Genomic DNA, 144,179 nt, shown 5'->3' on the forward strand with positions numbered 1-144,179 from the left:
ATGGTAAAAGGGCTAAGAGAATAGCATAGCTTCTGCTGTGTCACCCATATACACTGAAATAGTTTACTATCATTTTAACATACAGAACATCAACACTGAGAATTCTGCCAGCTTTGATTTTCTGAGGGAGCCACATTCATTGCCTGATCAAATATTGATATGATGAGGGGTCATGCTCCTTTCTGAAATCCCATCAATAACCTGTGTACTGGGGGGAGGGAGAGCATGAGGAGCTCCAGTTTAATTTTTTAACTTGGCTACTTCAGAATTTCTTGGCTAAGATATCTATAAATAATACATATCTCCAGTCCAGCCTAAAAATATCAAATTCACACTGAGCTGCTGGTCTTGACTGGAAACAGATTGCAAATGGTGGAGGAGGTATGATTTGCTCAGACTTCTTTTTCAGGACAGCTCCCAGCATTATGGAACAGAAATGCTCATGACTTTTGGAAGGTCTCATTTGAGAGTTAATCTTCAAAACTGACCTTCCCAAACCTGACAGGGGAGATGAGCCCACTGAATAATAACCAATTTCTGAAGTAAGGGCAAGGACTGCTAGGGGATGGTCTCAGACTGCAAGGGGTTGCTATCTTTATTCACAGGGTTTAAGGCTCAGTAAATGAGCAGGAAAAGTTAAAAAAGAAAAAAATGCCCGCTAGGCCAAGGACAGATTTATTTACTCTACAGGCAGTAAAGAGCATGGTGCATTATAAGCATGTTTAACAGGTTGCTTGGGAACCATCTCAGACTTTTATAACATGATATGACAACCTTTGCTCAAATTTGTGCAATACTAGCCTGGATGCAACTGTTCCAAGGGCTCCTTATCTTGTTTTTCCACCTGGTCTATGAATGCAGCAATCATTAACAACTTTACTGACCCCATGGCTCTTGCTAGTAATGATAACTAATAAAGAAGTTAATATGAACATTCATAGTGTTATTATTTGTTCTAAACACAATACCAGAGGAGAGTGAGATCCTCTGTTACAGAGCATTATTGTCATAGTTCATTTGAATATCTCAAATTTACAGAAGAATTCTCTCTGTAAATTAAGCTTTTTTTTTTTTTACTAAATCATTAGCAAAAATAAAACCAAACAAGACAAATAGTGCCTCAATTCCCTTTGTTCAGACTTGTGTGTCTGTGAGTAAAATGGTTCCCTAGACGATGGTGAGAGCGCTCATTCTTCGTCTTCCTTCCCTGCATCACTCTGGGAAGCACAAAAGCCCTGGCTGTCCAGCTGCTGTTGGATCTGCTTCAAAGGCTTTTTTCACAGAATCACAGAATTATTTAGGTTGGAAAAAACCTCCGAGATCATTGAGTTCAACCTTTGACTGAATATCACCTTGTCAACTAGACCATGGCACTTAATGCCACATCCAGTCATTTCTTGAACTCCTCCAGGGGTGGTGACTTCACCACCTCCCTGGGCAATCCATTCCAATGTTTAATCTTTTCTGTGAAGAAATTCCTTCCTTATGTCCAACCTGAATCTCCTCTGGCGCAGCTTGAGGCTAAGCTTGAGGTAAGCTGATGTATTTATACCTTCCATCTTGTACGTTTGTTCTATACCACATCCATTAGTTACTGGTGTCTTAAGAAACTTCCAGACAATTACTGTATGTCTTCAGGAGAGGGAAACAGGCTGGTGATAATGGCCACATTGTGACCTCTGCCCCTTCTCATCCATTGTGTCTGGCCAACACATTGCTCTGGCTTTGACCAGAGAATCTAGTCTTAGCATCAGTTGTGTGTTAGACCAAAACTGAAGCAGGAGCTGAGTGAACAGTCAGAGTTATACGGTCATGAGGTGTTTCAGTAGCCCAGGTCCTGGAAAGAGAGAACTTTCTGTGTACACTGTTTGGATCTGAATACAACCTAATGCAATGTAATGTCTAAGTTATGTAGAGAGTAAGAACAGTCAGCAGGAACAGAAAATAACAAAAAAAACATGAGTCTAAAAAAAAAAAAATGGACCATATTTATTTGGGGAAATCATCTTGAATTTTAATGGAAACAAAAGTGGTGAAAACCTTTGATGGAAGGCAAAAATATTTAAGTGGAAGGCTTGCAAACAAAGCCCAGGGTCTTATGCAGAAAACCTGACTGCAATGTGAAGATATGACTGAGCTTTATACAGAAGTCATATCAAATCACACAGCTCATTCCCAATGCACATATTTAGTTTCAGTACTATAGGGGAGGAATATTTTTTCTTATTTTCTGTTCACTATTGCATATTTTTGTAATGTTCAGTATTTCTTATGCCTGGTCCAATACCATTGTGTTTATCTGTAGTACCATGGAGGAAAATATTAATGTTAGCTGAAATCCGATGATGACAAATAAGAGATTTGTTTGTCTATTTTCCTCGACTCTTATGTCATTGTCCAGAAGCCTTAATTTAAATTAAAGGACAAAGAAAGAAGAAAGAGAAAGTTTTCCCAAGTTAACTAGTGTCACTTATGTAAGAGAAAAACAGGATAATATCCTTTTTTCCAATCTGAGCTGCTTTACTCTTCTACATGCATTATTGACTCTATGTGCTAAATTTTCTCTTTCTTCAGAAAGAGAACATAACCTATCATTTTTCCATATGTACATCTTCTGGATCCACTTACTCTGTAGTAGGCTGATTGTGGAAGAAAAGCTGTCCCTGCTACTTTGCAAAAGGTAACTAATTCCAGTATGTTTAAAGGATATAAAATTATTTTTTTTAATTCTAATTTTAGCTATTAACTTTAGCAAAAATCTATTTATTCAGTTTTTCTTCCAGTTTCTAGAAATGATTAGATTAAGTTAGGTATTATGATCATTACCTCAGTAATTAAAATAGACATCATTTATATATGGAACAGACTATTTTCTTACTGAGGCCAATAAAAATTTTTTAGGACAGCCTCACATAATCCACTTGGAACTATCAGTAATATCTTTTTCTCATGGGTGCACTGCCCCTGGAGTGCCAGAGGGGAAGGGCTGACAGACTCAGGCAGTCCCAGGGTTATACTGGGGGCCTGTGGGGCAGCTTTCACCCTTTCCCTGGGAACAGAGGAAAAGCATTAGGTGAGGAAAAAGAAAACCCACCATCATTCTCCTGAAAAGACTTTAGGATGCTGATGTCACTCTAGATCTCTCTGCTTTAAGAAAATTGTCACCGTTGACCCTGGCAGACAGAGAAAAGGTGAACATAACACATTTGAGGCATAGGTGACTTGTAGGTGTTCCTGTAGAACTGTTGGGAGTGTTTTATTGTCAGTGACTTTATTCTTTACTAGTTTGAGTTGTTAGTATTTTATAACTGTATTCAGTTACTGCTTCATTTTCATTAGTATTATGATTTTATTAGGCTAATAAGAAATTCTTACATCTCTGTTTAATGTGTGGTCCCTTCCATCCACCACCAGATTTTTAACAGTTATATCATACCAAAGCTTTGTACAAGGCAATAAGCAAACAAGATTAACACATCAATTTTCAAGTCACAATAAACTCTGAGGTAAAATCAAGGCCTAACACAATATACACCAAAAGAGATGAAGACGGAGAGATGAGTGCATAGGAAACTTTAGAAGAGTTTACATGTGGAACCTACAACTATTACAACAGAGTCCACCAGCCTCCATTGCAAGAAAAATTAAACCCTAATTTAAATGAAGAGAAAGAAAAACATGAGTTATAGATATACTCTTTATAAGCTGACAGCTTATTTTTCCTCTTATTTTGCTTCAAGTGTCCTTGTTGTAATTGATGTCAACAACATCTGAAATATCAAGGACATTCTGCAGGTGATTTGTGGCTATTTAGCTCTCCGTGTTTCGTGTTCAAAGGTTAAGAGAAGTGAGCTGAGTTTCCTCATTTACTGATTATTTGAAGCCTGTCAACTTAAAACCAGTAAAAAAAATGAAATAGAATAATTCTTTACTAGCAGTCTATCTTTCTCCTCATGGTCCAACATTATGAAAACATCCAAAGAGAAAAACATGTACATATCAGAGAGGAATTTGCCATACCAGCCATACCAGCTAAAAAACAATCAGTGAATTTGAAGACACAGGGATCATATTAGAATTGATCTGGGGATGTGAGGAGAAGGCTGGAAGGTGACACTATAAAAGTGCTGGGAGATGCACCAAGTTGAATTTTAAGCCTACTCATTACCACGCAAAATCTTTTCCAATTTATCAGATCGGGTCTTGCCTCTGCAGTTGTGATAAGTGCAAGTGATGCCAATACAGAGTCAGCAAATCCAGAGGGACCCTTTCAGTTATCTAACTTACAGTTTCAGTATCTAAAGACTTTAAAAATGGTGATATGAGCAACAGTGAGTGGAAAACAAGAAAGAGACAGATGCAATCAGAGCACGACTGGATTCCCTTGTCTTCATTTGAGAAATGCTCCCTAGAAATGATTTTTCAAGATACAATCTAATTTGGCAACTAAACTAAAGAAACTGCCTAGGACTCTCAGTTCACAAACAGGTCATCCTTATTCTTGTACTTAATATTCTTTTTGAAACCTATGTAACTGGATCAGAGTTTCAGGACCATCATTCTTTCCCCAGCACTGCTGTCATTCTCTTCTGCCCAGGAATAATGATCTACATAGAAATCTCCTTTGGCATGTTCAATCTTATTTCCCATCTACTGCTGTTGATGAGCTTGATTGGACTTTGTTAAAAATTCTGTAGAGAAGACTGCATTAAATTGTACGTAGAATCACCACCACACTGGAGATGTACCACCTTAGAAAGCCTGGTGGGATATTTCTGGGGTTTGTAAACAAGGTTTCCATGAAGAAAAACTTTTGAAGCTTCATTTTTCGGTGCTGATATCCTGAGTGATTATAATCCATTGTACCCACTTCACACATTTGAAGTTGATTAAATAGCAATATTTACATAGGTAGCGGTAAAGCAGAATCTAAGAAATACTTGTCTCGCCTTAATGTGCAATCCTGAAGGTGAAAATTAATGCTGAAAAAAAAAAATCTCTACTTTTCTGAATAAAAAAGCACAACAGCTTTTACTTCTTTTTATCTTTCTTAAACTGAAAGTTACTTTTATTTTTGAGCATAAGATTAAAGAGTGAACATTGCAGATACATAAGCACATGTGTTGCTGAAAGATTCATGTCCAAGGACTTCATGCAACCATCTGGAATGCATTGCTTTTCCTGATCTTTTTAGGAAGAGGCAATCTTTTTATCAAGAAGCAGAATTGTTTTGTCATACTGTATGTAATCATCAGTTTCCAAGTGAAAGAAAGAACCGAATAATTTCGGTAATTACTCAGTGACCAGAATGTGATGCTTAAAGCGTAAGTAGAACATTTTCTGGTAACTGCAGTTTTTCTCAGAAATAAAGTTTGTTTGCAGTGGTTTTCTAAAATTTCGTAACTGTAGCAATAATAACAAAACAGCCACAACGTGGCTCCGGAGCAGGAAATTAAGACTGTCACTTTCAGAAATAGAGCTTACTGTTGAATTCTTTCTTTTTTGTGTAGCTCAAACTGAGATCTATTATTTCTATCAAAGTTACAAAAGCTGAGCATTGTCAAAACCAGAGTGAAACTGTAGTAAATTGTAGTAAGTTGTAGAAGCATCCCCCAAAGGAATTAATGTATACATGTGTATAGGCAGCTGCCTGTATGTACACATGTACACGCTGGTTAACTACATCCAGAACAGAACTTTCTTTGGGAACATTTCTGTGTGTTTTCCCCATTCTAAGCTGTCAGTGCAATCGTAGGAGCAGCAGGAAAGGTGCACTTCGCAGAGCTGCACCCTGAAGCTCAAATTTCCTTGTCCCTTTTTCCTTTCAAATAGCGGAGGAAAAATATGAGGTTGGTGAAGAGCAGCACTGCCCTCCGGTGGGCAGATTGATCCTTCACAGAGGGAAGCCTTAATTTTCCCTTCGACGCTTGGGAGAGGTTTATTTGAAAAGCTGTGCCTAGAACTGTACTGCCGGCAAAACGTATGTGCTTGGATTGAAAAGGTTTTAATATGAATAACGAAAACCCTTTATTGTTGGGGCTTTCGGGGTGTTTTGTTGGTTTGTTGTTTTTTTTTTTTTTTGATGCTTTGGGGAGGTTTTTTCTTTTTTTTTTTTTTTTCCATAAATCTGTAGAATATTTCTATGCAAGATGGGAAATCACTGCAAAATAGAAGTGGAGTACATTTCTCTTTGGTAACCTATAAACACTGCAGTGTCAGTAAAGGTGAGTTTCACTTCCTTGATGTCCCATTCACTGGGTCACGAGTTTTCAAGCCCACAATGAAACATTTAATGAGGACTTGCCATTAATCTGATTGGAATAAAATATTCAGCTTTTTGAGATATTAATCTTTTGGTCACTGGACAAAGCACAGTAAAGACTAGCTCAGATCAATAGCAAATATATTCCTATTTGAAGCTAATCAGAAAGAAAGAGAGGAATAAAATGCGTATATTTTCATTTTGTGTGTATTCCACTATGTTTATATAGAAATATTGTTGTTAATCAGTTATTTCTGCTTAAATAAGCCTTTCACAGGCTGCAGGTGCCAGACCACTGATGGCAGCCTTCTGAGAACGGCTTTTCAAAAGCTTTGTATCCACTTTGCAAAGTTTTGTTACGATAAATGTTCATATAAAGCAAAATCAGAAGCCTACTTAAGTCAAAATGTCTGACTGACCCAACCTAAAATCTTTGCCATGACAGAATCATAGAATGGTTTCATTTGGAAGGGACCTTAAAGCTCATCTAGTTCCAACCCTGCTTCCATTCAACCAGGTTACTCAGAACTCCATCCAATCTGGCCTTGAACGCTTCCAGGCATGGGACATCCACAACTTTTCTGAGCAACCTGTTCCAGTACCTCGCAACCCTCACAGTAAAGTATTTTTTTCCTAGTAACTAACCTAAACCTGTGCTCTTTCTTTCCTTGGAAAAAAAAAATTGACTGAAATTGTTCTGAGTGAATGGTTCTTGAAAGGTCCATGTTCTAAATTCCCTGTTTTCCTAACATCTCTGTTTCATTTGGGATGTTCAGTTGGAGTATTTTTTCCATTGTTTTTCAGATATTTGTCCTTGGAGCTGAACCTGCACTGGTAGATTTGGGGTTTTCAGCCAGTTCATTCTTCCTTTTTATGAAGTCTTTCTGAAGCCATTTAATATTTGTATTTTATTATTCATTTGGAGAGATGTTTGGAGGATTTTAAATACCTTGAGAAAAATTTTCTCAGATCCAACTAGCTGAAAACCTCTGCTTAATAATAACTTCTCTCTAACAATTTTTATTTATTTTTGCCCATATTTCAGGCAGAAACCTTGACCCACTCTTGATAATATTCACTTCTTTAGTCACATGAACATGGCTGAAATTACTAATAAAAAAGTAGCATCTGCTTCTTTCCTGTTTTTATTGGCACAGCTTCCCTTACAAGTGTATTTTTCATACTCTAATTGATTCTTTACCCTTCTATAGTTTCCCTGGCTCAACAGAAATTTCTCAGAGGGAGGACTTCTTACTCTCCTTTTTCTTCATTTAGAGACTGACTTGACTGTGCCAGCTCCATGCCAGAAGGAAGGTATATGATATAATATGCTCAGCTTTAAGCATGTGTTTCCATGCTTTACTGAATCAAAGCTGAAATTATGAATCAGGTTTAATTTTCTCTTGTTGATTTTCCAACTGTTGTGGCAATATGCTTTCCTGAGCAACTAATTTGTTTAGTATTCATGAACATGCAAGTTATTTTAGAACTATTCTCAAGTTGATCACCATCTCATCTCACCTAAACGCTTGTTAAAAGCTGGGACTAAGCATCACTGGTTTTTAAGTAGACTGATTAGTCAAAATAATGTTGAGACTTTTAATGTGGCTTAGCTTCTTTTTATATGCTGACAAGAGTTGAAAACTAAGCTGAAACTTTTATAGATACAGGAACTGAAGGAGATGCACTACAGTTTGCTACAAAATTACTTTTAAACATCGTTTCTTAATTAAATATGTATTTAAGAAGCTGTATTTGGATATAGATTTAAAACACCACTGAAATCTGAGATATTCACAGTGAATTTCAATTTTAATTAACCAGTATAAATACATAGTGCAGTAAGATGCAAACACAAATGTGATTTTTTTAAAATATAATCACCATTCTCTGATCTCCTGGGGCTGGCTTCATCACCACAGCAGCCATGGTGATATCAGGGATAGTCTCCCTCTTCTAGTGGGCTTTGGATCAGACCAATTTCCAGCTATGATCAACTGGATTTATTAGAGTTACCTGACATAATTCCTACAAAAGCAGCGGGCTATTTCTAAAGAAACATGCACTACACCCCTAAGCTTAGTTGATCCTCCCAGATATTAGAACAGGCAACTTAATTATCTGTGTCTGTCCATTTTGGGTGATAAAAGGGACATATCTCCTTGCTATCTAGATGACAATATATATATATAAAAAAAAAGACCTAATGAAGCTGAACTCACAGCTCCAGGAAAGAACATTTTAGTTCTATTATTCTGCAAAATTGCAACAGGACTAATACAGCCTGGGGAAGATTGTAAAATGAATTATCCTGAGCTGCACTTTTCCTTATGGCCTCATTCCAAAGCAAAGCACTTTCTTTTCATTCCTTATGAACATCTTTTGCTGTCATCCCCTGGTTTATTTTACTTTAGGGATATGATCAGCTTTTATCTGCCATTAAAGATCCATTTCTGACATCAGGTAACGGCATTTGAAACCTTTTGCCTTCACTATCACTTTAGACTCTGTGTACCATGAAATTGGTCCTCTTTTTTTCCTTCTTAGTTTGCAGACAGCGAAAGCTGATGCATCAGCCTCCTCATTTCTTCCCACTGGGCACCAAGAAATGACCAGGCAAAAAGCCAAGTCCAAATGAGATCAACGGAAAGACCAAAAAAATCCAACAATATGGGGGGTTGTTTCCCTCAACTTTTCGTTTAGCTGCAATTTCATATTGACTCAAAAAAGCAGAAAGGACTGACTCTCTGCAAAACACCTTTATTTAGGAACTGAAAGGTAAAACCCTCTTTTACTGCAGCTGGAAGACAAACTGTCTAATTAGTTGGGTCACTTTGTATACTGTGATGTCTAAGATCAAGGGAGCAGTGAATGATGCAGGATGCTCACAGGGCTGCCAGACTCTGATTCCCTGTATAATACACTGAATTGATCCTGAATATAGATCCCGACTTTGTCTCCCTTATCCATGCTACTTGACCTATGTATCTGTTCATCAGCACCAGAATCCCCTGGATCATCTGCCTGGATCATCATTGCTTTGATGTTGTTAGGAAGCATGAGGAGGCCATGTGCTGTGTTCTGCAAGCAGTTCAGTGGTAAGGAGTGAAGGATTAATGCTCTCTGACCCCTCTTCAGTTGTGCCTGGCTTAGCTGAGCCAGCACAAGGAGCACAATTTTAATCTGATACAGACCATTTGGGGGGGGGAAAAAAAGTCCCTTTAAAGGCTCCAGAAAGCACTTATAAACCATAAAAGGTTGTGTGACTCAGAGGAATTTGTTGGGGGTGCAGTTTATGTGGGTTTTACCTGAATCTGCACTTAACCAACAGAGGGATGTCGTACGTGGTCTGAGTACAACTAAAACTAGGTTATCTCCTATTTACATTGAGAGGCAGATTAATATTCTGGTATACATTACCACAGAATCACAGAATGGCATGTGTTGGAAGGGATCTTAAAGATCACCCAGTTCTAACCCCTTGCCATGGACAGGGACACCTTCCACTAGACCAGATTGCTCAGAGTTCCATACAACCTGACCTTAAACACCTCCAGGGGTGGGGCATGTACAACTTCTCTGGGAAACCTGGTCCAGTGCCTCACCACCCTCACAGTAAAGATTTTTTTCCTAATATCTAGCCTAAACCGTCTTTCTTTCAGTTTAAAGCCATTCCCCCTTGTCCTGTCACTACAGGTGACAGGGTTATGTTACAGAATGAAAAATTATACCAAGAAAAGTGTAAAAGATACAAGAAAAGTGAGACTAAACCAATTGATAATTTTTTTGAGACAAGTAGATTTGCAAAATAAAATAAGGGAAAATTTATCATTAACATTTAATTTTATCTTCATAATTTTCCATATTTTCTACTTAAGAATTTTTTAAAGTCTACTTTAATTATAATAACAGTATATATAAAGTACTATGAAAAATACACATGTTGATTAGAAAGTGATAACATTTTGTAACATCTCTAATTTTGAATTGATATTAGAGACAAAAGCATAATATCACTGAAGTGAACGTGACTGTTAAGTGGACTGAAGTAAATAGTGTGTGAATAAGAAATTACAGAAAATTAGAGAGCAAAACTACAAGCAGAAAACATTAAGGGAAACAATGAAGTTTTCTGGTGTATATCTTCCTGGTAAAAATCTCTTAATTGATAATATACCTTATAATAAAGAGAAACACACAGAAACCTTTAGGAGTTCTTTGGAAAGTTCCTTTGGCATACCTGGAGCCTAAACTATGGGTATATTAACCACACCTTATAGAGGAGGGCTTTTAGAAAGATATATTTTAAAGTGCCTGAAAATATACTGCTGTCCATCACTGCTGAAATGGTGTTCAGCAAGCACAGTGTACATGCTACAGACAAATGTCTTTTTAATATTTGTAATATTGACTTCAAAGCACAGTGGAGCATCACTGTGAAGGTTAAACAGAAGAGATGGTCAGTGCAACTACTGTACCACAGTGCAGAAATCCTAGTGGTTCACATGGTAGTATGAAACCTTGTCAGTGAGAAGCAAAAATCTTGTTTTCTAACCGTGCAAGGGGAAAACCATATTTTATTTGTTTGATTTAAAATTGGAATAACGCGAAAAGAATAAGATTCAACAATAAACAAAGTGGCTGCCTCCTGATATCAAATATATTTTTCCCAAAGTGTGGCAAATCAAGCAGAGTGTGATTTTTAACAGTATTGGCTTCGCTGTGGCATTTGTTATTGCAGGGATTCATATTTCTTGAAACTTTTCAGAACTGAGCTCTGCGTTTAGATTTTCCTCCCTAGGAGATCAAAATTTCCTACTGCCTAAATAAGTGTTAAAATAATCACCTTTATCTTTTCTTTTTTTCCTCTTTTTTCCTTGTTATTTAGTACCCACACAGTATCATCAACTGTCACCAATGTGCATGCTTACACCATTGAATTAAATTTAATGGTTATCATATCTACTTTGTTGTTATTTATTTACTCAGTACATTACATCACTAGATTAAGTAATATTCTTTTTATCTGTTGTTCTGGGTCTGATGAGGTGGAGTTAATTTTCTTCATAGGAGTCTGTATGTTTCTGTGTTTTGTATTTGTGTGTAAAAAAGTGTTTCTAACTCACTAATATTTTTGTTGCTGCTGAGCAGTGCCAAAGTTTTCTCTCTTTCCCATGCTGACTCCCCCAGTGAGCAGGGTGAAGGTTGGCAAGAAATTTGACTGGGGCAAACCCAGGTCAGAGGGATATTCCATGCCATATGACATGGAATGCAATAAAAAACCACTTAGCATACTTAGCAGTAAAAAGCCACTGTAAATACTTGTAGCTAACCTTGACAGGGAGATATCGTTGAACCTTTGTAATTCCTTGCTACTGTTTGGAAGTGGGGGTGTCAACACAAGAGCTATGGCACCTCTGTGTGGGTCACTAGGTGTGAGTGTGTTTGTCCATATCCAACTGTCCTGCAGAGACAGCATTCATTTCGAGAAAATCACATTCAAAAAGGAAACGTAGAACACCTTTTCATAAGCTGATCATTCCTGAACTAGGAAGGGACCAAAGCACTGGAACCCGGCTCAAGCATTGCAGACAAATGTAGTGCTCTGAGACGTTTAGTAGCTGTATCAAGCTTTCCATACAATATTTTAAAGGTGAACTTGTTCCTCATTCTTCAGCAAGTCAAGATAATTCAAATTCTGTCAAAGACAAAAGCTTGAGATCACGCTGGACTTGCATTTAAAAAATAAAGCAGAACAATATATGTATGTAAAGCAAGCTTTCAGAAAACTCAGTGCATGAACAACTTTGTCAGATGAATGGTCCATCTATCCAGGTAATCCCAGCAGGATGCTCTGTCTCCCCATGGGAGATACCACTTAGGAAGCATAAAGAAACCTGTTTACACCCAGACCTGCCAGCTTTAGGTGCCTTCTTCTTCTGTACCCTCTCTGAGTATACTCTTGTTCCTCAGATACAGAGCGTGGAAACTGCCCATTCAGCAGAGCTGCGCTCAAGGTGAGAGTGCCCCAGGGGTTTTAAGTAGCACTTTAAGTAAATTTTAATGATGTCCTCTTTATTGTTGCCATTAACCCTCCTAATGATGCTCTCAATATTTTCTTAGCTCCCCTGGCTGCCAGCTTGCACTGAATTGAAGATTTCAAACAACTGCTAACAATTCCCCCAGGATCTTTTTTTCCCAAGCTATTACTGCTGCTCCCAGCGTTAACATTATGTAGCAATATTTTTTTTTTTCCTAGGTGTATGATCTTGCATTTATCTACACTGAAGGTCATGTTCAACCTTCTTTACCCATTACCTCAGGTACCAGAGTCCCTCTGAGTGCTCCTTGTCATTAATGCCTCTGGCAATTACCCAAAGCTTAACGTCAGCAGCAAAGTTGGAGATTTCCCTGACTCCTCCTTTCTTTACGTCATCACTGAAGAAGCTGGTTAAAAAAAAAATCCCAACACCAGCCCTTGATAGACTTTATCACAGACTCTTCTCTACCCTGAAAAGTGTGAATTAAGCTCTCTCTATGTAAACCAGCTTTATGTGTCCCCATTAAGGGACCTATCCACCAGACCTCTGGTCTTTAGTTTCTTTAATACTTCTTTATGTGGAATCTTGTTAAATTATTTTAAGAATTGAAATATTTCCCCCATATCCCTTTATTGAAATACATATTGACACCCTCACAGCCCACTCATACTTCCAAAATTCTGACTTAAATATTATGCCCAATAATTTCAAAATGACATGTACAGTTTGTTCATCCAAAAATATAGACTTTCAAATCAAAAATCCTATATTTTTATCCTTGATTTTGCAACAACATGACTTTATACTCATAGTTGTTTTCTTTCATTATTTTTAAAATAGTGTTTAGCAAATAACTTCACTGTTACATGCAAAATTTCATATTACTATAGAGTAAACAAGTTCTTTAAAAAAGAAAAAAATTAATAATGCTTGAATTCCTCATAGCTTACAGAATTATTTTTTTTTTACACATTATGTCATAGCTTCGTCTATGAATTTGGGTGTTTTTCAAAATGAACTAATTTTTTTTTTTTACTTTTTTTTTAAATTTTACCTCTTTTAATATTTTATACCAGAAATCTGGTATTCTTCACCTGGATTTTATTTTTCTTCTAGATTTCCGACATGTCCTTCCAAAATGTTCTCTCTTTAACTTTCATCTTTGTAAATCTAAATCCCCCTTTGGACAGAATATCTCTTAATTCTCGATATTTTTATTTTTTCACTGAAGATTGATCATTTCAGAGGATTTTAGTTATTAGAAATTAGGTGAAAATTCAGCTTTTGCACTTTATTTAACGAATGGTTTGCCTCCATCTCTGTGGCTTCTGAATGAGCAGGTGTATTTTGTTGATTTTGAAAGGGTGATGTAAAGCTATTAACTATCTCATCTGTTTCAAAAGTGTCATGTTTTTCATGTCTTTTTAGGAAGTTTAAAAATATTTTAAAAACTGTTTAAAATATTTTTAAGCAAAAATATCTCTAAATATTTTAATTTGCTTCACATAATTCCCAGGAAAAAAATCTGAAATTATATGATAGCAAGAATTTATAATTCCATTATCCTTCTATTTCTCAAATTTTTACAGTTTGTATAAATGTTATTGTTTGTACAGTGTATTATTACACCATTTAATAGTCATTTTACAGGCCTGATTTACCCTGAAATGTTACCCATTTTCTTTGTGTTTTACTGTTTATGTGTTCACATGTGACTGCCGTGAAAATCATTTTTCTGGTATATTATTCTACTTTCAGTCTCCAAATACTCCTTTTTTTTTTTTTTTTTTTTGAAAATGCTGAAAAAATGCATATAATGACAATTTACCTTTATAATTTACAACCTCCTTTTTCTCTTGGATAAAATTGATCTCAAAGATAAAGTCTCAAAGACAACCAGCAAGAACAAATATTACTAGGGGCAGAAAAAAAGGGAAATGCAGGACATTAGTGCCCCCAAATGAAACTGTAAAGTCATGGAAGAAAGACAGACGTGTGCTACATTGTAGAGAAAGATTTTATTTAAGAAATAAGAAAAAATATTTGAACACATTTAAATAAACCAGCTTTATTTGTCGTGTTCTTTTAGAAGCAGTCATCTATCAAGATTATTCTTTATTACTTCTGGGAAAAAATAGGAACTTAATGTTTGTTATAAAATAAGGGGGACTCTGCTAATTCAGCATTTACAGATGCTGAATGTTATATCTGTGTTGCTCTGTCTACCTAGATATCTGAAAACTTATTAGACCTATGAGTCCTTATTCCTCCAGAGCAGAGACTTGGAGGCCTTTTTATAGCAGACTGTGCTAAAATCTTTTGTCCCCAAGACAATAACTCTTATAACTCTAAATATATATGGATTTTTTTAGTTGGCAGTAACAGGAAAATCTTGCAACATAGCTGTACACTAACAATGATACCTTAGAGTATATGTGCAGCTCAGCCTAATGTTCTAATTTTAAGTTAAATATTATACTTTTGTGATTGAAAACAGTTTAATTTTCCATTTATAGTTTAAAGAATTGACAGAGGTATGAGAGAGGGAATTGCATTCCTTTTTAACAACAGAATTTTCAGCTTGGTTCCACTTCTGTAGTCTTTCATCATTTCTGTATGCAAATGAAAAAGAATGGGGATCTCAAACCCATCTGCAGGGCTAGTGCTTAACAAGACAAATTTTTAAAGGTAAATTGATTTAAATGAGTTGTTTCTGCAAAGTTTGGAAAAAGTCAGGGGATTTATGGGCAGTATAATGATTACAGGGTTTTGACATTTCTATTGAAATAATTGACATATCTCTTAGCTAGAAATGCTGAAACTGTTGCATAGTTATATAGTGTAAGATGGATAAATACAAGCTAAAATGCAGATATATTTGCAAGTTTTAAAATACATTGTTGTAGAATTACACTGAAGCATTCCCTTCCTATTTCCTGTTGCTCCCTTCCTACAAGGGAAAGACTATTTTATGAAATCATATATAGGGCTTTTTTTAAGGTCTGATTTTTGGCAGCATTGCGATTTTGTCAGTTTCTAATATTTTTTCTTTTACTTTTTGCCATGTTTCACACTGACTTAAAAGAACAACTGTTTTTCTCTTTTTTTGTTTGGTTTGGTTTTGTTTGTTTGTTTTCCTCCAAAGCATCTTGATTTATATTTGGGTGTAAACCCTTCTATGCAGACTAGTCTTGTGTCTCAGTTGTCTAGTTTTCATTGGTTTTTGAGTGGCAGTTTTGATTTTTAAATGAAGATGAATAGAGGCTTAAAGCTCCAATAGAAAAAAAAAACAATACTATACAATTTCAAATATCATTGTTAGTATTTAATGTGTTCTACTGTGTTTGATATCAGGTATTTTTTCCCAATTTAGACAGGCATTAAAATAAAGAAGTCACTGATATTTTTAACAACAGAAAGTTATAAAATATTTTACCATTCAGCATCTTGGGAGCATTTAGACAGTTTTTAAAGAGAGGATGTTCTCCTTGTGGCAGTCACAATGGGTAATGAGGAACTGTATGAACACAATGACCAAGATTTGAACTACTGTTCAAATAGATGAGTCCAGTTATGTGAATCTTTGAGAAAGTAATTACATGCTTAGTTGACCTCATTTTCAAAATCCAGGAGCATTTTCCTCATCCTTCTGTGTTATCTGTCAGCTACTGTTAAAATAATTACCATGATAAAAATAAAAATAAGAAACCCATTGTACATTATTTGGTTTATTTATCATCTTGTCAAATGTCCAGAGTGAAAAGTTAATTTGGTGCAAGAAGCTACATGGATTATCACAGAGCTCTAACTTGAATGTCTTTCACATGTATTTCAAAGAAAATAAGTTATTTTTTTTTCAGTACTTATTTCAAGGGTGAAATATAGAGGACAAGAAAATAAGAGTGGCCAGATCATTTGGTGACCAGAACTTTTGATCTGTGTTACCTGCTTTAGGATCTTGAAAGATGGAGTACAATAGTTTACTTATCTTCTCTTTGCTCCCAAACCAACACATAATTGTTGTCCTGCTGTTCTGTTAGGTGTAAAGTGGGATTTTTCAAAGGATTCTGCACTGATGCAATCCTTGTTTTACAAGTCAGGATCAGCTTTTACGGAAAGCTGTAGCACAAATTTCAAAAAGAAAGGAGCAAAGCTGAGGCCAAATGTTTTTGGAAGGATGTGCAGATTATTTTTAACATCAAAAAAAGGGTCATGCTGTCAAAATGCTTTGTAATATATGTATTTAGAGAGAACAAGCTTATGCTTATATTTGACACACTGAGCACAAGGTAAAAGCTTATCAGTTCTCTTTTGCAGCTTATGTGGCCTCAACTTTCACCTCACTTTGTGTGCTCTTTATGAGTGAACTGCAAGGATTTCAGATTTATTCTTCCTATCTTCTCCTTTTATTTGAGTATTCTCTTTCTGACCTGAGTATCTGATTTTCCTTTGCTCTGGTTGATGTGGTCAACAGAAAAGTAACCTACATGAGGTGAAAACAAATGGCTCTATAATGGAGAAATTCAGGGGGTTATTTCTTATGGTCTGCCCTTCAGAACCTCAGTCAGTTAAGAATGTCACACCCATGATATAGCTACACAGGAGTACAAATGTTTCATGGAATCAAATTGGATTGCACAGACAGATTTCCCAAATTCCAAAGGTTGATGCGCAAGCGATCTTGCTCTTTGTATTATTGATTATACAGGTTAAAAATAGAGATAATTATTGCTCCTTAGGCATTTCTTACTCCTCCTATTATGGAGATCCCTACGGTTAGGGTTTTTCAGGGTTGTAAGAGAAGAGTTCAGTTTAAATATGTCTTTGCCTAAACAAGACGGATATTTAACAAAATTACCTGGGAGTTTTAAGTTTCACTTAAATTTCAGAGAAACAGGTGCTATTCACATTTTTTATAGTTAAAATTTAATGACCTTTTAAGTACCTTCAGATAGGTGATCTGTAGAACAGGGGATAGTAATGCTTATCAACTTCCAAGGTCTGCAGTCAACAGTGTTCATTGAACAATTGAAATAACACTCATGAAATACAGACAACAATGTTTTAGTTAAGATTTTAACATGAAATTTCCCAGTTTTAATATCTTTTGAGACACAAATTTCTGAATATATATCAAGAATAACAGTTTGCTAACTAGCATGGACAACCTTGGAAAAGATTGCTGGAGACTACACAAAATTATGAAAATGCATTTAAATGATTGTAAAATATTTCCCCAGTATTTTTCACCATATTTTGCAGAGTTTATAGATATCCTGAAATGGTTTTCATAAGATGGAGAGAGGTTAGTCTAGCCCATATCTAAGTTTTTGCTTCAGACTCTTTTCTTTTTTGTGTCTTATGGCCCTTTAATATGCAAACAGATACGAAGTTTTTATTCCAAAGCTTCTTTAGAAAAAAATATATACTGATAAAGCCCTGTGGTGTTTAGCATAGAAAAAAAAACCAGTTTGCATTTATTTTATCATTCTGAATAAAAGCTAAGGATGAAAGAGGAGAACCATTCCCCTGCCACTTAAATTTTCTTTTCAATGCCTCCATATTAGCCTCCAAGGCACAAATCTATATATACAGCAGTGTTACTGCAATTGCTTTTATTCATAGAAACTATTACACTGCACTAAATTTACTTCTCTTTTCAGTGACTGCTCCACACTGGCTTTTACAGTAATTAATCAGAGAAGCAATAATGTTGTTACTTCTTCCTGACCTTTGTCTTTTACCTGCTTATTTTGCCATTTGGTGTTATCGGCTGAGTTAAGACTCTGATTCTTTCCCTTGTGTGCCATATCTGTTCCTGCCTCATCCCATTTACTTGTCACAGAGAACTTTGCATAGGCATGCTCTTTTCATTACTCAGATGGTTCATGCTATTTTCTCTTTTCTTATTGATTGCCATTATCTTCACTTTGTTCCCATGATCCACACCTTTTTTCTTCCAATAGTAAGGGGGAATATAAGGAATTATGTGCATCTAGTGGTGTAAACTCAGCTGGTTAATCCATTATGACCTAGTAATTTATTTTCTGAATGTAAGGCATCATGTTTTACTCAATTTTCCTTATTTTAGCTACCTAAAAATTAGTCATTTATGATAAAATACTTATTTATGATGTTTCTTTAGTCTGTGAAGAAGGATTGATTGCCTCCAGAAGAAAGCTCTTACCCCCCCCCCAATAGTTTTTTAAAGTTAGGTGAAAGTCCTCCTCAATTTTCATTGCTAGCTGCTGGCTCTGTGATCACTTCAGCTGAAGCAAACTGAATTCACCACAGAACTCCTTTCTGGATACTCTTAATTTGCTCCACTTTTTATTGTAATCTATTCAGAAACAGAACTCTCTGATTCTAGCTTAAAATAGGATTCTTCGATTCTGTGTTGGGAACAGAAGGAAAAAGTAAAGGAATGTTAAATTGCCACTATCCAAAGTCAGACAAGTAATTGATTAATCCAGGAAAGAACCTCATTGCTGTCCTGTGAGATCTTTTGGGATGTGCTTAAACAAGGAAAGTTATGACTTTGTTGGTGCTGGGTTTGCTTTTTGGGGGTAGGGTCTTTTTGTTGTTGTTGTTTGTTTTTAAAAGAAATTTTACTCCAAATTGTGGGAAAGGTAATATATTCCACCTTTACTTTCTATGCAAATTTTTTTATTTTTTATCAAGACTCTCTGAAGAATTATTGCTAATGACAGCAGTGCATTTTTAATTAATTTCCTGATATGGATCAGCTAACATGAAGATAGATTAGTTCCTGGAAATCTATTTGGATCACTTCATTGAACAGGTCAATCCCTGTTTCTGAACACTCTTCAAGGGATGTATAAAATCTGTTGTGGTTTTATACTTTTTTTTCCTTTTTGTTATAGGCTTATTGGGAGTCAGAATTTAAATTGTGAATGCACAAACCAGCATAGACATTAGCTCATGTGATAAGAATCTGAAACTTCTCAGAACCCTTTGTCAGAGTTTCAGTATGGTCTGCCATACAAAGTAAATATATCATTACTTAATTGCATTCACATACCAATTACTATGTTAATTTGCACATTAAACATCCCATCTGTTTAGAGATCACCTCTAGGAAACCAAGTTCTTGTCAGGTGTGCATGTGAAAGTTCTTGGAGTAGTGTCTTAGAACAAACACCCTTTTCAGATGACTCCATGAGCAGATCTTCCCACTCCCAGTAAATCTTGTAACAAGATGAGACCTCCCAGACATGAACTCAGTTTTCAACAATTGTTATCTCAATACATACTTAGGCCCAGGATTTAGGGAATATTTAGGGACTGGAGGCAGACTCCAGTTCCCTTCTCTATCTTCCCACCTTCAACACACCTTAGCCAAATGAAGACCTACATGACCTAGACCTCCAAGCACATATACTTGTTACATGACCCTAAAGGCAACTTGTTTTATTTTGTTTGGTTTTGGACAGCTTGGGTTGGTTAGTTGGTTTTTTAGTTATCTCAAACCATATGGCTTCAGGGGGAAGAGGGAGATTATGTTCCTTCCTAACTTTCACTTGATTAAAACACAGGTATTTCCAAATTTGTTCAATATTTTTGTGTTCTAAAGCATGGTTTTCCCCTCATCTCTAGTCCAGTTTCAAGAAAAGAATATTACTCATTACTGATACCTTTAATACTGTATGCACTTTCAAAATGTTATGATTTTGTCTAAGAATCTCAGGGCAAGAAATACCATCCTAGAAAACTGAAGATTCAGCAAGTTCTCCAAGTTGGATTATCCTGAAAGTAGGTAAAAATAGGGTGTGTATAAAGACTATGTAATCCTTTGCTGCCATGACTACACCTTGTTGGGTCAAATATGCATGAGAATATGTTTGAAGAGAGGATAGAACCTTAGTGATGTATATTACATCATTCATAGTTCAAACAACATTAAATAGTGGATTATACAAGGAATCATATATTTTTAACTACTAAAAATTGTCACAACATATTTAGTAAATGAGAGCCACATTTTAATTTCATATAAACTTTGACAACTGGATGATCACTACCACATATCTTTTTCACCCTCTTTTATTTTTCTTTTGTTTTTATTTTTTTAAGGTGACATTACTGCCTCCAGCTCTGGGGTCCCCAGCACAGGAAGGACATGGACCTGTTGGACTGAATTCAGAGGAGGCCACCAAGTTGATTAGAGGGATGGAGAACCTCTCCTGTAAGAAAAGGCTGAGATAATTGGGATTGTTCAGCCTAGAAAAGAGAAGGCTTCAAGGTGACCTAATTGTGGCCTTCCAGTACCTGAAGGGAGCTGACAGGAAAGATGGAGAGAGACTTTTTGCAGGGGTCTGGACTGACAGGACAAGGGGAATGGCTTCAAACTGAAAGAGAGTAGCTTTAGGTCAGATTTTAGGAGGAAATTCTTTCCTGTGAGGGTGGTGAGGAACAGGTTTCCCAGAGAAGTTGTGGGTGCCCCATCCCTGCAAATGTTCAAGGCCAGGTTGGATGGAGCTCTGAGCAACCTGTGGTAGTAGAAGGTGTCCCTGCCCACAGCAGGGGTGTTGGAACTGGATGATCTTTAAGACACCTTCCAACTCAGGCTATTCTGTGATTTTGTGTTTCATTGATCACCGAGAAGTTGTGTTTCTGTATGATCTTTTAAAACCTCTCCTTTTGACATAGTATTAAAAATAAGCTTAGTCTGTTTCTGCATTTTCACTGCAGATCCTTTGCTTTGGTTTTCTGCCTCCCTCTCTGGAAGCAAAATGTCCAAAGCACTTAGACATCTCAAAACAGCTGCCATAAGAAAGCTGATTTTCATTTCATTTTGATAGAGGAGGGCAAGTCGGGGGGGGGTAACCAAAGCATTTTCCCACAGATAGATAGCTATTAATAGAATGTCAGGCTTAAAATGTGTTTGTGATAGACTGGGTATTAGAGGAATTATCTGAACACAACATTCCCTCCTTCCTGTGTCAGCAATCTTTTCACCCTGTGCTGGAGACTGATTGAACAAGAAAATAAAAGCAGCCCAATAAGGCTATAAAACCTGTGGAGCTGCAGATGTGGAAAAAATATAAATTACCTGAATTGTGAATCTGTTAGATTTCTACCGTGGCAATGGCCTATTTCTTTAAAAACTACTTAACTTGATGTTTCACTAGTATGACTATAGTGACAATTTTTTTTTAAAACAATTATCAATATTAAGTAAGTTGTGATATTTCTCTGGTGTTTAATAAATTGAGTATTTGCCTTTGTACCATTCAAAGTATTTTAAAATCATCTTATATTGTTTTATCATATAGTTTACAAATGGTGTCATAAAACTAGAGTTTAGGAAATATGTGACTGATTTCATTAGTTTCCTGTCTGCAATTTGTTTTCCAATAGAACTGAATAATCTGTTTTGTTATTATGAATTTTATGTTATTTCCTACAGTGATTAATTCCTTCACTACAGGCTGTTCATGACCTGTCAATACTCACAACTTGCAGTAGATGGAAATAATTTGGTAGTAAGTGGTTAATGCTCCCTCTGCTCCTGAATGGATCATACTGTTTCATCAGTTTAGACATGTAGCAAGCCAACCAAATCCAACTTACAAGAGTCCTATTAGTTCGTAGAGGAAATTAAAGTGAAAAATAAACTTTTATGATAAAGATAAAAAAAAAATATAAAACTAAACCTGTAGGAGAATTTACAAGAAGACAAGTAATTAAAGGAGGAATAAAAGTAGAAACAAGTGAAGTCCGTGGCTAGAGAGAAGTCTGCAGTTACGGGGTGTACTTGTCATTAAGAGGCATAGAAATGGCCTGGCAGAAACCTCGTAATGTTCAACCAAGTTCAAGAAGTGCAAAGTCCAGAATCTGGGATGGAATAACCCCATACAGCAGTACTGGCTGGGGCTGACGTGCTGATTGGAGTGTCTAATTGCTGCCTTCAGATACCTTGCAGAGAAGACAGAGATGGACTCTTCTCAGAATTGCAAAGTGAAAGCCCAAGAGGCAATGAACACAAATTACACCAATTGATATTTCAGTGAGATACCAGGGGTAGGGAGCAGGTGGGAATCACTGTACAGGTAGTCAGTGCTGGCACAGGTAGTTTTTCCGCAGTGTTTTTGTGGTCTTTCACCTCGAAGGTATTTAGATCTTGCCTGGACATGGTCCTGAACAGCCTGATCTAATTTGGCTTGAGCAGGAGGTTGGGCCAGATGACCATCATAGGTCCCTTCCAGCATAAACTGCCTTGCTTCTGTGACTCCTGACTGATGGTAAGTTGGGATTGGCACACTGCTGAAGTCTGTTGCCCTCATTTTGAAGGTTTACAAATGAAATGTGAAATCATGAGTTCCTGCACTCTTTTACAACCATATCACACTAGTGCGGGTTACAAAAAAATTAATGAAAGATCTCAGTTTTACTTACTATCAGCTCAGTGTCCAGGGCTTGCCTGTTAATTATTGCTACCATGACCTTATCGCCAGCTAGAATTGTTTAGCAAATGAGTTCATTTGCAGGAGTCACAGCTAATCACAACTCCAGCCTGAGAGTATCCATGTCCTCAGCCAGACTGTAATCAATGTGTGTGAACTGTAAATGGCCACAGATTTACTTCTCCACTTAATCATTTCACCATTAGGGCATAAATTCAGAATTTAAAATGTAGTGTCATCTTTGGGTAATAGTTTTTATGTTTTACTGGTGATATACCATGCCAATGATACAAACAGTTAAATTATGCAAAATATGACAGAGGAGTCCAAAGTCCATCTGCGCAAAACTCTTCAGATTTATGATAAAAAAGGTCTGATTAGGAATAAAACAGGAATAAACTGGTATTATTTCATGCAGCACAGACAAATGCAGTGAGTTAATGTTGACTGGCTGCCATATGCCCACCCAGCCACTTTTGCAACAGTGCAGGAGAGGAGAGAAAGTATCCTGGATCAAGATGAAGATGGGGAGGTCGCTCACTGATTACCATCACAGGTAAAACACACTTAGCTTGGGGAAAAGTAATTGAATTTATTGCCACCCCCAAGTGTTGCAGGGGGATGGGGACTGGGGGTTGTGGTCAGTCCATAATAGCTTCTCTGTCACTCCCTCCTTTTCACATTCTTCCCCTGCTCCAGCTTGGGTACTGTTATTGCATAACTCTGACATGTACAACTGAGCTATTTAGAGGCATCCTGAACCTGTGTGATAGATTCAATATTCAGAAAAGTATAGAAAATTAAACCCCTTGTAATGAAGATTATTAAAGTTATTGCTGAAAACTCAGAGACACTACTGTGCCACAGTTCAGCAGCCTTCAGCACACAAATTTAATCCACTCATAAGTATACAAATATATCTACACACACACATTTATATTATATATATGTGTGTGTGTCGTACACAATATATACAAAAGCTATTTTTACCCTGTGTGTGTGTGTGTGTCATACACAATATATACAAAAGCAGTTCTTACCCTATGTCACCTGATGACTCAAAGATCTCATCCATTTGCAGGATACAGACTGGGGATACAGAACTCTTGCTCTGAAAGGGCAATATGATTTAGCTGCCCTGAATTTGGTTTTAAAAACTTTGAGTTTAAGTAAGTCATCTTTTATTTTTAGTAATGGGAAATATTACCATATTTCTTTCATTGTGTTACGATAATAAACTAAATTAAGATCCTACTGTCAGGTCAAGATCTTGATTGTGGTTTAGAATGCTTTAAATCCGATCAGTTGTGTTGCAGATCCTTTCAAATACCCCGGTTCTCTAAGACTAGGAAGAGAACTGCTATGTCATCTCAGATGACATAATTTCAAGACTTTCTAATTTCTTCCCAATTTATATTATCTCCATTTCTGTCAATTTACAGATAGGTAGAGCTTCTTTCCTCCAAAGATTGACTTAGACAAGTTTCCCTCTTCATTGACAGGCAGGAATATGGTTGGTTTGCTCAAATTCTCAAGTACGAAAAGGAGAGCTGAAGAAATTTGCATCTTAAGTCTGGACTTAAGACCTTTGATCTGGAGTCAACATCAGTAGCTCGCATAGCACAAAACATAAAATCAGGATGACTTTATTTTTCTGGAGCTCAAAAGTTTTGATAGATTAAATTTATAACCAAATGTTTTGGACTGGTTGGTACACTGCCTGTTTAATTTTATATTGCTTTATTAAAGATGCAGCACTGGCCATCCACAATGCTCTAACTTTATCGAGGACTTGCATCCCATGGCACATTTATGCCTGGTAAGAAAAATACAAAGCAAGCATGCATTTCATAATGTCTTCTCTGGTTAGCTCTCCAGCTAAGTGGTCAAAGAACCATGCCTTACACAGATTAAATTTGTGCTGCTGAATTACTATTCAGTGCTGAACATGTTGCTGAACTATGGCACATTACTAAACAACTCATTTCCCAGCATTTCCTATATAAATAAAATTACTTTTAAAGGAACTTTTTAACCAGAATAAGGAAAGATACGGCTTTCACTGTTGTCCTCATAATTGCACTTGTGAAGAATTAAGAAAAACAACCTGCATAAGCAGTAAATCTGACAGCAATATTTTATATTGTGTCTTAAAAATATCAAATGACAAGAAATAGTGCAAATCCAGTGACCAACCTTACACTTCTATGGTTTTGCCTGTTCTTTATCTGAGACATAATCTTCAATGCTTTCTTTCTGAAGGGATTTTTTTTTTCCTTCCCATGTACTTGTCTTGTGCACGAATATAACTGCTTGGGAGTGCTGTAAAAACGTATGTCAACAAAGTTTTATGGTGTAATTAATTTATGACTGTGTCCTATAAATATCTGTTCATATTGTGGATCTGTTCAGTGTGGATCACTACTCTCCTTTTCAGGCTGCGTCTTTTGTCAGTCCTTAATTCACGCAAGCTTTCAAGAGAGAAATGAAGCAGAAAAAATCATCTGATAAGAAATATGTTCCTGTTAGTAACTATGAGATTTGGTTTGCTTCTCTGATTGCAGTTTTTTTGTGTGTTTCTGTTGGACTGCTTGTACTTTCTTGGTTATCAGTCCAGGAGTTGGAACAGGGTGAGTAGCCAACCTTTAGCTAATTACCTTCAGGAGTTCTTCAGTAGATGTTCAAACTGTGAAGCCAGTGGTGTTTCCATTGTAATTGTATTTCTTATTTCTTGTTATGCTTTTAATGCTGGTGAGGGAGAAGTGGTGTTTTATGGGGTTTATGTGTGTTTTCCTCCTCTCCTCCCCTGAAAATTGATGTCAACAAAATAGGGGAAAAAAAACAAGCACTTGAATCATGTTCTGAAGTCATAGAAAATAATTTTCATGGTTCAGGCTTTGGGAGAGGTCCCTGAAATGCAATCCAAGCTATAAAACTTTGATAATTCAACCATCTTTACGAACTAGAGGAGATAATATAGAAAACTGTAAATATTTAGGTTTTTTCTCCATGTATGAAGTTTTAATCAGAAGACATTGATAATCCACTGAAGTCCTTAAGTGTTCCCTATCTCTTGGAATTGTGTCATTTTTATTTTTAAAAAATATATATATTTTAAAGTAATGTATTGGTGTCAGAGAGATCCTGCATTAGACAGTCAGCTGTCAGCCTTATGTATAATTAACATAAAGTCATTTTTAATCTTCAGCTAATTCTCAAAATGTGATAGAATAAAGTTACCGATACTCAAAGTAAACTAAATTAAAATGTTGATGTAGGAGGATTTTCAAATGGAACTGAAATTTTGTTTAAGAGATCTTGTAGATATATATTAACTGTGCCCTGGTAAGGCCACGCTTGTAGTACTGTGTCCAGTTCAGGGCTCCACAGTACAGGAGAGATAGGGAGCTCCTGGAGAGAGTATCACAGTGACCTTTGTAGATGAAAAAATATACTGAAGCCCATGAGGACTAAATTTTTAAGTGTGTTAAAAAAACCCCAAAACATCTCTTTTGCAGAATATCATGTTCATTTCTCTAGTTGCTATTGTTTTTCTTTACAGATTTTAAAAGTTGTTCCCTCTACTGACTTTCTTACCCTCTCACCAGAATGCTATCAAATTCCAGTAGTAAAAAATGGTGTATTGTTGCATCTAGAGACAGGTTTTAAATTAATGGCTTTGGTTTTAGAAGATGAATAGACCAGAATTTGTTCACTTACAAATAATTATAAAACACTTTTTAAAAAAATATATCTGACATATATAACAAAAAGGGCCTTTACTATTTAGAAACATTTGCTAAACAGATTCGCAATTGTTGTAAGGATAAATGGCTTTCAAGGAAGCTCAAAGTAGTCTGCTGTTGTTAGTTGATATTAAATTGGTGTCATTGAGCTGTGTTTCCAACAAAAGCTGTTAATTGTAGTATTTATTGCTTATCTCCTTGTGTCTTAAAACTTGTTTGGGGTGTTAATGCCTTCAAGCAACCTAAAAATACCATTGGAATTGTAACTGGTAAGCAAAAGGCATTTCCTATCAGTCAACCACATTAATACACATTTCTGAAAATTTCCAGTGTTTCACACAGGGAGGAAATATTTTTAATGTATAATAAATTGTTTTATGGATACCTCATATGCTGTAACATATTAAAATCTAGATCAAATTTGCAGTAAGGACCAGTTATATAGTTTCCTTATAAATCCTCCCAGAATTTCCTGTATGTGCTGGTAAGAAAGTTTGGATCAAAAATGGTTTAGCTGGTCTGACACTGGTGTTTCCAGTACTGTCATCAAAAACACATATAAAAAGTGTACAGTGCTAATACTGAAAGTGTGAGGCAGTAATTCATAATATTTTTTAATTCAGAACACATCAAAACCTCATAATTCACTATTATTCTCCCCACATATCTTTACTGCTTTTGTTAGACATAACTGGGCATACCAGTCCCTTTCATCCATTCACAGTGTTGCTGGAGAACAGCATTTGAAACAGAATTTAAAGTAATGAGAACCAAAGACAAATAGTATTTCCAAAAATAAGTTTACAGTTTTAACTATTGTAAACATTGAAAAATGTTCTTACTTTTTTGAAACCAGTACTAGGAAAAACATCTCTGATTCCAAAGTAAAATGAAAATCTAGAAGTCATGTGTAGAATGAAATCTAATGCAATTTTTTCAATTTTTTTCCATATAATTCAAAATACTGAATTTTATTTTTCATTATCTAGCTGAAGCAGATGCAAATAGTCATGGCTACATGGGAATATTTAAAATAATCTCTGGAACATCATTCATTCCTGCTTTGCAAAACAGTTCATCAGCTGATTTCAAAGTCCTTGCCTTTGATGTTGAACAATTGGTAAGAACCTATCAGTTTCAATTTAATTCAAGAGTATCTGTAAGTACATTAATTCCCTAACATGAGCTGCTGTTGATGGCTTTTTCTTCTCTCCTAGAAGAGTTATTTAAGGTCCTAAGCCTGGTCAGAACTCAATATATTCCTTATCTGTGAAAATCAGTGAATCATCAGAAAAAATCTTTGCTTCTCTAGTATAGAAAAAAATTATTTAGTACTAAAATCGTAAATATAGTATTTGACTGGGTGTATTTTTAAATGCTGTATTGGTTCAAGATTTCTTCTTTTCCTATAGGTACAAAAGGTCTTTCAAGAAAGTGATCTGAAGAACACATTTGAGAGATGTGAAATTTCCCAGTTCAAGTAGGTACAACTTAATTAAACTTTGAAAATAAATTACTAAAGTCCTTGCTTAGCTGTTTCTCTCAGGAGAAACTTATCAATACCTTGCTTTTCAAGACATCCTTGGAAACATTCTGTATTGTTCTTTCCATATCTTCCAGCTTCCAAGCGCTACTCTGGTGAGTTTGACAGCAATGTGCTTAGTTAGGCAAACTTCCTTCTCAGGCTCCTGTGTGTCTGTGCCTTGACCAAACCAGTAAGGCTGAGCCCTAAGATAACTCAAAAAATTCTATATCTTAAAGAACTGCTAAATTATTTTTTCCCAAGCTGATGTGTTTGCAGGGTTCCTGGTCCTTGCCATCCAAAAGAAATTTCAGGTTAGAGATCTTCTGGCATAAGATGAGATGTATGGAAATAGATTCAGATGTATGGACACAGATTCATATGTCCCTATGGACATGGATCCACGTATCTCATATTCCTTAGGTTGTTAGCAAGTGAGACTGTCATTTGGCACCAGGCAAAGCTGCACGCTGTGTGTCCTAAAGATTCCATAAAATACGTACAGGAAGACCTGCTTCATTTAATAAAGCTTGTTTGATCTCATTTTCAATCTCCTATTATGTTGATTGTCCTACTGAAGGCCAACTGACAAAAAAGTCCCTCATTACAGTGAGTTCTGCAATGTTAATTCCATCTACACTATTCTTAATAAGGTCCTGATTCAGCAAAACACATGTAATACTGTCTTCCATTATTAAACAATTTCAGAACGTGCTTTCATCCTATCCACATTATAAAATCAAGGGGAAACATGCTTTTGTATTTTGGGTTTTTTATTGTTGGGTTTTTTTTCTGCAGGAAGTCTGAAGATGGCCTGAAAAGATTCGAGAAGTCAGAGACTGGGTAATTGCATATGACAAAGTTTACTTAAAATATGGGCAGGAGACAAAGATGCTATTGATTTAGACAGTTCTTCTGTGGACAGCGAATAGATGAAAAAAAAAACATCTTTACAGATTGCATGAGGATCTCTAAAAAGAATGAAGCTTCAAGACACATATTTCCTTCAAAAACATCCTTTAGGATTAGAAGTGAAAAAAAAAAGGCAATAGTCCCTGGAACTGTTGATTTAGAAAGAGAAATGGAAAAGTCACAGTCAAGTAGATAAGAAACTATCTGGAAGGGAAAGGATATCATTTTGTGCTGAGCTTGCTTGTGGAATGCTTCTTTAACTGGGGGGCAGATCTCATGTTATTACTCCTAACTCAAGTTTTAGAGAAAGGTCTGATGACACACTGATTAAGGACAAAAGATTAAGACACAAGCAGAACTGAAAGATCTTGAGAAAGGAATGATATCATTAGCTGTCTCATAGGTAAGACCACAAAGTCAAAGTGCAGATTACATGACAACAGGTGATGCAGTTCTGTGATAACAGGTGTGCTTGTGGTATCAGTGTTTGCTGTTAATATATAAAGTTGATAAATGTGTAGAGAAGATAGTTTATTTGAATGACCATACTTAAATAAGAAAAAAGTGGTTTAGGATATTAACCAACCGTGAATACCTGTAATTAATAGGAATTACATTTTAATTAGAACAATCTTTTGATTGGAATAGTGAGGATATACTCCTAATTAGGTGGAGTATGATCACTTCATGGAGAATTTTATAGCTTTAAAGGAATGGAGTATGCAGTAGGAGGCCACTTCCAGGTTTTTGTCCATGTGAAGGTAGATCCAGTCAGCACAATTTAGTTTCTGCACATAGAAAGGGGCTATTCTCATCAAAATTTGGGCATCAGAGATGAAGACATCTCTGAGCTGGTTGCTCAAGATTGTCTTTGTAAGTGATGGGTTTTTAGTTTTCTCACCTGATCAATTTAGATGCCTTTTTTAGGAGGAGACCAGTTATGCTAAAGAACAGCTTTTTTCTTTCCATCGATGGAAATCTAAGTGTCTGTGTGTTAAATAGTTGTATTTGGCAATAACAATTCCACTCCTGTATCTTGACAGAAAAATTACAGAAGTCACAGAAAATTTGATGTTAGTGAAAGTTGGATCTGGCTTTTAATACATCAGTAAGGATCTGCCTTCATTTCTGCTTTGAATAGTACTTTGTCTCAGAAATTATTTTCTTTTCATTTAAAAAGTGTTTACCCCTTTAGGCAATCTGCTTGTTATTTCACCCTTGAAGCTCAGCTGAGTCACAAGGATAGCAATAAAAGCTTTTGTTTGCTCAGCATGGCCTAGAGGTTATCAGAAATATGCAAGAAGGGGAGTTTTTCCACATGTTACAAACTACAAACTACGCTCAGCAAAATGGCAGGATTAATCACTCCTTACAAAGAGCACTACTGAGTCACTTGCAAATGGGTAGTATAAGTGCTTAAGAATAAAAAGTTTGCACCTAAGTTTAAGTAAAAGGAGAAAAACTTTGGCAAGTATCATACTTTGGCATTACCTTACTCTAGCTACAGATATAAAACTTCATGATGGTGTCCAGAATGGATGGGAGGCAGCAAACAGAAAACACTCTGGATAAAATTCAGGCCCTCTAGAAGTTAAATTCAGTATAACCATGATTTCAAAATATCTCTCTTTTGAGCCATTACTGTTTCCTTGTGAGAATCTAGGCAATTGCACAGGAGATCTTTAGAAAGGCAGAACCCACAGATGGTCTTTGCTTTATAGAAGGGATCACTTTTGTGACATGAATATATTATACAATTTTCATAACACTTCAAGGTCACCATCAATATTTTAGGGCTGAAACTAGAAAGCTTGTTGAATGACAATAAACCTACTTCTTTAGTTTTCTTCAAATTCAGGTCTGGTGCAGCAATTGATTTAACCTTTTTTTTTAGTTTTTTTTCCCCAGTGAAAATATGTGCAGATAAAGAAAGAACAAAGTTTCTCCAAAATTCAAACCTACCAGATAATTAAGAGGTGTTTCTTTGTGTGTCATCTTTGCAAGTCAACACTTAAAGACAATCTGACTTTACAAATGGAACCAATGTTAGAATTAAATATTGTCTAGATGATATCATGTAGCAGATTTATTTCATTAGCTAGAATAACTAATGAACCTCTTTATTTTGTATTGCTAGTGTTGTTGTGATCTTCAAACTTTATTTTACCCAGATGGTAACAGCTGAGAAAGTAAAAAATGAGCTGGTTTTGGGTGTCAACACAAGTAACCCTAATCCTACCCAGACTTTGAAAATTGATGTGAACAGCATTCAAGTCACAGGTAACATCAGTAAGTTGTTTTTTTAACTCCAAAAATCCTTGAGGACTACAAGTAACATGAATGAATACTTTGGCTCCCAAACAGCAGAAGGATTGTTACTTTTGCTCTTGGGTACCCTCCTTCCCTGTTACAGATCTTTCAGGAACAGCTCAGAGAATCATTTTCAGCCTTGTCTACTAGAAGTATGTGTCAGTACCGTGTACATTTACTAAGGCAGGAGTAGAGGGCAAAGCAGTGATTTCCCAGTGAAAACCACTCCATTTCATTTCTTTTATGCAGCATAATATTTGCAATTTTTTTAGCTCTCAAATTAAAGCAATTAAGCTCCGACTATGTTGTTTCATAAATAAATGCAGTTATAGTTTTGTTTTGTGAAAGAATAAGGAAAGGGCTCAGACTCAGAGAGGGTGAAGACCCATTTATTGAAAAGATGTCAGTAAGAACAACAAACTAATACTGAACATGACTTCTGGAAAAGTGCACCCAGGGAACTTGCTTCATATTCCTGTAAAGCTTAGGTAAAGTGCAGGTGAGGAAAAAAAAAGGAATAGGACTTAAAAGACTAGGTAGTTTTAAATTCTGCACATATACAAGTATAGTTATTTTATGTAAGTACTAGAAAATTTATCAAAGCCTAAGTGGAAGCCCATTAAGATCAATGGGAACCTTCATTTTTACCTCAATAAAGTTTCAAAACAGACTTTTACTGAGGATGAGGATAAAAAACAATTTGAATTCTTTGAAGTGGAAGTTGATTAGCTGACATTTTAAGACCTGTTGGAGTTACTATTAAGTAGCAACTGAGTGTTTTAAGAGTTTGAATCTGGTGTACCATGTCTCTATTCTAAAAGATGTATTTTTTGCTAAGTACTTCAGCTATTCAAAGACTAAATTCAGAGTCTTGGAATCTTTAATTTTCTTTACTATTGCACCACATATAAGAAGTTATTCTAAATAACTGCACAAAACTGTGGAAAGTGATTGCTCATTATACTTCAAAAATGTCACCAAAGAAAATAATGAAGAGCTTTTTAAAAGATTCTATATCCATTGATGAACTTTGAAGTAGTCAAACTTTTACTGCTGTGGATCATTAAAATGCCTCTTTTCACATGTGATGTCATCTGCCCATTCCATCAGGAGTGCTTCAATAAAATAATTGTAACTAATTAATAATCATAATCATATATGGCAGTTTTGCATCATGTATCTCAATACGTTCTGCAAGAGAAATATTATTCCTATTTCAGAGAGGGAGAGAACTACAACACAGGTGTGGCTTGCTTTAAATAAGTTTTCACAGTGATTAAAAGCAACTTTCTCTCTTATAAATTATCCCAGGTTAATTTTAACTCATTTATCTATTCTAAATGCTGTTCTATAAGACACAGGTGCTCTGAAAATCTCTATAGAATATAAAGTCTCAAGACAAAGATTTCCCAGATGAAGACATTCTATATGCAATACAATGAATAGGGATTGAGGATTCAAAGGAATTGCAGTGGCCATGAAACCTCATAACCTCAACTCACTTTCGGGACATTTCCTCCGTAGGAAGGTTATGGAGTTTGAGCAAAGACTGGGAAAAGGTTGAGACAGGCAAAAGGAGGAAAGCAGGACACTGCTAGTGATTCAGTGAGAAATAGTCATGATGATTTTTTTTTTTACCTTTATTTCTGTCATATAAAACTAGAAACCCTGCTATAATAGAAGTTTAAAATGAGCTTGTTTTCTTCCAATAGCTGATGAAAATCTTACCACAGTGACGCCTTTACCTTCATCAGGTCAGTATCTTTCATAAAACAGGAACTATTTTTTGTTGCCAATACAACATGAAGGAACATAAGACTTGCTGTTCAGCCAGTATTACTTAATAAAGCTTCCTTGGACGTTGGGCTTGACTGCCAGGGTCCATCCAGTGCTAATTAGCTGCCTTCACTGCTTCTGACAATTTGAGAAAGCAGTGACTGATCTGAAGTCTGTACAGAAGCTCTAAGAGCTTAATTAGTGGATCAAATCAAAAGCTGAGTCTCCCTCAGCCAGCTGTGTTACAAGTTGAAGTTTTCTCAGATTTAGGCAGATAGGCGACACTGTCATGCTGTGGTTACTGATTTACTGAGCCATGTTGATTGACAGACTTTCACTATCACTGGACATCTTATGATGATAAGGTGTGAAGCAGACAAAACTCCTTAGTCTCACAAATTCAGTGAGCACAAACCCGCTAAAAGTCAGCCAGACAGCTGAATAATACAGGAAGTGCTTTGTAGCACTGAGGGCAGGTAGAGGTGTCACATACAAACTGCACACAAATTATCACATAGAAATTCTCCACGGCAGGGTACCAGACCAGGAGCTTCATGCAGTGTATATGAGCTAAAGAAATGCATCTATGAATATAGGAGACAAGTATTAATTGATAGTCTAATTACAGTCATAGCAATGAAACAATTATTAGTCTAATTACAGGCCTACTAACGTATAGTCCAAAGAGTACAATTACTACAGCTTATTCCCAAAGATACAGTTAAAACTGCTAACATATGATTTTTTCCTATCTGTCCCTTCCTCTGGTACACTATCTCAATGCTTACCTCTGTCCTAAGTTCAACATCCTCATGAAGAAATTAGGAGACGGGGGAAGGTGCCAGAGGAAGGGGGAAGGGAGCTGGGAGTTGTCAGCACATCAGGCTGGAATGGCAGTAATATTCCTGGTGTGAATTTCTTCCCTCTTTTTCTTGTGTCTGCTTGAGGTTGTATTGTTAATATTGTCTGCTCCCTTGTTCTTTCTGTTTTAGTCCAAACGCCATAATGTACTCAGGTTTTATCATATGTGGTACATTTACATCTGCTGGATGTTTGGATTATGTCTCTGTTGACCCTAAAACCATCCTTATCCATCTCACATGCTACTTTAGTGACATTTTGTAGCAACAGATCATTTGTAATTTGTGCTTATACCACTGAAGCCTCTATCACTGTCCAGTGTTTTCTTTTATGGTGTCTGCTGTCAACTTGTGAATGCATTTTTGGAAATGTTTGTAACAACTGCAATTTTTTTTTCAACACTCTTCAAGTCAAAGATTCCTGATAATTGTTTTATTAGAACTTCTTGCTCAGGCATGCATCCATGTTTTAGGTCTTTGAACATTTAATTCCTTTCAAAATAGTTATCCTATAGTAAATGTATAGGCAGATATATATGTGCATAACACTTTGGAAACTACTGTGTAGGTATGAATTAAGCTTCCTTCTCTGAACATACCTGTGTGAGAACAGTCCATTCCAGCTGCACCCTCCCTGCTCTCCTCTCTCTCTGCCATTTGTGTCCTCAAATTTGCTGACACAGAATACTCCATAATCTGCTTAACACAGAATGGCCCATCTTAGCTCAATAGAGTTTGCTAAATTAGCATGTTTTGATAGAAAATTGGTGGGGAATCCTCACACAAGTTTGTATACTAATAGGTCTGGGAGAGCAGGAATATCTGACAAAATTAAATCTGTGATGGCCAACACTCAACAACTTCTCCCCACAAAACTGATGGATGATGATCTATAGAGAAGGCCTTACTACATCTCTCACTTTATTCCTCCTGGCCTTTCATTTTATAAACTGAGGTACAGGGTCCATTAACTGTGGTGACATGGGGATTGTTTTCAGCTGAAGGCATTGACATCCTACTCTCATATTTGAGTCTTAATTTAGAAAGTAAAAATAGTAAACAGGATAGCTCGTGCAAATTCAAAGAGAAGAAAATAAGACCATTTGGGAGATGGACATACCAAGCGTATCCTAATGATTATTATTTACAGCACTGTTTGAAGTTCTGTTGGAGCAATCACAAACATGCATTCCATTTTTCCAGACTATTTTGCAGTTTACTATCACTAATACAAATCTCCTTAGTACCTAGGCTTTTGTTTGTGTGTGAATATGTGCACACAGAAGCACGTGTGTATGCCTATATGTAAGTAGACAGATAGATTTCAGGTTCGCAATTGATTTGTTGATCAATGCTATTTGTAAGGAAATGCACATACACATTTTAACTAATGTTAAAGTTGCCATGACTTGTTTTGTTTCAACAGATCCCACGAGTCCAATTACAAGTTCCTTGACACCAACTTCAGGTAAGAACTTTTACATACCAGGGAAAGGCAAGAAAGCATTGCTCTTATTTTAATGGGGGAGAAAAAAAAGTCTTTTGAAGTTATTGAAAAACACGTGACTAGAGATAAAAGAATGAGATTTAAAATACACTTTTAAATCTCATAAACATAATTTTTTTCTTATGTTTATTGTGACACTTGACCTTGAGGACCAAGCCACTCAATCAGGCGTTACTATATCATCACCCCAGATGAGGTTTGGGGATATAGCAAATAATGCAGACATAAATTCAGATTAACTGCTGCTTAGTTCTGCCCAAGAAACTGCAGAGGTGTTTCCAGAGAGCAAGTAGAGTTCTAACCTGAGGTTGTGTTTGTCCAGGTTCAGCACAACTCACCACAAGCAAGTCCTCAACAACTGTTGGTGAGTAACTGTGTACAGCCTCTTGTCACACCGTTCAACCTTCACATCCCATTCCTCCAAATGCAGGATGTGCAGGTTTACCTTTGATTAAGGAGGGCTCTTTAAAAGGAGGGGACTTCTAAGGTTCTGCATTCTGTTAAAAAATACCACATATTTTGTGTATGTTGATGTATATGTTGACACTCATACTGGCTGCACTTTTTTCTCTTTCCTATTATTTCTTTGCCTTTTTGATGGGGAGAAAAAAAACCAAACCACAAAACCTTAGCAAACTCTCACATGACCACCAATGGACAGAAAGCCAAAGACATTTGAATCTTTGGAAAGGTCCTCTAGCCTCACTGTATGGTGAAATGTATATGACATCTATAAGCAGTCTTATGTGTTTACTGCCCTTATTTAGTTAAGTATGATAACTACATTGCAATAAATTGTAATTCCATTAAAAAAGAAGTCAGAATGTTTTAGTAGGAAATGCTGATTTCTTTCAATCCAGGAGGTGGCACTGCTGTTTAGTTTTCTGAGTTGAATAAACCCAGAATTGATCATGACATATGTAAACAACGTTTCCTTGAGTGTTAGGCTTGTGCAAAACATATTTCTACGTTATTGGTTGGATTTTTTTGTTCTGGGTCTAGAATGCACAGTTTTGTCTCTGCTCATCTGTGAAAATTCATTCGTTGGCACTGTGTCACTTCCAACACCTGACTGAAGTTTGTTTGGTTTGTTTTAATTATCAAATGGATGCAAAATGGCAATATTTTTGGCTTTATAGCATTTGCATTGCTAACACTGAGAGTGTCTTTGTAAAACATTCAGTGTTTTGAAGTGCTACAATACATCCAAACCAATTTCATTCTCTGTCATTTACACTGACATACGAGACAATATCATACAGGCATTTACTTAATCTGATTACAGAACTAACAGTTTTATGAGAAAAATAAATCCAGCAATAATGGTTAGAGGCTGCTAAAGCAATTTTACAAATCACTATTTTTCCTTCTTGCGTAAGAAATTTTGACTTTTTCCTGTAAGCATTTACTGAACTAAAGAAAGAGACAGTGTGAGTAGTTCTAGATAAATAGTTTACATATAATTTATTAAAATTTTAATAATTCTGAAATTAGTACTTATTCAAAGGTTATTTTAGCTGCATTCCTGTTCACGTTAGGACCTACTTGAATTCGACAGATGTTTAAGACCAAACTATTTAAAGACTAAAAAAGCATGTTTGAGGTAGATGAACATTTATGTTCTAGGAAAACACTATTAGTGAAATCCACAATTTTAAGGATCTGCCTATATTTTGTTGTTGGGTGAGGGTTTTTTTCAGAAATTTGCTCTTATAAATTCAATTTGCAAATCTGAAAAGAATAGGATTTCTGATAATTCTGGTATTTCAAAATCTAGTCTTAAAGGCTCTTGTTTTTAAGACATGATGGTTAAAAAGCAAGAGCCTTTAGCATGATGAAGTGAAACATTGTGATATGTTGAAGAAATTAGATTCTATTTAACTAAATCCAGAGATTTTTCACTGTTATTTAAACCAAAATACAGTTTTCTCACATTATTAAAACATAAGAAATTGGAAAATTTAATTTATCATATTGCATAAAATAGTTTGTGTAGAAGAAGGAGATGGGAATTAATGGAAATTTTCTTCCAACCTTACTTCAAGCTTAGTTTCAAAAAATATTTCACTTTCAAGAACTTCCTCCATTCTCTGCCAAATTTATCTCTTTAGTATGTGACATTTTATTTCAGTCTTCTAAAAATGCAGTTTTGTGAAACACAATAGAGTGGTTGATTAGATTTGTGGTAAAGCAACCAGAGGTAAGTCAATTTTCCTTTGTAGCAAAACTGCATTACTGCTGTGCTGTTATTGCTCTCATCTTCGTTATTCCAGCTGTGTGTTTGCCATATGCTGAACCCTGTGATGACAATGTAACCTGCATTGACCAAGATTTCTTTTGTGATGGAGTCTTGAACTGCCCGGATGGTTCAGACGAATCTGAAAAAAGATGTGGTAAGAATGTAAACCCCTGCAAATCAGTCTCTTTAAACATACTTAAAATTGTCATTAGTTTGCAAATATTTCATGGGCAATAAACTGCACGGTGAAGTCCAAATCAATTTTACTAAAAGTAGTAATGAGTTATTGCTGTAATCTTTATCTTGTAAATGGAGAAAATTTTCTTTAAAATCCTTATTAATAAAGAATATGTGTAATAAATAATGAAATATTACAATCTGGTTATATAAACATAAAATCATAGAATTTGTTGTTTACTACATAAATATTAATAGCATAAATAAACACTATGTAAAATATAAAATAATATAGAAATTTTATATGAAGTTGTGCACCAGTAAAATCAAATAATGTTCTTTCCAAGTAAATTAAAGTTATGACCCTGCACAGATATAAATTCACATTACCTCATGTCAGAAACCACCTGATGGCATCTCGGAGTCAGAAGAAAAGTTTATCCTTTGATTCCAGGATTGAGAACATCACTATAGAAAATGCTACGAACAGCTTTTCCAGGGTTACTGTGTACCTTCAGATGCATTGATCTGTGCATGCAGACTCCAGATGGGGCAGGGGGTGTGAGGTGGGCAGTGGCAGCGTTTTGCAGCCAGGCCAGGTGAGTGTGGATGGAGTCCTGGCAGGAGCCCAGACTTGTTTGTTGGCCTCCCACCTGCATCTTGCTACCCTGAGTGCTAGGGAATGGGAGTGTCTGCATGGGAGTGTCTGTATGACTCTGATGCAAATGTTTGAGTTGCTGGCACCATAGTGAAAAATGTGAAAATCTGAGTCACTGGTTTTAAGTGTCCCTAGTTGAGCAAGGGGTTGGACCAGATGGTACCATTAAACCTCCAACCTTCTGTGATTCTGTGAAACTCGTACAAACCTGAAACCCTATGGTTTTTAATGTCAAGAGATTATATCCTTCAGCATCAGTCATTTTGTTTGCCTTTATCTTTGAGTGCTGTGTCCAGTTCTGGGCCCCTCACTACAAGAAGGAATTTAAAGTGCTGGAGTGTTTCCAGAGAAGAGCAAATGAGCTGGGGAAGGGTCTTGAGCACAAGTCATGTGAAGAGAGACTGAGAGAGCTGAGGGTGTTTAGCCTGGAGAAAAGGAGGCTCAACGGGGACCTTATTGCTCCCTACAACTGCCTGAAAGGAGGTTGTAGCCAGGTGGGGGTTGGTCTCTTCTCTGAGGCAACCAGTGGCAGGATGTGAGGAAATGGCCTCAGGTTGCACCAGGGGAGGTTTAGGTTGAATATTAGGAGGAATTTCTTTGCATAAAGGGTTAAACATTGGAATGGACTGCCCAGGGAGGTGGTGGAGTCACTGTCTCTGGAGGTGTTTAGGGAATGACTGGAAGTGGCACTCAGTGCTCTGGTCTAGTTGACAAGGTGGGGATCAGTCAAAGATTGGACTTGATGACCTTGGAAGTCTCTTCTAAACTAAATGATTCTATGTTTCTATTCTACAATCCATCTGACTACCTACTTTCCCCGAGCACCCTTTTGTGCAGAGCAGACGCTGATCTGTGTAGACTGTAGGAAGGAGTCTGACTGTGTTTCCATTTGCCAAAGGACTGTGCAGCATTTTGGCGGGAACACGTGTGTTAATGCTGTCTGCACTGCTCTTCGCAGCCCCAGCTCTCAGTTAAAAGTCTGTCAAGTTTTCTTGCAAGGAGAACATTGCAAATGTTCTAGGAGAGTCTGGAACCATTAACTCCCTGAGAGTTTTGTTTGCTTGTTTGTTGTTTAAATATAGACTTTCGTGTTAGAAATCTGGAATGCTTCTTTCCACTCTGCTGTGGGAAGAGCCCTCTCAGCTTTCCTGAGAAAAACAGTGGGGGAAGTCTGCTCTGAGCTTTCAGAAACATGTAAAATACTGGGCTCTGAAACATACAAGCAAGTAAAAGACAAATTTACTTTGTAAAGAATCTGCAAGCTTGACTGTGAAGGCTGGTGACATGTTGACACCTTCTGTCAGAAGAATGATTGTTTGTTTGGTTTGTTTTGTTTTTTAAGAAAAAAACCCCGAAGCAAAACAAACACACACACAAAAAAACAGCCAAAAAGGTGAATTGCAGCCCTGCCCATCACCTGCGTTTTTCCTTAGTGCAGTCAGCTCAGAAGGGAGACTTAGCTGAACATTTTGGAGGAAATATACATCAAAATAGTCCAGTAGGATGTCCACTACAATCCAGCAAAATTAACAGATCCATCTAGTTGGATCATAACAAGGGTGAGCTCTAAGCAGGTCCCTCCACAGGTGAGGAAATCAGAAGATCCTAAAGCAGCCTCAGCTAGACCTTTGTTCCACTGCAAGCATTAAGGTAGCACAACCCCGAAGAGTTAGTCAGTCATTCATTTCTACCATCATACGTTTGTTTTGAGACATGTATTTTTTGGGGGGTCATTTTATTTTATTATTTTTATTTCAGGTATAGCTGAACAAAAATTGTTCAGATCCCTATAGTTATGAAGTAGTATTATCTCATAAAATGAACACTTTTCACTTACTGTTATAGAATGGCCCAGCTTGGAAGGGACCTTAAAGATCCTCTAGTTCCAACCCCTGTGCCATGGGCAGGGACACCTTCCACTAGACCAGGTTACTCAGAGCTCCATCCAACCTGGCCTTGAACACTTCCTGGTATGTGACTTCCACAACTTCTCTGAGAAACCTGTTCGAGAGCCTCACCACCCTCACAGTAAAGAATTTCTTCCGAATATCTAATCTAAAGCTACTCTCATTTTGAAGCCATTCCTCCTTGTCCTGTCACTCCAGGCCCTTGTAAATAGTCTCTCTTCATCTTTCTTGTAGAGACCCTTTAGGGAAGGGACACAATTAGGTTCCCCTGAAGGCTTCTCCTCTCCAGGCTGAACAATCCCAATTCTCTCAGTTTTTCTTCATAGGAGATGTGCTCCATCCCTCTAATCAACTCAGTGGCCTCCTCTAAACTTGTTACAACAGGTCAGTGTCCTTACTAGGTCTGAGTGTACAAGCTTCATTCACATTTTATTAAGATACTACAGTCAGACCTGTTATATAGGATAGAATTTAATTGATATTTGTACATTGGCAGATACAGACAAAAATAACCTCAAATACTTGCAATCAAAGCTGTGTAGTAATGACTCAGCTGTGCCCTGGAGGCTAAACAGTGGTTTAAGTTATGAATTGTGCTTGAGTTTTGCAGCTGATGCATGGACTCTTATGCACATGGCTTTTGGATCTGATTTACATATCTCCCTGAATATCTACCAAATATAAGTTGTGAATTCCCCACTCCTTTGTAACTGAGGATATTACTCTTTATTCATCATGTTAACAGTCACTAATGAATGCACAAAACTGAGCTGAAACTTTCAGGAATCTGAAACAATAGACAGAATGTCACAAGGAAACTCACTACGGTTACAGTCCACTTCAGGGAGCTGGATGGTTTTCCCTTGTTCATCTTCACTGATGCCTGGCATTTCCAAGCAATTCTTTCAGTTACCATTATTGTAGCAGTTTCAGCTCATAACCTTAAAGAAATACAATTCTGACTGGAGGACAAAATATTGCTCCGTGTCTCTCATGTTACATTTTCAGCCTTTTCCATCCAAAGTGTCGTAGCTTTTCTAAATTTGTATATTTAGGTTTCTTAGCAGACCTTGTGAAAACAGTGGAATGAGTATTGAGAAGTTAGATGCATGTTCGGGGCAACTGCCTCTTTGATTTTTTATTTTCTCACCCCTAGAGAAACTTAATATGGTCATATAAAAGCTAAAATTGTCTAGATTTTCAGAGGTGCCTCTGAGTTTCACCATGAGATTTACAGCCAATTCATAATTCGTGCTACAAGTGCTCTTGCACACAGAAGAGCTGCTGTCCTTTAAATAACTTGTTTTTTTCATCTTGATTGCTATTCCCCATAGTATTTCAGACTTTAGAATATATTAGTGGTTTAAAAATATAGGATAAAAAGTGAATTTTAGTAGTCTCTTCCTGCATTAGACAGAATTCAGTAAAATCTCAGCAGAGATTCAGGCAACTGAACAACCGTTTTTTGTTTGTTTTATTGATTAAAATTATCTTGAAAGGTTTCTTTCTGGCTCTGCAATGCAGTACAGTAACAAAAGGCATCACAAAAGTGCAGCTAGCAATTTCAGTGAAAGGGTCTCTAGAGAAATGTGAAGTCTGAACAGCATCTACTAATAATGACGGGCACTGCTGTAAAGCAGCTGTGGAGAATGTAGGTGTAAGGAAAGGGAGAATGGAGGCTCATCCCAGGAGGTGTTTCTGAAGCCTCTCTTTGCAGTTATTACATGTCTGTAATTTTGTGATTACCCACCTCAGAGCATCACTACAGGGCTGAGAAAGATCAATCATATGTAAGACAGAAAGTAATGAACTGCCTTTGGCAGAGAAAGGTCCTGTCAAAGTGAAATATGTGAGCTTGATCTGACCAGTTTGGGGAACTTCTCCCTGAAGTTCTAGGGTAACAGGACTAAGCCCTCTTAATGTACCCTGTACATTCAGCACCCTAAGTAAATAGAAATGGACAGCAAGATGCATGTTGGGGAAGTAATGGAAGTGATTCCTACAAAAGAGGAAGTGATTCCTACAAAAGATGACCCCTGTCTCATCGGGGGCTTTTCTGAGGGCTCCAGGAGGAGGCAGAAATATAATGACTCCTGTACCCCTGCCCACCTTTGACCACAGCTGCCTCCTCCCTGCAAGGAGAAAGCACTGGGAAGTTCTTCAGGGAAATAGGACTAGTCCTTGTTCTCTTCCTGCTCATTCCTGATACACTAAGCACTTTTACCAGGCTGTGAATGAGCAGCCTAAGGACCTTTTCCTGAATTGTTGTCTTATTTCAGTTTTCTCACTGTCTCCTGAAAGGTAAGAAGAAACAAGTAAAAGCAAACAATACGAAAAAATAAGACGATAAGAACAATAAGAATAATAGGGGACTGGGTCATCTCTCCTATGAGGAAAGGGTGGGGGAGCTGGGCCTGTTCAGCCTCAAGAAGAGACAATTGAAAGGAGACCTCAACAATGTCTGTCAGTGTCTGCAGGGAGGTGTCAGGAGATGGACCAGGCTCTGCTTGATGGTGCTGAGCAATGGGACAAGAGGCAAAAACTGATACCCAGGAAGTTCTACCTGGATATGAGGAAGAACTTCTTTCCTGTGCAGTGACCACACACTGGAACAGATCACCCAGAGAGAGTGTGGAGTGTCCCCTCCCTCACTGGAGATATTCTGGAACCATCTGGAAATAATCCTGTGCCATGTACTCTGGGATGACCCTGCTGGAACAGGGAGGTTGGACCAGACGACACCCTGTGGTCCCCTCCAACCTGACCCATTCTGTGATTCTAAGAGAAATTAATGAGCAAATATTTGTCATTGATTTTATTAGAACAGTGTCTATATCTCTTCTTATTACTGCCAGTGATATGAAATTCTTTTTAGATCAGAATATTTCTTGCTTGTTAATAGTACCTTTTTTTTTTTCTCTTTGTTAATAACTAGCTGGGCACTTTCCTTCTTCTTACACTGATTTTATTATTCACCTTGGGAAGGACAGGAAACACATGTGTTAAAGTGAACAGAAAAAGTATTTGCATACCAATTCCCAACTCTAATGCTGTAGCCTATTATGATAAAAAAGTCATATAGCAACCCTCAATCATGAACCTTTTCCCTCTGTGTATTTAAAATCTCATGTGTTCTGTTTTCCTCTCAAAGATTGAAAAGTGAATACGATTCTATTCCAGCTCATGCATTAGATTTGTTGGCGAAGTTCATTCTGCACAATCTTTATTAACAAGTGTATGCCTAAGCCTGACTGAAACAAAGCTTAATTTTCATGTTGTGTTTGCTACAGTGGTAGTCAGAAATAATTTTACATTTATAAAACGAACAGACCAGGAGCCCCGATTTATCATTTTGTATATAATTTCCTAGAGGAAGACTATGCTCAATAAAATTTCTATATGATTGATAATTCATAATTTGGGCAGTGGTTATAGGTATGATTTCATTTCTGGTGTTAATGAAAAGCTCTATCTGATTTCTGATCATCTGCCTTGAATTGGTGAACTTGTCTTTACATCTTCAGAAAATCATGTGTGGTGCTGATTTTATCCTTATTTGAAAGCTCTATGATGCTTTCTGAACAACTGAAAAAAACCCATCATTAAGCAGGTTCCTAGGATAATTAATGTTCAAGAGATGCAGCCAAAGCTTCAACAGTACTTCAGTGTCTGCTGAAATAAAATAACTCTACATGAATTACCATTTCTAATCTTGCTGAGGTTTAAAAAGACATTTATTTTTTTTTAGTATCTGTTTTCTTAAACTCAAGAACTTTCATAGAATGGAATAGCAGCACCAAGAGAACAAAACTAATAAAAGATTTTTGAAAAAATAGATGATGATGGATGACACTTACCTCAGATGAATGAACTCAATAGCTGGCAGGAAACTTGGGAGATCCACTTATCTCTTGGAGTACTCAGTAATACATAAGGCAAGGAACCAGGAAGCTCGTAAAAGTAGAGATAACAATAGTCAACCATATCCATTCTTGCTTTTATTCACATGACATCAAATCATTTCTGGTAGTGCAAACACAGTTTTCTGATTTAAAGTAACTGTAGATAAGAACTGTTAAGGGAAGATCATGTTTCCTTATAAATAAAATGAAAGAAAGAATTGGATTTGTTAAATACATGTGTTAGATTTTAATTATTTGGTTTGGTTTAGACTAGTTTGGATTAGTTGGGTTATCTCTAATTTAAAAATAAATCTTCTGTACCACTTTTCTTCCTATACAGTACTTTGAGATCAAAAAGTAATAGGAATTAGAAATAGGAATAAGTTAATAGTGTGTTTTACTTTGTCTTCGCATTGTTGTTTACGAAACATTTCCAAGGTAACCCATGTAAACCAATATTCAAGGTCGCCCTCATTTTGGCTCCAATTCTGTTTTTCAAGTGGCATTTTGACAAATGATCTTCATTATATCTTTACAGCTTCAGTTTGTGATGGAAAATTCATGTTGACTGATTCCTCTGGGTTTTTTCACTCTATGAATTACCCAGAGCCATATAATGCAGATATCATTTGCAAATGGATAATACTGTAAGTCATTTTCCAATAATTTTGTACCTAATATTTTTTTGATTATGAGGTGATATTGTTTCCTGCACAACAACCTTATGCCATTTGTTTGGATTATACTCCAAATACTCCGGTATGGAAAATATGTAATATTACTTTTTGCCTTTGTATTTATGTAACTTTTCTTTTAAAATTTGCATGCCTAAATCCCATAACTATATCAATAATTTACCCACTTACCAAAATTCTCAGGTATGACGTTGAGAAATTTTGTGGGTTATATGCATACACAGTAACCTAAGTGTAAGCTCAAAATAAATCACATAATTCAAAATAATTGCAAGGGGTTTTCTTTTCGAAGTATTGCATTAAATACTAGTCTTCAGGTAATGGTTTTATATGATATAACTGTTATTAACAGATGGAATTTTCAAGAATTCCCTTGTCATTTAGGGGTACAGATTTCTTCTGGGAGTTAAGAGTACCTGTGCTCCTAAGTAATTGAGTAATATGTTTTAAAATTGCATGATATAATAGCACCAAATGCCTTTTCAACCCTAGGCACAAGAAGTGAAATTTTTTATCAAGGGTACGCGCCCACAGCTGGGAGAGATCTATTTGGCTTTGACTCTCTAGATCCACTTCATAGACCAGGGAGAAAAAAATTGAAAGGCAGTAATTCTTATTATGGCTTTGTAATAACGGCTGTTCTTTGATTCTGAGAAATATTAGTACGGTAGAAGAGTTTCAAAGGAGATTAAGGAATTGCCTCTAAAATTGGAAAAGTTTTGGTCTTCGCATTGCAAAGGCTCCTTTGAAAGTCCTTTGATTTTGTTAAGGACATTTGTTCCTTCTCATCTTCAGCAACACTATTCATCAATAACTACTGGCTACACAGGAGTTTAGAACCTAGATGTGTCCCAGGAAAAGCTCAAGATTTTGTCCTTCCAAATATAAGTCTGACTTGTTCCTCATTTCGTGCTGTTGCAGAATTTGAGCACAGTAAATAAATGTGACTCAAGTGCACAATTTCCTTCTAAGCTGTTAATTTTGCTTCAAGTGCTGCTATAGCTTCAAGAAGCATTGTATTAGGTAGATATCTATACCAGGTATGAGGCTAATAAAAGCTTCATTTTGGAAAGAATCATTAGTAATTGCAAATAATATAGTAGAGGTTCTGCAGATCTGTGTAATTACAGATTGATCAATGGCAAAACCAACCATCTGGATTTATCTTCCACTGACCTGCTTTAAAAAAATCTGGCAACACTGACAGGCCTGGGAAATTTAATGTGGTACTCAAATTTTGTCTGCCTTTAGAACAGAATTGTTTCTACAAGGGAACCTTTTGGGTTTTTCAGTAAACAATGAGAGACACTTCTCTATTGTTTTTATTATCCCTATAAAAATGTGTTAAAAGTCACCCTCTAATACATCCGAGATTGGATTTCTCTTCTGCCTGCCTTTGTTTAGAAAGATTTCCCCATTACCTTTAGGAAAAGCTTTTACATTTTCACCCCATTTAACTCCAAATGAAGATGCAATTTCCTCTCCTTCTAAAAAACCAGTATGCTCAATATATGCCTGAAACTTTAGCTTTCTGAAAGACTACATTTTGACTCTATCTTTTATTCTTTTCAAACCAAGGATATTTTTTCCCTCTGGAGAAATATACAACAATAATAATTTAAAAAAAAGGCAAATATTAAATGTGTACTTCACACTTCTCTACCCATCATTACTGATAAACACCAGCAGATTGCTGTTGAAAAGCTATTTTCACTTGGTATTTCAATTCTAGAAAACAACAAATAGGGGTAAAGGAAGCTAAGTTGATTGTGATAGTAGTGTTTTAGAATTTGTACTACCATATATGTTTTGCAGAAAGGAAGTGGGATAGTGAGTTAGATATAGATTACTGAGAGAACATAACTGCAGCAAAATAACTTTATTTTAAGTGACTTTTGTTATTAAACTTACTGTGTGATGGTTAGGGTGTATAACAAGTTCCCAAACAGCAGGTTTGAAATCATCAAATCTTCATGAAAATCCTGTTTTGGTCATAAGAAACATTGTTTTGAACTTTCAGAAGAGAGATTTTGATATTTTGCTATTCATATTGGTACCACAATGCTATTCTTCTGGCCTTAGGAAGTCTACCTGAGCAGTGAGATGATATCTAATAGCAACATGCATGAAAAGGTAATTGTAATTCAATGAGAAGCAGAGGACAATCAGAAACAACCAAAAACCCCGCAGAACTGATTATCACATCCTAGAGTTCAGAACATTCAGTTTCTAGAATATACTTAACTCCAGCAAGTAAAGGAGAATTTGTACTGTCACAAAAGGTTTATGGCCTATTCTTTTGGTAATATTACAAGGTAGAAGTTAGACAAATAGGTCATCAATTAATATAATTTCCTGTTGCTTCTGAACTTAAAATCATTCAAGCACTCAATGAATTTACTACAGTCAAAAAGAGATTTTCGGTTTTGAGGTTTATTTTTCTCTTGCTACTTTAGAGTTCCTCAAGGTTTGTCCATTAAGCTGAACTTCACTTCCTTTGAAACACAACAATATGCAGACACACTGGATATTTTTGAAGGTGTAGGACTAAACAAGATTTTAAAAGGTAAGTTTTTTTTTCAGATAATATTACTTTTCCATTCATAAAATCTGAGTGGTAAATCATACATTTTGAGGTGAAAAAAGTTGCATGCATATCTTTGAGAGGAAGACTGGAGCTGTGTAAAATTACCCTGTTAGACAATTATCTCAATATACATATCTGCTCTTAAAAGTTACTTCTCTTATATACTAAGAAATATCTACTTGGTTTTTAAGCTCTTATTTAAACAATCTTGATAACTTGTCCAGAGTCATAGTCTTGTAGGGTCCATGTTTCATTGGAAATATGTTGTCAGAAGATCCTGTAACATCACATACAAAAACATAAAATAAAAGTATGTAAACTGGACTGTTGGGAGAAGTACTATGATACTCTCTGAAAATAATTATAAGCATGGCATTGGTTTCCTTGAAATACTGATGCTACATTTTCTCTGTCTCTATACTCTACTCTGGAAAACTGAGATTTTGCCCATTTTTTACAAGACTCAGTCTATACAGCTGAATTCTACCAGAGGTGGAAAACAGATATAAATATATAAAGAAAGTATTATTATTTATCCCTATTTTTGGAAGCAAGTAGAGAATGGGAATGTGAAATAGTAAAAGACTAGTTGACAGTAGTCTTCCATAGTCTTCACCAATAGTCATCCATATTGGTGAATATGAGAGATGGGGTATGCAGAATATTCATATGGCAGCCAAACAGCTAAATTCACCAGGGGTTTGAAGCTATTGTAACAGAATCACAGTACAAGAGGGAAAGCATTCCTTAAGACTCAGTAAACTAATCCACTGTATTTTTGTGACAGCACTGGAGATTTTAATGTGCATGGGATTATTTTCTCTCTGACTATATTATTCTTTATTTGTTTTCAGCTTCTCTGTCAGGGACAAATACTGAAACAATTTACATTTTTTCTCATGAGGTTACAATACAGTTCACAACAGATTATGATGAAAATTACAGTGGCTTTAATGCAACATACACTACATTTAATGCAAGTGAACTAAACAGTAAGTGTTCTCTGTGTGTGTGTGTGTGTGTGTGTGTTTGTTACCCCAGAAGTTTGATGTATCCATGTTTTCAATCTGACAATATGTAAAAGGGAAGCAGTATTCTCTGGCCTCAGTCCACTAACTAGACCTTGTTTGGAAAATTTCATACTGCTTTAAAGATCAAATGATTGATGTCAATAAGATCATCCTGTTGGCTTCTGTCTGGCAGTAGGGTGATGTCTTACAAAGCTCATCAGTTTGTTCAGTAATGAACACTGTGGAACCACTGACAACAATCATGCAAATAGGCACTGGGGAAAGTTCAGAATGCAGTAAATCTACAGTGACAACAAAATGCAGCAATATGACTCATGCTTTGGGATTCCTTGGTAATTGGAAAAATGGTGGCTTTTTCAGCTGCTAAATTTTGAACAGGATGTGAATAGGGGATGTGACAGGGAAGGAATATACTGCAGGAAGCATCTAGAGTACCAGCAAACTCCTGTCATGTGGAAGCCCCTGCTGACCTGCACTTAAAGGGAAAGACATGGAAATATCGTGGGAAGAAAAGTGGTGAGGATGCTGCAGCAAATGCATGTGAGACAAGAAAGAGCAAAGGAGCAAATGAGGAGAGGAAAGGGACATCCCAGGTGCATGGAGCACAGCATTCAGCTCTGGTGGTGAGCCCTTTCAGCTGGAGCAATCCAGGACTTGGTAAAGAAAAGAGAAGAGCAGGGTTGGCCTTTAGAGTTACCTTTGCAAGAGGCTCTCTCTTATTCCCCCACCACGTTACTGGTGAAGGATCAGAAATGAAGATTGGTGAGTGCAAGAGTATTTAGGGCCACCCTTCAGTGATAATGTCTTGTTAACAAGTACAAATGACACATTTATTTGAGTAATTATGTTGCATTGCATAGAGGAGGAAATTGAGTCACTGCGGGCTCCAGTTTACAATCATAACTAAAAGTTTATGGGTTTCGTCTCTCTTTCTTACCTAATTCTGAGAAAATGCTCAACATCTCTGCCATTTTTATTTACTAGAGTTTCTTATTCACAGATTATGAGAAAATCAATTGCACTTTTGAAGAGGGCTTTTGTTACTGGATACAAGATTTAGATGCTGCTTCAGTATGGGAAAGACTTCAGGGCCCTACCTTTCCCGTGATGAGTGGTCCTGAGTTTGATCACACATTTGGCAACATCTCAGGTAAGATAAAAAGAAAATTTGCTTGCAGATTAAAGGAAAAACTTGATTTAGCTTATGTTATATCACTGTACAATGGATACTTCATAGTGGTGTTACTAGGATGTCATTTTATTATGCCATAAAAATGAGTCAGGGCTACCAGGCAAAACATTTTATGTCACTGATTGGATCTTATGGAAATAGAGCAAAACTGGAGGAAGAAATAAAGGAATATGTAAAGTGGATAAAGTGTGAGGTACTGAAAAGTTTCAATGCTATTATTATGCAAAAAGCCGTATCTAAGAAATTTCTATCATCCAACAGTGTTATAGGTCAAAACCCCTCATCTTTACCTTAATGATAAAAAACGTATAATTACATTTTAGGGAAATCACTTCTATTTCATTTGTATCTAATGCTGATATCCTCATGGTTGTCACAGAATAATTTTGATTTCACATAAAGTCAGCCTGCAGTGTACAAGGGGCATCTGTATCCTGAGTTACCTCACACCAATCACAATAATTGCCAGAACTTGTGCCAAACACACAAACACTCCAGGAACTGTTACAGTTAAATAACTTAATTGAGTGATCATATCAAAAGTGGAGTTTAATTTGAGATAATACTGATAGAAATCGGATTTTGAGTGTCTATCATGGATGCTTATCCTAGAATTAGACTCCAAAAGTGGGGTTTTTTCTCTTTCAACAGTAAAACCAAACAATCCCTTCCTCTGTTGATTTGTTACTCCAGCTAAAATTAAGAGACTTTTGATTTTGCAATGGTTATATATATTCTATGTGAGACTTATATAAAACTCATTCATTGACAAGTGACTGGGAAAATAGCAAATTATTCTGGAAGTTACTTCTGGGAAAAGAAAAATAGTATTTTCCATTTTATTGGGTAGAAATTATTCACCTGTCTCTGAGTAAATGCACATTTTCTAAACAATCTTCAGAACACTGTTTTATCTTCCCACTTGACTCCTAGAATACAAATCAGATGAAAGAATGTAAAATTTGTTTAATAAAACCCTCGACAGTGATTTCTAACTCTCTTGAAAATTATAATTTATTTTAGGTGCTCTCTCTCTGTGCAAAATCTAAGCTGACACATGTAATATTCCCATATATAATGCTGCTATTATATTACATATTTAAATTTCTATGACCTGTATTTGGAGTAAAAATGTGAGTTTCATCATTTCATACACTGAGAGAAACTCTATTTTTGGATTTCTGCTTTTGAAAAGCAAAGAACTTAACACTCAACAATTGATTGTGAATGCCAAGAGAATTGATGAAACAAAGACACGGGACTGCCACTTGGACTATATGAAGACCTTTTTCTTAAAGCTAGACACCATATCTATTGCAATGCATGCTTTCTAAGTCAACACAGGAAATGAAAGGCCTAGTTCAGATTTCAGACTAATTTTCAGGCATTTTAACATCCCACATGAAAAAACCTAGGTAATCTAGAATTATAGATAACAGAATAGTGTATAATTTAAATTATATAATTGTAATTATATTTATTTGTAGATTTTTTGAATATAATATTTTCATATATGTGTGTTAGATAGATAGATGGATTTTAAAAACTTAAGCAAGAATTTTATTTTAGAACTGCCAAAGTTTACTTTTCTCATGACAAATCACAGTGTTTCTGTGGACTGACCTCATATGGCAAAAAGAAGTCCAAATTCCCACCTACAATGAATTGATTCAGACGAAGCTACAAACTCAATTCCACAAATAACTTTTGCTTGGTTTTTTGTTTATAGTGCTTCACCTTGCTATAAAATATTCACGTAGTCATTCTCTCACCCTCTCAAAATCCAATCCATGTTTCTCATTGTTATGTGGATAAAAATTGTGAAAATGTTAGGAAATTCTCCTGCAAAATCACAAGCCATATCAAACAGGAAGACATTTTATAAGTCAAGTAGAATTGCTGCCTTCACTAAATATAAGGCAGAGTTCCCACTGACTTGAAAAGGACTAGTTTCCCATTTCTTATCTGGTTCTGAGGAATATCCAACAAGCTTAAAAGCCCACTTTAATATGTCATTGACTGATGAATGACTTGGGAGAATCATTCACATTTACTGTGTCGGGAATCTTCCAAATCACGCAACACTATCTGTGCTTGATATCATTTTAAATTTAAAAACACTAATAGCTAAGAAAAAAATTCTGTACTGGCTAAAATGTGCTCATTCCCTTGCAGGATTTTATATCTCGACACCCGTTGGAATGGGATATTTTGAAGACCAAGTCCGGATTATTAGTTTGCCTTTGGTCTCTTCAGATACATATTGCCTAAGCTTTTGGTACTGTTATGTAATTCCTAAACCTATACTTTGTTTAAGAACATAACTAAGGAGTTTTTGTTTATATAGAATAATTATCCATGTTGGTGTGCCAGCAATACAAACCTGCTTCTGCTTGATTTTCCACAATCAGTCTCAACTCCAGGCCTGAAACTTTAACTCTTGTAACTCTGATTCTTGCAGTTAGCTTTAATGTATTTTCTTTTTCACCCTGTATCCAATATTTATTTCTATACAAAAGTGACATTAAGTATCCCTGAAACATTTTTTTGTCATGAAGCTTACCTAGGCTTCTGCAGAAAATATGACAAAGCACCAAGTAAATTCCTAGTGCAATTTAAATACATAATTTATTTTCATACCCACTGTAAATTACTCCTAATTCTATAAAACTGGCTATAAAATAAAAAGAGTGACATTTTTTCAATTTCACTTTTTTCTGATAATAACAAAATTGCTTTTCCCTCTCCAGGTATTTCATGTACAGTCCTAATGTCTATCGTTTGAGAGTCAGCATAAGCAATGAGCATGATTTGGAAAAGGTCATTTTCGAGAAAGAAGGAAACTATGGAGACAAATGGAATTATGGACAAGTAACTTTAAATGAAACATCCGATTTTAAGGTTTGTTACACTGCCAGTTCTTTTAAAAATTTATTTTAGCTAAACTGATATCAGAGTTTCCTGTGAAATGAACCCAATGATCCACAGCTGCAAAGATATTATCTAGCATTATTTACTAATGCATGTCATCAAAAAACTGTTTAGCATGTGGAATCATAGAATTACAGACTGTTTTGGGTTGGAAGGGACATTAAAGATCACCTACTTCCAACCTCCCTGTTTGGGCAGGGACATCTTGCACTAGACCAGCATGTTTAGAGCCCCGTTAGCCATGAGGAGATGTGAATTAAATAACTTCAGATTCTGAATTAGTATTTTCACTAATTACTTACAGAGTAATACACTGAAAGTGTGTTGCAAATGAAAGTGGTTTTTGGCACCACATGGTTAACCTATCTTATCTGTAAACACAAAGAGGAGATTTGTTCTAGACAATTCCTTCAGCACCTCTCTTTTGAAAACAGTTGCCTTTTTTTAGGTATTTGGAATAGTTTGCCATGCTGTAGCAGTTTTGATTTATGCAAAAACTCTGCTAGAAAAATGCATTTACCATCTGATGCATTTGTGACCTGACTGCATCAGATTTCCAGCAAATGTGTGATTTACGAATTCAGCAAGATTGCTATACCTAATTGTATTTCACCAGCACTAATTCCTTGGTTGCAGGATTACGTTAAATATGTGGATATTAAAGGAAAATAATGAACAAATTAGATTAATTTCATTTTTTCATGCAGATATGCCATTAGCTCAGAAGAAGTTTTGACCTGATGAGCAATGCAGAATTTGTTTTGAATATTGCATGGATTTATATATAAAAAGCAAAGGCATTAAATATTTTTAAATCATGTTCATCATTTGTATGGAGAAGTTGCTGCATTCCTTAGAATGATCCCCTCAGTTTGCACAGTGTTATTTTGTTTTGCCAGGAATTCTGTCCCATCCCTGGCATCCCCAATGGAGTGCAGCACCAGTGTAGGTTACAGTGGAAATAAGAGCATTTGAGAAAGAAAGCAGAACAATACAGCATGGGAAGTTGAAAAAATGGTTCATCAAATTTTAAAATCCCATTTTTTTCCCCCTCCCTGAACTTCAGGTTATTTTTGATGCCTTTAAAAAGCCTAACCCCAGTGACATTGCCGTGGATGACATTGGCCTGACAAAGGGAATGTGCAATGATAGCGGTTACATAGAGCCGACTGCGATGCCAATTACTACTACTGCCCCTTCAGTTCCTAGTAAGTAAACACTAAATTGCAGTTGATTGCAAATTGTTACTCTATTTGTGCATGAGTGATTCAGAATTTTCACACTTCAGTTTTATGAAAAGCTCTCTTCAGCTCCATAAAATTACCTTCAGGATAACACACTATGGATCAAGTTCCCTGCCCGTGACTCCACTGACGGCAACACGTAGAATCACATCTTAAGCTATCACTACAGTATCTTCCAAAACTTGAAGAGTGGAGGATAATTAAAAAATTTAGAATTTACCTCAAAAAGCTTTAATTAGTAAAGCTTCCAGAACACCAGGGAAAGAAGAAGAAAGAGAAGGAAGATTACCTCTATATTTGAAATTATAAGCAATGCAGCAGGGGAATAAGAGAATGAGCAAAGTCATGTAATAGTATCACTAGAGGTCTCAATAGTGAAAAGTCTGAGAGCACACGTGCACTGAAAACTTCCATATTTAAGTAAATGAATTTATAATAGTTCCAGAATGGTTTAAGAGTGGAGCACAAACTATGTGAATGTCTGATACCCAAAATGGAGGTATTATCCAAAACAAGGCTCATAATTAAATAGTTCTTTCCAATATGCATTTAGTTGCATTGTTAGTACTACTATATATGATTACATTAAAAAGGGAAAAGGCAACATTTGCTTTGAAAAAATAAAAATAAATGGAAAATGTATATAAAACAATGAAGAAAGGTTGCATATGATGTTAACCAAGTCCAAGCACATTCCAAGCAAAAACTAATACAATTATAAACAGACTTTGTGGAAAAAAAATCATTAAAATATCTGATAGAGCTTTATAATTTATTGTGAAAGGAGATGAAAATTTGTAAAAAAAAAAAAATAAGATATTTCTACAAAAGACCTATTCACAGATGGCTGCAAATCATTAAAACAAACAGGGAGAATGTTCCAGGACTGCCTCTTATTAGATCAACTGTCACTTGCAAAGCAGAACTAGTTGTTCTTTTGACAAGATATAGTACATGAAAATCATCTAAAGTTAAAATAATAGAAAAAGACTGCATTGTATTCACCTTGAAACACTGTGTGCTAATATTGTCACTGTATCAAATCTGTCACCTAAAAATCTACTGCATCAGTACAGGTAAGAAAACAAAATCTTCTAAATATAAGAGGAAAATGCAGTTTTGGAGCTCCATCATAAGACTCAGAGAGGTAAAGCTCAATAAGATGTCTCTGTCAGCAAAATTAAATTTTAATAGCTGTAGTCATTTCAGTCATAATTTACCAAAATGAGTTTTGGAATTTTAATTGCAGTTTTTATTAAAGCAATTCTGTGGACAGATGCTGATATCTGTCACCTCCAGCCATCTTTCAGGTAAACACACCTCACAAGTCAGCATCAATCTAACAATTAGTGGTAGAACAACTCTGTGGTAAATAGGAGCTGAGTGCTGCTGTCAAAACACTAAACAAATGTTGTTCAACCTATAGATCTCCACCCAAAATATGGTAATAAAATTTTAATATTCAAAAAAAGGATGTCATCATATGGCACCTACTTCCTTAGGAAAGAGATTAGAGAGGATCCACGCTGTCCTTCAATATGATACAAAAGATGTTGCTGGGGAAAAACTATCTTGTTCTCATAACTTTGTGGAGACATGCTATGTACATGCTATCTCTAATCTGATGAAAAAACTAATATTATCAATCATCTTCAAAGAATTATGAAATTCCTTTGATGGGTGTGGTGCAAGTCTCCTAGTACTAATGGTTTCACTACAAATGTCATGTCTGTAAACAAGAGATAAAAGAATTTGAGCTGAGTCAATTACTTTTACTAGAATTAGAGCTTCAACAAGAGTCACTGGCATCACTGACAGTGCCAAAAAAGCTCATTGAAACATGAAAAAATATTTTTGGTGGTGGAATAGGGGAGCTGGATTTGCTTTTGTCTTTTGCACAAGACTGTCAGCTTACACTTTCATCTAAAGCAAAGATTGCTTTCATCTGCATGTTCATTTATGACCTGTCTTTTAACACCAACAACAGTGTGGAAATTACAGTGTAGATTCCACACTTAAAATGTGTGTGTCAATATAAATTGAAGTTTTGGCCAAAGCACAGAGGAATTTATGAATAGGTCATATATAATTTTCTAAGGTTTTGAGAAAATTGTCTGTTATGCTCAATGAAAAGACCAAGATTGTTGATACTGGTTATTATTTGGTTCCCTAATGAGTAACAGCTGTATGAATAACTCCATATGAATTTCTGTTTAAGATCACTGGAAATTTTTAAAATATTTTTTCCAGACATCAGTAACTTCAATTACTTCTTTCATTTTTCCGTGCAAAGAAAGAAGATTATTACTAGTGTGCCTTACGTGTAGTCAACACCAGATCAGATTGCATCATAAGTTGCCCCTGTTCTGCTATTTAAAAAGTTATTTTTGCTCTGCTCAAATTATCATATGGTACTGGCTAAGAATCATATATTCTTCAAGCAGCTTTACAAGGTGTGTCTGTTTGCACATGCAGTAATGTTCCATAAAGAAGCTAATGTAATCTATATATGTTGTTCAAGCTATTTATAGAAAATAATCCTCACTGTGAGCCATAGGGCTGAAACATAATATACTTTTTAGTTGGCGTGTGGTTGTTAAGAGTTCCTTTTCCTTTCACAGAGTTTGGCTTTTCTTTCCAGGAGTGATTTAGTGGAACAGAAAGTCCTATAAGGCGTCTGTGAGGAAGCTCAAAGCTTTCTGGTATTTAGTAGAGCCCTCTCCCAGTGGGATTCAATCGTCAGACAGTAGGACTTGTAGATTATGTAGTCCCCAAACAAGTGGGTCAGAGTATGATACACACTGACAGACATCAAGAAATGCAAAGTTTGAGCCATAAGGGGTGGGGAGGAGAGAGTTAGAGCTTAGCCAAAATCTGAAAGTTAAAAAAAGTCAACATTAATTCAAAGAATAAAACAACAGCAAACCAAAATAAAAAAGGTAGGGCTGTTCTGCCTTAACTACGATTTTCTGAAGCAAGTGAAGGAGAACTGTTCATTTTTTAATAAATTAATTGCAAACAACGCAAGTGGGAAAACACTAAAGTTCATTCTAATGGTTCATTCAGCCATTCTGATGGCTGGAATGAAAATAAATAGTATTTCTGAGAATAAAAAAAGCTTTGGAACATGAAGCTGACTTTTTGGATGTAAACCACCACCTAAACTATATATTTAAATAGAATATTGAGTATATGAAGTACAGTTAGCTATGTCCATGTGTGTGAGTGCATGTATGTGTGTATATAAACATTTCTACAATATTTGCTTTTAAATATTTTTTTTTAAATTTTTGCATGTAAGTGCATATACATGTGCATAATAAAGACCTTCCTTATTAGAACAGTTGTTTCAAGGAAAAAGCAAATGACTGTTTTTACCACACACAAGGTCTACCTGTAAAAGTTTTTAGGGTCTTGATGAAAACAAAACAACACCATAATGATTTTTTGGGTTTGGTTTGGTTTTGCCATAAGTTTACTGGCTAGATGACAAAATGAGCTTTTTACTTGAACATCTCTGCTGATGCTGTAAGAATAATTTCTTCACTGAAAGTGTGGTCAGTCATTGTAACAGGGAATTCCTTACACACCTTATTTCTTCAATGTTCAATGCGTCCTTATCAGGGTGTTGACTTCTCACAACCCATTGTTCAAGCTTTACACCAATGGCACCATAATTTATCCTTACAGCGATGAAATTAGTTTGAATGCTCTCTGAATAAAATTACTTTTAAAAATGATTGTTGTTACAGCAGATTGAAAAAGTAACACAATAAACTAACTATGTTTTTGAAATGTTTTCTTTTTCAGCTGACTGTGGAGGGCCAGTTGAACTCTGGGAGCCAAACAGTACATTCAGCTCTGAAAACTTCCCAAACAATTACCCTAATCGAGCTACTTGTAAGTCACTCTTTTCCAAATCTTCGGGAGAAGTTTAGCCATATGAAAATAGAGATACAAAATCTGCTTTTCCAAGTCAGTTGCTGTCAAACAAAAAAAGATATAAGCTGCATACAGTGGGATCTTTTAACTAAATTCTACATGGCACTTATCAGAAGCCAAGGAAACATGTGCCAGTTGATTAAAAAGTGATGAAGATGGGCATAACTCCATGGAAGGGGTTCAGACAGACCAATCCCATCATGCCAATTATGTCAAATGCATTTCTGTCAATGTAACAACACAATAGGTGCAGAAAGACCCCATTTTACCATTACACCTCCATGTATTTGCCAAGTTAACATCAGTTCTTCTGTTAAATAGCTAAAGTCTTTTAGAGGCAAAGAATGTGTGCATGTATTTTGCAAGGAATCCTCTCTTTATTGATTGTTTCTTAACATACTAGTGAAAAGACATTGCTGTCCTACTGATGTTATTTAGTTTAGATTAAGCTACAGCTGGCAGAAGTGAAAGCTTCAAGGTGGTCCCCTATGTGCTGTTGATAGATAAAGCAAGGAAGAGAACCTTGTCATTGCTTCTTAATGAAATTTTAATTATTTATTACTCCACCTTTAACTGGGGAATTGTGTTGGGATGGTAATCATAAGAGTTGTCATTTTGTGTTTCTGTTTGCTGAGAAATGGCTTGCATTTCCAGCATTCATTTCACAAGTTCCCAAATGAAATTCCTACCAGTGAGAAAATACTTTTCATTCTATGAAAACATTTTAAGAGGGTTGCTTTTTTTCTTTCTACTTTCTTTTCAAGATTTCCATAGTATTCACACTTAGATTAAATATGCTAAACACAAGCAAAAAGCTATCTTACTTGAAAGACAGGCTTCAATGACTGATTATAAAAATTATCTTACTGTCAAATAAGACTAAAGTGACAAAACTAATTGTCACATTGTCACAGTCAGAAAAGAGTGAGTTTTACTACTTTAGGGAAACTCAGAGTTGACGTGAATCATTAAAAATACATGTGTGTGTGTCATAGAAACCTAAAATTAGTTTACAAAAATGTTTTAAAAATGAGTCTATGGAATTTTAGATTTTGACACTGTAAGTTACTTTCAAAAATAAAATTTAGACTTGTAAGTCTCTTGGGTGATTCTTAATAGTTTAGCAGAGAATTATTTTCCCCAAAGCCCCTCAACATGAAAATGACACTGTAAAAGTAACTACTGAAAAGGTGATTTGTGTGTTTGTGTTACTATTTTCTAGGTGTGTGGTACTTAAATGCCGAAAGTGGAAAAAACATTCAACTTCACTTTCAGGTTTTTGATCTGGATAGCGTTGATGATGTGGTTGAAATCAGAGATGGCAGAGGACCAGATTCCTTACTTTTGGGCAAGTAGCAGTACTGGGTACAAAAATGAATTTAATCAGACAGCTGGAACAAGTATATGATGGATATAAATATAAAGGAAATTAAAGCTCTCTCGTTTCATTCTACATTTATTATCATATTTTGTGTCTCAGAAATTAGGAGGGAAATTTGAGAAAGCATAATCTGTGGGACATCACATTTCCAAAATGTTTGCACACACTCAGCTTTCCTGCAACCTCTATGAAATCAACTTCTCAATAAATCAAACTGTTTATATGTGGACAAGCAGAAGCATAATCTCTTAGTTGAACCTTATTTTTCTATACTGATAAATTAGATTTGGGGTTGGGCTTCGACCGCAGGAGTCTGATAGCACTTTGGTTTGGGGGATTAACTGCACTCATGGGGTGGCAGTGTTTGCTTTCGAACCCAAAATATTCTGAAATACACGTGAACAAAACAGCTGAAATGTGTCCCTGTTCTCCTGGTGAACAGCTGTCTACACAGAACGAGACCTGTTGCCAGATGTCTTCTCCACAAGAAACGAGATGACAGTGATCCTCCGCACGGACGAGTCTGGAGCAAGGAAGGGATTTCTTGCAAACTTTACTACTGGCTACAATCTAAGTAAGCAGCTGAATCTTTATATTTAAGAGGTTATACCACTGGTCAAATACCTTTGAGAAAAAGTGGAGAGTGGCAGGTGACTGTCAGCCCCTGCTCAATAGAAGTATGCAAAAGTTAAAGAGGGAAAGCCTAGTGGGTACTCGTCTGGACTTTATGTTTTCTAGCATGAAAAGTGTTGGGTTTGTTTCTTAATGTAATTGTCTGTATCACCTGCAACTCACTGAGCTAGTGTTTTGACCAAAATCTATTCAAGTATAAAGGGCAAATACTAACTATTCCCTATAAAAGCCCCAGAAAAGAGCATCACTTTGAGACTCATTTGAGGGTGGCATTAATATGTGTTTAAATACATTTGTAAAGTGTTTATTATTGATCATATCCACTTGATGAGAAAATTTTATATGGTAACTCTGATCAATATTTGTAATATGGTCCTTCTTGTGTCTTTAAAAAAAAAATGTCTCTAGCACGTGAATAATCTGGGAAGAGCTGGTTTATTGAATATTTGGACAGCAGCATTCCTGGTCCCAGCCAGTCCCCTTCTGAAAGACCCTTGATTTTGTTGGGGACCGCAATTAGATTTGTCACTCATAATTCAGCAATCAACTCTCCAAAATCATGCAAAATGGAGCCAAATGCAAATTATATGGAACAGCAATATGCTTACCAGGACAAATAATTACACTAACTCTAGGCCAAATCTTGACAGAATTATTTAGAGGCTTTGTATTACTTCTGTGGCAGTCTGACAGAAGAAAAACAGATAAAAAGCAAAAGGTATTGAGGGATGTGTGAAGTACTGTTCGTTTGCATGGACAGAAAGTCAACAACAATCTACACTCTTTTTCTTGCTTTAAATATCAGAAAAAGCAAATGTATCCCGGTATGTTTAGATAGCTGCAGATTTTTTACAGATTGAGTAATAATAATTCTATAATTTTCTTAATATTTTAAAGTCTTCACTATTGATTTACATTTGGAAAAGTAACTCAATTTCATCCCATTGTGCAAGATTGAGAGGTTGATTTATATGTACTTAGGTCCATTCTGCCTTCTCTATCACATTTGTTCAGTCCAACAACACTCTTTTTTTTTTTTTAGCTGGTTCAGCACCTTTGCTGAGCCAGATTTGCCCACGTTTTTTTGTAGAATAAAAATTAAGCTTAGCAAGGCAGAGTTGTCTAAATGGCCATTGCCAGTTCTTGTTAAATATATTAAAAAGGTTCCATTTGGAAAAGAATTATGGTTATTCATGATCTTCACAGCCAAAGGATGGAGAGTAATCTAATTAGCATGGAGGCCTAAGGATAAAAAGATAGTCAGCAAATAAATTAATTTTAGAAGAAAATAGATTTTTCTTTGTATTTTATTTTTCCATGAAATATTAGGGGTTTGAAAAGGAAGCATAATTTGAACAGAAATGTTTTTCACAGTATGCAATATAATAAAAAAGTCTACATAAGTGAGAACTAAGTTCTAAGAAATATCTATCATTAGTTATGGACATTGAATGTGTGAAAATCTGGCTCAGGCCTTTTATGAAACATTCTTTTGCTTCCATTTGGTACAGGCCATGCTGATAGATGAATTAATCATTTTATAAAAATATTAAAAAATTCAGAAAAAAAGCAATTATCTTGCCTTAAATAAGGCTTCTAAATAATTAAATATTTCAGTCATTTAGACCAAGAAGGTAAAATAAAGAAAATAAACCATTTTTCAATAGAATTTGACTGCATATTTCCTGTAAATATATTGAATGGAGCCATTAAAAACACACTTTGGCTGTAGAGAGGATTATAACTTTATATTTACTCTCTGTCTCGTCTGCTTTTATTGTATATCTGATACTGAAGTAGCTTAATGTTACTTTTGTACATGCTTTCCTCATTCATTTCTGCTACTTTTGTCCCTTCCATTTCCTCACAAACAGGTTTCAGAAGGACACTCTTGGTTCTCAGTGCCTCTTTGCTTATATGATTGGCTTGACATACTTTAAGGCCTCTAAACTTTTTTAAAAGTGATGAACATTTGAAACTTAAATTCATTAGTCACTTTTGACAGGATTTGACTTTTCACTCCAAGAATTATTCCACGTAATAGAACATTAGTTACTGAGCAATGCTAACTATAACAGAAACTACAAGGTATGATACCATATATTTTATTCTTAATCAGCATGTATTTATCTAAAAATTATCTTTATTTTGAAAGAGAGGCAGATGGAAATGGAAAGAAAAGGAAATCAAAGGTTCTGCATGCTATGCCCTCAATTTTTCTTTCAGGTGAACCATTAAGATCTCCAGCAAACATCAACCTTCCTCATAATTAGGGACTAATTTTCCTCTCTTTCCTTTAGGTGCTTGCACAGTTGATGAGCATCAGTGTGGTAATGGGAAATGTATACCACTGAGTAACCTTTGTGACAACGTACCTGACTGTGAAGATGGCTCGGACGAAGCAAAGTGCAGTAAGGTTTCCTTCATACAAAGAATAATAGAATTGTTTAGATTGGAAAGGACCCTTGAGATCATCGAGTCCAGTCATTAATTCAGCACTGCCAAGGCCACCACTAAACCACGTCCCTAAGTGCCACATCTACACGTCCTTTAAATATCTCCAGGGATGGTGACTCCACCACTTCCCTAGGCAGCCTGTTCCAGTGCACAACAACCCTTTTGGTGAAGAAGTTTTTCCTAGTATCCAATATAAACCATGCATACTTGGAAGGAATTGCCTGGGAAAACAGATACCAAATCTCAGCAAATGCAGAATACTGCAGATGCATGCAGGCCATGCCAGTTTACACAGCAGTGTCTCATTTAGTTTGTCAGGGCAAGAAAATCAAAGTCACTTTTCTGAGATAATATATCTAATATGGTGAAGATCTCTGGAAAAGGTAGGAAGTTCCTCTGTGATGAAAATTATAGCTACTTACAATGTCCACAAAATTAGATGAAAACTCAACATATCTGTTTCTTCTGTACCCATTTTGTACTCCCAAATTCCCCAGGTTTTGCTGTAATTAATTTGAGTTTCACAGCAGTATAAATTCTGTAGTGCAGGGTAAAGAATAAGAGTCTTCTTGATGGAAATTCCCAAATAGTTTTGTGGCTGTGAAGCCAAATCATAACACATGGCACCCTCCAGCCCACCTGGACTCTACTTTGTGGATGCATTGCTATAGATTGAAGGCATGGCACAGCTTCAGCATCCATATTTCACAATGAATGTACTTTTTCCTATAAAAGGGAGACCAATAGCTGATATTTCTTAGTCCTCTGGTAAAGTGGCTCTTTCCAAAATGTAAGTGTACTGTATACTCTTTCATTTCACAAAATAAGGAAACACCATTCTCTAAACAACAACTCAAATGTAAAGTTAATATTAAAAATCATGTTGGGCCTGGCACAGATGTTAAACTGCTGTTCCTGATGAAGTGCTATTCTCACAATCTACTATGGAGCACTAATGGAAGTTTTAAAAGTGGTCTTTAAATTCAGGACAACATCATCTTCCTTTGTTTTAAAGATCAGATACATCCTAGGATGTGTGCTGACAGTCTTCATTGATTTCAACATCTTTTATATATGTGTGTATATATATATATATATATATATATGTCTGAAGACACAGATTCCCTCTTTGGATTGGTGCAATTAGCTATTTCATTGCAAATATATTCTTCTTTTAAAATGTATGGAGTAAAATTCACTTCAGTTTCTTCTTAAACAAAGAGTACTTGACTGGGTTTTTCCAGTCACTGCTAAAAAAGATCTGAACAAGGCGACTATCGTCTACAGTAACATGATGTACGTTTTCCAAAAGATTTATTTTGCCACCAATTGTCTGCTACTTTGTAACAAATTGGCTCACATGAAAAGACTGGGAGAATTGTTTCCAAAAATCCATTTAATCCAAACTTTGGCTGAATCAATCTACATCTTAAAACAAAATGAAAATTCAATTAGAAATCCTCACATTGAGCCTTTTCAATGTCTAAAAGCCTTGCTCATTTTCCTGAAACCAATTTCAATTTATTATCAGAAGTGGCAACTTGAACTAGACAAACTCTCTTTTCAAATACCCCAACCTTTGAAACTTCCCAGGGACTGCAAAGAAAAGGCAGAATTCTAAAATATATGATATTTGAATTAATCAGTTGTTGAATGCTCAATGACTGCTTTATCCCTTACCAGCAATTTGGAGAAGAACGTGGATCAGATGAGGAGGGAGGAAAAGGAATTATAGTTCAAGTAGAAGAGAGGTGTCAAAAGTAAATTGGAGAAATCTTGCAGTACGTGCAATTATGAAATTTTTCAAAACTGCTCAGAAATTTCTCATCACTAAGATTTACCATTAATTAATAGTTGTATATCACTTCTTTCATTTATGTACTCTGGGTGTCAGAGGCATCTATTTTTTTTATTTACTAGAGTGGGTACTCTTTGTGAAAGGACTTTGGTGGAAAAAAGTTTTCTGCACAATTAAGATTTTAAAAAAAAATTTTAGTAACCAGTAAATTTCAATACACTGCATGTTTTTCCCTACTTCATGATGGCAATAACTACTATCTGCCTGAAATGCAGCTGTAGCTCCTAAGGCGTATATTAGATTCTGTTGACCTCCTTATAATATATATATTTTTTTTTAATGTTATATATTAAAATTCTTATATGTATGTATACATATATGAGATTCCACACTGTGCCCATAGTGTGAGATTTTTCACCAAAAACTTTTGTTTCGTTTTGGGAAAAGTTTTGACAGAAAGACTGGCTTTCGGTGAGCTTTTATTATTTGTGTGAGTGTTTTAACTGAAACTGCAATGAAAACGGAGAAAACTCATAGCAATTGCAACTGGAAAGTCCATTTTTTCTGTCAACTCTCATTTTAACCTTATTTCCAACCAGTGTTACAAAACATCATGTATTCACACACTATTTGGAAATTATAGAATGCTGCTTAAGGAAAAAAAATCTGGTTAAAGTTGATGGAAAATGTACTGTTTATTGTCTATTTCTGAGACATTTGCACAACAATGAGTATTCTCCTGTGGCAGAAATATAAAAGGAGATAACAATAACATTTCCTTCCTGTGGGAACACAACATCCTGGAGATGCTGGGTTTATTACCTCTGTAATGCATTTTAACTTTTGTTGTGTTTTTTGTTGGCAGTAATAAATCTGTTTATATTGCATTTCTGTCTGCTTGGAGGGGGGGAGGAACATGGTTTACCACCTATCTAAAATGCTTCTGTCCACGTTTTTCTACAGTGAGATTACTTAATGGCTCCCTAATCACCGAAGGACTGGTACAGGCCAGGATTGGGAAGACGTGGCACCTGGCATGTGCAGATGATTGGAATGAAGAGATTTCAGACAGTGTTTGCCAGCTGTTGGGGTTCGGGTGAGTGAGAAATATTCGTTGTCACTTGTTCACAGATTTTTTAAGTGTATATTGGCGTCTTCCCCCTCATTTTACTCTGCCTTTATTATCCAAAAAAATGTATCTTCCTCTGTCAAGTGAAGGGGTTTGGTGTGCCAACATATTTGTAAGTGTCGCAAACTCTGTTTTGATGGCATTCTCCACAGGATTGGTGACTCTGAATATGGCAGATTGGGCATGAGGACACATATTGGAGAACATTAGGAGAATGATGTGGAGGCATTAGTATTTTATCATTTTATGTCATCATTTGTGTCAGTCATTCACTTTTATAAGGATGACTGAAGAGCAAAGCTGGAGCAAACAGCAGCCTTGGTTTTATCCTGCTGCTGTTCATTTCAAGTAAATTCAAGATAATCCCTTGGATATTCTGCTACTGGGTTCCCAACACATTTCATACCTATCATTAGATCTGAGCTGTTGGGAGCAGAAACTGCATTTCTCTTGAGGTGTATTTAGAGTAGGGAGGGAGGAGGGAAGTATAGGACTGAAAAATAGATTTGGCTTCAGTCACTGTTCAGAAGAATTTTCCAGGAAAGGTGGGGAGGGTTGAGCACAGGGGTGTTGCATTTTTCAATCTGTGGTAAAATTCATGGCCTAAACTCTGGCCCTACTTACATTGCAAGAAACTTCACTGCCATCCACTGAATAATAACTAGCTTTCGTGCAGTGCTGAAGTTTTTAGGGAATGTCACTCATCCAAGTAATAACTAAATTAAATTCTAAGCTTACAGTTCACTATTTTAGTCTCTGACCACAGAAAGATGCCTGCAAATGCCCTTCTGATAAATTAATTGTAGCAATCGCAGAGTTAGAAGGATTTAGAAAAATATCCAAGTGTTGTCTCAAAAATACTTTTAATCACTGGATGAATATTTGTTGGATTCTTTACTTTTTTCCCTTTGAGTAGGTACTGCATTTACATAAATATGTGATAGTTACACACACAAATGCTGATTGTAATTTAGGTATGTAGTTACCTCTTAAGCATGCATATAAGAACAAACAAACCATGTTTAAACATATTTCTAGGCAAATACCACCCTCTTTAGAGTGGCCAGTAGCCTTCTTTCTCTGATTCTTTCTCCCCCTCCCTTGCCTCTTTTCCCTCTGCAACTTCTGGAAAGGAGTAATTTTGTGGTCTGTTGATTTAAATTACATTTTTATATTTGATAGGCTTCAATGAACTTTGTCTTCCACGGTGCTTTCTATTACCTTTTAAAAATTACTTATGTTTTTGCCCCCATAACGTTCTGTGGCAGCATGTTTCAGGTTCTCTATAAACTAGTCAGAAGCACTACTAAAAAATTTCCTTTTAAGTTTCCTAGTTATTTCTTTTTAATTCCATATCTGTCTATTAAGTATTCCCATTGTCAAGAAAAATTATTTTTAAACATAAGTCGTATCACATTTTTTGTAACCTGGGGGCTACTGCTACTGCTGTTACTGATGCTACAGAATAGGATAAAATTCTCATGTGTGTGTGTGTATATATATATATATATATATATATATATGGGTGGGTGTGTGTATATATGTGTATATATATATATAGAGAGAGAGAGAGAGGTAATACATATATATATATATAACACACTATTTCTGCCTTCCCTGAATTCCACTGTAGCAGCATATTTGTTAATAAATCTCACCGTATTTGTTGCTAAATTAATGTTAGTAATAACAGGTCCTGAATAGGCTATAGCTCATGCTGCTGTACTGAATTACAACCTAGAATCATGCTTTATTAGAGAAAGAAGGCTAAGGTTCATCTAGGACAATTTGCCTTTACTGTTAATTGATAATTTGCTAATCTCATTCGCTGTTTAATTTATCAAAAGGACTGAAATTATAGGAGTCCTGTAGCATATATTTATTATTCATGTCGCTGGGCTAGAAAGTGCCATGTTCCACACAGATTCTAATAAACCACATGTGTGAATCCTTTTCTCTCCATTTTTCAAATATATGACTGTTGTACTTGTAATATGTGCCAAACAGAAAGCAAATCTGGAGGCATGTCTGTATGTTCATCTACAAAACACAATTTAGGCAAATCATTTACAAATATTCTTAATGATCCTGGGATAGAAGGTGAACAAATTGATGCTCTTGGGACATCTGAAAATACTCCTTTGCTCAGCTTGTGCTTGTAACTGTATGCATCTGACAGCATAGTTAAATTCTGAGTATTATCAGCATCATTTTTCCTGGAATGAAAAAAATCATACATTGAACTTTTCACCATTCCACTGGTCTGGTGTGAAACATGCTTGTTTCTCTGGGACCAGAGCCAGCTGGGTCTTTACTGAACTGTAAAATTCTCAGAAAAGTCTTGAGCAGAAATTTATTTCACAGGAATACGATGTCTTGTCTGAGATTTCCAGGTCAATGAGGTTTTCATCCTCACCATTTCCAAATGTCATCCATCAAAGAGTCATGGGCTCAGTGTAAGAGAGAATGTAGTTCTCAGGTGTGTTTAGACTGTGTTTGCAGCATTGATGACCAGAATTAGGATAGTCCTCATAATTTGGTGATAGACTTAATTTCATGTCAGTTGTCAACAACTAATAATGTGTTCTTTGACCTTAAAGGTATAGGGGGAATGTCAATGATTTTTTGGGATTTGTAGGCCCACAGCTTCATTTAGGATCAGACATTAGGAAGCTTGGCCTAAACCAATTGCTTAGGAACCTTCATTTCAGATGCAGAAAGTATAGAGAGGTTAGTTTTATTTATAGTTTTAAAATTTTCATATTAAATATTGCGTGAATGCAAGCAGTTAGAAAATAACAGCTCTTCATATGAGTCCATATGTAAACACAGGGGGTTTTTTTAGGCCTACTTGGGTTGGCACTTTACTATTTTCCCAGACTATCTAAAAGGTCAAGTCACTGTTCTGGGGTAATCTCTGAAGTACATATTAGTGTACTAATGTTTACACTAGAAAAATTCTGTACACTAGGCTAGAGTGTACAGACATTCTTCATATATTTAGAGAGAGAGAGACAAAATTAAGTGGATTTTGTCACTTCCAGGCTGAGAAATGTGGCAGTAGTGACTTTTCCAGCAGGTGGGTCATACAGCTCTCCTAGTGGCACAGCAGGGCTGTTGAACACCTCCCTTCCCTTGTACCTAGTCTTAGTCTCCATACACAGCAGAATTGCAGGCAGAGTCTAAACTTCATGCTTCCCTGCACTTGAAGAGGAGAGATGATACTTCTTTCATACACAGTTTGCTCCTTGTGTGTCAAAGCTGCACAAGCAGTTCTCCTCTTGCTCTTGAGATATGTATGGCTAAAGGGTCAGATGGGACTAGGCTGTCATCCCCCCAGAAATTATGTAGTAGCCACAGCTATCTTTTTTCCCCATATTTCCTCAAGTGAAACAAATATGACTCATGGGTATATGTTCCAAGCTGGTCATATGAAGTATCACAAGGTATATGATGCAGAATGAGCTTTAAAGTAAATCTGGATATGGTTTAGAAACATCAAAACAATTTATCTTTGCACAGAATTCTTAGTGTTCAAAAAGCCATTGCTGCAAAAGAATAAGTAGGCTGAGGAACAGACTAATTGGTGACCTTTAAACTGATTAGATGACTTTTAAAGGTCCCTTCCAACCCAAATTATTCCATGATTCTATGACTATACCCCACTTCAGAGGAACTATTGTGATCAATAGCAAATACAACACCCCTGACGTACTCCACAGTTATTTTGATATCAACAGATCTGCAAGGTGAAACTTGACTTTTAAGGAACATTTATTGCATTACATTCTTCATGATATAAAATACAGTTTCAGTTCTTTTTTAGATAGTATTGTATCAATGTAATTATACTCCCCCCAAAAAGCAAGACTGTGATACTCCAAAGCTCAGCTATTACTGCTCTGTTTTGCATACTAAGTTTTAGCTCTATGTATTTAAGAATTGGTATTGCAAACCCTTCATTGTGGCACAGTAAAGAAAAAAAAATATATTTACTGCTGTTAAAACAATTAATTTCTGTCTCTTTCAATATTACTGTAGCATTAGAAATCTTGGAGTAAGATGTAAGAGTGGAAGTAAGTGAGTCACATTTTAATCCATATGAGTTTCAAGCCTCAAGGATCTCCTGCTAAATAGTCATTATTTCAGGGGGGGAAAAAAAAAACCATGTTGTTTATTCCACTAGCATAATCATTTCCCAAATATTACTCTGCTAGTGGAACAGGGTAAATATCTAAAAATATACACATCTTTTCCTCCCAGGAATGCAAATATGTCATCAACTGTATTAGTCACTGGAAACGACCCATTTGTCAACATCACCGAAGGAGTGAACCACAGCCTAATATTTACAAAAAGGTGGGTAGAGTGAGGTTTCTTCCTCATGCAAATGATAACTTGAAAGTATGGTGGTGATCATTTATACACTAATTTCTAGCTCAAATTTATCTGAGAGGTAACAAGATTCTGTATATTGTCTGGATTATAAATATATCTAGGTTTTATTCTCTGTCTACTGATGGGTTCTGGGTAACACTGGGCAACTCTTCCCCTTCTATTCTCCTCCATCTATTGTAAATTAAAAGGGAAAAAGATGCTTGCTACATTTTTAGGTAGCATTCAGTAAAATCTTAAGTGAAGTCTTTACCCATTTACTATGGGAACAATAAATACTGCTATTTTAGCAAAACATTTCTTATCTAGAAATCTCTAAATTATGAATATATGATATAGTAGAATTTAGATGGAGTGACATTCACCCATAATTATAATTCATCATCAATTTTTAAAAAAATATATATAATGACTTCAATTGCTGCTTTTCTGCTTATAAGAGGGTTTACTATGCACATTTTTCTGGAATCTTACCAAAAGCATTGAGGCAGAAAATTACTGTCTAATTGCTAAAATGCTGAAATCGTGTTGAGGACGGCAAGAGTCCATGTTCTTTCAGTTTTCCCTTATAAACATACCACATAGTAATAAAGCAGGAGAGAATTATTATTTTTCTATGCTCTATTTTATCTCTGGGGAAAAAAAATAAAACATACATTTTATGTCCTAATTATACTCCCAAACATTTATTTATTATTCTCACTGGTGGTGAAAGTATCTTAAACTAATGAAATGTCATTGCAAGCTATTTTTCTTTTTCTCTTGAATGGATGTCTAAACCAGAATTGCCACAAGACATCTTGAAGAGCAGTAATGATTTAAAGATTTCTTCTGTTAATAGCAATTAAACACTAAAAAGTGATTAATGCAGGAGGAAATGGAATAAATTCATTTATCTTAGTTGTATTTCTGTTGCAGAAATAGGTGTCTCCTACCATGTTTCACATGGACAGCTGATAGGAATCATTTTACAGGGTGATACCATTACAGATTGACACACTGGTTTTGTACATATCATGAATGATAGAAAGATCACACAGACTAGATAATTCAAACAACCGAATTCATTAACTGGTAATCTAATTACAAAATGTATTTCTCACATTGCCTTTGGTCTTTACTCAAGTGCATCCACCACTGAAACAAAGGAGGGCACACATAATAGGACTTGAAAGCTGCAGTGACAGAGAGAGTAAAAGTGTTCTCTGATGCCCTTAGGTAATGCGATTTTTGGCAGGATAGCTTTGTAACAGTGCAGAATCCTGCCTGGTAGATATATGTGAGCAGATTCCACAGGGATAATTGCTTTTGCCAGTTCTAAGTGCGGATCATGCTCACAGATATCTCCAACCACTCCAGATGTCTGCCTGGCATGCTGTTTGGTAGCTGACACTCAGGGAGGCACACGGGTTGGGTATTCAGCACACCCAATGCCTCTGCTGCCTTTTGGCCTCTCCTGTGCTGACCAAGAGGCAGCTGAGGACTGTTGGGCTGAAGTGCAGGCAAGGAAGTGCTTTTCCTGCTGGGAGAAAGCTTCAGGAAGAAGAAAAAGCAGAGGTCCATGAAGTAATTTCTGCTAAAGCAACCTGTAGGTACTGGTGAGGGGACAAAGACCCTTGGTACATGTGACTCCTTGCTTTTATGTAAAATTATAGGGAGAAATCTGACATGTTGGGCATTCATTTGGCTGGTTTATTCATCTACCTATAAGAAAGCATAGGACCAGATAAATAAAGGAGCTAATATACAACCCCACTGATCACCCTTTTAAAGCCTATGGAGGGAGCTTGGTCAAGAGTATCTAGTTGCTATGTTTATGCAGAAGATGGTCTTGGTTTCCAGTGGGTTTGCGCATTTCTGGTTGTTCTCCTTGATGTTCACCTCGCTAGAAAGGGACACCCTTATGAAGTCAATATAGATTTGAATACAAATTACAGAATTTGGTTTCCAACTTTTAAATTACAGCTGTAAAAGGTGGTGATGGGAGACTGTTCAGAGGTGAAGGGATATCTTGTTCTTACCCCTCTGTAGGGAAGGTTTAACTAAGCAGGTGCTGGGTGGTTACAGTTCCCACTTTCCTCCTTGTACCGCTCTGCCATCAGGAAAATGTCATGTCAGGCAATATTTCCCCCACAAGAGACATCAGATTTTAGAGCAAACATAGTGAGGGATACATCATATGTTTAAAGTAACCTTCCCTTTTCCTATTCAAAAGTTATGTGGAAATGCACACTGTAAACGAACCATTGGTAGACTTTTTTTTTCTCTCTCTCTGATGTATTTCTGTGTGTATCAGATAGAAATTGCTAGCACACATACTGTCTCAAGTGTTTCAGATTCATTACAAGCTATGAACACAATCTTAAAACCTCTGGGTGTCAGAAATGCTTGAGTAGTTTTGATCTGTGATCTTGTGCTCCTCAGCCTCTGGCTTTATATCTCTGCTAAATAATTTCTAACCTTGCAGACGCAGCTATGTATTTTACAGTGCATTATTATCTTAGTAAAATGATACAGTGGTATCAAACTATCCTTTTAAATTCTTTGGTCACACTGATCTCTAGTGGTAAGGTATTGAAAACATCTCAAAAGATAAGAAAAAAATGCCATAGGCAGTTACAATTTTACTGAGAGTCTGTCACAGACAGATGACTCATTTCCCTAAAACACAAGGATGTCTACATTTATTTCCATAACATAAACCAATTAAGTGTTCATTGGAGGGGAATATGTAAATTTAATCTTAGATATTGCTTAATGTTGTGTATTTATAGCTAAAAATAATTTAAGCATGCGGGATAAATTATTTTATTTAACAGCTGGATACTGATAAACTGATAGACTAATGTACATATATGTATGATTATATACATTTATGTATGTGTGTATGTTTATGTATTTGACAGTCATTTAGACGTATCTGTTGTGCAGATACTTGTGATTTAATTGCACTTTCCTTCTAGAGAACACTGTTTGAACAACCTGGTGGTTCATCTGCAATGTAACATTCAATGTAAGTACTTCGGGAATATTTCCCAGGGAGATCAAATTGTTCAGACCATAAAACCTAATGTTTACAGCTTGAATGGAAAGGTTAGGGATTGGACTATAAAAGCTATAGTCATAATGATATAAGCACAGGAAAATTTACAGTCTTCACTTGTTTTCAGTATTAAGTATTCACTAGAGATGGATCTATAACAAAAACATATATAAAAAATCCAGAAGGTCTAAGGAAAGAAAACATCTAAATCCAAGTTATAAAGTTGCATCTTGATTTCAGCTATAAAACACCAAACTTTTTTCTGCCATTTTTGAATAGCAGTTCAGATTCTACAAAGCCTATCTTTTCCAAGAATATTGACTAGTCTAATAAAATTTGCTATATCTCCTTAATCTTCTTTTTATTATTATTTTTCTTTATTTTAGCTTGTGGAAAACACCTGGTAACTCAGACCAACGCAACAAGGATTGTAGGTGGAAGTTACGCCAGAAGAGAGGCTTGGCCTTGGATAGTTTCACTCCATTTTAATTTACTACCTGTTTGTGGAGCTTCCCTTGTCAGTGACGAGTGGCTGGTGACAGCAGCACATTGTGTATATGGGTAAAGTTCATGGCACTCAGAACTAACACATTCTGACACCCTCCCAACATCAACTACCCAAACAGTGGGTAGTCACCACTAAAGCTCTGTTGAAGTATGACCTGAGAGATTTATCAGTCCTGTACAGAGCAAAACACACTTTCAAAAGATCCTACTGAAATCCCCGGGAAGCAGCACTTTTTAGAGTGCTTTCAGATGTTGACTTTAGAATAAATTAGAAAATTTATTTTCAAAAAAATTTACTTTAGAATAAATTCACAAGTGCCTCTTTCTCTCCTCTGGCTCCAGGGCATCTCTCCAACTAGCTGAAGTGGCCATATGACATACATGCCACATCTTTTTTATTTTAAAGATAGTGGAACACTTGTTTCATGTGCAAGTTCACTAAGGAGGTATCAGACTACGAATAAATTGTGACACTGATATAAAAAATTAACAACAAGCTCACTGTTTAATGACTGTGCTTTGAATCACTTGTGGGCTCAGCTAAAAGCTCCTTTACTTTCTGGTAAATCCTCAGTCCTTTAGTGCAGAGAATCATGGAAACTAAGCAGCATTTTCTGCACAATAAAGAATTGCACTTTAAATATACGGTATCAATTCTGAGCATTGGTACTTAATCAGTAATTAATGTGGGCCTCCATAAATTAGTTGAATCCCTGCCAGCGTATAAAGGATGACATCATACCCCATAAAGGTAAACTCAACGTTGCCTGCTCCTACTGTATACTATCATAGATTGATCAAGATTTACTGTGCACCACTAGAATGAATCTTGATTTATGTGCATTGATTAGGCAATATTGGATATCCTCTAGATGGTGTTATTTGTACCATTCAAATTAGTGATGTATATTTAAACATTTTCTAGGGTTTGCTTTCATCTATAATAAAAACAAATGTAGAAGACACTTAGGAACTGGAGTGGTAAAAAAAGAAGAAATATTAATATTGAAAATTACAGTAGAATTTTCATTATAAATAGCTAAATAGTAAGGCAGTGGAGACTGTGCCAAAATATTAATGTTGCCTCATTTCTCGGCAGGAGCTGTATCCCACACAAAGACACTGAAATGAGAAGGATCAAATCCTCTTAGTTTCCACACAATAAACCTACAACTGCCTTAATACTTCCTTTTCACTTGAATCACCCTTTTATTTTCACTTAAATTTAATTTTACCATCTTGACTTTGCTAGAATTTTCCTAAATGAGAGCTTGCCATTTCACACCTTAATTCTGAACATTTACTTAAACGCTCCTAGTTTAGAACAAAATAAGCCCTTGACAAAAGATTAGCAGAAACCAATTCAGTACAACAACTAGGCTGAAAACATATTTTTGAAACTATAAACTGGTTGATTAAAAAATAGCAAATAATTAAGTTCTCTGACGAATACAGCCTCAAAACAGCATGTGTAGCTTGGGGGAAAAAATGCAGATTATTATTTTGTCTTAGCATATCAATATAGATTTTTTAAAAAAAAAGAGAACAATTTTCTGAGTCTATGAGCTGCAGCGTTTTCAGTGACATCTTAGACCTATTATTCTTTAGATATTCCATTCCAATTTTCTAACTGGGACCAATATTAATTGCCTGGTGGGCAGTCAGCAGTATCCTTCATAGTGTTTAAGAAACCATAGTAATTTAGTTAATGTATTTTCCTCCCCTGAGCCACTGTCTGATTAATTCATTATAAATAATGCATTATAAGCTTACCATAAAAAAAATCAACAACACATATCTGCAGTGTGGATGTTTAAGATAGTATTACCATCACAAAATTGTGAGCACACCTATTTATTTTGACAAAATGTGCAAATGCTACGAATTACCATGAGGCTACACATCAGCCTTTTATCTAACACATATTTTTCAAAACTTTCATTAATCATTCGTAACTGTGAGTACTCCTTGCAACTTCTAGGAGGCAATTAAAACCATCTCGATGGCAAGCAGTCCTTGGCCTCTATGCTCAATCAGACCTGACTCAGCCTTCAACAGCAGTTCGAAACATCGATCGAATAATTATGAATCCTCATTACACGAAGCAAACAAAAGATAGTGATATTGCTCTATTGCACCTACAGGACAAAGTGCAATATACAGGTGAGCTGTTATTCTCCCGTAAAGCAGATTTACTCTGTTATGCAAAACTGTGCTAAGTGTGAGAGTGGTCGGGTGGCTGTACATTTTTTACATCCTGGAGTCAGCCCAGTGCTTCCTGGATATCTTGCCCAAAAAGTGGGTTTGAATTAATGCACATCTTCCTATGAGACTTCACAAAAACCTGAACACGGGGAAGAGGTTGAAATTCATTGCTTGTTTCTCATTCACAGATTACATACAACCTATCTGCTTACCAGAAGAAAACCAACAGTTTTTACCAGGAATTAACTGCTCCATTGCTGGCTGGGGTAACATTGAGAATGCAGGTGGGTCATCTGCTTGGAAAATTATGACAGGCATGCAGCTGTGAGGGAAAACTTGTTTCTCACTCCACAGGAGTTGCTAAGGTCAAATAGTTTAGAGTTACTCCTCCATAAGAAAATTTGGGAACTATCCCACTCCACCATTCCTTCTCTAAAGCAAAGTGACAGAGTGTTAACATATTTATTGGAAAAAACATAGATATCTAAGATCATTAAACTATGAAGTAACCTTATTACATCCCCTTAGAAGTTATGATGACTATTTTCTCAACATGAAATATGTACATCTTGTATCCAGACATTGGGTGGGGGAGGGGGAAGATTAGTCTTTCTGACAATGTGAAAATTATTTTCCCCAGAAGTCAAGCAAACTGACTGCAGTGTGAAATGTATGTGCTGTTTGTACGTCAAATGCTCCAGATTTGGAGTCCCTATGAAACAATAAACATGCCATTTCACTTCTGCAGTTGCTTGGATGCACTGCCTTCTACATTTCAGAATAAAATTTCTTTTAAAATTTTGGGTAGGAATTAGTAAAATAATCTTTTATTAAAACTGCAAATATTCAATCAAAGTTGCACAATGACTAGTGAGGAAACACTCCATTACCCAAGCTCCCTTAGATCTCCCCACAGTGAGTTTATACTCATTGATTTTAGTCATCTTTATTTAATTATAACCAAATTCAGACCCATTACACAAATGAAAGATAGGATTCAGGTAACGAGCACCTTTTAATCAGTGCCTGTGTAACAGGGGCATAAGCCTGAATGGTACAGCAGAGAACTAGAGATTCCTGCTGCTTGGGAGCATGCCTAGCATGCTGGAAAAGGAACAAAACCAGCAGTGTTCCAAGCAGGATGTACATATTTATTGCTGCAGGTAAAGGTCATTTGTATTTTCATCAGGTCCCACTTCGGATATATTGCGAGAAGCAGAGGTGCCCCTCATTTCGAATGAGAAATGCCAAGAATGGATGCCAGAATACAGTATCACTGAGAATATGCTCTGTGCAGGATATGACATGGGAGGAATAGATTCCTGTCAGGTAAATACAAGCAACTCACTTCCACTGCTAACATATACCAAATCTAGTTACTGAATAAAATGCTCCCTGATCCTCCAGTCAATAAAACTAGGACGATCACTGTCCATGAACATAATTTCTACCCACAGCATTCTGCCCATTTAGTACTTTATCAGGATACAAGTTGAAAAGATAATTTTTTTTTCATGTCGTCTTGGCATAAACATGGAGGGAGTTAAATAAGACTGGAAATTTTCTGCACTTAGCTTTGAATAATTACTGCTGAGTAATTCTATGAAGGAGAGAGGGATATGTTTAGGGAAAAGCAGAGAACAGAGAAATAAATGCCAAATAGATTGAAGTCTCAGGAATGCTTCATGAAGGGAAAGGGAGAAAACAACGCTGCTTTTCCCCAGAAACTGTAGACTTTGGAGACCTTTTGTCAGTGGATGCCACAGCATTTCAGAGAGGCTGCCTTTCTGCATTGATCTCATATGTTGCTTCCTAGTAGGGTTAGTGTTTATAAGCAGAACTGGAATGGATGAAAACTGCTTCTCTTTGAGGATGTACTCGGAAGTGGTTGTCACATAATTTTTCATCCAGCAATATGGAGTCTGTGGCATGGAGACTGGCCGGTTCTCCTCAAACCTGATGAGGAGCACACTCGCACAATTGTTCCTGCCTAGCTCTCCCAATTTAAGCCTTCACCAGGTGCAGTGACTTGGTTAGTTTGGTCCAGAAGGAGGAGTGTGTGCAAGCATAATGCCCCTTCCTTCTGTGGCCTTTCTCTTTACTTTCTGCTTTCTGAATCTCATACCAGAAAAAAAAAAAAAAAAAAAAAAAAAAAAAAGAGAGAGAAATAAAGTTCAGCACCACGGGCTGATACAGAGCACAAGTGACCAGTGCTGTGATCATGACCATTCAGCCATAAGCAAAGATGAACAAGTGAGTCCTGTGAGCACTTCCCCCTTTAGGCTGCTGTCACAGCCTTTGAACATTCTGGGATGCCCTAGAGTTAGGGGCAGAAGTATTTTAATGGCCAACTCCTTGCAGAACTCTCCAGTAAAGATCTATTCATGGACCCTGAGAAGAACCAATTAATATTGGTTCAACTAACTGGATAGACAATGAAAAGTAGTCATTGTTTTCTTTCTCATCAAAACAAGACACTCATGTCTGACTCATCCCCCAGTCAGGCTGTGGGATGAATTAAATTCTGTCCCTATTGCAATGCTACATCTGCTAAACTATTGAGAAGGAGGTGTGAGAAAAGGACACCTCTTTTGGAAATCTTGTCACCTTCTTCTCTAAATTTGAAACTGAAGAAACTCTGGGGTGACTGAAAATAGAACTGCCTTTTGGCTGAATATATTCAACAACAAAAAAATTCTACACATTTACCCAGACTTCGTGAATAAGCAAAAAGAAAGTCCTTTTAAAAAAAGGAAGAAAAAAAAAGAAATGTATCATTTCAAGAATTTTTTTCATATGGAAATGTTCATATTGATCTCACTTCTTGGTGCCCAAGTCATATAGAAATACAACATCTATTATTAAAGCATCAAAATAAAACATCATAAGCAGGCTCTTCTTCAGACATGAACAGTTCACTTTTAACTTTTGAATTTCTTATTGCAGGGAGATTCAGGTGGTCCTCTGACATTTGAAGATGGGGACAAGTGGTTTTTGGTTGGTGTAATATCATTTGGCTACAGGTGTGCACTTCCTGAACGACCAGGAGTGTATGTTCGAGTCACCAAGTTTGTGGACTGGATCCAAAATGTCATCTATTAGCTGGGTATTTTTTAATTATAGAGATATAATTGAAATGTTGAAAGTAAGCCAGACTGGCATGTTAATCTCACAGAAAAACTGAATAAATATTCAAATTTTGAGGAGGAAAATATTAGTAACTGAAAACTCCATTTCCAATTGAGAGCAATATTTCAAAATAGATGTTGTGGGTTTATTAATAAATAGTTTTATCATTTTACTTTTTTTTTTTATATGAGGGTGTGGGAAAACAGTTTCTTTGAACACCAGTGCATTAAATGCACAGTGGAGGGTTTTATAAAGCATGGGCAGTAAAAAAGAAAAATATAAAAAGTTTCCAAACTGCAAATGCTTTAGTGAAAAATAATCAAAATATCAGGTGAAAAAAAACACCTGGTTTTATGTTTTTATACTGTGTTTTTCAATGTGCAATTTGATTTAATGCATAGTCAACTCTTTCCCAGTGATCTGTCTGAATATCAAAATAAAGCTTTGTTTAAACTGGGCTCATGGGAGTCCCTCTGCATTGTCTATTACAAAAAGCTCTGGAATGAGGTTTATGGATTGTGCATAAGGGCTGATCATGTATCATGTTCCTTTCTAATGAATAAACTGAATGTTAGCTGAAAGTTCTCTCTTGTGCAATTCATTTGGAATTAATAGAGTTAAATAAAGATTGAATATAGCTTTTTAGTTTTCTTTCCAGGCAAGTGTTTTGGCAATTATTCAACCAATTATCGATATGGGCTTGTGCACACCCAAGCGCAGACTCACAATACTGCAACTTCCTCTCATAAAAAGTTATGTTTTTTTAAAAGCATCTTACAGTAATGAGTACCTACTCTTCCTGGTGAATAAAAAGTAATAGGGTTCCTATATTACATGCTTTTTCTGTACTTTTTTAGTACAGATTTTGTGCTTGGTATAAAAACTATCAGGATATCCCATTACACTATTCTAAAGGGAAAGAATATGAAGAACAAAAAAGGGGAGGGTGTATCTTCTTGAGCTCTTTTATAAATAGGTTTCCGTTAAAATATGTTGCAATGCCTTAAATTCTATGGTTCCTTAATGTTAGTGTAAAATGATGAACTTCTTTCTTTCTGTTTTCAGCCTAGTGTAGGAATTTAATGTATTTTTAATTCCACAGTGCCAAAAGTACAAACTGCCTTTTCATTTACTGTGTATGTGCACCTTCACATATACATACCAATGTATGGTTCAGTAAGAAGCTCACAGATTTGGTGCTTACAATGCTAAATGCAGATATGAAGTGCTAAAAATACAAGGCTCATTTGCAAACACAGGCTGGTGGTCACTGATAAAAAAAGCATCAAGTCCCAAACTGCTTTCAGGTCTTCATAAGCATTTGAGAACTATGTCCAGAACAAAATATGTATCACTATCAAGACACCTGTGACCACAAGGAACACATACAAATGTAATTCAGCCAGAGAGAAGGTATGAAGGTGTATTAGACACATTCCCTCATATAAAACACACAGTTTTTAACATTAAAATGTTAAAGGTGCAAATTCTATCTTTCATAGTGGACCACTTCTCCTGTTACTCTCCTTCACTTGAAAGTAACCACTGAAAATAAAGTGCATTCTGCTAGCAGTAGAAGCTGACTTGGATGAAGCAATTACATTAAAATGCTTAATTAAAACGAGACATGATTTCTGCATTATTTACCCTACACCACTGCAGTAGATTTTGTTTCAGTCTGTTAACAAAACACAAAAGCCAGCTCAAAACAGATCCAGTCACTAGAAAAATGTGCTTCCTGGAAATAAAGGAACCTACTTTTATTTGTGTGTATTTTTTTGCTTCACAAAATGCAAAGTATAGATATATTTTGAGGTATATATTGATAAACCATCCCATCACATTATAAAATTTCCCATTATAAATTCTGTCATAGAAATTTAGATGTTATATAAATTATTATAATTTTAAAAAGCCATTTTATTTCAACTAATTTATATCTCTATAAAACTTAGTCAATCTCATTCTAGCCTTCAGTCAGCATCCATGGCTTCAACTGCCTGTGGAGAAATCAGTCAATACTATGTTGAAACACTTGAGCAGCATGGATTATTTGCAACTGAGTCACAGTTCCAAGATGCTTTGAAACAGAGGACGGATATGGTGATATGACACAGAATTATTTTGTCCCAATAGCCAATATTTCTTACTCATACATAAAAGCTGAGTAGACTATAATAAAAACACTGCATGCCACTTTCCTCCCTTCACACAGAGTTTGAGTGGTCCATGCTGATGACTGCCCAGAAATTGCTTTCACTCCATGAGAAACATATCTGAAGGTATTTGCATTAGCCTAATTGCTGCATGGAAATCACTTCTGCTGTGTTAACCATAACATCAATTGCTACACCTCAACATATCCTCTAGATGCAACAAACATGAAGAAATAGTTAATCCTTACATTGAGTTAAAGGGAGTTAGTTATTTTTATGGTATTGAATGATTAAGTTCCTTTTACTGCAACTGTTGCCAAGAAAGAGGTCTCTCTTGCCCTCAGCTGAATTGAGCAATAATTAAGTTAGGAGAAAAATCAATTCCAGTCTTTCTGATCACACAGGATCAAAGTATTTTCTCACTACAGAGGAAATTGAAGTTGGGGATTGAACAGAGAAAAAAGTTGTGACTGATTGGAAAAACTACAGAATAGTTTCAGTAGGAATAACAATACCTAACATGAACTACAGAAGAAGGCTTCTTTGAAGAGTAAGTAAAAACATAGCATAACAGCAACTTTAAGATGTCTCCAAAAGTACTTCAGCAACTAATTGCACAGTTAGTATTAATGGCATTGAACTCGCAAATATTTTTTTTCTTTACTCGGAAAAAATTGATGCACATTTGCCTCTGAACTCATGTATTTAACATCAGCCAGCACAGTGCAGACAACCCAACAGTTTTGCTTCAGTCGGTCTCTCCCCAACACCCACCCAGTGGTAGTTTGGAATCTGTGTTAAAACCAACAAGGTTGAACTCATGCTCTTGAACTCTTGCTGGAACTGCAGTAAAACCCCTTAACTTTCTGCTCCAGCACCAGGCTGTCACCAACAAATCAGCCAGAGTGCTATTGCCACCACCCCAGGGCTGCTCCTAATGGCTGGTAAAACCATCCTTAAGGCACAGAAAGCTCTTAAGGAACCAGAGAGAATGGACATTAATGATGTTAATCATAACTCTAAAAGCAGACTTTAAATGCACCACAGTTACCTCTAAATCTGTCCACCAATTAACATAATTAATGCTTTTCTAGATAATAGTCTGAGTAACTTTGGGATCAATCTATTAGTGCCACTTCCAAGAAATGCCATTTGTCTTCTCTTTGTTCCAACATTACATTATTCCTAACAAAGTATTAGCTATATTTAAATGATCTTTAGCATCTTTTTTACATAGACTTACTGAAACAGTAATCTAAATCTGGCCCACTGTGAATTTTTTTCCATCAGAAAAAGTAAAAAATATTTTACTTGACTAACAATTAGTAGTTGCCTTCAAAGGACACCTCATTAATGAGGTATCACTTGCCAAGTTATTATTGAGCTTGGGGCAATATGTCAAAAAAGTTATGGTCATTCCCTGGCAAAGTGAATTCATTCTATGACAACAAATTGATGAATCCTTGAATTTTGCCACATCAGGTTGATGTCACAACATGGTGGCTATCTCTGTCAGCAACTATGTTTATATTTAATAAAATAATATTTGTACCTGAGGATCAAAAACTGTGTTGTGTACAAATAAACACTAAACAAATATTTTGTATCAAACTTTTATGCAAAGATAAATAATTGTTACACTGTAAAATTGTCAGTTCCATTTACAGTACATCGACTAGGTTACAATGCATGAGAGACTAAAGAAAACAAAGAGGGTTTGTTTAACTACAAACAGTCTTAAAACTGATATACATTGTGGATAGTTCCCCATAAAAACTTCAAACGCTCTCTTCATTTCATTGCTCACAACTAGCTAACTTACATCTCTTAGCAAAATAAACACATACCCTTTATTTAGCATGGCATATTTTGTTACTGAATTAATAAACAAACGTTATATAAAAATGATCTGAACATTTGCCTCAAGGGGGAGCTTACAGTTCATTCTTGTAGATCCTTTGCATTTTCAAGCCATTCCAAGCTAATGTTCTTCGACGACATTATAAATACAGCCTCACTGCAAAATGTTATTTTTGCTTTCTTTTCAGTCAGTAAATCATTATACCTCCATGCTACTGTCCTTCCTAGGCGTCTTTGAAATCCATAGTGTGGACTGGTTTGGACTGGTTTTTGTTCTTCCTTTACTGAAAAATAAAAATATAAACTATTTTCAGTGCCACATGTGCCTTTGCAGCCCCAATTCAGGTTTGTGATCAGACCTGATTATTTCACCCCCATATCTGAAGGCCATTTTTGTTGCTTTCACAGAGGAGGTTCCCCATCCACAGTGGCACCACTGTGGTGGGTTTAGGTAAGCAACTAAGTTACCAGACCACCCTGCTTAGCAGTGCTACTCCCAAGAACTGTGATAACCTGGCCCATATTTCATTCATTTTGGGGTTTGGGGTTTTTTTCCAGTTCCCATTTAACCACACCTTCTCTTATATAAAAGTGGTCTTCCCCAGGATAGGTGTGGACACAGTTTGACCAGGGTTGGTGGGAGCTGAGTGCTTCCCTTGTAGCAGGGACCAGACACAAACACACACCCTTCAGCACTGTTCAAGGGGCTCAGGGTGAAGCCCACCCACCCCAGGGGAGGTACCCCAACCCTGCCCACGTGCACCCTGTACCTGCACCCCTGGGACCCCAGAACACTAATGGGTGTCAGTGCCAGAAAGCTTCTTCCCTTCAGGGCTTGACCTGGCATCTAATGAAGTGATGGTGCATGAGTCAGACTCCTAGCAATGAATGACTGGTAGAAAGCTTCACTAGGGCTGGTTTTCCTTCAATTGTGGTTTGGATGGGGGGGAGGGAATAAAACTGGTTCTAAAAGTAGGTGCTCTGCGATATTTAAAAAAAGTGTTTACTCTAGTCTATACAGGGAGCATGCACCACCTTCCCTCATGTACTCTGGCAAGTAACAGTGCACTGCAGTCTACTGGAAAGAGGCATTTCATGAGCCACTGCGGCTGCATTTCAATCAAAATGTTTTACTCTCTGGTTAGAATATTTCACACTGACAGGTTCTTTTCCAATTAAGTAATTACCAGAGGAGGAGAAGTAGCCCTGCATTACTCAGTGAGCTGGCAACTTCAGAGTCCCAACAGTCCTATACATTCAGTTTTCTGAATTTTCAGTTTACTCCTTTCCTGGTTTGTAAAAGCAAGCAAGTCTGAGTTGATTTAAAATGTACTTTGAGGGAGCTGAATGGTACAGTAGTTTTAGTCCCTCCAGACTTACCTCTGTAGTCCTACAAAGCAATGCATTATGTACCTGAGCCCATTGGAGTTATTGAAAAGACTCCCATTGGCTTCAGTGGACTTTAGATCAGGCCACAATGCTATAAACAAAGCAATTGCAATGAATTAAGGAGTTTCAGTACTCCTTTCTTAAAGAGACTGATTCCCTACTTCCTTCCAGATTGATACAGCAAATGCAGGCATATTTGGTAAATTAATGATGAAATGCTTTGAATGGAGAGTCCTTGCCACACAGCAGGAACAATTTCTAAATACCTTGGATCAGAACTTGAGCTGTATAAAAGGAGCTTATCTTCAGCAAACCTATGCTGATTTTCACCACCTCACATCTGGTTCAGGAAACATATTTTAGTAAGAAAGGTAAGGAAGATGCAATAAATAGCTTGAGCATATTGCTGTTTTGACCATCAAATGCAATCATAGAAACTGAGAAATATACCAGGTTGGAATTTAAACTTTCTGCAAGGCATTCAGATGATAATGGAGATGGGTCTTTGAAGCAGTTTCTCCTTGCTTCCCTGGAAGAAATGAAAGGGAGAGCATCTAAGCATGAATGAGCTGATCAGTTCTGCCAGCTACAGGGATGAGGTTTTGTTTTCCTTATTAGTACCCTTTAAGAGCCCAGTGCCAGGCAAAATTAGTCATGACCTTTCAAGCTAGGCATGTCCTGGTTGGCCATGGATTGTGGGTTTCAGAGGAAAGGTCACCATGTTGTGGAAGCCTAAAAAAGAATGAGAAGTCAGGTTCATGTGGAAAGTTGGGGATCCCTCCTTCCCCAGCAGGATAGAATCCCTTTCCTAAATGTTCAGATGATCAGTTCAAGTGCCTCTTTTTTTAATTTGCCTTTTGCCCAAGAACTGCACATTTGTAATGAAACAAAATGATTTGCAAGGTGGAAATAAGTGGAAACATAATTGAAAACAGATGGGGAAATTTTTTTTAAAAAAATAAAGTTCTGTTTCAACAGATAAAGAAAATACCTTGTCCTTGGTGATAGCATTTTGATTAAAGTAATTTTTAAAAATTGGTGTTATTTCTTAAATTAAAAGTTTTGATGAAACCCAAATGAGCATTCTGGGAGGAAAAAAAAAAAATCCCAAAACCAAAGAGCCTAAACTGCTATTTTGATTCAAAACCACTTTCTCACTGATTTTTGTATCATTTAGTCTATCAAACTAATCAGCTAACAGGAAAGGGACAATCTTCCAAGGTGAATTTCCAGTATCTGTGTCATGCAATTTTGAAGTCTTGGAAGTTCAGATGAATTACTTCTGGATGAACTGCTATAGCATCAAAGGCCTGATCAAAGCCCACTGAAGTCAACACCACTAATTCCATTGATTTCAGTGGGCCATGAATCTCTCATTGCTTTCCCAGGAGCATTTGAGGGCTGAAATCTTTCTGGGGAGAGAAAGACCTGCCAGGAAAGGTATGAACATATATGTCATACTTACCAGAAAATCCAGGGCTATTAAAATAAGGGTTCCAGATTTCAACTACTATATAATTGCTATTGTTATCTATATTATTTCTTTATTACCCTTTTTGCTCTGAGCTTCCAAACTTCTGCAGCCCTAGTGCTGATGCTTGGATATAATCTTTCACAAGCATGTATTTGCCTGTCATAAGACATGTTGAAAAGTGCACATTTTCCTTTTCTTCATAGGACAGTGCATAAAAAAAGAATCAATTTATGATGCAGACCTCATAATATCTTTACGATTACTTGCTTTAATGAGGTACATTACTAAGAAGTACTGCAAATATTACTGTAGATTCACTCATACAGAAAGAAACAGGCTTCATATTTGAAAAGTTTTCTCACCTGAAATAAGGTGTTTCAGCTATTGGCAGGAAAACTAAAGAAAAACCACAAAATAAAAATAAAGACTGAAAATAAGGAGGAATTTTTTTCTAATTTCTTAAAACAGTGATATCATATTCCTTACTATTATTTCTGCTCTTCAAGAGGGATAACAGTTTGTGAATCTGTTTATTACTCTTGATGTTTTACTAAAATAGCAATTATCTATTTCAGTTTAAACCTTTCTGGATTACATTGCCTTGAGAGCACTTTCTGAAAAAAAGGATGAAAAGGATCCTGTAAAAAAGTTTCAGAAGTATTAGTTCAGAAAAAAAAAAATTGTCATTTCTTAATGTATCATACTTCGAGAAAAATTAAAAGTCCAAAGAATTTTAAAGCATGAATCAAAATATATCCTGTTTCATAGACTGAAATGTTTCCTCTTTGCATAATAATTCATCTGTTTGACACTGCATCTATGTACAAATATCTGTTTACTTTATGCATTTTCTTTAGCAGATACATGACATACAAAGGATGTGTGGCTCAAAGCACAGGTTTGCTCTTTGTTTTCAATTTCTCTGCTCCAGTGATCCACCTGTTGCTTGTAGGGTATGGGCAGTGAAACAGCATTAAACAGCTGCTGACCCTTAAGTCAGAAAGTGAGGCAAGTCCTTGAGTTCACCCTGTATTTGTAAGGACCCCACTATTCCTTCCTACTGCCCAGATGCTGCATAGATGGTTATCATGATGGAAGAGGTGAAATAAAAGTGCTGACAACAGCTCAGCCTACCAAATGGTCTGCAGAGATTTTTTCATACCTTTTTCATAAAGAGGTGAAGTCCTAACAGCAATGTTCTTTGACACCTGGAATTATTTCAACATGTTGTGGAAAAGCCTGAAGGTGAATGTTCAGCTGTAACAGCTGTAAACTACTTGGATTTTAATAGATGAAAAGATGCTTATTTGCATATTTGGGGACAGATGTAAGCAGTCTTTCAGCATGAATAGCTTGCCAATGGAAATATGAATTCTGCATTTTAAGACCTTTATGGATGAATATATTTTACCTTTTATGAAGCATCTGGAAACAGCAAGTCCCAAAAGCCACCAGTATCAACAGCAGTAGTGGTATAGTGGGTATTACAACATAAATTAGATTCGGAATTATACCTACAAGACAAAAGTTCTCATTAATGTCTCCCATGCTGAAAATACCCTTAACTGTGTGAGCAAAAATCTGGAGTAAAATATCAGAAATACATTAACTTACTCAAAAGAACACTTACACATTCCTTCTATAGGAAGAGCTCCAAAGAGATAACTCAGTAGTATCAAGAAAACAGCATTTACTGAGTGATGTGCAAGATATGTTAAGGTCTTAAATTCTGACATTTTAAGATTTTGTATTTGAAAATTCAAGTATTCTAACAAAGCACATTTCACAGCCTATTATTTTTACGGTCCACACAACCTGTAGACTCAGTTGTCCTTGTATGTTGGATTCTCACCCATGCAGGACCACAGGAGGAGCATCTCCTCTTTCCCCTTAAAAGACAGATATACACTGTTCTTGACTAGTCAGGGGAGCTAAAGGTCCTCTCCTGCAGTTCCCTGGACAAAAGGAGCGGGAAATGGTAAAAGCCGAGACAATTATCTGTCTACAATAAAGGATGTGGTCTGCAACTTCCAGAAGGATCCAACTGTTTTTCAGTAATTATATGCCCATGTTTTATGCCAGTGTATGTTTAATGTACAAAGACAGTGGAGAGTTTCTTACCCACCTCTTTTGAAAATATTTTTTACTAGCAAATATAAAAGTGAATGTTCAGGTTGGCTCTGTTTAGGAGGTTTAAACAGTCTTTGTGTAGTTTCTATAAGTGGTAGTATTGATTTTAAAACACAGTTCATCAATATATCAATTCCTCTGGAGTTACAAACAACAGAAATATCAGTTAGGAAGCTGACTTAAATCCAGACAACCAGTGTGGAAACAGAGCACCAACTTTCGATAATCCCATGGTACAATCCTGTAAAATCCAGAGTTGCTCCTTGGAGATGTTCAGTTCCTTGAACTAAGGCCATACTACCTATTTTCATGAACCTCAAGACTCCATTCAGGACATAAATTGCTAAATGAAGTAGCTGGGGCACTACAGGAAGCACCTAGGCAGTAGGTATCCATTTCCAAAATACCAAATGTCATTTCTGCTAGAAATCTCGGCAAAGCACTCAACTCCCCTTAAGCATGTGGTATTCCTTAAAACACAGTGTACTTGTGTATGGCACAGTGCTTATTCTGTAGATAACTGGAGAATTCATGTCATGTCTGTTAGGAAAGATTCATTTGTGCCTTTTTTTTTAATGAGTCAAAAGTATCATATATAACTGATATGTCCTGGGGAGAAGGTGGGGAGGAGATGGAGAGAGGCAAGGCACTGGTTACCACAGCCTAGAAGGAGATGTTCCACAGCTGGGTGAGCACTGGTGAAATCTTACATCTCAAGAGAAACAGTGTAGATTGTAGATTCAGACCAAAGTTTTGGGAGACAAGGAAATTATTTGTTTCCACAGTTACAAAGAAGAATGACTAAAACTCTTTATGTGTTATTCAAATGTATATGTTTTCAGGGCAGTTCCTGTGGAAACAGACTGCTTCCTCCCGTTGACAAATTAAATACTTAACAGTTTCCTTTATTAACAGAGTCCACTGTTAATATTTTTACCGGAACACTAAATTCATATGAACACATTACCTGTTTCAGTAGCAATAATGTGATACTGATCTTCTGGTTTACTTGTGTCATAAGGATTTCCTGCTGGCACTGTTGGAATAGTATCTGAAAAGGATATCAGATGTCTTAGGAAAACAGTGAGTAAAAAATATGGCTGTTATGTTGTTAAATAAATTAATAATAATTACATCTTAATTTATATTGGAAAAATGAAAGTTTTTATGACTGACTAAATGGCTGGATATATACATGTAAGCAAGATTTTATTACAAAATTGGGATTACATCTGGAACAAGAATTACGAGCAGTGCTATTCTGAATAGCCATACATTTGTAGCTATTGCTCTCTAAAGGATTCATTTCTCCTATGTTCCAGTTTTAAACTGTGCCTGTTAAACTTAAATAATTTTGGAGGGTTTTGTAAGCTATCCTTATAATTCTGTATTTACCACTGCAAATCAGTTTAATGTTTAAAATTTCTTACCGTAATCTGGCTCCGCTCTGTCTCCTAATTCTTTTTCTAAGACATAATCTGTTAAATCAATATTTGAAATCAATTGTTGAAGAATTAAATATGTATGCAATAAAACAGATGTTTTCATTATTTTGCATGCAGTGTCATAGAAATAGATACATTTCCCCCAAACAGTAATTGCTTAACTCTTCAGCATTTCATCTTCTTACCAAAGACTATTTGCAAACTACTTCAAATCACTTCTACTTCATACTTTTTGCTCCTTAGAAAAGGGCTATAGTTTATTCTAGTTCCAATTCTTGGTGGCCACTGCTATATTACTGAATAAACCACTAAACATCTTAATTTCCTTTGCTCAATAAAACTCCTAACATCCTCAAAGTTTTATTTGTGCAGACAATCCTAAAACAATACAAAAAACTAAGTGTTCATGATTAGCACTTAAATTTTATCCACATTTTCAAACTAATGCATACAGAATTTTGGCTACGAAACAAAACAAAGCAGCACAAGTTTGTGAGGTTAGATGCCAGTTTCATGTAGTTTGGGTTTGCATCAGGCAGCCCTAAAATCCAAATCATAGGCTTCTAATAAATCTCATAAGGAACTGAAATCACTAAAAGAGGAATGATATCTTACTTCTTGTAACGCAACAGAAACTGGAGGACAAATTCATGGCTTTGAGCTGCATTGCAGAGGCTTCTAAATTTACTTATGGTTACTGTTATAACTAAAAGTTCACAAAGATCACAGAATTGATTACCTCATATAGAGGATAGGGGTGGAATCTGCATGACTGAACACCATTCTTTCATCATAAGATTATACTAAATAGTGCTATGGGCCTGCAGTTCTGAGTGTCTTGATAAACACAAACTGCTGGGAGAAATCAAAGCAGCAATAAAGCCCACCAGAAAAAGGCAATTATTTTACCTAGTCTGTCAAAAAATAGCTACATCTGACCATATATAAAGAAAGATAGCAAAATACCCCGAAGAACTGAGTTCTGTCTCTAGATAGCAGAAGAGCAGTTTTTAATTTGATTGCATAATCAAACATACAGGAGCTGGAATGTGGTTGCAATTACCAACCTGTAATTAAATTTAAGATTGCTGAATGATCAATATGATCTAAAGCCAGTAAATGCTGTCAAGGAAAGCACTGTAAAAAGGGCTTAGAAAAATTAAAGTGACCACCAGAAATGTAGTTGCAGCTTAATCAAGACTGCCTAATGAGCACTGCCCTGAACTCACTGCTGATACAATTAGATTCAACTGCATCACAGTCACCTACAACCTGTTTTGGCCTGTGACTGGTATCCTACACCAGACAGACAGAAAAGTTGTGGAAAAACAACATACTTGGATAACAAACTGAAATTCAATATGCATGTGGCACTTGAATACTTCCGCTAAAATGGATGTATTTTGTATTGCAAAAAGCTGACTTTGAAGCTTTTACGGTGATTTGGGAGGAAAAAAAGGTCATTTGTAAGATCTCAGTTTGAGATGGCAAATGTAATTTTCTTACAGACATTGCAGCACTTTCTTCAGGCAGTGAAAGGAATGTCATATACCTATTTATATACATTTATGCATCCACTCCTTTCCTCCATGTGACAGAAAAATGCATTTCTGGAGAACAGTCTGGTTTGCTAAAGAGCACAGTTCCAAGAGCTTGAAAAATAAATAGCTACAATTCAGTAGTACTGTATTTAGCTGCACAACAATGTCAGTCCTAACAATTATCTACCTATATATTATTTGCCTTATATGCCTCATTATACACTAGTAACCTATTTCTACATGGTGAAAGGAATATAAATGCATTTTCATTGTTAAGCAATTTCACTGTTATCGCTTTGTTTTCTGCCAATCCAAAACACCTGACATTTTTTCCAATGGTGAAAGCAATAGAAAAAACAATTCTTTATCACATCTCAAGAAGAATGGTAAGTAGTTCACTATTAGAGAATCATTATTTCACTTCACTTTGTATTTTTTAAGGACATGAAATATACTTGAAATTGAACCTTTTTAATCAAATGTGAACTTTCTGACATAAAAAATGTTACTTTAATGACATAAAGTCTTTTTATTATCTTATTTAAAATAATTGTGCTCAGTTGTAAAAGTGATAAAAATGTATATGTCACATTTCCTTGAAGGGCCTATGATAGATAATGATTATCATAAACTAATAACTTTAAAAGCAGAAACAGATTTTGAGGGTGGGGCTAAAATGTGTGGGTATACCAAGCCTTCCAAATATTTAATATTTGCTTCCAATATCAATTGTCATTAATATATTCATTAAGAGAGTGACTAGAGAGTGAAAAAGCTATCTCCCAAAGTCAGAGGAAGAAAATAGCCTGAATCTCTACAGACAGACAGATCTGTACAAAGAGTGATTATGGTTTGATTGTGAGCATCGAGAAAACAGATAGAAAAACACAGAATAAGGTAGGACAAATAGCTGTTAAGAGTAGGATTTCACAGAATCACAGAATGGCTTGGGTTGGAAGGGACCTTAAAGATCATCTCATTCCAGGGACAGGTTGCTCAGAACTCCATCCAACCTTGTCTTGAACACTTCCAGGGATGGGGCATCCACAGCTTCTCTGGGAAGCCTGTGCCAGAGCCTCACCACCCTCAAAGCAAAGAACTTCCTGCTAATTTCTAATCTAAACCCACTCTCTTTCAGTTTGAAGCCATTCCCCCCATCCTGTCACTACAGGCCCTTGTAAATAGTCTCTCTCCATCTTTCCTGTAGGCTCCTTTCAGATACTACAAGGCCATAATTAGATCATCCCAGACCTTTCTCTTTTCCAGGCTGAACAATCCCAGATCTCTCAGCTTTTCCTCATAGCAGAGGTGCTCTATCTCTCTGATCATCTTGGTGCCTCCTCTGGACTCACTCCAACAGGTCCATGTCCTCCCTGTGCTGGGGACCCCAGAGCTGGAGGCAGCACTGCAGGTGGGGTCTCACCAGAGCAGAGCAGAGGGGCAGAATCCCCTCCCTTCCCTGCTGCCCACACTGCTTTGGATGCAGTTATGGTCATGTCCAGCCTCTCACCCACCAGCACCCCCAAGTCCTTCTCAGCAGGGCTGCTCTGGATCTGTTCATCCCCCAGCCTGGATTCATGCCGGGGGTTGCCCCAACCCAGTTGCAGCACCTTGGACTTGGCCTTGTTAAGCCTCATGGCATTCCCACTGGTCCACTTTTCAAGATTTTATTAATTAATTAATGAAATTAATGCATAATTTCCTATGCATTCTGACTTTCGGCTTAGTTTTTGAGAAACGGACACAGCATAGATTATTTGAAAACATTTGTATGATCCTGCTGCAAACCATGTTTTCATTTACTGTAAGTACCACCAAGAGTAGAAAGTGTAACAGGCTCAATCTTGAAAGTTTATTTTTCACATCTTTTCTGTTTTTTCATGATGTTCTAGTTTATAGTTCATGTTTCCTCTACTGACATATACAGAACTTATGTCATGTCTGGAAGTACAGCCAAATTGCCTAAGATCTGGCTTTTTCTGTCACCAACTCAACTAGCATGCATCTGCTTTTCATATCTAAAGTTTACATGCATGAATGCAGAATTTTTTTCCTACTGTTCTGGACTTCAATCTTCAAGCCAAAATTTTTTTAAACAGCCATCACAAAATAACTTAATAAAAAATGGTGGGTCTGCAACTACAAGGACAGTGTATTTTTTTCCAGTAGGATCAAGAGATGTCTTGGTCATTCTACTTCATAGTGAACAAGGAAAGTAGAAAATGGCCACTTAAAACACTTTGTGGAGAATAAAATAACCAGGGAATTAATTATATCAAAGCAAACCTGGGAATGCATGATAGTGAAGATAACCTTGAAAACATTCTTATTAGATACAAGCAGGTTTATCTAAATTTATTAAAATAATTATTATTGACACATTACATTCCTGTTAATGCCAGCTCAGCACACACCAAAGGAACCAGTACTACAGGCCACAAGACACTTGCAGATTCCCTCACAAAACTGAGGCAATTCTTTTTCTAAGGTAACGTCCCACCTGTGAAATATAACTCTAGTTTCACCTACCTGGGGCGTATTTGCAGATAAAATTGTGCTTCATGTTGCATCTATCATCATTCCATTGATAAAGGTATGGCCCTCCCAGACCAGGGTTTGCAGTTGGCTGATGATACATCACCACACAGGCTTCACTTCCACAGGAAGGCTCATCTGTATACCAATTTCTAGTGGTACACATAAAGACAAGCTTTCAACTTTTGAAGGTAAGGTTCATCAGGGTACTAAAAAGAGTTTACATCAATGAAGATACATCAAACCCAACACTCCCATCCTCAAAGATATGCTTTATTTCCCACAATTTCTCTGTGAAAAGAGTTTAAGTCCCAAGCTCCACATCTCTGGATCTTAAAAATCTGATGAGTCAAAGCACCTCTGCTGAAATAAAATTCTACTGCTCTGCTTTCCTGACTATTTGACTTTTAACTGTCCCCTTGTCCTGAGTTCTGTGAGTTGCTGCTACTCTGGCCTTTGGCTTAATCAGGAAATGAAAGGCTTTTCAAAAAGGGTAGAAACAGAAAAATTCACACTAACTAATATGCATTAATTTACTTAGTGGCTGGCTCCCTGACTCAAGATGGCCAGAGTCTTGCAGAATTTGCCTGCCTGCTATCAGGCCACATCCTAAAAGATTCTATGTGTGGTAGAACAACCTCCAAGAGCCATAGAGGGACAAACTCATTAGATGGGAGTAAGGAAAATTGTAGGCTGAAGCCACACTATGCCACCCTTTCACAGCTCCAGATTCAAAACACCTGATCCACTTTATCTGGAGAAGTTAAGGAGGGACACTAGAAATTTCATGGGGCAGACAGTCTTCAAGCTTCTTTCTAGAATACTTGGCTTACTGGGCATTTCAATTCTCATTTCTTTCCATGGAACCTTCTCTATAAGCAGTTTTACAGACTTACCTGAAGGGTGAAATACTTCCATCAGCCCACTGGTAGAGGTCGGGGCAAACACTTGACGTGGCCAGTCCATCACCACTCCTCCAGAGCCCGATCCAGAAATCACCATCAGAAATCCCAGAGCCTGACTTAGTGAGGTTTTGTAACATGTTTTCTATCAGTTGCTGCTCAGCTTCACTTTCCAAGCTCAGTAAAGCCCCACCATCCATCTCACAAGCCTGGCGGGCCTCCTGAAAGCCCACACGTCTAGACAAGTCCTGGAAATAGGCTAACTTGTAACATGAGCGCTTGAAGGCACCATAACACACCTTTTGGCCTGAAAAATAAAAACATGAGAGTATTTAGGGTACAGTAATGAACGGTAAAACCACCAAAAAAAAATAGAGCACATGATGCATATGCTGATGGAGGCCAGGAGATTTTTTTTTTCCCCTGTCTGAAAGGATTCATGGGGATACACTGGCACCACTGAAATACTTTGCTCTAATTTAAACTGCAAATATTGTACAGTTCATGGGAATCTATGGCTTTCTTCCCAAGGCCTGTAAAACTCTCCAAAACACTGAAGGTTCCCACTAACTTCTAGAAAAAGACTCCCTACTCTAATGACTGTACCATCAGGCTGTACATGACTGTACTCTGTTAAAGCCAAGGTCTGTTTGGAGGGTATTTTCTTAACTATTTCATACTAATGGACCAACTCCACTTTTATTTTGCAATCAAAGCTATTTGATTTAAAAAAAAAATGTTTTAAATTCTCCATTTTAGTGGCAAGAAGCAGCTAGCAGTTTTTGAATCCTGCTATATAACCCTGAGAGGCTGTATTCACAAGGAACTCATCTTGTGGTGTGAAGGTACTCTTCACTATAACGTGACAAAGTACAACATGTAAGGGTGTGTGGAAGGAGAGTATCTGCTTCTTTAGGGTATCTGGTCCATGAAATTTTTGGTGCAAAGAGGAATAATAATAAAAGGAACCAAATACACAAACACAGACTTGACAGGAAAATGTAATTAAGAAAAACAAGAAGGAAATAAAGAAAACTTGTCAGGCACACAAATTGGTGAGCTATCAAGAAACTGTGGGCAAACAGGACTTTGCAACTGGATAAGGATGTTGAGGGGACTATGCAATCTCATGAGGCACCATCAGGGCTAGGGAATGGGGAGGAACAAAGAGGGAACTGATATTAAAGGGATCAGTCACATGTAAAACAGTGTGTGTGACTGAACCTGTTCCTTCCCTAGTGACCATCTATTTCTGTCAGCTGAGGAGAAAGAGGGGACTTGACTGTTCATGTTTACATGGGTGATGCACTTGGGTGCTGTTGAAGGCAGCACCTTGCCTGTGTCAATCTGTGTGACAGCCTTGTCCTGCCTGCACAGTACTGGAATATCTGCTCAGCTTTCCGACTGGTTGAACCATCAAGGGCAAAAGCTGCAGCCACATCCTTCAGCTCAGAGAGAAGCCCTGAGTACCAGGGTAGGCACCAGCAGCCAGGCAGGAGGGGGTCCAGGGACTGGAGGGGCTAGAGGAGGTGACCACTCTCTAAACATGCTTTGCAACACCCAGCAGAAACTCCAGATATTAGCAGATATCTCAACACAACCCAGATCTCACAAAGAAACCCTGTGATGCTTTCAGAAAGCACTAGATCTGCTACATTCACACCACTTTTCCTTTACCCTTCAAGAGTTGTGTCTGTGGAAAGAATCAAAAGCCAAATGAAGAAACAATACTTATTCCTTCCAGTTCTCTGGCTAAGAAAGATGCATGCCTTTTTCCAGAAAAGGAAAAATAATTAATCTTCCATTACTGAGATTCTCTAGAGATTGTATAACAAGATGAGAAATTAACACACTCCCAAATCAGCTGCAACTGAACTCCAGTATGTTCATTTTGGGACAGGAGAAGGCTTCTAAATATAACCATCTTTTAGGGGAAAAAAAAAAAAAATCAATTTTTTCCAGTATGGAAATTTATCATTAAAGAAGAAAAGCGGGAGAGGTTATTTTGATAAGTAAAAATTACTGAAGGATACCAAAGCAATAAAAACTACCAGACATTATCTAGATTGTTTAGAAATCAACAAATTTCTTAATTTGACTGGATAATTTGGCAAGGATATTATTTGATTGTACCATGTCAGATTTGCATTAGAAAATTTTGTATTTAGTCCCATTCTTAAGCAAACCCTTTGGCTTTACCTTTGAACAGGATTTATCCTGTTTTACCTTAAAAAAAACCACTGTAATTTGTCACTGGAAAACAGCAACATCATCCTATAAACTAAGTTGCACCACAACTTTTTAAGCCAGTGTTTCTCTAAACACAAAGAAGAAACATAGGAGTAAACAGAAAAGCCTAAAAGCTAGTTCATTCTTCTTGCTTTAGTATTGTTTCATTTTTTTATTAAATAAGTAGCATAATTCCCATAACAGATTGCAAACAGCACAAGAGCTGACTGAAGACTTCTCTGTATTTGCAGAGTGGACAATTTCCAGAATTTGTAGAGAATGAGCAGACTGCATCAAAGCTGCATTAATAATGCAACATAAAAACAGGAATAGCTCTTGACTTTTAGCTAACAACAGTTCAATAAAAAGGACAAGCTTGTTCCACAGATATCCATGGAAAAACCCAGGCTTCCAAGACCAGGAAGAGAGGACCTATTTGGACTTCGTCTGATAACGTCCTGACAACATTACGTGTCCCAATTCCTTTCCTGCCATTTCCCTTTATTCATGCAAGTTAAGAACCTTGCTATCAATCCATGTAGTGAGAGCCACAGTCCTGGCTGGCCAATGGTGCTGAAGAACCAAAGCACAGACCCTTAGATACAGAAGCACATAAACTAATGGGCTTCTTTCTAAGACTTCTTTGAATAGAAGAAAAAAATGCCCCTGTTATCAAAGTAAAATGATAACTCTAACTGCTCAGAAGTGGGAAGTGCAAGAATGGAAGCTGCATGTGAAATCCCAGCTCATTCCCTTCATCTATAATACTGCAATTCAATTTTTGTTAACATGATCAATTTTCCCCAGCAGCTCTGTCTCACTGACAGGGTCAAGTGCACAGGGAAGGAGGAGCTGAGCAACATTTTGACCCTCACCACTGAGTGAGTGACAATGGCTTATTGCCAGAGTACACATATGGATATAACAGCTCAAACATCCAAAGGTTAGCACTGAATCATGTGGGACAGGAATCACTTACAAGGAAAAGTGACCACACCTTTCCCTCTAGCTCAAGAGCGGACTCAAAGCATTAATTCAAGATGTATACGTAAATTTAGGGAGAGTCCTTTGTTCACTGTCTTGCCTTTTTTTTGTTTTCCCAGACAATTTTTAGAAAGCAGTTCTTCCATGGTTCCTTTCATACTGTGCACATACTCCCCCTTGACACCAAGTAGTAAGTAATGAGCAAATTCAGCTACCAAAATATTCCAGTCACAGTTTCAGTCATGCAGGAATGTTCAATCTAGATGAGTGGGCCGACGGCTGTAGATCTCAATTCCCATGCTGTGCCTCCCTTTCATGGGAAAATAGTTAGCTTTCCATCTATAACACACACATCCAGTGCCCTGCATGTTTCTCAGGTGGTTGAAGTGCCCTCCCTCACTCTCTGTTCTCATGCACAGTCTCTGCTCTTCTGTGGCTCTCCAAAAACCCGATTTAAATGACCTTCCTAGCAGGACAAATGGGTCCTTGCTGGCTACCTGACCAAGCTCCTTCAGGGTATTCATCTCCAGTCAGCTGCTGCACAGAGACTCATGCTGCTTGATAGAATCATTTAGGTCAGAAAAGACCTTTAAGATCATTGGGTCATGGAGTCCTGGCAAGTGCTGTGCCTGAGTTGCTATAAGAATACCACTGTTGTCGCAGATGTTTATGCAGTGTTAAATAACTCTAAAATCAAGTCTTACAAAATGAAGGAATTGAACAAGTGAAAATTTGCACGCAATCCAACTCCTAAACTGCTCTTTCATTTGTTGTTCTCTACACCTCTGGCAAAAGAAATAACTTCCCCCTTAAAGGCTGATCATTTCTGCAAGAATATACCTCTAGAAACCGACAAAGAAAACAGCAAGGAACCAAGAAATAATTGGCATTAAGATCCATAGACTCATACAATGTGAATGAAGTATGTGAGGCAGAGTAACAAGCTTTCTGGAAGAAGCTGTGAATTTCTCTTGTTCTAGTTAATTTAATCCCTGCATTTAGGCAGTGACCGACTCTGAATCTTTTCTTTCTTCTTTTGAAGGGGACTTCGAACTAGCACCACTATGGCAGATAAATGTGTTAATGGAAATCTGCAGTTTTGCCTTAATAGCTGGCAAATCAGTTGACATTTTAGTGCTCTTCTTGGAATGCACTGAGGTGTCAGGTTTTTAAGCTTCATTTTTTACCACTTTCTCTCTCTACTAATTTCTCAACTACAAAGCAAAAATAATTTTCCAGTGAAAACCGACAGAATGGACCACATTGTACAGTAGACAAGATAAGTATGGAAACATTAACTATGTGTTATTTTACCTTACACTAACATCTTTGCAGCAGATGAGACTCCACAGTTAATTTTAAAGCAACATTTTTGTTATTTCAGCTGTATAAATTCAATTTCAATTTTTCTGTCACAATTGAATAGAAAATAGATTTGTAAGCAAGACTGTTGGAATGAATCACATTAAGACACTATGCAATTTGAATAAATGGAGGCAAGTTAGGCATTTACAACCTCTCCAAAAGATCTGCCCTCGGGGGAATAAAGAAAACATGAAGGAAAACATTGTGCCACCACATGGTATCTAGAAAGAAAAAAAAAAAAGAAAAGCACGTTATTGTGTTTGATCCTTCCTTCAGTGTGAGATTGAAGATCTAACTAATTTAATATGAATAATTTAAGAAAACCTAAGAACTCATTCTTACTCTTTTCCCCTACAAACACCCAGGCAAATTAAGGTTTCAACCAACCCTATCTATCTGACTATCTGCTGATGTGAAGGTGGAGTGGTTATATCCTTCCTTTCATGAAGCATATCAGAAAAGCCTTTCCTCACTCAAGCAGAACAGTCCAGACCCTGGTCAGAAGCAGAAACAGAAACATGCAAAACACACCCTTGGCTTGGTGTTGTGAACCCATTCCTTACCTCTCCATCAATAATTGCTTTCTTGCCTCTTGAAGGAAGAGCATTATGTTGAAGCAACAACTGACAGAAAAAAAAAAACTGGTTTTCACTTTCTTCCACAGTTACAAAAGTGCAAGATTAGGTGTCTCAGTTTCCTTATGGAAATGTCTCCTGGTTTGTTCTTTCTACCTCTCCTGCAGACATCAGCCATACAACACAGCTTTGGCCCTGTTCCCTCAGCAGCTCTGGTCACCTACTGCAGAGAACCTGAACTGACTGGACTTCCCTTGCACTCTGTCTCACTACCCCATTAGCTGATGAAAGCAAGTGTACAGTACTTGCTCTAAGAAATGCCAACTACCATTCATCGAATCATGGAATCGACCAGGTTGGAAAAGACCTCCAAGATCATCAAGTCCAACCCTTGATCCAACAGCACCGTGGTTACCAGACCACGGCACTACGTGGAACATCCAGTCTCACCTTAAAAACCTCCAGGGACCATGAGTCCACCACCTCCCTGGGTAGCCCATTCCAATGTCTGTCTGTAAAAAATGTCTTCCTAATATCCCATCCGTAAGGACCAATTTTCATCTTTAGGTGTCACATAGCAGTTCCATAGTAGAATGTTTTGATCTCAACATTAGAACAAAGTTTTTAATTAAACTACTCATTAAAACATTTCTGGAAGGAAAAAAGTGTCCTCAGAGAAAAGGAGAAACAAGCAAATTCTTAGCTGGTATTTCAATCAATTATGTCTCCATTAAGTTTTAATAATTATGTTTCATTAAACAGAAATAATAGATTCCTTGATTTCTGTCATGACAGAAGTTATAGTGTCATGACAAAGTGTCATTTAGAAGCTAAATTGCTGATAAAATACCCAGGTCAAAGACTCCTCTTCCCTAAGAGCATCAAGATTTGTACTAACTAAACTTCCATGGGCCCATGAGGGACACAAAGATTATTTTGAGTAACACACATTGCTTGCTGGACTCTTTGAAGATATCAGGTAGAAGGCAAGCTCCCTGCTAGCAAATCCCACCCTTCCCTCCTCTTGAATCTCACAAACTAACCTACAATCCAGGGTCCCCTACCATTATTATCCACCGAGATTAGTGGGGAACAGCCACTGCATGTGCATAGCACACGTGAGGAGAGACAAAATGGAATACACAAAGTCTGAGGTAGTAAAGTCCATTATGTTTTCATATTGTGACTTTTTCTTCACAAGATAATGGATTCAGCAGAGAACATAGAAGAATACTTGGTAGAAAGGAATGTGAAATATTTAATGCTAACCAAAACAGCATGATGCTGATGGGAGAATTCTGAAAATAAAGTGACAAAATAAAGACACAAGAACTTAAGTGAGAGTAATAATGAAATAGCAAAACCAGAATTCTACATAAATTAACTAAAATATTCCATTGGCTAGAAATATATTTCTTTGCTTGTGTTATGAAGACTAGTCTTGGTCTCAAGCTTGCATGAGCACAGTGACCTCAGGGTCTGGGTAACACTGGGCACAATTTGTTTTCACCTGTCCCCGAGTCACAGGGCACTCCATGCCAAGTCCCAGTAATGCATTTCAAATGTGACCAGTAAGAGCCTAAAAGATATTAAATTTCCCTAATCACATTTTGATTCAAAGCTGATGCATCTTGTTAAATGATCTTTGTATCATCCACTCAGATTTTGACTGGATTCAGCTGATGGTCATGTTTTGCTGTTGATGTTTTACTCCATCATATTTGTGGTCATTCATTGAATTTAATTGATGATTCATATTACTTTTTAAAAAAAAAATACTGTGATAACATTTCATAATTACATTCTGTCTTCATTTAGGATAAAAGCAAACTGCCATCTTCTCTCACAAAGTTTGTAACAATAAGACACATTCTCTAGCTGAGTCATTATTCAGACCATTGATGTTTTCTCAGCTAACACTTCTGAGCTGCTTAAGCAATTCTGTGTGCTCTCAAATTTGCCATTCAAATACCGGCTCCTGTACAGATCACACACCAGCCTGTATCCATATTAATATCTTCATAGCTATCTCTTCCCTACCTTAGTAGGTATTTTTTCCTCCAACCCTCCTAATAACCAAGTCTGCAAAGAGAAGAGACATCCATTACTGATTTATACTTCTTCTGGATGAGGGGTTATGCATAATTGTCATCATACATTTTTTCTTAAGTGATTTTTCTAATGGGAAAAATTTTCAAAGGTTCCAAGTCATTTTTAATGGCTTATATAAAATATCACAGGGCCATATTTGCCTATCTAGTAGCTGTACTTCAAGTAGATATGTGTACAGGGAGACACTTTGTATGCATCATATCAGTCATGAGCATGTAGACAATGTCTAAGGTGGCTTATTGGAGGCTGGCCCCAAGCTCTCAAGCAAAACTCATCTATTAGCCGAACTTCTAACTATATATATATTATAAGGGACTCCTATAATGGAGTCCCTTTCTTGCTAAATTCTTGGTTATTAACCTGTAAAAGTCATAGATGTATAGACAGCATGTATAAAATGATCACTAAAAGGTAAATTCTTTCTATTTTTTCTCAGACACAGGCCAAATCTAACTTTAGCCATTAACCACTCCAGGTCCTCAGACACCAGTCAAACAGCCTTCTCTAGGATTAATGCAAATCTTGCAAAGTGACAAAACAGGGACAATGGAAATTTTAAGTAAAAAGAAAGTACTGTATTATACCATTCAGACAGAGAGTTAGTAGTTATGCAGAATATGAAATTACACAAGGAGCATTTGTCCCAATCCAGTCTCTGCCTTCTTTATTTTCTCTTTTTATAGTTCATTTATTCCTGAAATTGGGTTTTCAGCTGTTAACTAGTAAAGCTATTGTGTTTCTAAGCACTTTTGGGGACAAGGAGTTGACTTGTTATTTCTGAATAACAACTGTTCTCAATAGACCCATAACAGCTACACTTTTACAAAACCAAGAAATCAAAAGGAGACAGTCCATTTGTAAAGGAACATTAGGCAGTGCTGATTTAAATATTAAATATTACTTATCATTAACACCTGGATTTTGCCATCTGGCTGAATACAAATGTGATTAAAATTCAATCTGATAGCTTCCCTGCATATTGCAGCAAGATTGCTGGTTGTTAAAAATATATAAATGAACACTTATGACAAGTATTGATCTAAATATTACATTTGGGGAGGTTTGTCAAAGCCTCTATGTGCTCAGAACCTGCACTCTTCTAGGTCTTGGGAAGACACAAGCTAGGATCCCTTGTCCTGCAAAATGTTTTTCATTGTGTTGAAGAAACACTGGGAGGATTTGTCTTTCCCAGAGTAGACTAAAAGTTTGCCTGGATTTTCAAAATCAATGTTGTGGTGTTTCAGACACAGGCTTGCTCTTGATATACTGGGAACTGGAATGAAAGCTGCCATCTTCACAAAGCAGTGACAGGTTTATTCATTCATTTCACAAAGAAAATAACGTTTATTTCTTTTAGTTAGCTTCTCAACTCCGGCACACACAGCAGGGATCTCAGGCCACTGATAAAGAAGGAAGTAGCTTGATGTCTAGATCTCATTAGAAGCTAATCAACACTTCACCCTCCATAACTACCCTTGCAGGAAAACATACGATTACAATTATGTAAATCAATAAAAGGTAAGTGTCTTCAACTGGAAAATAAATATCCATTTTTATTAAAAGGTTTTAGTCACTGGTTCAGGTCATAAGTCATTATCAAAAAGAAAAAAAAAAAAAAATCTATAAAGTATTTCCCAAAAGGTATTTCTTTTTTTTCCCCTCACAGTCAAATCATTAAAGCCATGACAGCTTTCCTTTCTTCTAAGTGAAACATACCTTCGTTTTGGCATCAGCTCTGTTTCAGATATATATCACATCATAAATTTAAAGCATGTGATTCATTTAGATTTTCCTGTAATAACAGTTTTCCTCTCTTCTGATCATGTGAACTTTACAGGTATATATCACAGGGCTGATCATGGCAGACAGCCACTTACTTCTGTAAGGGGCCACTACACAGCTGCACTGTCCTGGGGGTTCACCCTAGCTGATAAGACAACCACCTGCAAGTTGCCTTCTCTATTCTCATGTTAAGAAGGAATAGAGATTGATGTGAGACCTATATTTTTCTCTTGTCTGCCTTTGAGAGGTCTAGAAACATCATCACTTGGAGCAACGCAGCCTCTTTGGCACCACCAGGCACGATGAGGACAATGCACTTAGAAACTTAGTGCTGGCACCCAGAGAGGATCAGCTTGCACTTCAACGTGGTACAGTCTGCATCTGATCAACTGGCAGTAAGAAAAATGTCACCATGAGCATAGGACATGGAGCATATGCATTTTCTTCTGCAATATATACTCCGGACCTCAGTTTCCCTAGCAGTTTGTTAAAAATTGCAATTCTACCCAAAGAATAACACTCTTTATGGGTACAAATAACTCTGTTCACTTTCATGGACACAAGCAGACCAATGATGACACTCAAGTGTCAATGGAATCTATTTGAATCTATTCAAAATAAGAGGAAATGTGGTGTGTTGGAAAGATCTACACTTCTACAAGTCTGCTCCAGGATGTGGATTATTTACCCAGAACTTAAAAAATACTGCTGATGCTCTCAGCAGCATTTTTACTTTATTTTCTTTTTTTTCTTAAAAGTCCTACAAACACCCACTAATATAATAAATTTTTTTATATACCATTGCCTGAAGGCACACCAAGTGTTCCATCATGTCAGTTGTTATATAAAAAGCAGCACAAATACTCACAAGATGGGCCCAGGGAAGCTGTGGCTGCCCCATCCCTGGAAGTGTTCAAGGCCTGGTTGGATGGGACTCTGAGCAACCTGGTCTAATGGAAGGTGTCCCTGTCCATGGTAGGGGGGTTGGAACAAGATGATCTTTAAGGTCTCTTCCAACCCAGGCCATCCTGTGGTTCGAATTAAGTCCCTTCATCAATAGTTTTCTGTGAAGTCAAACCCAGATCAGATTTCCTAGAAACTTTAAAGACAGACATGGCAGCTAAGAAGTTGTTAAAATGTTGTGGAATAGACATGACAAGAACTGTCTGAATGGCTTAAGTATAATGTGTCCCAGCCTAGGGGAGCAGGGAATAGTAATACTCTCCTGTCCCAAAACAGCAGGCATTTTCACAAATACCGAATTTTATATAAATCAGTATGTTCCCTCTACAGGTTTTCCCCTAAGCATAAATTTAAGCACTTCTGAGAATCTCTGCTGATGGCTCATTTCTTATTTTTACCTCTTGAAGGAAATAGTTCATAAATCTTTAGTCATAGAATATCCCTCAGTTGAAAGGAACCCTCAAGGATCATCAGGTCCCACTCCTGGCCTTGCACAGGATACCCCAAGAATCACACAATGTGCCTGAGATTGATGTCCAAATGATTCTTGAGCTCTGGAAGAACTGGTGTTGTGACCACTTCCCTGGGAAACCTGTTCCAGTGCCTAACCACCACCTGGGTGAAGAACATTTTCCTAATATTCAACCTAAATCTCCCATGGTCAATAAATATGTCCTATGCCAATTAAATTAAGAAAAAGCGGAGAAAAGAGAAAACTTCCCAATTATTTTCAAGAGCAAGCATCATCCATTCTCACCCTTTTTCAGTAAAATTTGAATGTCTTTTTCCAAATAAATTTATTTTCATAGATTCATTGCCAAAATACCTGTATTTGCCATAGATTTAATTCATATATATATATATATATATATGGATGCAAAATTACATTAATTTCCTTGATTTATGGACTCAAGAGTTTCCTGGGGTGGAACACCCTACATGCATCTCAGTACAAGAGTGTAGAGTGCCTTCTTTTTGTAGCAGTTCCACAATTAAGACAAATCAACAGGCAAGTCCTGCTCATTCACATTCTCCTAAGAAACTGGGAAAAGCCAATCCATAAGGAATCTTAGAATTGGTACTACAATTAGTACTACAATACACTAAGAGAAAAATAGTCAAATAGAGATAAAGCATAACAGGTTAGTTCTCATCACATGTATACATGTACATTGCTGTAGGGGAAGAAACTGTTGAGACACAGAGTGGGATTCATCTCCCCAAACTTTAGTTATTCCCAATGTACCTGTCCACATCTAAGCTGGCTCACTGACCTCACTGTGTAGACAACTGAATGAAACAGGTATTTTTAGGGTGTATCTGTGGTATTTTCAAGATCTAAAGCAAAATGAAACTAATCCCACTCTAAAAATACCATTTTTATCCGTCACCCATAAAGTGAGCCTAGAGTCATTAGCTGGAGCTACTTTGATTTAGTTGCAGCTACATTTAGATTTAGTTGTAGCTCTGCCAACTCTTTAGTTAGGACTCATTATTTCTTAAGATTGCTTGGAACCAAAGGTCCTCCTGTTTGTCAGTGGTGGGAGTAGGGACTGCTTCAGCAAGAGTCTAAAATAATTCCCAGCTTGTGAGTGACAGGTATGAGTATGGGATTAGAGTGCAGCAATTACTAGCAAATCATTGTTTCATCTTACTTATTTTACATTAGTACTGTACAGTCTTTTCTGATGCAGAGATTTCCAAAGAGAAAGCCATTATGAGAATTAGTTTCAGAAAAAGAGAGCTGTATAGAGCCCTTATGAACCAAAGCATGTTCTCCTGCAAAGATCTTATAATCAACAAGTTTGATCTACACAGGATCATACCTTAACTATATAGAATTCAAGTCAAGGTACAGAACATGAGTTAAACAAGGAAAGAGACTTTTTTGCATGGGGCTGCTGTACTGGGACAGCACATCAGCCTTGTCTCACTTGGAGCAAGAAAAGCCATGTGAAAGAAAAACCAACTATCCATACCATTCCACCACAGCTCCCTCCATGGTAAGAATTTCCTCTTGGGCTCTTCAGACAAGTGGAGTACAGGGGCTTGACAATCATGAGTTTGAGAATTGCAATGCCTTCCTCTATTTTTGAACAAGATGTTGTGAGGGAAAAGTTGCATTCCTGGAAAAGTTGCATGCTCACCTGAGGCATAGCACTAGAAATTTCCATCACTCCCCTTAGCCCCTGAGCAGAACTACAATCTTGCCAACCTGCATAGCTCTCCCCCATAAGCAGGGTAAGCTTAAGAGGGTTGATCAAGGCGGCATCACCTCTAATACTGAAATATGACTCCTAAAACTGGTTCAAGTAGTCTGGTATTTCTACTCTGCTTTATAAGGACTCATCCACCATCACGCAACTCCGATTATCAAAACTGTGTTCTCATTCCACAGGGTATAGTGGAATTTCTTGGTGAGAAGTAAGGTGTGTTTAATAGAAATATGTATTATATCCAAGAGTCATCATATCATTTCACTTTAAGAGCCCAGATCATTGATTTGTCTCCAAGAAGACATTGCTCAGAATAGGTAGATAAGGAAAGGAATTGATAAAGAAGTCTAAGGGGATTAAATGCTCAGCTTCTCCTGCACTTCTCCAAGTCCCAGGTTTAATGAGTACTGAGACCTAAAACTGAGCAAAAAGATGTTGTCCTATGTGGACACGCATGTGCATTAAAAGCTTTTCTACTATGGAGCTGAATGCTGGGTATTTAAAATGTGTTCAATACACACCTGTTGCACATGTATCCTGTAGACAAGAGAGGTAGTGGGTTTTTTCAGGTTATACTTTCAAATTTTAAGCTACAAGTGTATCTTAAAATGAACTGTTTATGCAAAAAAAAAAAAAAAAACCACAACTTTACAGTAGAAGGTTTCATCTACAGAAAATACTTAACAATTTGACAGACAAAACTGTAATAAGCAGGCCAAGCCAATTCAACTAAGTTAAACCCTTTTGAGAAAGGGTCTATTCAATTCAGTAACCATGAAGATACTTCTTCAATTATCTTACTTTGCAGTACTTTATGTACAACTCAAATCTGATCATAAGCTGTGTGAATGAGCATATCTACTTCCTTAAAGGCATATGAAGCAGATAAGTCTATACTTTAGGGGCAATTCTTGTGCTTTCATGATCCACTAAACGTTTTTCCTCGTTTAGTGTTTTACATATCCAAATACTTCTACACCAAAATAGATACATACTGCTTTAAAATACTGCATCACTATTTAATCTGCTATTGATGCATAGCCATAGCAAAGAGCAAAATTTAAAAAGCCACAGAAATACAAGCAGACAGCAAACAGCAGTCATTAAACTATAACATCTATGATTAATACATAGGCTGTTAAATGATTAGTAATAAGATTAACTTGCATCTCTCCTGCCCAATAGATACTTAAAGTAATTGCATCTTTGCAAACTGCATTATCATCACTTCATGTTCTTTATGATGTCATGGGACAGCAAGGCAGACTCAGCACTTTCTTCTGAGCCTGCTTGGATTTTTTTTGTCTTCAAGAATCAATTCTCTGGCAACACTAGATAGCCTGATATGGAGGCTGTGAGCACTGCTCACAAACCATCTGTCTAACTACACTAAAAATTACGAAACATTTGTATTACTGCTCTTCAAAACTTTCCAAATCAAAGCTGACAAAGAAATAACACCTGAATGTGAATTATTTGATGCTAGCAAGAGTTTTAATTATATCCCAGGAAAATGAACATACTTGGAAAGAGTAACAGAAACCCTTTACTTAAGGAAATGTCATTTTGAAAAGGCAGGCCCTTTCTTTTCTGCCCTTTTGACACTGTGGTCAAAATGGTTGCAAATTTGAAATTATTGCTAGGTTTGGTGCAAACTTACTGCAGTAAATGGGATTCTTTTCACAAGGTCCAACCAGCACTCAAGCCAGTTTCACAAACAGCTTCTATGTGAGTGGTGGGAATTATATATTTATTTGGAATGAGAACAGTGACACTTCCAATCATTCAAGATTATTTATCATGACTGAAACATGAATTAGCAATTTCTCAGGAAATCAGGTCTATTTAAGATATAGACTTATGAATTCATACAAACTTTTTTTTAAGTCCAAATTGTTGGTTCTTATACAGGAGAGAGATAAGCTAGATGGGAGTCAGGTGGACAGCACACACTGCCCAACTATTCAATAGCACTATTTCTTGTCTGAGAAAGTGTTGACTACTACTAGTACTAGACCTATCCCTGAGCATGTTCCAGGATAGGGGTGTGGTCCTTGAGAGAAGAGACAAAAAGAAGAAATAAAATTTAAAAAGAGTTCTTCTGTCAGTACATCAGAGTAGCTGGCAGAAGCGTAATAAATATTTGGCTGTTATTTAACTAATGAATACAACTTCAGCTAATTAATTAATAGTACATAAATTGTTCTTCTATAAGTGTCTTCAAATCCTCCCTGTATTCTACCAGCCAAGTATTAGCTGCATAATACACTGATATGAGGCTCATTATACACTTTGAAATGTTTCAGGGAAACACAGGGCAGAGCCTGTATTCTTTCAAAGCCCCAAAACCTTTTATGCATCTAGGAACAATTTGACTAAGCAGTACACACATATCATATATCATTTTTAAAAGCTGGAACTCTACTCAGTTTGCTGCATCTCAAACACAGAACCTTCAGATAGAAGATTAAGGGACTGGGTTTCCCCTGTCACACATGGACTCCAGCAGTGAGACTACTAATCCAAAATACATCTCATTGATGATTAATCTTCATTATTCCTTAAAAATCAACTGTTTCATAAGATTCATATAAATTGTTATACAAAGAGCTTTAATGCATCATATCAGCCAGTACAATTCACATTATCATGGAGGTAGATGAAGTATTTCAGGGTACTCTTCAGGCAAGCAAGATTTTTAAAAGTGTTGGAAGTACTGTTACTTAGCTACTGTTTCCTGAAGATATTGTTTCACCAAAAGCCCAACAGCACCTCTCAGTTCCACACATGAACATGCTTCAAATAAAACATGATCAAAATGGTCTGTGACTGCACTCCACCAGCAACTAAGAAAGTTATCCAAATTCAGAAATCAAATGTCTCCCAGAAAAAACTGCAAGAAGAGTTTTCTTGACGTGCTACTGTTACAGCCTCTGAAACAATTGTATACAAACAATAGGCATAAAGAGAAGTGTTTCTACCTGCATATACAAACATTTACACAACTTGTTAACAAGCACTGTCGACCATGTAAAATCTTTGTTCCAGGCAAATGCATGGATGTGCTGCACATGTAATGTGCCTCCGAGAGCCTCTTAGCTTTAGCTTGAAAGGTCTGAGCCAAAGTACAATTAAAAATAGCCTTTTCATTAAATTCAGCAGCTTCTGAGCATATGCACCCGTAGACTGGAAACACACAGCGTGAGCTTACAGCTCTTAAATTAAACCTAACATAGAGATTTCTGAAGCACTGTCTTCCTTTCTGCTCTGAGAGTTGTGGACGCACCTACACGTAATAAAACTATTTATGCCACCTGTTCTTAGAAGTTTGCTTTTTTCCGCCTGACAACATTACAATCAAAGAAGAAATATCGCTATACAGATGCCAACACATCTCAACCCACAGCTGTCCCTCGGGAAGACGCTGCAGCGAGCACATGCTCGACCTTTTTTAAACAGCTCGGACGGAGCCGGAGCGCGCCTGCAATCAGCCAGCTCCAACAACACGGGGCAGGAACTGCCTCCAGGCTGCCGCGGGAGCCTGCGGACCCAGACCTGGAGCTGTTCGCAGCTCTGCCGGGCGCGCAGCCCCGGGATGCCCCCGCCGGGACGGCGGCGCTCCCGCAGCGGGGCAGGAGCGCCCGGGAGGCGCTTCCAGCGCTCGCCGAGTACACGCAGGTCCTTCAAGCAGCGGGCTCGCTCCCGGCTCTCCCCCTCTGCTTCCCGGTCCTGCGAGCGCCGCACTCCCGCACCGGCCCCCGCACGGCACTCACCGCTGAGGACGCGCCCGGCGAGCGCCCCGGGCCCGCACAGCGCGGCCGCCGCCAGCACGGCCGCCAGCCCCAGCCCCGCCGCGGCCCCCATGGCGCTGCCCCGCTGCCGCTGCCGTCCGGAGAAGCGCTCGGGGCAGGGGATGCCCGCCGGAGGAGCTGGTCCGCACGCCCGGCTGTGCCGCTGCCCGCCTCCACTCCGCCCGCCGCCCTGCCTTTATCTGCTCCCCTCGCCCAGGGACCGCCCCCGCACCGCCCCCAGACCCAGACCCTGCCCCAGACCCTTCCCCAGCTCCGCCAGCCCCAATGCCTTGCCCAGCCCAAGCCCCCCCAGCCACAGCCCCTTCCCCAGCCCCCCTAGCTACAGACCCATCCCCTGCCCCATTCCCTCCTACCCCATTCCCTCCTGCCCCATCCCTGCCCGCCGGAGCGGTACCGCACAGGTACCCAGAGCGCAGCGCAGGTACCCGGTGTACGGCCCGATGCTCTACGGACTGGAGGCTGTCGGGGCCGTGGGTGCCTCCCAAGCCCCCGCTGCCGGGTCACTCGGGGGTAGTCGCTGTCCCCAGTCACACTGGGTGAGTGTGATCCAGAGCCAGGTCTGTCTGGATTCTGTTGAAGGCTTTATAGACCTTCCTGGTCTGCGTTTTCTGTAGCAAGAGTAAAAATGTCCTATTGCCAACTTGGAAATGGGGAAATGTATATCCACATGTACAGGTATGTTCCTGGAAAGTGTGTACATACACTGGAATATACAGCATACATACTGTAAAGTCCCCTTTTCTCACTGCCCTAGAAGATACCATAGCCAAATTCACATTGCTGTCACTCTGAAAATACACTGACAATTCTCTGGACCTCTTCAAAGGACCACCTTAAAGACTTGTCCACTCTTCAGAGTCATGTTGAGGTTTTCTGTACAAATACACTTCGTAGATTTCTCTAATTACTTGTGAATGCTTTGCTTTTAAATGGGATAGATCATTACAGAGGTACTTAAAGGACACCTTGTATGCAAATTATTTAATGGTTTACCAGTCAACTTCATCTTTCTGAGACCTCATCTAGAGATCACATATATTTATGTGGCATATTGGTAAGCAATTTTCCCTTTGGATGTTTATAGCCAGGTTTTGAAGTCAATACATCTCAGATTACTATGGATTTTAAAATACTTGATGGATTCTCAGCTGCCTTAAAGCTACCTGGGATCAGTTTTTTACTGAAAAAAAAACCCAAACTTGAAGTTTATAAGTAACAATGGAAAATTATTTCAAGCACTGCAATGTTTTGCTACCAACTTTTTCCATTTAATAGCAGAGTTATTTGTTTGTTTGACTCATACAGATGGTTTTTTTCCAGGTGGATTTAGGCTTCCAGTTAATAACTAATTTTTCACTGCGTCTATAGAAAAGTTGAGCTGTGATCCTACTGAACAGTACATTCTGAAATGGAGAAGTTACCTTGACTCTCCATGGCATCTGAGATTCAGTCTTTCCTTTATGTGAAGCTGATGGTTTGCAGAAAGAAAAGAGCATGATCAAAACCTATAATGGATAATATCAGGGTTCAGGTTTCTTCAAATTATCTTGAATCTCAAGTCATGTCCAGCCCTGGAGTTGGGAAAAATTAGAAAGATATTACAAGTTTTCCAGAGTGTAAAGTCTCCTACTGTCTCAGTAATGATATATGGATAGTAAGGGATGAAACCCTCTAAATCCTATATTGAAGAGCAGGCATAGATACTGAAAAAGTCTTCTTTCTTTTCCTTACACCTTTGCAAACTTTGTTAGCTTGCCAGCCCCTAAAACCACTTAAAAATGAAATAGTTGTATATTTGCACAGCTAAAGAAAGTCTCCAGGCATCCACACCATCTCTTCCAATGGAATTAACAGCATGTAGAGGGAAACTGAACAAATTCTGTCTTTAGTAAATTATGCATCACCTTTCTGACATGCTTTATGCTGGTTTATTAGCCAAATTTGGATATACAGTGACTGTTCCTGGCATTCTGCTGATCTTTGCTGCACAGCTCATCATGTAAGTCTCTTGGAGGGGAATAAAAAAAAAAAGGAAAAAAAAGAAGTAATTTCAGTTATTTTGTGACCAAACTACATTTTCATAATTGTCTGCAGAAGCTTTCCAGGTTTATGTTCATCTTACTTGCAACCACTTGCTGCTTTTTTTCCTGCAGAAAGAAAACACAGAGCCCTGTGATGCTGCATCAGGGGATGTGCACATCACTGCTGTGCCAATTCACACAAGAAACTGCTTATTAATCTCTCTCCTTCTTCCTATCCCTTTCACAGGTGAAGTAGGTTTCTTTTTTTCAGGAAATGGTGAAATGGTGAATTTTTCACTTTCAGTTAAAAATAATTGCTTCCCAGACATTGCAACTGCATAATTTGCGATTGTTTGCCTGGGCCTTCTGAAGGATGGAAAGAGGACTTGTTGCTGGGGCCAGGTTTATGGGTTTTATGACCCGTTCCCTCCGTGATTTCATCCACAATGTATGAACATAAGATGTGGCAGCACTGTGAAGTGGCTGGGCAGCCTAGAATCTTAACAAATACAGTAATTGTATTCTAACTCAAAAGCCTAGCAATGCATATTTGAAGTTTATAATCATTATAGCTGAATCCTGGTAACTTGTATGTCAGTGAAACAACTCTTTGAAGGCAGACTGTGTTTTCTCCGGCATAATTAATTTGCCACATTTCAAAGATTTGTTTCCTAACCTGGAGAACATAAAATTAGAAGGAGAATAGCTTAGCTGAACATAAAGCTTTCAAAATGTTGCTATCTCCAAATCAGGGCTAAATACTTTTCTAAAGTAACTTTTAGTCAAAGTCAAATTATTTAACAAATCAAAGAAGAAAATAGGTAAACTTGAGCAATGTTTTTCCATAAGTTACCTAAAGCATTTGATAACTTGCTGGTACTTATCCTACCAATTTTTGAATAAATATGATAATTAAATGCTGATTTGTTTCTTCTTGTTACTTTCTGGACACTTTAGAGACCAGATTTGGCTAATTTTAAAAGATTGTTACTATTCAGTATCACTAATCAATTTTCAATCAAGCCTGGAAGGGAAAAAAAATACATTAAGTTAGTTGCCTTTTGGACTTCAGAGGACTTCAGAGCCTCTCTACTTTGTGATTCCCCAAAGTGCCAGTGCTCTGTACTTTGTTTTCATGCAGTGCTGTTAAAAATCTGAGTTACAGATGTTTGCTCAGTTCATTTCTCAGCAAAGACTATTTTCATTTTAGTTTTCCCACTCTTATCTAAAATTCTTCAGTCATTTGCCCATGATCTTAGTCTTTGAAGCTGCCTTGGTACACAACTGAAAGTAGGAGAAGAAAGCAATAGCTTGCACATGGATAATTTATTCAATAACTTTTCTAGAGCTCTATCAATTTGGTATCTCATTGTCTTCCAAAAATGCTACTTAGCTTCTCCTGCCAATTTTCTTGGGACTATAATGGCATTATATTTTTAATGGGTTTTTTTATTCTGTAGTTATGGAAAAGAATTCAGTGCTGACACTAAAAACTTTTGAGAAAATCAAAGAAGTGCTAGAGGAGGGAAAGGGTTAGAAAAATTTTACGTCTTCTTCACTCCTTTTAGCAGTATCTGAGGTGCCATCCACCCATAAATTTAATGCGGGTCAAAACAAACAAACAAACAAAAATAAAGGAGCAGAACAAAAGAAAAGAAATGCACCATTATTTGGTATTCAAGCGTCTTAAAATGTTTGCAAACCAGCACAGTATGGTGCTGCTTAGAAATTCCCAAACTACCTGTGGATTAGGGTCTGCATAGCCGGGGCCAGCGACACTCCAGTTATCGTGGCAGCGTTCCCACCTCGGCGTGTGCAGCCCTGGAGCCAGCTAATTCAGCACTGAATCAGGAATTTCTGCAGAGTGCTGCATTGCACAGCACAAAACGCCGCTGTGGCCGTACGTGCGGTGCAGCGGGACTGACAGCTACACCGAGTCCTGCCAAGGAGGACCAAAGTAATTGAATTTCCTTCTATTATAATCCATTTAGATGTAACATATAGCAGAAGTAGCTTTAAAAAAATAAATAAATAAATAAGGGATAACAAAACGGTTTAGTTAACCGCGATTTCTTAAAGGCCATAGGACTTTTTTTTAAAATATCAGCACAAAAACTGTAAGTTCACAGATTATCTTGAGCATTCTTAAACTGTGATTATCTTGCATCTACTAAAATAACATGATTTCTTTCCCCCTTAAAATCCCATTAAATCTGGTTCTTCAGCAAAATCTTCATGGCTACAGACCCAATTTATTAATATTTCTTGGGTTTGGATCAGATTAATCAGTAAAATGGAATTCTATGCATGTTAATTAAACCTGATTCTCAAACCAGATGCAAAACACTAAGTGAGCAGCAGTTCTGTCCCAAACTAAGATAATGGATTGTGTTTCAAACTGCCAAGATGAGCATTTTGACAACTTTAAAGCTTTATCATGAGAACTCATTCAAGGCAAGGAGGTAATTGCAAACAATTCTTGTTAGAAAATTCACCTTTCTGAGTAAAAGTAGTGGTTCACCAGAATTCACAGCTGAGTCAAATTTCTAGCCCTTTCTTTCTCTGTCCTCTCAGGGGAAGCAACAAGTGTGTAGCATTATTCTCTTACTATTTATACCCTGCTTCAAAGTCCAGGTGGCCTCTGCTGGAGGAGATTAAGTTCTATATTTGAGTGAGAACAAGCAACTGTATATCTTTACTAGATTTACCTGAATGAGAACTTAAGTCTTGGTTATTGGTATTTGTCAAATAACATGTAGTACATTTGTGAGAGTAGAAGTATGAAGACTAATATTCCTCTTTCACAGTGTTCCCCTGTTTTTCCTGTGTGCCAGAGATGATGACAGGACCTTGTTTGCCTGATAGTGTCTCTATGTATTACAGATACCAGTAACAGTATTTACATATTTACATATTTACAGCCTTGTCACTGTACCCTGCATGAAAGATGCACTGTGCATTTCCTTCTGGCTGTGACCTTTGTTTGATTGTTTAATCTGATTTTGTTCTCATTTTCTCCTGAAAACTTTCTCTGTTTCTTGAAGCATGACTACCAGGCTGGCACACCCATTCTTTCCTTCTCAGCTGCTTTCAGGCATTTGAAAAGAATTGTGATTCAAAGGAGATGTTGGTGGCCAATAAGGATTGATGACTGTAAGGTCTGCTCAGCACTAGAGATTCCCTGTGGAACCTGAGCTGTGGGTTGTGTTTTGCTGTTTCTTCTTTCTGCAAGAGCCAATTTTACTTACCAACAGAAGGAGGTTGACTAGCCTGTTGCAGAAAAAAGGAAAATTACTTGGGGGGATGTAGTGGTGTTTCCTTTTAAACACTTCTTTGCAATGCATCTCTCAGTTTTATTCAGCTCTAAAACCACTTATTTATTCTATTCCTCTACTCCTTGCCCTGTTACCTTAATTTGATAATTCTATGGGTGTTACTGCAGGTATCCTGCAATGTTACCCTATCTTGACCCTCTTCGTTCAGGACTAGGTTTCCTGAACTCTGCTGACACTGATACAGCAACTGCAGCTCATTCTTGCTCCTCCTGATAAGTCTGAATCATGTTCTGTAAGTCCCATAATGCCATGAAAGCAACTCTGCAGTGCTGCTTAGTCCTGATCTCCTAGACAGCAAGGATATGGCCACATGCAGAACCTTCTTTGTCCCCTGCCACACTGTTCTTTTTCACCTCAATTCACCAATATGACAGTTTTACTTTTCAAGTTCTGCTGCTTCCTGATGCTGACACACAGGATCTAACATCAGGTGAAGAAGTGACAGTACTTGGGCAGCTGTGAGTGTGTATTTTCTCCTTCTCTGGGAAGGACTGGGTTCCCTTGTTTTTGTTCTGGTGAGGTTTTCCAGATGCAAGGCTACCTACATCTCAGGGGATTACTTCTCCAGTGAGGAGGAGCTTCATCATAGATCTGCCTGCAATAAGAACTACCATGGTCTCATAACTTCCAGTAACTCAGATGGTGGTAACAGGGTGGCAGACACTCCTCGCTGTTTCATGATTCTAATTCCTGGAGAGCTGGGATTAATTCAGTTGCAGAAGTCAATTGTTGCTAATTCAGCTCTGCAGCGATAAGGTGGCTGATTCAGCAGGAAAGAGAATTCATTTTCTTCTGGACACATACTGGTATCTCTTTTCATGAACTAAGCTATTTGTGATCCTCCCTACCTTGCAGAAGCAGGAATGCCAGTTATAACTACTGGCCTTGCATTCCCAATGAGGTTTAATCAATGTTAGGTGTGCCAGGAACTCTGAAGACTTGGCTCTCATGCTTCTGTTTAAAACTGAACTTTGGCAACTGACACCATCTGAACATGCTACTGCTCCTAAATTGTTCTGTTTTCCTTCTTTCTTTGCATTCCCTTGTCCCTGTAACTTCTTGAAGTGGACTTGGGGAGGGGGGGAAGTTAATCCACACACAAAATACCCCACATCAGCTAGTTTAATGGATTATATCTATGAAATAAAAATCATCCTCTCTAGAAAGTGTAATCAGTAGTTTTTACTTCCTGTCTACAGAGAATACTCTGAATAATCTTATGAGACTACATTGTTGAAAGCCTCAATTGCTTTGAAGGTGGAAGGTTATTTTCGAAGAAAGAGAAGTGATGGCACCTGCATCACAGAAAGAAATCTAGACATTAGAGAAATAAGAATTCATATATTAAAAATTTGGTTGGTTATAGCCTGAAAAAAGTGCATAGCTTTATAGAAGAGATGATTCTGTTCCTTTAGAACATTTGACAAAGGTTATTTTTATTGCAAGAGAATATACTATCGAGGATAGTACTTCAAAAACAAACATCTAGGGGATTTTGTTTTAGCTAAGCCTAAGTAAAAGCAAACACTGGCACTCCAAGAATGCTGGTTGCACTTGCTACAATGAAAGCTCTATGTAACAAGCTTGTGCAACACATACTCTGACTTTAAATATGTAGCATACCTTAAGGATATCTGCTCATTAAAATGATTCTTGTCAAACGCTATACTGTGCAACCTGACCCATGGCTTTATGAGTTTCCAAACTTGGAACGCCTTCAGCTCTCCTGAGTTGAATATCAAATGACAGGCAGTATCTATGAGGGGATGGGATGGAAATTGCTTCATGTCCTCTTGGAGGAAACTCACTGGAGAAATCTGATTTGAATGTTTGTTGGTTCTTTTGAAGTCACCAGGCCATTCTTCTGTATGTGGTGTAAACTCTTGCCTTCAGTTTTGTAAAGAGGCTGTAGAAAAACTCAGATATTAGGGGATGGATGTAGTGAAACTGCAGAGCTTCCACCATATGGCAAGTGCACAGGTGAGATAGTTAAGGATTACTCTTAATCTTTTTGGATCATCTACCTGAATGAAGGCCACTTGGATAAGTCTCGGATTATGTTTGGATTCTCTTCTTTACCAAAATCCTACTAACAAGGACTTTGATGAGGTAAATATACTACTTAACTAACAATAAAAGCTGGTTACTTTTCATAGATCGGTGAAATAAAACTAAATAAACAATTATAGTAAAATAGAAGGAAAAAGGCTAAAAATTGCTATAGAGTCAGCCTTTGGTGTCTATTACCTTCATTTAGGTTAGCAATTTGCAAGCATCAGACTAGTAGAACTATTCATGAGAACTGAAGTTATACTTAAAAGCAGCAACCTTTTCATTCATTTTTGAAAGATCACGTTATGGACAAAATCTCTTCTTTCTTTCATGCATGTTGCTTAAATATTTGTTGTTCTTCAAGTTAGGAGTAAATTTCTCACTCAAGGGGATAACTCCCTTTCAATACATCATGATCTCTCACTAGCTGAATCTTTTCATTTGGATACTGCTTTATCTTCCTTTTACCCCTCTTTATTCTCACAACTTCTATTCCACCAATGTTTGTTGCGTGCAGTTCTGTGCACATGGTCCTCTTTCCTCTCTGTAGAGAGAGAACAGGGAGAAAAATTGATTAAATCATTAAATACAAAACATCTTAGTTTTTGTGGCTGTTCCAGCTGCCTAATATACAAAACCTGAGAGTGTTTCTTAGTAAAATGGGCTAACTGTAATACAAGTAGTGATCTGAGTTGGCAGAATTGGCTATGGGTGTGTTGTGGTGTTGGTTAACTCAGGAAGGAATTCTTCTTGTCTAGTTGTTAAAAACAGAAAAAGGTATGAGTTAAATATACAGCAAGGTGCTTTGTTTCTAGCATTTTCCTAAGCATGCTAAGGAAAATAAAATAACTGCAAAGTATCTTTGAGAACTTGTAACTGTTTACAAATAGTGCTGCTGGAATATATGAGTGAAAATGAATTTTTACTTTAAATTTTAGTTTTCCTGTCTCTCCTTAAGAAAGAATTGTCCATTCACATCAAATTTTTTTCCATCTTGAAACACAGAAGCTAGGAATGAGAGCATCTGCTTTGTGTTATAGGAGCTGTATTTCAAAAGTTTTGAGTATCTGAACACCATAAAGGTAGTTTGTACTAGAAATAAAAAAATGAAAAATCTCAAAGCATCCTGTTCTGATCTCAAGTGTGTCACAGACCTTTCCCTTCTTGCCCCAAGGTCCATGAGAGACCTGCTGCTGGCTTGAATGACTGAAGACTTTGGAATTCTCTTTCAGTAAATAATTCAAACTCAGTATCTCTTCAGGGTTTTTACTGATCTTGATTGATGTGGTGTCACAGAACTGATCACAAAATTTAAGATACTTTCCCAGGCTGACGTGACCTCATGGGTCATGTCATATCTGGGCTTTTCTGAGCCACACAATCTGTCCAAAATTGCTGGTAATTTTGCAGGAAAGCCACGACTTAATTATGTGATCTGTTTTAATTTGGGGGGAGTATCTGAGAGATATGAAGTACTAGAAGTGATGTTCCACAAATATCTTTGCTGGTGCTCCACCAATGTGAATGCACATTGCGTGTTGGGGTAGCTGAAATGTCCAAGGCATTGGGGAATGGGAGGAAGACTTCTGGAAAGGGATGGATTCCTCTATAGTCAATGTGAATAAGTTCATGGCATTAATAATAATAATAATAATAAATAACCTTGCTGATAAAAATTATTCAAAAATTGTTGCCTCATGACTAATTTGTAAAGGGTCTCTGCAGTGCCATCCTCCAAGGGCATGAAGAGAAAAGAGAAAAGAACTAAACCAGTGAGCAGCAGGGAGCTTAAGGGGAACACACTCTATTTTCAAAGGCTCAAAAAGCTTCTTATTGACTTCTCAAAGAAATTTGCAGAGATCAGAAAACAAGGGGACTGCTGAACTCCCATTTGCATCTTCTTGACCTCTAAATAACCCACACACTTACATTTCTGATGATTCAGTACTACTCTGTTTAATACTTTTGATCTGACCATGCAGAACACAGAAAAATAACCAAGAGAGTCTGTTTCCATCTTCAGGCCCTTACTAGTAGAATATTTTCATAGTTCCAATAGAAGATGGCCAAAGTTACTGTGGAAAAGATCTTAGTTTTAGGTTAAAAATCAATTTGAGTTACAAGTTTGAGATATCTCCCTTCTCCTTTATGAAAAAGAAAATTGGTTTTACAGAAAAAAATCTTTGTTGGAAATGTCAATCTGTGGAAGGAGAGTGGCTGAAATCCCCCACAATGTAAATTGAAAGGAAACTATCTCTTTTGGAAAAATGAATTTTTACCTAATGTTTCTAATTACAATTAATCTGGATGCTGATTGTCAAGCTCTCATTAAAAATAAAAATAATAAAAAACCCCTTAGTTTTTCCTATATATTTCTTCATTCTGTGCTATTGACTGAAACTGCCCTTTTTACATTGCTACTTTCCTGTTAATACTTGCCACTTTATGACAAACTAAGTATTCTGTATTAGAGCTTTCTACAGTTAGAGTCGAGGCTTCAGAGAATCCTAAGGGCACAAAGAGAAGTTTAACAAGCTGTATTTAAAAAAAAAAAAAAGAAAAGGAAAAACAAACCTATTGTGATAGTGTGTCAAAATAAACCTTTGCTGTTTAGTACACTTTCTTCAAGTGACAGACTTCTCACCCGGTTATGAGATCATCACACGTGGTCCACATTTCATAATTTATATTTCATCCAGTTTTCAGATTTCAGATCCACTTGCTCATCCATGAAAATCAATATAACTTCTGTATCCATTTATTAAGTTGTGATGGAAAAGACATGAATCATCACTGGCTAACTATACTTTGTTCGATATGATACAGCATTAACTTAATAGCCTCTGAAGATCTTGTCACATTTAGCTATATCCCCGTGCTGTGGCAACCACTTCTCCTTTAGCAGTGATTTGTGTCTTTCCCCTTTCAATCCTATTGTGTTTGAGTCATTAATAGCTATGGAGCTCTTCAGGTGTGCAGTATTCAGGTGTATCACTACAGATGCAGGGTGCAAAACAAAAGTGACATAGGAGTATAACTGTTGCTTTACTTCAAGATTTTGTCTGTATTTTGACAAAAAAGAATATCCTTCTCCAGAAGTTACCCTGATTTCACGGAATCATCGCAGAATCATGGAATGGCCAGGTTTGAAAGGGACTCTAAAGATCACTTAGATCCAATCCTCCTGTCAGGAAGGAACACCTTTCACTAGACCCGGTTGCTCCAAGCCCCATCCAAATTGGTCTTGAACACCTCCAGGGATGCAGCATCCACAGCTTCACTGACAAGCTGTGCTGGTGCCTCACCACTGTCACAGGAAAGAATTTTTTCCTAGTATCTAGTGTCAACCTACTCTCAGTTTAAAGCCATTCCCCCTTGTCCTGTCACTACAGGCCCTTGTAAATAGTCCTTCTCCATCTTTCCTGTAAACTCCCTTCAGGTACTGGAAGGCCACAATTAGGTCACCACAAAGCCTTCTCTCCTCCAGGCTGAACAATCCCAATTCTCTCAGCCTTTTCTCATAGCAGAGGTGCTTCATCCCTCTGACCACCTTGGTAACCTCCTCTAAACTCTCTCCAACAGGTCCATCTGCTGGGGACCCCAGAGCCAGATGCAGCATCTTAAACGTTTGTTTAGTGAAAAAAATAAAATAAGATCCCAATGACAATGACAAGGTCTGTATATGGACAGGTGTGATTGCTTCTCTGTATAAGAAATAGCAAAGGAAGCAGTTATAACTTTGTAAGATCTAAAAAAGGATTCCTCAAGCTTCTAGCTCAAGCTCTAGAATGTTTGCTGCTGTAACTGGCTGAAATGGTTTTCTTAACTCAGAAATCTCTGTTTAAGGATCATCCTAAAGAATCATTCATAGGAATGCCTGGGATGCCACGTTCAGAATTTTTGTACTATTTAAGTACCTCAGATGTCCTTTTGATTCACTGCTACACTTGAGAAGCTGAGTGAGGCTGTTGTAATAGAAAGGACTCAAGTCATCACTGGCTGACTTTTAGGGCACAGTGAGCTTTTAGGGAGAGAAAACCCTTCACCATTAATCTAGGCAATAAATTTAGCCATCCTAAAGAATTTTTGAGTATGCTAGTAAGTTCTTTATCAAAGCTGCTTGTGTTCGTTCATTAACAAGATCTGAGGTTTTCCTCTTCTTTAGTGAAGGGACTGACCAGGTAAAAGTGCAGTTTTAAAAGTAAGCTGAACAAGATGACTAGGAAAGATCCAGTTTTAAGTGCAGCTACTTCAGTTTTGGATGCTGAGAAATGTTTGCTAAACAGCAGATATGCTGCTAAAGAGGTCTCTAAATAGATATATTTTCTTGTACCTTTTTTATTAACTTTGGATTACGTGAGACAAGGCAATTGGATCAAAACTGTCTGAAGTCTTGTGCAAAAGACTATGTTGAAGACCAGACTATACTGGGACCAGACACTGACCACACCTGACACCTGGTGTCATGAAGCCAGTAAATGCTATTACTCATTTCACTGGACACTGAGCCATTCTGTACCTATTTAAGATCCTCTGCACTCTGATATAATTGATGCTTGCAGCCAGGGCAGGTGAAATCTGATCTAATGAGGGAGAAGAACCTCACACAGGACCACACATTGCACCAACCGGCATTTCTGGGTACCTCCTCACCTGCAAGCTATCCTGTCCTTTTGCAATCTGCAACCATCTGTCCCCATAACAGTTGGCAATTATTCCATGTGGATGGCATCCTTGAAAATTACACCATAATGAGTATTCTGCTTTTTAAAACATACTTCCTGAATAGTATTATGCGAACAGTAATTAATTCTGGTAGGCTCAGAACAGGATTATGAAACTACTGGCTAGTCTATCTAATCAATTTATTGCATAAAAAAAAAAAAAAAACAAATAAAGAAACAGAAATGGGAAAAAAAATACTCTGTCCATAAACTAGGTTTTCTTGTCTTGTGAATAAAAATATCAGTTCCCTGGGGAGGAAGAGAATTATGCTGCAAGTCTGCTGTAGCATTCATGGTACCAGAGCTAATAAAATAATCATTACTCACGTCATCTTCATGAAGTGGAGGAAGAGAACAAAGGTGAACTAAATGGTCATGAAAAGTACTTGAGTTAGGGAAGGTGCTTTTCTGGAACACAGGCTTTTCTGCATGCTGTGGATTTAATTCTAACAGTTTGAAATAGACTTGATCAGAAAGCAGAGTTTTCCCTCTGGAGGAATACCCTAATTTTTCTACCTGCAAGTCCTAAAATGAAATGTAAATGAGATGACTCGAGACCAGTAATTACAATAACAGCATTGTAAATGTATATGTACAGAGATTTGTTTTCATTTCAAGTATGAACAGTAATACTTTACTTTTAGTTCATAGTAAAAGCAAAGTATTTAACCTGAAATTGGACACTGTGCTGAACCTACTAAGAAAATCAATATGAGTGAACTTTTTCCTTCCAGGATTGAATGACCATTTCTGAGCTAGTGGACGATTTCAGGGATCAACATTGTGACAAGGACTAAACACAAAGACAGCTGCAGGAGAGTGGGAAGAGACAGATCCTGTAAGAAACTAAAATTACCCTGGGATTGATAGATAGTGTACATAGCCATTTTCTGGAAGACTTTTAGCCTTAGGTTTGTTTCTAAGGGAACTCAGCTTGGAACTTGGGGGTTCAAATGAGGATGAGGACTGCGGTCTCTTCAGCCTGTCTCTCTCCTTCTCATAAATCTGTGCTCCAGTTCTTCAGAAGCATCCGAGCTACAGGGCAGAATGGCCCATTGCTGATAATGGGTCAGAACTATCCTTCACATTTCTCTTTTAAGTGTGCTCTGGAACACTTTTCTTGTGCTCAGCAAAGAGATTTGAGTTTCTCTTCTCTTTACTGTTTTAAATTTGCTCAGAAATGATGTCCCAAGTGCATATTTCATTTCAACCCACCATAATTACTGATAACAGCCCGAGTTGGAAGGGACCTTAAAGATCACCTAATTCCATGGACAGGGACACTTTCCACTATCCCAGGTTGCTCAGAGCCCCATCCAGCCTGGCCCTGAACACTGCCAGGGATGGGGCATCCACAACTTCTCTGGGAAACCTGTTCCAGTGCCTCACCACCCTCACAGTAAAGAATTTTTTCCTAATGTCTAATCTAAACCTACTCCCTTTCAGTTTGAAGCCATTCCCCCTTGTCCTGTCACTACAATGACGAGAAAGGGTAGCTCTGTGACCAAACCCTAGCTTTGACATGGGCTTCATTTCTAGCTTTCCCAGCATCCTGGGATGTATCTACTAGTACTTCAGATCTCATAAGGTTGACAGTACTGCTCTTATACGAGTTATCTGAGTTTTCTTTTAAAACAAGAATTGTCTTTGAGGCAGGAATGAATTCCTTCTGGATCATACTAGCAAAGGTGATAACAATAACAATTGGAGCTTCTGGGCAGCTGAGCAGCACAAATAATAATGCTGAGCACAAATCATTCCAGTGAAGAACTGATCAGTATCTGCTCTCATAGCAACTCTGAGGATCTTTTTGCTTCTTTTTTATCACTAGTGATTTGTCTCTATTCTCTTTGTTAAGGCATTGTGCTTCACTGCCATAGTTGAAGCAGAACATTAGAGCAGAATACTCTCTTTTGATAAATTTCTTCTTCAAATTATTCAGCCTCATTTCTCCTCTAAGAGAAAAATGTCTGCTTTCTTCTGCCATTTGGGTTGGTTGGTAATCAATCTTCTGACTGTATCACTGGACATCATCAGGCACTTGGAAGTCTTGGCAACCTCTTCAGCTGTCAGGTAAGGCAGTAAAAACAGTTCTGCTTTTCTATTGTCTTCAATATTGCAAAATCTCAATATTTACAACATTTGTAAGTTAACTACTAAATATTTACACATCTGTAGTCACTTCCCTACCTCAACTCTTACCATAATGCTAACCAGTGAAAAGAATTTTATGTTGTTTTTTTAAAGAATTGTATACTGTACTTGCAGACCTTGTGCAGCAAGCATGTCATTTGCACACTAAACTCAGTCTGAAAAGAATGGAGGATTCAGAAGAACTAGAAATGATACCAGCAAAAAATAGAGTGTGTAGTAAAAGAGGTGCTTTGTTAAACACTCTAGAAAAAAACCTGATGAACGATCACAGATCATGGTCAAGCTGCACAAAATCGGTGTAATTCTGAAATTGTCAGAAAATTGACTGGGGAAAAAGACTTCTGATTTTGCTTTATTTTAGTGTTCCTGTTGCACATCTAAAGGGAACAAATGTTGTAAGGTATGTTGTTTCTTTTTTTTTTCCTGTCTTTGTACCAATCCAAAAGGAGGATAGTTTACATCTGATAGTCAGTTCTTTTGCCATAATATATTTGCCTTTATGTATATAATCTCCTCATCTCTCACATCTTCTGTAGAATTGCACAGATTGAAACCCTTATTTGGGACAAGACTACTACCAGTTGAATAGGGGTGAAATTAGACCATCAGAGACCTCATTTCTACTGGAAATGCATGAGCTGGGAAGAAAAAGTAGCTTGGCTTTCAGATTTAAGGATGCTCTGACAGAACCAGTAGTAATAAAATCCAAACAAAACACCATTTTGAATGTTCACTGAGCAAATTTAATCTGAAAGTTACTGATTCACAGCGTGCCCAGAAGCCTGAAATCAGTGTGGTGTGACATGGACATATGGTCTGTCTGAGAGGAGCTGTTTGCAATACCCAAGTTTTGCATGCTATTCCTTATCCTAAAGAAAACTCTAAGAGGTTGTTTTCAACTGGGGTACAGTTTATTTTGTTTGCAGTGGCTGATGTGGGGCTGTGTTTTGGGTTTGTGCTGAACACAGTGATGATGATATAGAGATGTTTTGTTATTGCTGAGCAGAGCTGGCACAGAGCCAAGGCCTTTTCTGCTTTGCTGGAGAGGAAGTTGGGGGTGCATGGGAAGCTGGGAGGAGACACAGCCAGGACAGGTGACTCCAACTGAGCAAAGGGATATTCCAGACCATAAAGTGGGAGGAGGAAGGGGGGAGACATTGAAAGTGATGATGTTTGTCTCCCAAGTGACTATTACATGTGATGGGGCCCTGCTCTCCTGGGGATGGCTGAACACCTGCCTGCTCATGGGAAACAGTGAATTAATTCCTTGTCTTGTTTTGCTTTGTTTGCACACACAGCTTTTGCTTTCCCTATTAAACTGTCTTTATCTCAGGCCACAAGTTTTATGGCATTTATCTTTCTGATTCGCTCCCTCATCCCACTGATGGGGAAGTGAGCAAGTGTAGGGCTTGGTTGATACCTGGGATTAAACCACGACTGAGGTTCTATATGAATGAGCAGAAAATGCCTGTCTGCCAATGGAAGTGGATTGAGGGGAATCTGCCTGATCATAATATTCAGAAATATACATGTATGCCTATTCATCTCCTTATTTTTTTAATGCACTCATAATGCCCATTACAGATGGTATTGTGTTCCTGTGGACAACTTGATGGTTCTGTCATAATTTTTGACAGGACCCAGCCTGAAGATTGTCTAGCCAACTGCTCAGCCCACACACTGAGAGTTAAGTCCACCAAATGGATCCTTTTGCTGTCTGGGTTTTTTTAATTCCCAGCAAAGCATTTGAAAAAAATAGTGAAACCTTCCTGCCAACTGCATTAGGTACTCAAAGGATCATTCTGGTAAGGTGAGGTTCTGGCCTGAGCACAGCTCATTTTGGCTTACAGTGAGCCATCCAAAAGAATAGGAGAGGATACATTGCTTAAGTGGCTGTGGGTATTTATTTTACTTCTATATCTACCCTCCAGGTCATTATTTTATGTAATTTTACAGTTTCAATAACTCTGCAGCCATTAGGAGGTAGAGGTCTTCATGACAGACTTTCTGTGGAAGCTCTACTAACAATACAGATTTTTTTTAAATTTATTTTCGAAGGAAAAATAGATAATATGTATCTTCTGTTTAATCCAAAGGAGCAATTCTATAGGATTGAGGTTAAAACATGCTAAGGCATCCTAGGATATTTAAAACTGACACTTAGTAGAGCATAAAAGCACACTTTTATTGGCTCACTGCTGAATTTACAGCTACAGTTAAGAATATTACCCTACAGTATATTTCAAAGAATTCTATTTTCTGTAACATAGTAGCTACCTTAGCTGGTAAAAAGTTTTCCTGATGTATGTACATTACTTTATTGACTTGCACTTTGCTCCATGATAGATTTATTCCTTTAAGTGACACCAAAAGTAATAAATATAAGACTTCAAATGAAAAACAATTTTATTGGCACACTGGAGAAAGAAAGTAAATGCACTGTACAAAAACTTGGCACAAGCAGTCTATATTTGTGAAATGAGGCCAAATTAATGAGGAAAAGCAGTTAAAAAGCAGCTTCAGCATACTGTTCATTTTCCAATAGTTTAAAAGAAAGAAAGACTGAAGGCTTGGTTGTGAATTTTTCACTGAAGCACAAGCTGTGGTATATTTTATTGCATTCTGGAAAATTGAAGGGGTTTCCTGATTCCAAAAATATCCCCCTGTGCTACTTGCCACAGTTCAGTATTCCTGTAGGTACTACCCAGAAGTGTGCTATGGAGGTGCAATTCGTCATAAGAGCTCATCATGCTGTGTTGGAGGGCTGAAAAAAAGTGCAACACATTTTTGTTGCAGTTAGATTCGTTCAGGTAACACAGAGACAGAGGTCAGGTCTTCTTGTATGCATAGCAAGAAGCTTAAGGGCTGTTTTGCCCTGAGGAAGTGCCAATTCTTTTCATATCCCCTAAAAAATGCACTCACAAAGCAGATAAATATTCATTAATAGCCAAAAAAATGAGATAACTAGTTATAAAACCTTGTTTCTGATACTGAGAACCACGAGATGATATGATATGTGATGGACCTATGGTCAAGGCAGTGAAGAGATCCCTTCCATGGTCTTCTGATATTCACTGGTATTCTCAGAGGGTCTTGGTAAAAATCCAGATTTCTCAATCAATGACAGCAGTCAAGAGTGGAATACAAACTTAGTTTTGAAGAGTCCCTTGGAAATGCACTCTAATATTAATAAAGCTGCAGTTCCTGAACAGGTGCATATAATATTTCAGTGGAACAAGACAATATACTATACATATACTCAAGATTGATGTGCTTTGACTACAGGTACATCTACTAACTATAAATTGGCTGTGTAGATATTGACTAAATAGCAATCACATGACATCCATGATAAAGAGGCGTTCACCTACATTAGCTATTATGTGGATCAAAGAGTCCTTCTACAATATTCTTCCAGTCTAACCACGGGAAGGGCAGTTTGATCTTTCTTCCTGAGATCTGAAATAAAGGTAAACCACTGTGTAGAGACAGGAAGATAGACTGTTTTGGGGAAACTCAAATTTTCAGGTAAAGTTAATATGAGATAAGGTTACAGTTTTCAATTTCTAGCCATTTGTAATTTAGGATAATGGATCTCAAATTCTGTTTTATCTGGGAATATCTATATTAATGATACCTGTCTTATTCTGCAAATCTGTGAAATGTCTTGAATTTTTGGTTTTAAACTTTATTGCCATCTCCATATCTTACACATCGTCTTTATTTAGCTCTATCTTCCTTCAATGTGTTAGAATTCTACTGTGCAAGCCTCCTAAAGTCAGTAGAAATTAGTCAACAGGAACTAGTGGTCCATGTCAAATGACAGTGAGAAGATATCTGAGAGACTGACTTCCTATATTTTCCTCCCTTCAAATTTTTTTTCTTCTTCTTCCTTCTACTGCTCTGTTAACACCTTGCATTTGAGAGCTGACAGTGTGGTGTCATTCTCCTTATAATCTCTTCTAGCTCCATTCTCATCCTCAAGTCCTTCTCTTTATTCTTGTTGTCCCAGGAAATTCCTATTAAGTATTTCTAGTTTGAAATTATATGAACCTGTATTTGCTTTGTGTGACAAAGTTTTGGTGGTGATAGGACTACAGGAGTGGCTGCTGTGAGAAGCTGCCAGAAGCTTTCCCCATGTCTGGCAGAGCCAATTCCAGATGGTTCCAAGATGGACCTGCCACTGGCCAAGGCCGAGCCTATCAGCAATGGTGATAGCACCCTGCTGACAACATTATTTAGGATGGGAAAAAAAATCCAAACCCTGGGGAACTGCAGCCAAAGATATGAGTGAGAGAATGTGAGAGGTTCTACTCTGCAGACACCAAGGTCAGTGCAGAAGGAGGGAAAGGAGGTGCTGCAGGTGCCAGAGCTGAGGTTCCCCTGCAGCCCCTGGTGCAGCCCATGGTGAGGCAGCTCTGCCCCTGCAGCACATGGAGGTCCATGGTGGAGCAGAGATCCACCTGCAGCCCATGGAGGATGCCCCTCTGGAGTAGGTGGATGCCTGAAGGAGGCTGTGACCCCTTGGGAAGCCCACGCTGGAGCAGGGTCCTGTCAGGAACTGTGGTCCTGTAAGGAGAGAAGCCCATGATCGAGGAGGTTTGGTGGTAGGATTTGTGACTCCGTAAGGACCCACATTGGAGCAGTTCATGAAGACCTGAAGCCCATAGTAAAGGCTTCAGTTGGAGAAGTTCATGGAGGACTGTCTCCTGTGAGAGGGATCCCAAACTGCAGCAGGAGAAGAGCATGGGAGTCATCACCCTGCGAAGGAAGGAGCAGCAGAGACAACCTGTGATGAACTGAGCACAGCCCCCATTCCCCGTCCTCCTGTGCCACTGCAGGGGAAGAGGCAGAGAAAATCAGGAATGAAGTTGAGCCCAGAACGAAGGGAGGGAAGCTGCTTCTTTGAGATTTTGTTATATTTCTTATCACCCTACTCTGATCTGATTGGTAATAAATTAAACTGATTTCCCCAAATCTATTTTGCCCATGATGGTAACTGCTGAGTCATCTCTACCTGTCCTTTATCTTGAACCTCAAACTTACTCTGTCTCAGTTCTCTCCCTTGTGCAGTTGAGGAAGGGGAGTGATAGAACAGCCTTGGTGGGCACCTGGCAGCCAGCCAAGGTCAAACCACCACAGAACTAGTCAGTGAAAGATTTCAGATGGACAAACAGCTTTGGGCAAGGCAACAGATCTTGGCCAAAATGGATGGATAGGCAACTTCCAGAGGACCATAACTATTCAGCATTCCCGGTGTACTACTCTCTGCACTTCCACTTCTGTTCTGCTTGTCGTTTTTCTTTCAGCAGCCAGGTGTGTGACACTGGGTGATGGTAAAGAAGGAAGTGCAGATCTTTTGTGTGTAACAATCATCTTTTTGAATCAAATACAAATGGTCCTTATGTTTGAAGGCATAATAAAAATAGCTATATTCAAAAACTATATCTTTTCTTTAAGGAGATAAAACCAGATCAATTGGGTAACAGCACATAAATCTCTCATCTCTTTTAATATTTACTAGCAAGGGCAGTAATTCATACAGTTCTTTATTATCCTGGCTTTAAGTCTGGGAAAGTTTCATTATTTGAGACTTCTCTGACCACCCAGAAGGGTGCTAATTTGGGTCATCTGAAATAGAAATGCTTGCAGTGATGTTTCATTATGGTCTTTGTGAAAGTTTGGCTACATAAATTGATAAGTGCCATGTGTCAGTTTTTATTTCTACATGTTTAATGAGACAATGCCTTATTTCCTGCTTTAGTGAGGTAGTTTCTAGGTTTCACATCAACTTGTTTTAGAACTCTTTTAGGCATCTCTACTACCATAAAACCTGTATTATGCACACACTCTTGAACAGACCTAACAATTCAAGAACACAGATCCAATAAACAGCAGAAATTCCTCCTACCCATTCCAGCAACAAACCAATTATAATTATTTTATTGTTTTAACAATTTTTAATATTTTACAATGCCCTTCGAAACCGCAAAGAACCAGCAGCATTGAACTGGGAGAACCATTGTAGATCAGTCAATGTGATCTGGTGATAATCTTATATAATTCTTCCTGTAGCCTTGTAAATTGGTCTGATCTGCTCATTCACATTATGTATTTACAGTGATACAGCTAATGTTTTTTTTTTACTACAAGTAGTGATGACAATTATCAATTGTCATCCGTGATGACGATTGACAATTGCTCTTTCTATTAATGGATGATGCTCATTTAAGTAAGAAGCTTATTAAAATAGCAGACTTCTATCTCATTGGTTATTTCATTAGCTTTTAATCCTGAGTCAGATGAAATACTGAAAATAATGACATTTTTATCTTATGCTCAGATACTTTATGATAGTATTCCATGGGAACATTGAATTGTGCTGTTTAGCTATTTCTGATTCAAATCACTCAGATTTGAGTTGTTTTTTGGCTGAGATGGCAAAACCAGACATCCTGACCTTAAGAAGCATTCTTCCCTTGTTGAATGTTATGTAAACTCTCTATCTAGCCTAAATCAGTCTTGGTGCACCAATCAGTGACAGTGGGAGAGTAAAGTGCATTATGGTTGAGGCGGTGTAACATCCCAGCTGTAGTTCACCATTGGAAGATTCTGGCTCATGGGACAATCATAGAATCGTAATCATAGAATGGCCTGGGTTAGAAGGGACCTTAAAAATCATGCAGTTCCAACATTCTACTGTGGGCAGGGACACCTTCCTCTAGACCCCTCTAATCATCTTGGTGGCCTCCTCTGGACTCGCTCCAACAGGTCCATGTCCTTCCTGTGCTGGGGACCCCAGAGCTGGAGGCAGCACTGCAGGTGGGGTCTCACCAGAGCAGAGGGGTAGAATCCCCTCCCTCCCCTGCTGCCCACACTGCTTTGGATGCAGCCCAAGACAGGGGGGGTTTCTGGGCTCCCAGTGCTGGGTCATGTCCAGCCTCTCACCCACCAGCACCCCCAAGTCCTTCTCAGCAGGGCTGCTCTGGATCTGTTCATCCCCCAGCCTGGATTGGTACCAGGGGTTGCCCCAACCCAAGCCCTGCCTCTTGCCCTTGGGGTCTTGTTAAACCTCATGAGATTGCACAGTGAATAGGTTATGCAGGTGAATTGCTCTAACCAGGAGGTTATGCAGTAGCTCAGAAGACATTGGGGAGAGGAGCATTTGTTTCAGTCAGCAACTTTTTCAGATGGGAATGCATTGATCAGGGAACCTTTTTCATTCTGACATCTCTGAGCACACCTGTATTTCCATCATTCTTAATCAGCTCTCCTCCCACTCATGTGTCATTACTTGTGGTCTATCCAAATGTAAGTTAGCAAGTCTGATGGACATATAATGCTGACTGCTATATATAGTGGTGTGAATAGGACTTGCTAGAGAGTCACGGCCATAGTCAGCAGTTAACATATCTGCAATGAGGAAGGCTGGAATTTATGTTTATGGAATTGGAATTAAGCTTTGCAGGTGCCAACCCATAGAAGTTCACTGAAACTTCATGGCCAACAGCCACGGAAATTGAATATCTGCTGAATAGGGCGTTAAATTAGCAGGGCTGCTGAAGCAGGCTTGCTGAAACAACGTTGTCATATTTTAGTGTCAGAACGGTTTTGTGCATGTTTCTGACAAAAAAAAAAAAGGATGAATTTCTCATGACAGATCTCTTGTTTGGAGAGAGCAGGGTGATTAAGCTGTTAATACAGCTTTTTTTTATTATTCCTATAGAAGTATTCAAAGAGTATTTCTTTAAATACAGCTCAACGTTGTGTGGCAAAGGTTGAGGCACCTGTGCAACAGTGAATGAAGACTATCTAAATATGAATGACTAATTATCAGGGAACAGGAAAACACTAGTTTTCTTTCATGACTGAGATGGCTTCATCCTATTCAGAATAATCTGTTGGGAAAATAATTAGCATAAAGAAGATGGAGTTTTGATAAGTAACTTTGATGTTCATAATTATAGTAATTTTTGTATAATTTCTTTCATTTATGCTCATGTTTTATTTCAGTTTTCTCTTTCAGTCATAAAAGCTGATATTAAATTTTAGAGTAAACCTATCTCGCTGTAGACAACCTCCTTAGGAAAACCTGTTGTCTTCTTATGATGACAGTGGACTTAGAACAGATTTACTGTTAGGATTCCTTTCCATTTCTCTGAATTTGTCTTCCCTATCATAATAATTCAAGCAGATTAATGTTCCAGGAAGGGTATAGAAGTATTAAATTTAACATGGCATTAAAAGAAACTTTTTTCACTTTATTTGTATAATGTTCAATATTTTTAACTTTATTATAGACAAAAATGCATCATCTGAAGTGTTGAGCAGAGTGGAAATATTGGGATCATTGTGCCATATGAAGAATAAAGGAGGATCTTCCTGACTTAGGTCCAGAATCTGAGACAGTAGTGTCTGTTAAAGGGCTCTGAAGGTTGCCAGATTCTATTGTACTTGTTCTTGTGCTTAGTGGTATAAAAATTCTGTCCTAACTTTCTTTAAGACTCTGTAATGCATCTCAGCCAGCTGAGAAATAGAATTTTTTACACAACATTTCTTTACACAAAATAAAAAAACCAGTCAGCTTACATTAGTAATGTTTTTCAGATCTATTTAAAGATGACTCAACAGAATAATTGCCACATCCCGCCTCTCGTTTGCTGCCTAAGGAATTAGCTACTAGGTTCTCCTAGTATCTAATTTGGCAGCAAATTGCTCATATTGTTCCTCCTATCAAGGAACAGAACTGAACAATTATTTCTCTTCTTTTTCATTTACTACAGAGTTTGTGCGCACATATTGTTTAGTAGGAATTCTTGGCATTTGGGGTGCTTGCTTTCTGAAACCCTGCTTAAAAGCAACATGTTCTTGTGAAGGACATTCTACCCCTTTTTTCCCCCATAGATTCTGTTATTTTAAAAACTTTATCAGGTTTCTAATGGCAAGTGTAGTTAAACTCTGTCCCTGTCTTCTCACAGCTCAGGGATTCTGGGGGTACCTTTTCAGATGGCTGTGCTACAAGAGGAAGACACATGAAATGCAGGAGTGTTGAAGGATGAGTTGTTGCATGTGTCCCATTGAAATCCATGGAGACTTAAGTGCAATAGAATTATCATCCTGCAGCTGTGCAACTCAGCTACAAACTTTTGACCAAGCCAGGGAACTCATGACAGAGCCCTGGTGCAAATAAACTGTGTATTGAGGATGCAAGCGGGGACAGGCTACAAAGGAGGAATTTTGAAAAGTTGTCCAGGCAGAAAGGGATGATGCCAGGAAAACCAAAGGTCATCTAGAGTCAAGAACTATGAGTGACACGAAGGGTAACATGAAGTGTTTCTACTGCTACATCACCATGTTTCCCAGACCTCTGCACTTAGTGGCAGGGTTCAAGGGGGAGAGCTACCAGCAGTGGGTGAAGGTTGAGTCAGGGATAACTTGACCAGCTCAAGTCCATGGGATCATCTCCTTTTCTGTGATCTTGATTTAGTTTTATTAATTTTATTAATTGCAAATTGCATATCTCCTTAGAACATGGTGGAAATAACATAAGGATAGAAAGACGTGGTAAATACACTGATGCATTCTCAAAAAGTTGATTCAATTCCAGTTCCTTTTTTTTTTCTGATTACTTAGTGTTTTGAAATTAAGAAAAAAAATAAAAGATCTATTTGACTCTTTTAAGCCAGATTCCTTAATGCTGCACAATTTGCTTTCCAGAAAAAACACACATTTTCCTATGTGCCAAGATTAAAGGAATTGCTGCTAATCATCATCACTAGAAGCCTATGGTAAAAATTAAAATCATTAAAATAAAACATATGTCTGTAATAACCAGAATACATTTTTTATTTTTTATTTTTTTATTTTTTATTTATTTTCATTCCATTTAAGTCCAGTTGCTACCAAAGTACTATGCCGTGCCTTCTTATGGACTTGCTGCTACCTATTCCCAATTTGCAACTGACTTCTCAGTAGTTTTTTTGGTCCTTTAAAATAGGAATATCCCCCCATTTCTATAAAAAATGCAGTTTGAACTGTCGCTTGAGGTGTACTTGCTCAGAATAATTTTCCTGAACACTGAGTTCCAGTTTGGTATTTTTGATGTGTTTGAGACCTCTGTACAGGAATGCTTTGATAGCACAGCTGTTTCCTAGTAGTTCCAGATTCTGGACCCTGGGGATAAAGTGAAAAATCTGGAGAATATCATCAGGGAAGTGGCTTTTATTTCAGGGTCTATTTAGTAAGAAGTGATAGGAGGGTCCACATTGGGTTTCCTGAAAATCATTTCTTACTTTTATTTGTTTTTGTGAGAGGATGAAACAGCAAAAGAAAGCAAGTCTTTATCTGATTACAATTTGAGCAATTGCAATTGACAATTCAGTATTTTGTGGTTAAGAAAATTAATAAGAAATCATCTTCCAAACTCTTCTGTAACTCAAAATTATGAAGTTATTGATACTAGTGCAAAAGAAATGCCATGAGAAGAATAAAGATTTAAAAATTCTGCTTGCTTTCATCAGTCGTGATGAAAAATATAAATGTATGATAAAATGACCTGTGGGTAAAGTAAAGGCATATTCAAAGCAGCCAACTAGTGAGTCTGGCAATGCTATTAAAGAAATAATGATGAGGCAAAATGTTTGAAATGTTGGCTAAATGGTAGCAGTGAAACCGATGTGGCAAAGTGATTCAAGCTTTCACCAAAAGCTGTTTCACTACAGTGATGAAAATCTGTGTTATTTCTGTCCTCAAGTTACTGCACTCCAGTGCCTTCAACAACTGCCGCGGAGCTGAGACCGGTCTGCAGGCACACAGTGCTGTGGTTGTCAGGAAATCCAACAGGCAGAAAATGGACCTGTCATTTCTTTGTTTTTTTTCTTTTGTCAGATTCTTTACCCTTTCTCTGTATCCTAGAACCGCATTCTCCCAGATACTTAGTATTTCTTCCCCTGTGTAATCTCTATATCCATGTCCCCACTTTTTTTTCTCTCTCCACATTCAAATCTCCAACTAACCTAAGACCTTTGCACAAAGACTGCTTTAGCACCTCATTTCTCCTTTCTCCTAATTTTCATGTTTTAACAATTCTCCATCAAAACTACCTCTTTCATTCAATTCCTTCTTATTGTCTGCTTTCTGCCATGATGATTGTTTCTAACAGTACCTTCTCAAAACCTAGAATAAAAGCAGTATGGTCCTTTAACTTACGTTGGTAAATGTTATTAGTGTTTGATTTTTGAAAATATTTATTATATATACCTTCTTAATGACATTGTGTAAGTAATTTCTCTTAAGCTACTTTGACACCTCAAGGTACCCATGGTCTTCTATTTGACAGAAAAATAAAAAGATAAAAAGGCTGTATAATGTACCTAATTGTGGTGATTTGACCCCAGCTGGATGCCAAAGCCACTCTATCACTCCCCTCCTCAACTGGGCAGAGGAAAGAAAATATGACAAAAGGCTGATGGATGGAGATAAGGACAGGGAGCATCACTCGCCAATTGCCATCATGGGCAAAACAGATTTGGTGTGGGGAAACTAGTTTAATGTATTACCAGTCAAATCATAGTAGGATAATAAGTAAAACCAAATCTTAAAACTACCTCCCTACCAGCCTCTCACACTTCCCAGGCTTAACTTTATTTCTGATTCCCTACCTCCCCTCCCTGAGCAACACAGTGAGATGAGGAATGGGGGCTGTGGTGAGTGCATCACAAATTGTCTCTGCTGCTCCTTTCTCCTCAGGGGAAAGGACTCCTCATGCTCTTCCCCTGCTCCAGTGTGGGGTCCTCCACGAGCTGTAGGTGGATCTGTGCACCCCCATGGACCTCCATAGGCTGCAGGGGCACAGCTGCCTCACCATGGACTCCACCACAGGCTGTGGAGGAATTTCTGCTCCAATGTCTGGAGCACCTTCTTCTTCACCAGCCTGGGTGGTCTGCAGGGCTCTTCTTCTCACGTGTTCTCCCTCCTCTCTTCCCTGGCTGCAATTTGCTCCTGTACAGTTAACATTTTTCCCTTCTTAAATACATTATCCCAGAGGTTCTCCCACCATTGCTGATGCTCAGCCTCAGCCAGCGGTGGGTCCCTCTTGAAGCCGCCTGGCTTTGGCTCTGTCGGACATGGTGGAAGCTTCTGGCAGCTTTTCACAGAAGCCCCCCTGCTACCAAAACTTTGTCATGCAGACACAATACATTAGTCAATATAATGTGTGTTAGTCTTTGGGATTTTGGGCTGTAACTTTGGATCGTCCTGTATGTTATTTTTGCTCCGTAAAAGGAACAGAAGGATGCAAAAATCAGGTGTTTCAGGGCCACGTAGCTGAAAAATGGCATGCAAATTGCACAATTAAAAAAAAAAAAAAAACAAAAACACAAAACCAAATAAACTTGCAGCAAAACAGAGACTAATATTTCAGGTCTAGATTTATCCTTCAGGTATTGTTTGTTGATGCAAAACTCCAGCACCTGGTTCTGGTACAGACAAAGAGAGAGTGAGATTGAAGCAAATCACCAGTGCAGAAAAAAAATGTGCGCAGGCAGGAGACACTGTCCTTGATGAGGAGGTGCTGAGAGGATTAACAGTCATGAATATTCAGTAATCATCCATGCTGAATTTGTGACGTATTAAACCCTTGCACAATATAACCAATGTTTTAGTCTTATGGCAAGCCACTGTTTGTTCAGATAACAAAAACTAAGAGATTCTTCTGCCATGAGCATGAATGAAGACAATTCGTCATGCTGAAACATCATTGGTATTGCATCCTTAATATATCTGCTCTGAAAGAAATGGATTTAAACTACAAAAAAACCCTGTATTTGGATCATTATGATAAAACTGAGAAAACTCTTCCCTTAAAAGCAGCACTAGTTTTCAGCCTAAATAGGCTCCAAAAAGCCACTTCATTTTGATGTGTTTATGTTAGATTGCCATACCTGCTTGGTGATTGGTGCTAGTGTCTTTTTTTCCTTTGTGTCTTCTCTCTGAAAGAACTTCAGAATGCTTATATTTGAAACTTAGGGATGTTCATTTAGGTAAATCACTTTTCTACTATTATTCTGTATGTATATTCTATTGTCTCAAAGCAGAGTTAGATGTCATGTTCGTGATCTACCATGAGTCAAATTCATGTTGCTCCAACTTGAACAACCCACAAATGGCATCAACCAGGCAAAACTCGTGGTGTGAACCCCAAACTTGTATTATACATTTTGCCCCAAAAAATTTGTTGAAGCATTATTTCAGTGACTTGTCCCTAAACAGAAGCAGCAAAGGCACTCAGAGATGCATTTTGTATTAGAATTTGACTCTACAGCAAATCATGCCCATCATTCAAACTAATCCTGAATACCATGTTGTCAGACTAAACAATCACTTCAAAAATCATGATTTATTGTTTGTCTTCCTTGATACAAAACAAGGAATCTATTGATTTTTTTGAAACCCATTTTTATTGTGGTGCGAGGCTTCTCAATCGCTATTATCTAGAATACTGTATGGGCAGTGAAATAGTCAGTGCTATTAGTTAATGTGCAAGCAAATATCGACCAGTAATTTTCAACAATAAATTTAATGATACCAGACACGAGTGTATGTTCAGCGTTTTATTTTGACAATCAAAAACCTGAAGAAAATCTCAGAGTTGGAATCTAACTACCATTAAAAATTGTGCAATGGTTTCTATCCATCTAGGTTTGGCAAAACTGGCTGTGGGCCAAAGGTCTAATGACTTTAGCTTTAGAAGAAAATCAATGGTATGCAAATAGTTATTGAATTGTCATGGAGTAAGCAAAGCAGCTCAAAGATTTAAACAAAAGGAGGGGGTTTTAATTCCAAGAACAAAGATTTGCTACTGTTTCCCTTGGGATGGAGACGGTGTTTGTATCAGTGGGGTTTCTTTGTTTTGTTAGGGAAAAGTACTGGGATGCTGAGTGGCAGGCATATTTAAGACACAGTATAGCTACCAGGAACCGTGTGATAGGAAAAGAAATATTTTACTTTCTGCATGTGAGAGCATTTCTGTAATAATCCCCCTGCCATGCCTCAGTGCAGCACTGGGGTGCCCACTGGTTTCCATAGTGCTGCATTCCTTGTCTTGGGCAGGGCTGTACCCCTTAGGCTGCACCCCACTGATGTCAGAAAGGTGAATGTAGTCTGTAACCATATAAATATGATTTTTTCCTTGCAATTATAGACCACAGGCCCTGGGCTGAGCTACCTTTAACAGGTGCCTTATGGTCAAATCAATGGGAATGGTTAGCTCCAATAAAATAGGGCTTAAATTTACAAAATGGAAGAGAAATTCATGTTTGGTACCTATTTTGTCTAACACAGGATGTGGTGAAATGAAGCAGAAGAGTAGCTGAACTCTTTATTGAAAACCAAATTATTTTTCTGTTAACATTAGCCTATACCATTAAAAGATGAAAGATTTATTATTGAATTACTAGGAAACACAAAGCATACAATTAAGGTCTGAATCTGTGGCTGCATGTTTTTAATTCTTCATCACAGGCAGGTCTCTCATAAATCACTCATCATTTATGAAATACATTATGAGAATATGCTTAATGTTAATTTTCTTAAAGAAGGAATTAGAAGGAAGTCAATTATTTCAACAGACTCTATATTATTTTTTAAAAATTGTTTTCCATCAGTTTTGTCAGTTTTCCCAAGTGCGAAATTAAGAACAGTAATATTCAGTGTAGCTACCCTTCTTTTATTTAAAATTAATAGTATTACACTTGCCACTGCTGGGAGCAGGTGTCCTGGGGGGTGAGTCCCAAGGGGTGTCTGGGCTGCCCTTGGGCTGAGCAGGGCTGAGCTGGGTTCCTGTTGCCCAGCCTGTCTGAGCTCCAGCTCTGGGAATACTGCCAAGGAAGGGGCTGGCAGCCCCAGGCAGTCCCTGGGCGATCCTGGTGGGCTGTGTGGAAGCTTTCACCTCTTCCCCGGGAGTAGGGGGAAGGGAAAAGGCTGGACTGAGAAGCTGTGTAATTAAGTGGAATGGGACACAAGATTGAGGACACCACCACAGACAAGGGGTCAATACCAGGAAGGTGGGATTGTACATGTAACGACTTTGACTGTATTATTAATGAGGCTTTTTTGCATTACATAATTTGGACTATTTGACTGTGAAAATATTAATTGGACAAGCAATAAAGGGCGTGTGGCCTTCACCAAAAATTGTATTTTGAATGTAAGAGTATTTACCACAGATAATACATCTAATTTATGTTAGGTGTTTGCTAGTATAACTAATAATTAATTTGTTTAAAAAATTGCACCTGTATTTCAGAAAGTGCATGAGTGATTGATTTTTCCCCTTGTATGATGAAAAATAGTTAAAGCACCTTTGTCCCTCAGTTAATTTGTGCATTAAGGGCTCTTCAGATGTAATTTGCTGCCTGTCCTCTTGTTTCTTTTGAACTGCAGCAAGACACATTTCTCTTCAGCATCTCAAATTCCTGACTTTCTCACTGACTCCAGGGCATGTATCCTTGCTAAATGCTTGAGAAACAGGAAAACTACTGCATAGCTTACCACCTAAGACACAGAAATGGTGATTTAACAGTGGTTTGTAGCAGAGTGGGAGTTAAATCTTAACACTGTAAGGCTCAGGGTTCAAGCACCTACTGTCACTAGCAGCAAAGCTCATCTGTAGTGCTACTCATTCCTAACAACATTAGTGACCATAACACCATCTAGAAGTTATGGAGAGGAACAGAGACAGCCACAGATCTTGAAAAGGATCTTGCTCTTGGATTACTGGCTGCTCAGAGGAGCTCATGATCTGGAATTGTACCAGATCGTTTACAAATGTAAGATTTGTCTTCAGGACCTCACATGTGAGATAGTTCATGTCCAAAGAATCTTCCTCTGGGAAACAGGACAGTTTTTGTAGCTCTACAGAGATGAAAAAGTGTCCAGGATGCATAAAAGTGTTATGTCACTGTTGATAAGAAAACACAACATCCTCACTCTGAGGACCCACACAAGATCCATGATGGTTGTGCATGACTTCACAGCTGACATGATCCAACTTCATAGCTCCCACTCCCATTCTTCATCCGTTTTTCACCATATCACTCTCCCAATGGCACTGAGAGAATCGGGTGTTTTCCTTTTCTTCCCTCTGAGAGTGAGAGGTGCTCTGGCAGGAAGGTGAGCAGATTCCACAGGAGTCACCATCCCTTTAGCACCACCACACAGGACTCCAGAGAAACCTCTGCAAGATAAGGAGTATGAAAGATGATTTTTTACTGGCCTCACGAGCAGAACCACATATGGTACACTAGAAAAAAGTATTTGCTAATATAATATTACTTCTCTTTTGGTTTGAAAGCTTTTAAGTATAATATATGGCAGCACTATCCACATAATGTAAGATAGGGGACAATGGCTCATACTGGAACATCAATGACCTGATGGATAATATTTATGCTTTTGAGGCCTATTTTTTTTCTTTTTTAATAACTTGATTCCCTTAATCAGGCAAGAGTTACTTCCAAAGAGGCACTGTTATTGTCTGGAAGTCATCTGGAAACTATTCAAATATCACAGAGGTCAAATTAAATGACTGGTCTTATTTCCAGAGTGATATATTTCAAACCATAGGATCCCTTCACAGCTGAAGCAATTCTGAACCCTTGCTTACAGAGGGAGTGGATGTTTAATAAAGAATTATCAGGATGGTTTTCTAAAATCAGGTGAAAGCAAGCTGACAGGGTTGGAAGAATCCTATCAGTACAGACATTGATTCGCTTATTTTTCCTCTCTTGGTTTCAGTACTTTTCACTCAACTAGCTACAAGTAAAATCCAGTCATCCAAATTTTGGACAATTTCAGACACTATTTTTTAAAAATAATTGTGTATTTGAAACAGCAGAGCACATGCAGGTAAAATATTAGACTGAAGGCACAATCCTACTTGACCTGCAGTTAATGCACATTGCCAGAATTTTATCTGAATTGTAATTGTTGATTTTGATTTTTCTAATTAACCTATCTTATATATAATGACTGATGGAACACTGTAAGGTCTTTAAATTTTGACAAGCAAATCAAACATCTTTGCTTACAGAATCCAATCTAGAATCTAAACCTATTAGCTTTTTAGGATCTCTCACCAGTAGGAAATTATTTAATCTATTTATTTTAATTCTTCTGCCTGTAGGACATCTCTCTATGTCTTGGAAATAACATTTGACAAGGACTCAAGATTATATTGTTAAGATTATAATAATAATTAGATCCATTTGCAGCATTTCCTAGTCATATTATAATATAATAGTACTGTAGTAAGAACTATTTAGTGTTTGGAAAAAAGAGTCTGATTGTTGTCTTGCAGTCAGTGCCAGATTCTCAGGTGGTGTAAATCAACATTACTTCCATGAGCTAAATGTCTTGGCTTCCATTTTTTAAGCATGCTTTGTTTACAAAGTTATTTCAGAAGCATTGTGATGGTAATTCTTTCACTGACAATTATAATTTTTTTACATTTGCAAGTTTTCTTTCCTCAGTCCTATTTTCATTGAAATTAAAGTGAAGGAGACTTAGTTTTTTGACTTCAGCATCCATTTGGTGATTTGATGCATGATGCTTAGTTAGCATCAATTTTACTGACAAGAGCAGTAATTCTGTGTAGTCCCAAGGTAAATGCTACAGATCTTTCATAAGTAGAAATGATTTTTAATTTCTTAGACAAAGGAATAGGTGTTACACATTATTTCCAAATCCATAGATATTGATATGGGCACTGTGTTAAAATGTCCTGTCTAAGATCTGACTAGAAGTTTTTCTTTGTATTCATACATACAAAATGAAAGCTTTCACAAGATGGAGTAATTCAAGTCACTGAACTTTGGTTCCCTCTGTTCCAATTAAACTTGTTATCAAAGTTGTCTTCCTCTAAACCTTTTCTGTTAGTAGCTTTTCTGCTAACAGATCTGTTATTAGCTGCTAGTCTCCTGTGCAAAAATCATGTTCTTTATCTCCCAGTTCATAGCCCTTTCCAGCTTTTAGTCTGCTTACAATTCTACCCAGGTATTTTGTGTTGCAGTTACACCTGTTCCCTATATTCCTTCCTTCTTGAGGATCATTTATGTCTTTTTTTCATTCTTTCTAAAGAGCCACCTGATCTCCAAGGTAACAGGGTGGCTGTTTTGCTCCAGTCCTCTATTCTTCTCTATTGCACTGATTTGCTCTTTTGCTTCACAGTATCTAAATTTCCCTGGCACATTCTGGCCCCATGCATCTATTCCCTCCCTCCCCTCAGTCATGTTCTCTGCTCAATCAGGTGAGTCTTTTCTCCTTTATGCAGGGAATATATTTAGTGATGAGCAATTTTTGAAGTCTTAAAGACCAACTTTTTTTTTTTTTCCTCACAAGAGGTATTAAATTAACTCTAATCCCACAGTAGGCCTTTTCAGTATCAGGCTTCCAAAATTATGAACTGAGCCTACCTAACAAACAAGCCTTGATATTGACTGAAACAAGGCATGTGACATGACACCAACAATTGCACATTGATACTAATAAATAGTGAAGACTGCAGAAAATACACTTTCTTAAATGCAGGAAGTAAGGTTTGCTTCTGCACATTTGCTATGGATGGGATCCTTTACATGGTTTTTGTTCTAGCCAAGGTCTGAGCCTGGGAAGATGTGCTGAAACCATGCAACAGGACTGTACCTGCTCAATGGGATGGAGTGTGGGAGAACTCTGTCTCTACAATATGAACCCTGTTTGGAAAAGGGTGATTTTGACTCTCAAATGGATTTCCACATGAACAGCAGAATGTTTCACCCAGGGGTTATGTTCTTTTCACATACTGAAGCACTGCAGTAAACTATGGAGGGTAATGTCACTGACAAGAGCAGGTTGCAAGAATATATTATAAATGAAAGTGTTAGCTGGATTTGGCATAGTAACCTCCATCCTCTCCAATGTGATCTCCCATTACTTCATCCAGAACTGTTTAAGATAGCAGTACTTGAAGACTGAGTAGATGTTTGCTGCTCTTTTTGGCAGCATTTGTTGCAGGAATGGTGCCATTTCTGGAGCACTACCATATGCAGTACCATCAGCCTCCCTGTGGATCAGACAAAAAGCAAGATGTTGAGGTTGCTGAGGCATACTTTCAAGCTACTGCAGTATTCTGGATAGCGTCATATGCCAAAGTAAACAACATCTGAAACAAAAATGTAATGAACTCTAACTGGCCCCAAAGGACTTTTAAGTGCTTTTAATTGTTCAGGCAGTTTCTTTCAATTGTTGGCCTCTGAAATACATCGTTTGCTGCTCCCAAGTAAGGAATGGCCTCTCTTAAAGACAAGCACTTTTTATTAATTAAGTTTTCTTGAGGTAATCATCCTGCTTCTTTGACGTCTCACCTGAAAGGCAACTACTGACAACATAAAGTTACTAGAACAGAAAACAATTAATTGTTTTGTACCAAATGCATTTAACACTTTGTGCTTGCAAAATTTTAGTTATAGGAAAAAGCCTGTAAATTCAGGCAGGCTGTAGGTCAAATCTGAGTTCTTCATCTTAAATTGATAGAAGAAATGATGGACTGTTAGTCTCTTTTTCTTTCTTTTTCTTTTCCTTTTTTTTTTGTCTGTATGATTTACAAGCTACACAAATCATCCCAATTTCAATATATGTGCTTGCTGTGCAATTTTGTTACTCAGTCACTTCAGAAATTGACTGTCAAGGTTCTCTGGTACTTAGTATGAAGTAGAAGCCAGCTTACTTTGCTAATTATTGGGGATAAGCAAGCCAAGCCAGATAGAAAATACACAAGATAGTACTACTAATAATGATTGTAACAACAATCATAATAAATCATGTAAATTTGAACAAGTTTTC

At 37.3% G+C, this 144,179-nt stretch overlaps 2 protein-coding genes across 4 annotated transcripts; one reads left to right on the forward strand and one right to left on the reverse strand.

Moving 5' to 3' along the window:
* The first annotated feature begins 25,137 nt into the window (after nt 1-25,137).
* On the forward strand, nt 25,138-79,126 carry TMPRSS15 (transmembrane serine protease 15). 3 transcript variants are annotated; one of them, XM_051779595.1, is made up of 28 exons: nt 25,138-25,360; nt 27,466-27,596; nt 27,889-27,956; nt 28,797-28,841; nt 31,048-31,199; nt 32,933-32,974; nt 35,283-35,324; nt 35,686-35,727; nt 37,637-37,756; nt 44,785-44,893; nt 47,398-47,507; nt 48,383-48,520; nt 49,560-49,709; nt 51,927-52,029; nt 52,502-52,652; nt 53,749-53,890; nt 57,737-57,826; nt 59,091-59,216; nt 59,692-59,823; nt 62,183-62,293; nt 65,101-65,233; nt 69,530-69,625; nt 72,625-72,674; nt 73,091-73,265; nt 75,193-75,374; nt 75,605-75,700; nt 76,606-76,745; nt 78,363-79,126. In XM_051779595.1, the coding sequence occupies exons 1-28, from the start codon at nt 25,216-25,218 to the stop codon at nt 78,516-78,518; spliced, it is 3,177 nt and encodes a 1,058-aa protein (XP_051635555.1). In that variant the 5' UTR covers nt 25,138-25,215; the 3' UTR covers nt 78,519-79,126. The 3 variants fall into 3 exon arrangements, with proteins under 3 accessions (XP_051635555.1, XP_051635556.1, XP_051635557.1); XM_051779596.1 differs by having other exon boundaries at nt 31,048-31,190; XM_051779597.1 differs by lacking the exon at nt 32,933-32,974.
* Nucleotides 79,127-82,304: 3,178 nt separating this feature from the next.
* Nucleotides 82,305-110,067, reverse strand: CHODL (chondrolectin). The gene is made up of 8 exons (XM_051779380.1): nt 109,608-110,067; nt 93,972-94,284; nt 93,070-93,227; nt 88,985-89,032; nt 88,522-88,605; nt 86,836-86,938; nt 84,401-84,479; nt 82,305-82,845 (listed from the first exon to the last, which is right to left on the reverse strand). The coding sequence occupies exons 1-8, from the start codon at nt 110,065-110,067 to the stop codon at nt 82,843-82,845; spliced, it is 1,248 nt and encodes a 415-aa protein (XP_051635340.1). The 3' UTR covers nt 82,305-82,842.
* Between the last annotated feature and the right edge of the window lie 34,112 nt (nt 110,068-144,179).

This window comes from Manacus candei, unplaced genomic scaffold (assembly GCF_025592945.1).
Source record: "Manacus candei isolate 608988 ecotype Guabito, Panama unplaced genomic scaffold, ASM2559294v1 h1tg000014l, whole genome shotgun sequence".
Lineage (NCBI taxonomy): Eukaryota > Metazoa > Chordata > Aves > Passeriformes > Pipridae > Manacus > Manacus candei.

Coding starts and splice junctions, on each gene's coding strand:
- TMPRSS15 (XM_051779595.1), top strand. CDS start 25,216: ATGAAGCAGAAAAAATCATCTGATAAGAAATATGTTCCTGTTAGTAAC. Junction 27,957..28,796: donor TGTGAAATTTCCCAGTTCAA/GTAGGTACAACT, acceptor TTTTTTCTGCAG/GAAGTCTGAAGATGGCCTGA. Junction 47,508..48,382: donor ACTAAACAAGATTTTAAAAG/GTAAGTTTTTTT, acceptor ATTTGTTTTCAG/CTTCTCTGTCAGGGACAAAT.
- CHODL (XM_051779380.1), bottom strand. CDS start 110,067: ATGGGGGCCGCGGCGGGGCTGGGGCTGGCGGCCGTGCTGGCGGCGGCC. Junction 94,285..109,607: donor CGTCTTCCCGAGGGACAGCT/GTGGGTTGAGAT, acceptor TTTATTTTTCAG/GCCAAAAGGTGTGTTATGGT. Junction 84,480..86,835: donor TTCCAGATGCTTCATAAAAG/GTAAAATATATT, acceptor CATTTCTTCCAG/GGAAGCAAGGAGAAACTGCT.